This window comes from Salmo trutta, chromosome 37 (assembly GCF_901001165.1).
Source record: "Salmo trutta chromosome 37, fSalTru1.1, whole genome shotgun sequence".
Taxonomy (NCBI): Eukaryota; Metazoa; Chordata; class Actinopteri; order Salmoniformes; family Salmonidae; genus Salmo; species Salmo trutta.
The window spans coordinates 27,601,227-27,745,405 of NC_042993.1; the positions used below are offsets into that span (position 1 = coordinate 27,601,227).

The 144,179-nt window shown below is 43.6% G+C and overlaps 2 protein-coding genes and 1 long non-coding RNA gene across 12 annotated transcripts; 1 reads left to right on the forward strand and 2 right to left on the reverse strand.

Moving 5' to 3' along the window:
• Positions 1 to 26,777: 26,777 nt before the first annotated feature.
• LOC115176780 (uncharacterized) lies at positions 26,778 to 28,138 on the reverse strand. Its single transcript, XR_003872281.1, has 2 exons — positions 27,467 to 28,138; positions 26,778 to 27,054 (listed from the first exon to the last, which is right to left on the reverse strand). It is a non-coding gene; the product is annotated as an uncharacterized LOC115176780 (long non-coding RNA).
• A 5,427-nt stretch (positions 28,139 to 33,565) lies between these two features.
• Positions 33,566 to 98,970, forward strand: LOC115177196 (MAP7 domain-containing protein 1). Of its 10 annotated transcripts, none has more exons than XM_029737761.1 (21): positions 33,566 to 33,933; positions 65,435 to 65,653; positions 71,056 to 71,124; positions 71,781 to 71,801; positions 73,383 to 73,451; positions 74,108 to 74,128; positions 78,311 to 78,474; positions 78,900 to 79,011; positions 81,664 to 81,768; positions 83,566 to 83,685; positions 84,095 to 84,234; positions 84,566 to 84,696; positions 85,871 to 86,136; positions 87,383 to 87,671; positions 89,970 to 90,150; positions 91,328 to 91,432; positions 93,111 to 93,161; positions 93,244 to 93,304; positions 95,126 to 95,198; positions 95,754 to 95,989; positions 97,728 to 98,970. In XM_029737761.1, exons 1-21 carry the CDS (start codon positions 33,867 to 33,869, stop codon positions 97,736 to 97,738), a joined length of 2,511 nt encoding a protein of 836 aa, XP_029593621.1. In that variant the 5' UTR covers positions 33,566 to 33,866; the 3' UTR covers positions 97,739 to 98,970. The 10 variants fall into 10 exon arrangements, with proteins under 10 accessions (XP_029593621.1, XP_029593622.1, XP_029593629.1 ...); XM_029737762.1 differs by having other exon boundaries at positions 83,566 to 83,676; XM_029737769.1 differs by lacking the exon at positions 81,664 to 81,768.
• A 19,274-nt stretch (positions 98,971 to 118,244) lies between these two features.
• LOC115177199 (complement C3-like) lies at positions 118,245 to 123,661 on the reverse strand. Its single transcript, XM_029737773.1, has one exon. It carries the CDS (start codon positions 123,622 to 123,624, stop codon positions 118,630 to 118,632), a length of 4,995 nt encoding a protein of 1,664 aa, XP_029593633.1. The 5' UTR covers positions 123,625 to 123,661; the 3' UTR covers positions 118,245 to 118,629.
• Positions 123,662 to 144,179: the final 20,518 nt, after the last annotated feature.

Consider the following 144,179-nt stretch of genomic DNA (forward strand, 5'->3'; position numbering starts at 1 on the left):
TAAGAACATAGAATTACTCATCATCACTGGAAAACAAGGTGCAGGGGTTGTTGCACAGAGCGCTCATGGGACATCAATTATATGACCCAATGTCTAAATATGTACGATCAGGTCCAGAATTATTGGCACCCTTGATAAAGATGAGCCAAAAACACTGTATAAAATAAATAATATAAATAATGAGCTATGATGTATGCTCAAATCTTTCTTCTCAAAAAGATAGGCGTCAAAATTATTAGCACCCCTGTTTTCAATAGCTTTCTATACCTCACCTTGCAAGGATAACTACTCTGAGCAGCCGGAGCCTTTCCCTAAAATGTTTTATGAGATAGGACAACACATAGGGAGGGATCTTAGACCATTCCTCCATACAGAATCTTTCCAGATCCTTGATATGCTTTGCCTGCACTTATAGAATGCCCTCTTCAATTCAAACCACAGGTTTTCAATGGGTTTCAAGTCTGGAGGCTGAGATGGCCTCCAGTTAATTTATGTTAATTTTATGGTCAATTAACCAGTTCTTTGTGGATTTTGATGTGTGCTTGGGGCGAGAGTTTCTTTCAAGCAACAGTACCAGTGTCAGTCTTCATGTTTTAAAGTTGTTTTGGTACTGATAGCTTTTACTGTTTTTGGCACTACAGGTGACAGGAAAACTAATAAGTATGTTGGATTCCAATACTTGTTCTTGCCTTCAGCAAATACATCTAATGAGACTATTCTCAAACCCAATAAGCACTGAGTTTTTTTCACAATGTCGCCCAATAGTGTTCTGTAGATAAGGACTGCACAGAGTATATTTGAGAAGTTATTGCTAATTAAAATATGTACCTCTGTTCTCTGATAGGTCCAGGTCAATAGTGTCTCTAGGGAAGCTGCTAGGGTCTACATCAAGTTTCGAGTCAGGTGAATAACCATATTAGTAATACAAACCAACATATCATTTTTTTTGAGTAAACAAAGTGTTCTCGGTCAATGACTGGCGATGACCATTGTAAGAGTTATAAATCATGCTCTCTATACACATAATGTCCCTTTCATTTCCAGTGTCCTGTTGTACCTCAATGGGAGCTCAGAATACAAATTCTAAGTAGAGGCTCGAGGAGCCAAAGTCCGAAGATGTCCTGATGATGTTGGATGGTTTCCCATGTGAAGGATCTTCCATCACCAAGAGTTGCTGTCTGTTTTGGAATGGGTGACCAGTAATAAACTGGTCCTGAACATCTCTAAAACTAAGAGCATTGTATTTGTTACAAACCATTCCCAAAGTTCTAGACCTCAGCAGAATCTGGTAATGAATGGTGTGGCTGTTGACCAAGTTGAGGAGACTAAATTACTTGGCGTTACCTTAGATTGTAAACTGTCATGGTCAAAACATATAGATTCAATAGATGTAAAAAATGGGGAGAGGTCTGTCCGTAATAAAGAGATGCTCTGCTTTTTTGACACCACACTCCAAAAAGAAAGTCCTGCAGGCTCTAGTTTTGTCTTATCTTAATTATTGTCCAGTCATGTGGTTGAGTGCTGCTCTTCATTGTAATCAGAGGGCTGATATAAATACTATGCATGCCAGTTTCTCTTGGCTAAGAGTTGAGGAGAGACTGACTGCATCACTTCTTCTTTTTATAAGAAACATTCATCCCAAATTGTTTGCATAGTCAACTTAAACACAGCTCTGAAACCCACACTTACCCCACCAGACATGCCACCAGGGGTCTTTTCACAGTCCCCATATCCAGAACAAATTCAAGAAAACGTACAGTATTATATAGAGCCATTATTGCATGGAACTCTGTTCCATCTCATATTGCTCAAAATGAACAGCAAACCTGGTTTAAAAAACAGATAAAATAATACCTCACGGCACAACACCTTTCCCCTATTTGACCTAGATAGTTTGTGTGTATGTATTGATATGTAGGCTACGTGTACCTTTAAAAAAAACATTGTATGTACTTCTGTCCTTGAGCTGTTCTTGTTTATTAATGTTCTTATGTCATGTTTCATGTTTTGTGTGGACCCCAGGAAGAGTATCTGCTGCTTTTGCAACAGCTAATCGGGATCCTAATAAAATACCAAAAAATCTTCATCCTCCTCCCAATCACCGAACCTAACAGAGAATAGAGCATTCCTCTGTTCAGCACTCAATAACCTAAATTCCGGGTTAGTTCAAGTGTTCTCTTTACCTAACTAACACAAATAGACAGAAGTAGATTGTTTTGAAGTTATAAACTTGTCCAACATCAGGTTGGGTTGAACAGGGGACTCTATTGACAAGTATGCATATTGTTACGAAAACCAATAACTAGCCTACTGCTTTTGCTGTACTCGTTATGTCTAGGGTCTTAGGACTAGTTAACTGGTCTGTAAGATGCCTAGGTGTTGAATGTGCCTTTCCTTGGTCCAGGGCCAGCTCTGTCTCTCTTGACCTCTTGGTTGGCGAGTCCAAGCAGATTATTCAGATTATTGTTCAGATGGTGACGGAAGCAAATATATACAAAAATGAAAACTACAAACAGGTATGCCTAAACAAAACGAAAGGCATCATGGCCACCAAACGAACCAGCAGCCTCATGGCTTGCAAGCTGGGGCACTGACTGTCAATCACCCTAATTGACAGCACCTGATGTGCTTATCAACCAGGTTCAGCACTGGGACAAGGTTGCTCCTGCCCCCTGGGGGAATTGAGTGTGGAAATGGTAGTGAGCTGTACTGCACTGTCTAAACTACCTAACCTATTCCAAAACAATATGATGTTGATTTTGAATGTCTGTTGCAGACCACTTACGGAAGAAGACCAGGCTCACAATTAGGATGTTGGAAACTCAGAGAGCAAAAAATGTTGCATCTGAGCTTTGGCCGACACATTGAACAAGCTTTTCGAAGTCACCGAGAACTAATCTTTCAGTGGAGGACTTGACCATGGCCATTAGTGCTGTCAGTGAGGTCCTTGTCTGATCCTCTACTTGCCTTACCACCAAGATCAGTGCCCCATGACACTCCAAACTCAATGTTGTCATCAGTTTCCCAGACCTGACGGCAGAAGCATTGGAAATGTTGAGACTGTAAATAAAGACTTGGACTTAGAGATGCCTTTTCCAGTTCAAGAAGCCACAGCTGAGGAGCTTCAGGATGACTTGAACCATGCTGCCATTGCCATTGTTCCTATCAATTATATACTTCCATCCAGGGAGAATGAGAAACTTTCAGAGACCAGGTAAAGGCATTGGGCCCTTTGTGAGTAACTCAGCAAGAGTTCTCTTTCCCTGCCTGCCAATGCCCAGGAGGCATACCAAGTCCACATAGACATGAGGACCAAAAAGGTTATTAGTACTATTGTCCTCTTATTTATCAGAGAATACAACAGAGGAATCTTTGGGAGCGCCAAAATCTGAAACCTCCGTTGAGGTCAGTATATTTCTAAACAGTTTATTGTCCCATATGGAGGATTAATCCTCCTCTGGTACAACGTATTGGTACTCTGTGAGATTGGAGACGTACTCTGACGAAGAACTGGGTCCTCTTGGAGTCTCCCTATTATTTTTCGTCATTATAACTTCCAGGCTAAAGCTGAAAGAGCAGTAAGCGAGATTCTCTTTAGTTCTACAGACTCTGATTTCTTTATTAGTGACCAGAGTGATACTCTGTCAGCTGCACCATCATCACTGACCATACAGCATGGGGAGGAGTCAGCCTGCGCAGGCTCAAGACGTCTGTCCCCACACCTGTCAGTGCAGACCAGAGTGAGGCTGGGATCTCAGAGACCACTTTCATTCCTTCCAAGAGCTCAATATGTTTTGACCCTAGACTGGGCCTGAGTTCCCGAAGGACTGGTTGCGCTCCGCTGCTTGATTTTATAGCAAAGTGAGGGTCAAGGTGGACAAGTTCATCCATCCCCCTAAATCCTCAGCTTTTGACTCAAAGGAGGTTGTTGCACCTGCTGCTAGTCTTCAGAGATGCGCTAGTGATGCAACTACAGTACCTCCAACAAAGGCAAGTGGATCAAAACACTACTGATCTCAGACTAAGTCAGGGATTCAGATCATTCCCTGCTCACAAACATGGGTTTGGGTTCCATGTTCTGCAGCGTTGGAACGGTGTTCAACAATAATGCCTCTGTTGAGAAATACATCAAAGCACCCCTGAAAAACTCCCCTGTGTTGTGTCTGAATGAGACAAGAAGTGTGTCTGACCATTAAGCCAGAAAAAGCTAGTGTTGGACTTTGTGACAACACAATGAAAAGTGACAGCTTTCAGCTCCTTGTAATGTGGTCTGTGTGTAGCTTGTGTAGAGGAGTCAGGCGCAGGATAGCAGATATGAGTAAATAAACGTAATTTACTCAAAATAGACAAATATAATACAATAAAGCGAGCCCACATAACGGACCGTCTTACATACAAACAATTACTCACAAACAAACATGGGGGAACAGAGGGTTAAATAATGAACAAGTAATTGGGGAATTGAAACCAGGTGTGTAAGACAAAGACAAAACAAATGGAAAATGAAAAATGGATCGGCGATGGCTAGAAGGCCGGTGACGTCGACCGCCGAACGCCGCCCGAACAAGGAGAGGGACCGACTTCGGTGGAAGTGACACTCCTTCTCCAGGCTGTCTAAAGCACCTCGTCATCTGTAAGACTCCCTCACGGATATAACCCTTAGGGTCATTGAAGCACTGGAAAAAAGGGCAGGAAGTGGCACAGTCAGAGGCGTTAGATAAGGCCAACACGGCAGTATCCAATCTCATGGCAAATATGTTGGCTACAGGGAAGGATGCAGCTTCAGCTGAGAGAAGCCTTCAGACCCTTCTATCTACAGGCATCCTCCGGCCATTCATAGACCACCTGGTGGAGCAGATCTGCAGCTTCCTTCTGGAGAACAGCACCCCATTGTCTTCAGTGACCTGTCTGCCCAGCAAAAGGCAGACAGGTGAGATCCAGAGGGAGCTGTCAGCAAAGGGATACTGAGAGATAGTCTATGCCTTCACAGAGCCGTCTCTCAAGTCCCTTCTAGAGCAATTGCTCCAAGTCCTCCTCCTTCCACCAGGAGATACTGATGTGGCCTTCTGCTTTCACTTTCTCAGACCCATTGCGAGTCTGACACCTACTTCATATTCACATACAGGCCAGGCCAGCTCAGGGTGTTCTAAGCCACTCTCCAAGATCTGCCAAGGAGTAGTCAATCTCTTCACGCAAGTGATAGCTAAACATGTGGCAGACACACTGTCTCAGACAGCTGGGCTTCTGATTCCTGATGCCAAGCTGACTGGTGAATCGTACCTCACTTCCATCAATGAGAGCTGTAAAGAAACTGTTAATTGCACTAACCAAGTTCTCAAAAAGATTCTCAAAAAGATTCCCAAGGAGAAGAAATCTGATCCCAACCCAAATGACCAGCCCAGTGGTTCCAGGGATAAGGCTGTTGACGATCCCAGCCTACCCGCAGCCAAATCAGGACCAAAAAAAGAAGGGCAAGAAAATGTCCTTTTCTTCAAAAGCTTTGGAAGATCAGCATTAAAAGAAGGTGGAGCGTCTTTAGGAAATGGCATACATTTCCTTTGATTATCTGGAATGAGTTCACATTTAGGATAGTGGCAAGGCCCCCAACATTTTGAGATACCCCTACCCGAGGTATAACAAACACAACCATATGGTTGTATAAAAATATTTTACTGCAAAAGTGGTTAAATTGATAAATATTGTGACACAACCCCTTAACTCAAAAAGTGCAAAATAATGTAGTCCAATATTACAATCTCTGATGTTGCTCAAATCTGGAATACAGGTAGTCAGCTGTCTGCCCTACATACACAAACAAACAGCATTAGGGTTTTTACATGCATCTTGGAAATATAGACCTGTAAACACACAGATACTATAGCAGAAATATCAACTATGAATATTTATGATAAACTTCACTTTTTGGTAGCTGTTCATTAGACAACTTTCAGAGTCAAATGTGTTCTCTCTTATTCAGTGTTGTATGGTGCTGCCTGAAAGAAAATAATACAGTTACACGTTTTCTCATGTTGTTGTGGCTTTTGTAATCGGCTCTAACAAGTGGGCTCAGACATCGAAATTAAATGTTTTGGGGTCCAAGGTTCCTTAAAGGATTTTGTATCTTTAGCCCCTAGTCTTGCAATTAATAATAATCACAGTTTATCTTTATATTTTGATGTTCTAAATCCAATATGTCTGCCATAATTTGATGGAAGTCAAATCACCTGTAATTATGAATTTTGTAAATGAGGCATTTTTTCAGAATTGTGTACACTCATGCCTATAAAGACTGTTGGTGTGAAAACATTTGATTCTGAATCCAATACAGCCAACGGGATTACACTCCAACACCTTCGCCTGCATATAAGTAGCCCTTGTTCATTTTCCATTGTGTTTTTCTGTCTTTAAAATGGTTTCATACAGCTCTTGGTATATCTAGGACTATAAGTGGTACTGCCATGCCTCTGTTGAGTTTGAGTAGCCGAAGCCAGCTAGTTTTTCAATGTGTGTTCATATTTTAATCTCATTCACACACTTACAGCATATCAACAATGGGCATTTCCACAAAATATAATAACAAGCCTTTCACGACACAAGCACACAGTAGCGTAACCAAGTTACAGGAAAGCAACCTGTAGTACAACAGTAGTGTATATGTACAACCCTCTTTTCCCCACTAAAACTAAGTATGCAAGGTTGATTCAAAGTCTTTGAGGCGACCAGGACATGAGTGAGTCCGCAAATGATAAGGAGGTGACTTAAGCGTTAGCAATCCTGGAGGGACAAGATATACCACAGTGGGGGCAAGTTGTAGAGCGCGGGAGAGGGTGTCAGGGTTGGAATCTCTTTCCATTCGTTGGAGCCTCCCAGTTGCCTCATTGATCCTCAGAGGCTTGTCACTTGGAATACTTGGTGTTGCCATGCCAAGCAGTCTGCTGTCTTTTTATATATCCATACAAAGGTGTTTGAGTGTTTATGTTGGGCATATTGGATTCCTAACATAAACTACATGGCCAAAAGTATGTTGACAAGCCTTCAAACTGTCTGAAAGTGTACGCATTCTATGTATCAACTTTACATCTAAGTGTTGTATGAAATATATGATTAAATATGAGAATACTTTTGTGAAGATAGCAATGTGATTTTAGCCTTCTAAATGAGAATTGTTTTTCATATAAACTTGTGCCCAGTCAGTAACCACGCCCAATTGAGCACAGACATTGTGTCGGCATGATGGAACAACCCATTTTTACCTGAGGATAAAAGCCTTGTTAACAAAATTTACATTAGACCAGTTGATAGACCAGCTGGACATCTCGAATGGTTAAAACTACAAGACCAGAAAGCGTGGAGTTGTGGCTACACGGCTGAAAATGGTGAGACCAATAAATTGCCAGGTTACTACTGGCGTGTAAAGTGGTCGGGAGCTGAACCCTGAATAATCAATCATTGAGACCACTACGAGACCAAAAGACGTGAGGCCGTGGTCCACACGTTGAAATGGTTAGAAACTGAATCTCTCAATCTCTACACAAGAAGATGGACTCACTAGACCTTATCATATCAGTCTGCAGCTGGCATGTAAAGTAGTCTAGAACTTTGCCTAAAGACACAAGGTGGTAAGGAGAATCCCATGTCCGACAATCGTTGGTACATCTGAAGTATTTGTTCTAACAAACTCTTCACTACCAGAGAAGCTCTACAACTAAGAAGGCCGTTGTGACCTCTGGTGGACAACCAGAGCCTTACATCGAGCCACTCCCCATAGAAGGATCGATTGGTTTCAACAGAGAGACGACAGAGAAGGACATCTACGCGTAAATATATATATTGCATTTCTTATCTGAATGAGCGGTGGTTCATGTGCAAAGTATTACTATTCCTTTGAGCATAGGTTCCAAATGTATCCAAGTGTTCTCTTATTGTCTCTCCGTCTCTTTACCTACCCCTCCCTCTCCAGATGTGTAACAAGCTGTCATATCTTGTCAGTCCACTAGAGACTTTTATCTCATGTAAGTGTGTATGTGTATTCTGTGTTATTATTTAGTTAGTAAATAAATTATTAAGCCAATTTGTGTATTGCTGATTCATCAATAAGGTTAGGGTTCTTGCAGATATCAAGGAGTATGCAACGCTCAGAATGAGACTGATGAGGTATTAATGGTTAATAAGTGACTGTTATTGATGTAAGAGATATCTTTAGAGTTTAAGTCGGGAGATAGTAACTCGTTAAACAACTTTTCCCGTGGTGCCCCAAATTCCTAATGAGTTAATTGTTATATGATTAATTTAACCAAGTAACAATTAAACATAGTTGATAAAATAAATAAGTTATCAGATTAATTATAGTCATGTCACGATAGCCCCCATATACAAAGCGCGGTCCATACAGAAATGGTTTGTTGAGATCGGCGTGGAAGAATTTTACTGGCCTAAACAGAGCTCTGACCTCAACCCCATCGAACACCTTTGGGATGAATTGGAATACCTACTGCAAGCCAGGCCTAATTGCCCAACATCAGTGCCCGACCTCTTGTGGCTGAAGGGAAGCAAGTCCCCGCAGCAATGTTCCAACATCTACAGTGGGGGGGAAAAAGTATTTGATCCCCTGCTGATTTTGTACGTTTGCCCACTTACAAAGAAATGATCATTCTATCATTTTAATGGTAGGTTTATTTGAACAGTGAGAGACAGAATAACAACAAAAAAATCCAGAAAAACGCATGTCAAAAATGTTATAAAATGATTTGAATTTTAATGGGGGAAATAAGTATTTGACCCCTCTGCAAAACATGACTTAGTACTTGGTGGCAAAACCCTTGTTGGCAATCACAGAGTTCAGACGTTTCTTGTAGTTGGCCACCAGGTTTGCACACATCTCAGGAGGGATTGTGTCCCACTCCTCTTTGCAGATTTTCTCCAAGTCATTAAAGTTTCGAGGCTGACATTTGGCAACTCGAACCTTCAGCTCCCTCAACAGATTTTCTATAGGATTAAGGTCTGGAGACTGGCTAGGCCACTCCAGGACCTTAATGTGCTTCTTCTTGAGCCACTCCTTTGTTGCCTTGGCCGTGTGTTTTGGGTCATTGTCATGCTGGAATACCCATCCACGACCCATTTTCAATGCCCTGGCTGAGGGAAGGATGTTCTCACCCAAGATTAGACGGTACATGGCCCCGTCCATCGTCCCTTTGATGCGGTGAAGTTGTCCTGTCCCCTTAGTAAAAAAACACCCTCAAAGCATAATGTTTCCACCTCCATGTTTGACGGTGGAGATGGTGATCTTGGGGTCATAGGCAGCATTCCTCCTCCTCCAAACACGGCGAGTTGAGTTGATGCCAAAGAGCTCCATTTTGATCTCATCTGACCACAACACTTTCAACAGTTGTCCTCTAAATCATTCAGATGTTCATTGGCAAACTTCAGACGGGCATGTATATGTATTCTTGAGCAGGGGGACCTTGCGGGCACTGCAGGATTTCAGTCCTTCACGGCGTAGTGTGTTACCAATTGTTTTCTTGGTGACTATGGTCCCAGCTGCCTTGAGATCATTGACAAGATCCCCCCGTGTAGTTCTGGGCTGATTCCTCACCGTTCTCATGATCATTGCAACCCCACGAGGTGAGATCTTGCATGGAGCCCCAGGCCGAGGGATATTGACAGTTCTTTTGTGTTTCTTCCATTTGCGAATAATCGCACCAAATGTTGTCACCTTCTCACCAAGCTGCTTGGCGATGGTCTTGTAGTCCATTCCAGCCTTGTGTAGGTCTACAATCTTGTCCCTGACATCCTTGGAGAGCTCTTTGTTCTTGGCCATGGTGGAGAGTTTGTAATCTGATTGATTGGTTGCTTCTGTGGACAGGTGTCTTTTTTACAGGTAACAAGCTGTGGTTAGGAGCACTCCCTTTAAGAGTGTGCTCCTAATCTCAGCTCGTTACCTGTATAAAAGACACCTGGGAGCCAGAAATCTTTCTGATTGAGAGGGGGTCAAATACTTATTTCCCTTATTAAAATGCAAATCAATTTATAACATTTTTGACATGCGTTTTTCTGGATATTTTTGTTGTTATTCTGTCTCTCACTGTTCAAATAAACCTACCATTAAAATTATAGGCTGATCCTTTCTTTATCAGTGGGCAAACGTACAAAATCGTCAGGGGATCAAATACTTTCCCCCCCACTGTACAGTAGTGGAAAGCCTTCCCAGAGGAGTGGAGGCTGTTATAGCTGCAAAGGGGAGACCAACTCCATGTTAATGCCCATACTTTTTTACACAAAAATAATCTTGAGTACAGGTCATATGTGCAGTACACAAATCTGAAAAATGTCTCTGAATTTAAAATGTGTACATATACAGGTGATTAATCCACCATTTAATGGTAATGTGGCAGCCATATTGGAATTTGGACTCAATATTGTATTTGGAGTCAAATCTAGTGGGTTCCCCTGACTTAATTGCAAGACTAGGGGCTAAAGATACAAAATCCTTCATGGAACCTTGGACCCCCCCAAAATTAATTTTGATGTCTGAGCCCACTTGTTTTCCTTAGAGCCGATTACAATAGCCACAATATAAAAAAATAAGTGTAACTGTATGTATTTGTGTCAGGCAGGACCACACAGCACTGAATGAGAGGACATTTGACTTGTAAAGTTGTGTATTGAACCAAAGAGTTCATCATAATAATTCACAACTAATACTTCCTCCTATGGTATCTGTGTTTACAGGTCTATATTTACAAAATCCTTTAAGATATCCTAATGCTGTTTGTTTTGTAGGGCAGACAATATTCTGTTTTCAACCTGCTGCGCTATGACACCACAGACTGCACAAGAGGTGAATTCTGCCTCCTGTTCTTCCGAGAAGGAGAAGAAGAACAAGCAGCCCTTATTCGGGAGAGTATTTTCTGCCTTGACCAGAGCCCTGAACTGATAGCAGAACACCTCACTAGACTTGTATCAGTACTGATCTCTCTCTGTGGCAATATACTGTACATTGGTTAACACTTCTTATGGGCAGGTGGGATGGTAGCGTCCCACCTGGCCAACATCCGGTGAAATTTCAGAGCGCAAAATTCAAACTACAGAATTATAAATATTGAACTTTCATAAAATCACAAGTGTAATACATCAAAATAAAGCTTAACTTCTTGTTAATCCAGCCCCTGTGTCAGGTTTCAAAAAGGCTTTACGGTAAAAGCACACCATGCGATTATCTGAGGACAGTGCCCCGCATACAAAAGCATGAAAAACATATTTCAACCAGTCAGGTGCGCCACAAAAGTCAGAAATAGCAATATAATAAATGCCTTACCTTTGATGATCTTCTTCTCTTGGCACTCCAAAAGGTCCCAGATACATCACAAATGGTCCTTTTGTTCGATAATGTCCTTCTTTATATCCATAAAAACTCAGTTTAGCTGGCATGCTTCAGTCAATAATCCACCCTGTTTCCCTCCATCAAAATGCATACAAAATGAATCCCAAACGTTACTAATAAACTTTTCCAAACAAGTCAAACAACATTTATAATCAAACCTTAGGTACCCTAATACGTAAATAAACGATAAAATTTAAGACAGAGAATCGTTATTGTCTTTACCGGAGAAAAATACCAAAGAATGCACTCTCTTCCACGCGCTTGGAAACACTACAGCCAAAATGGGAGCCACCTAGAAAAACTACAATTTCTGGCTCATTTTTCCAAAAACTAGCATGAAACTCTTTCTAAAGACTGTTGACATCTAGTGGAAGCCCTAGGAACTGCAATATGGGAATATTTCCCCTTATAATAAGTGACAACCATTGAAAACAGTGGTAGGCTGAATTCTTTTTTGGAGGGGATGGTTTGTCCTCGGGGTTTTGCCTGCCATATCAGTTCTGTTATACTCACAGACATCATTTTAACAGTTTTAGAAACTTTAGAGTGTTTTCTGTCTATATGCATATCCTAGCTTCTGGGCCTGAGTAACAGGCAGTTTACTTTGGGCACGCTTTTCATCCGGACGTGAAAATACTGCCCCCTACCCAAGAGAGGTTAAATGTACAGGGGCGGCAGGTAGCCTTGTGGTTAGAGTGTTGGACTAGTAACCGAAAGGTTGCAAGATCGAATCCCCGAGCTGACAAGGTCAAAATCTGTTGTTCTGTCCCTGAACAAGGCACTGTTCCTAGGCCATCATTGAAAATAAGAATTTGTTCTTTAACTGCCTAGGTAAATAAAGATAAAATAAAAATAAACAATAAATCAAGCCAGGTGTTCGCTGCTGTGTCCTTGGACCAAGCTGTCAGCAGGCAAATTTTGTCTTCTATTTTCCAATATTTATTTCAGTAAAACCTTTCATAGTGTGTGTGCAGGTATAGTGCATTATGATGGGGTTATTATGCATTGTAAGACTTGATATAAGCATGAATAACCCCTTTATAATGTCTTATCATCTTAGGGGACTGCAGCGGTCATCTTAAAGGCATTCATAGGATAATTGAATGCAAAGTTAAAAGAAGCTCTTGAGTCACTGCTGTAACAGGCTTTGTACCTCGGTGGTATTAAGCATGTCCATCTAATGGGATAAAAATTGTTTGTTGTCGTCAGAAGTCATTCCTGTAGGATTGTATTGGAATTATGTTGAGTTTTTCTGTGTAACATGATTGCGTCCAATCTGATGAGGGACAGAAAACTAATTTACAGTAAAGCGGATAAGAAATTGAATTTAAGATGGTTGGTTGATAGTGGGGCCTTTTCAAAGATTTTTATGTGACGGAACATTCTATAAACTAATTTTAGCTGCCAACACTGCACCAGTGGTTGTTGGACAGGCCCAATTCACTTTCTGTATCTACTGAAAATGGAATACTAGGCCTACAGCGTTCTTCTTGCTCTCATATTTGATACAGTATTTATTCCATTAAGATGTTCAAGGACAGTACTGTTTGCATTTCTAAGTTTATAGGTAAAGTAAGGACAACGGTTAGCTCTGTTTCCATTGCTTATAACCTATAGCTCTTAACACTCCTCAATCTTCTTCTCTCCTTGTCCTCCCCCTCTGCAGTGCTGGCTGGAAGGTGGGGCTAATCCATTGATAGACGAATAATGAGAATCTCTAACAAAGGGACTGTAATGGGGATTGTGGTCTCTTTAAGAGTCTGGTCTAAACCACTGGGGACTAACACGGGGGGATTATCCTAAAATAGATCATTCTGGTGTACTGTTTGTAAACGTCTGTTTGAGAGTATTCTGTACTCTGTATTTGAAAGACTGCACCCTCTTGAGTACATACCCCTCATGGGTCATATTGGGGGGCACAGCTGGTAAATAACCAACTCATCTGCCTAATCATACTGCAAACTACGGACAATCTTCAAAATCACTAACATGCTGTGTTGCTTCTACTGAGATCTTGTGTGTATGTGGTGCAGACCAGGTAAGGGACATCATCCTCATTATTTTAACTCCTAATGAGATCGTATCCCAAGGTGGAAGCTGTCCTAACACGGACACCGTATTCTACACACATGCACAGACTCTTATCTTCTGAGTGTGTATGCTATAACTGTGTGGCGAGGACATATGGCAGGCAGCGTGTGAGCTCACTCCTCACAGTGTCGTCATTCCCTGTTGATGATAAGAATGTGATTACTCCCATGGGTGAGGGACCTTGGCCTATATTTCAGTAAGTTGACTGAGTCTCGCAGTGGCCAGTTAACAGGGAATGGGACTTTTTAATGACCATGTTGGTGGCAATGGTATGATATATGGACAGTGATGAGAGAGAATGAATTACTGTAACAGACATTGTCATTCGAAAATTTGTTCATCTGCCAGCTGTCCAAATGTACCCTGTGTGTGTGTGTGTGTGTGTGTGTGTGTGTGTGTGTGTGTGTGTGTGTGTGTGTGTGTGTGTGTGTGTGTGTGTGTGTGTGTGTGTGTGTGTGTGTGTGTGAGTGTGTCTGTGTGTGTCTGTGTGTGTGTGTGTGTGTGTGTGTGTGTGTGTGTGTTTGTGTGTGTGTGTGTGTGTGTGATGGTAATGAGAAATGGGGAGTCACAGTCACCAGGGCTTGACCTTTTGACCTTTCCCCTTAGTTATCTCAAACTCCTGTGCCTGTGTGACACTTTGACAGTTGTCCGCCCATGTGACATCTAATCAATACATTTTTTGGGCTTAGTTGGCTGCAGACGGCAAAGCAAATGTGAGCATTCCTACCTAATAGCTCAGTCTATAAACCCAGTGCACCATGCTTCCTTGTCTCTTTCTTTTTTAATGAAAATGATGTACATTAATCAATTCCTTTAAAAAACATTGTCTTTCCTAACAGCATGAATCTGTCCTTCTCTTGATCATCCTTGTAGATGAAAAGCACTGATATACTCCCGTTCCAATAAAATGATTTGTTCAGTGTATCTAATTACACGCAACTACATTTCTTGACGCACAACAATTCATAAATGTGCTGACCAATGGAGGTTCATGAATACTCCATCAGGGCCAGTAGGAGAGGAGGGACAATCCAAACGTTCAGCTGCAACCAGAGGTCAAGGGAAGGAGGTGCCATTCTCTCATTTACTTTTCCCTCTCTCGGCCTCTTTCTCTCTCTCTCTCTCTCTCTTTCTCTCTGGTTTGTCATGGTAATGAAGGCACTGAGGGAGGCTCTTTAACCTGCTGCTGAGGGGGGTTGTGTGCATGTGAAGGGGGGGAGTCCGGTGAAATGAAGCGATGCAGTCATATAAACATGGAGTGCATTGAAGCAGAAGAAGGGGGTAGAAAGTGGGTATGGCGCGGGACCCTGAGGGCAGGCAAGGTGGACTGAGTGAGCCATTCAGGCCCACGTGTTGTGGAGCATTCTGGTGTTAGCATCCTGTACCCTGTTGCCCAACAGACAACACGTTCGGCGTCGCATTGTGTCATTGTGTCACATTAGTCTGAACTGTGTGTAATTTTTTCCCACTTACATAATGCTTTACTTAGTACAGTAAACCCTTACCAAAAAAACTGGCTTCTGGCAAACAAATTTGCGTCAAACTCATATTTTCACATGCAAATTAGTTTTGTTGCAAACTGTTGGGGTAACTTGTGAACTTCTGGCAAACACTTCTGGGAAACTTGTGGCGAACATTTTGTTTACTGCGAACTCAGTATGAATGTGCAAATTAGATCAGGTTTTTTGTTACTGCATGTTAAACAACATTGAAATATATGTAAATAAACCGAATCACATAACTTTAAATGAACTTACTTCAAATAAAAAAAACGAAACATACTAAATGTAGTAAATATACTGTATATATTTACTACAACATAAATTCTATGTCTTTAACATATAAACATAAATTCAATACAACTTGAAATCATCAGCATGATAATGAAGAAAATAGCAAAGACAAGTAAATTGTTTAATCTTTTTATGTAACTACAACATTTACATGAGAGAAGTGTGAACACTATGGGGATGTTGACCTTAGGATGTTTAAAGGGACAACTACAGAATGATTTACATGTGCCAAGTGATAATTGAACAATAGATTAACCAAGGGAAGTTTAAAAGAGAATTAACAAAATATGAATAATTAAAACAACAAAAACTAAATCAAACCCATTTCAGAACTATTGTCTTTTTGAGTGAACTTCGAAGATGGCTGCCAAGACCTTCATCCAAAGCTTGTTGAATGCATGCACTGAAACAATCAAAAGAAAACAAAATTAGGATACTGAAAACAATTACTGAAAAATATTTATATTTTGGCATCTTAAAAGGTAGAAATTGAGTTATGCCTAATATGGCAATTCATATTATAAAAATATATATATATATTGTTACTCAAAAAAATGCTCGGTTAAAAATAACACAATTTGGGTAATTTCGACAACCCAGCGCTGGGTCAATATTGGACAAACATAGAATTGGGTTAATTCAACCCAGCGCCTTGGGTTGAGGGCTTGACCCAATTGCTGGGTAAATTAGACTATATTACTGGGTTAAAACAACCCAGTGTGTTGGGTTGTGACATAAACCCAGCAAATTGGGTTGGTAGATTGACCCAGCAGCTGGGCAACCAGGTTTTCCTTAGGCAGTTTGCCTGTGCATAGCTGTATTCCTGTCACGTTGGTATAAAGGGATCGGGAGACAGACGCAGGAATGCGTAATAGTTTTTTTTATTGACCCAAATTACAGCGTGTCGTGTAAAGGCACGGTGACGAAGACTAAACAAACACGTAACAAAAACACAGGGTTGAAACCCAAACAAAAGAGACGAGTACCTCGAATAAATTACACACGCTCACAATGTTTAACACACGGGACGAGACCCGTAATCATCTGCGCAATCCACAAGGGCACGAAAGCCCAAAACACACAGCACAGGTACTCACACGCACCAACGGACAATGTAACAATAATCGACCCCCAAATGGAATCCAAAGGGCACATATATACAAATACTAATCAGTGGGAATATGGGACAGGTGTGCGCAATGAAAGTTCCTTAGGGATCCGTGACAATTCCATTTCTTTTTATCCTAAAAAAACTCCATAGTCCTTGCCGATGACAGGCATACCCATGACATGACGCAACCACCACCATGCTTGACAATATGAAGAATGGTACTCTGTGATGTGTTGTGTTGGATTTGCCCCAAACATAATGCCTTGTATTCAGGTGAAGTTCATTTCTTTGCCAAATTTTGTGCAGTTTTAATTTAGTGCCTTATTGCAAACAGGATGCATGTTTTGAAATATATTTATTCTGTACTGGCTTCCTTCTTTACGGGTTAGTATTGTGGAGTAACTACAATAGTGTTTTATTGCCACCATTGGCCTCATGGTGAAATCCCTGAGTGGTTTTCTTCCTCTGCAGCAACTGAGTTAGGAAGGACAGCGGTGTATTTGTAGTGACTGGGTGTTGTGATACACCATCCAAAGTGTAATTAATAACTTCACCATGCTCAAAGGGATATTCAATGTCTGCTTTTTTTATGTTTACCCATCTACCAATAGGAGTCCTTCTTTGTGAGGCATTGGAAATCCTCTCTGGTCTTTGTGATTGAATCTGTGTTTCAAATTCAGTACTCGACTGAGGGACCTTACAGATAATTGTATGTCATTCAAAAATCATGGTAAACGCTATTATTAAGTCCATGCAACTTATTATGTGACTTGTTAAGCACATTTAAGAAATATATATAAACTATTTTGACATTGTGGAGTATTGTGTGTAGGCCAGGGACACAAAATTGCAATTTTATCCATTTTAAATTCAGGCTGTAATACAACAAAATGTGGAAAAATTCAAGGGTGTGAATACATTTCTGAAGGCACTGCACATTACTAAGGTTGCTGTGTTCTATGTTGGGAGTCATTTTACAGCTTGCATTGATGGTATCATGTTTCTGTAACTAAATAATTAGATTACAAATAACTGATAGTAGTTTGTTGGACATTGCCAACAAACGGAAATGTGTTTAGAAGAAATAAATATACACTATGTAAAACCAGCTCCTCTTCCCTCGACAGAGATCGATCATGTCGAAATCTAAAGCAGATAGCTTGCTACGGCCCACCACATTCAACAACTTCTAGACAAACACACTGCTATAAATAATTACTTCATTGCATATTTTTAACTCCATTATAATACTGATCTACTTAGTTACGTAATGCGTTGTCACATATGCGATATTCGAGGACCTGCAGTAGAAAGTAAAAAAAAAGAAAGGCTGCTATCCTACTCGAAGTGAAATCAAGTGGTAGGGAATAAATTGGCCACGTTAGCTACGGTCGTCACTATCTGGGCTTGTGTCAAAGTCATCATAGTCAAATGCAAATGTTGACTTCCCACCTGCACCGCAGCTTGACAATGTTAGGATGGATGCCATCTTTGGTGAGTTTGTTGAATACACTGAATGAAGTGTTGGCTTTCAGTTATCTTTCTTTATATTACTGAATCATTGCATACTCTATTCTGATTTCTGTTATTTCATACTTATATTTTTTCATAAAAACTAATGCGTCTGCATCCGGGGGTGGGGGTGAAGATCTTGAGGGCGGCTGCACAGAACAAATTCTCCAATAAAAGGAAACCCAGCAAACCGGGAACATTCCCATAACATTAGCTAAGATAAAAGACCTGTCTTGGGAACCAAACATTACAGGTTTAACCCCACATATGCAGATTGTCAACATATGAAGTGTAAAAAAAATATGGTTGTGTTTGAATGAGTAACAGCTGTTCAAATGTCCTATGAATGAAATCATGTGCAGATTGTCAACATACAAGTATAAAACATTTGTTTGTATCATTAAATGCTGTTCAAATGTTGTATGAATGAAAGGCAGTCCCCAAATGTGAATTGCCATTAAATCTGGAGAAAACATAATGGAGATGTATTCAAATCTGGCTTAATTTGCATGCTGCGAATGTTGTGGTAATATTAGGTAAAACTTAAATATAACATTTTCGAAATGTTCTTGAAATGTTCTGAGGACCTCCAAGATGAGGTAAAATGTATATTGCGTGAACATCAATGGAATATTATGTTCAACCTAAAACAAATATGCTATAAATGTCATTAAAAAAACTACCTCTTTCATTCTTACAACATAAAGGGAAAGTCCTGTGCAACCTATGTGAAAATCACAAGAATATTATTTTAACATCTCAGACAACTCCCATAACTTAATGAAATGTTCTGGGAACCTTTAAAGAACTTAGACCAGGTGTTCTGTCAACATTCTAACAATATTCTAGGAATGTCCTGTGCAACCTATGTTAAACACTGTATCAATGTCATCACAACTGAGCATATTTTGTGTTTTGGGAACAACTCACACAACCTAATTAAATGTTTTGGGAACCTTTAAAGAACTTAGTAAGGCTGTTCTGTCATCATACTTGCAACATCAAAGGAATGTCTTTTGCTCCCATGATACAAACATCATCTGAATGTCAGCACATGTCTTGTCATGTCTCCACAATGTTCCCACAACCTAAAGAAGCGTTCTGGGAAACTTTAAAGAACAGACAAAATGTGTTCTGGGAATGTTCTTGTAACATCAGGTGAATGTGTTTTGTAAACTAAAATAAACATAGTAGAATCCTCCGCACAACTGGACAGTTTTTGTGTTTTGGGAACATATGTGTCATCTTGACATAGTTTCAGAACAGATGTTGTTTGGAATAACTAGCTAGCTAAGGACTGGTTATTTAAGTTTTAATGTCAAATCAAATGTTATTTGTCACAGGCACTGAATACAACAAGTGTAGACAAACAATTGTGGCCGATGAATCAGAATTAGTTGGGTAACATATATAATTAAGATGTCTTACCTGCATAATATGCTTATGTGATATACTTGTTATTAGAATGTATCCCTTTGGACTCTGGTGTTGGCAGTTGCACTTCTTCCCTCAGCTGGGGCTCCGTCACTTGGGGCCCAGAGAGGGGAGAGGTCACACTTGTCTTTTACATGTCTCTGGTGCTATGCAGAATATCAGAAAGGGAAGACAGGATGGAACATTGTCTTCATATGTGAATGTGTCTTTACCTATTCTTAAACCATGTGAAGGGATGGCGTGATTAATGGGGAACCAATTACTTGTCTCCACAATGTCTGTGCGCAAGTCACTCCCTCCTTTGGCATTGGGGGAAGGTGTATGGCAGTGTATGGAACCATTGTATGTCCCCTCTGATGTTGCACTTATCCTGGGATAGTGTATGACCTAGAGGCTCACTCCCCTCAGTGAGCTTGTCCAGGAGAGGGGTCAAGAAGGGGTTTTACTTGAGATGGGAGTATCTAGAGTTGACAATTGAGTTATGCCATTGGATGAGTTGGTGGTTTTTTGCTCTGAAGTACCAGGAACGTGATTAGAACCTCATCTTAGGGACCAAACTGAACGATAATTTATAGCGAATGCTATCTGGCTATGGAACACTCCTTTCTCATTATAAAGTCTTCCTTTGTGAACTGTTCCTAATATCTGTGGTTTGTTATGTCGACTAGGGGGGTGTATCTTGGCTATAAAAGATCTTTGTACTTTTGTGTTGTCACTCTCAACGGTTCATTAGAAATAGGGAATCGTTGAAAGTCAATGCTATTGCAAAGCTCTTATTATTAAAGATGTAGTTTAAGTATAACTCTGACTGGTGTGTGAAGTTTGTCTCTCTCCTCATTTGGTAATACAGAAATTAACAACCACACAATGCAGAGTTAAAATAAGAAAAATAAAAACAAGAGAAATAAAACACAAGAAGCAAGCTATATATAGGGAGTGCAAGTACCATATCAATGTGCAGGAAAACGAGGTAGTAGCAGCAGTGTATAAAATTAGTGAACGTGTACATGTGTTTGTGTAAGAGGGTCAGCGTGATTAGAGTCCTGTGAGTGTATATGGAGTTTGTGCAAAATAGAGTCAGTGCAGATAGTCCGGGTAGCCATTTCATTATGGGGGGGAGGGTGTAAATGTCCATGGGGGGAGCAGCAGGGGGAGGGGGGGGGTGATGGAGGCAGGAAGAACAGGCAGTGGCTCAGGTGGCTGAGGTCCCTGATGATTTTCTTGGCCATACTGCGAAACCTGGCGTTATAGGTGTCCTGGAGGGTAGGCAGTGTGCACCCAATGGTACTGTACGTTTGGCTGAGTGTATCATCTTCTGTAGCGCCTTGCGGGCGGCAGTGGGGGAGTTGCCGTACCAGGCTGTGATGCAGCCTTACAGTATGCTCTTGATGGTGCTACTGTAGAACACTGAGGGCCCTCAGGGTCAGGGCAAATTTCTTCAGCCTCCTGACGTTGAAGTGTCACTGTCGTGCCTTCTTCACAATGGTGTCTGTGTGGTTTGACCATTTCAGTTCCTTGGAGATGTGTACACTGAGGAACTTGAAGTTTTTGATAGTCTCAACGGCGGCCAGGTTGATGAAGATGAGAGCATGCCCAGCCTGGTTACTCCTGAAGTCCACAATCAGCTCCTTTGTTTTTCTGACGTTGGGGAGAGGTTGTTTACCTAGCACCATGCCGTCAGAGTGCCTACCTCCTCCCTGTAGTGCATCTTGTCATTATTGGTAATCAGGCCTACTACTGTCGTCAGCGAACTTGATGATGGAGTTGGAACTGTGAGGGCACGCAGTCGTGGGTATACAGGGAGTACAGGAGGGGACTGGGAACTCATCCTTGTGGGGCCCCCGTGTTGAGGATCAGTGTGGAGGAGGTAGTGTTCCCTACCTTCACCACCTGGGGGCTGCCCGTCAGGAAGTCCAGGACCCAGTTGCATAGGGAGGTGTTCAGACCCAGGGCCATGAGCTTTGTGGTGAGCTTAGAGGGCACTTTGGTATTGAAGGCCGAGCTGTAGTCAATGAACAGCATCCTGACATATGCATTCCTTTTGTCCAGGTGAGTGTGGGCAGTGAGCAGTACAATGGCGATTGCGTCGTCTGTGGATCTGTCGGGCGGTAAGCGAATTGGAGAGGGTCAAGTGTGTCTGGGAGGGAGGAAGTTATGTGGTCTTTGACTAGCCTCTCAAAGCACTTCATGATGATGGAAATGAGTGCTACAGGTCGGTAGTCTTTCAGTTCAGTTACTTTCCGTTTCTTGATAGTGGACATCTTGAAGCAAGTGGGGATAATGGCCTGAGTTAGAGAGAGATTGAAAATGTCTGCTGGTCTGCAGCTAGGTTGCTGTCTGGGCCGGCAAAGGTTAACACTTTTGAAGGACTTACATACGTTCTCCGTGGAAACCATAAGCATGTAGCCCTCGTTGTCCTCAAGGGCTCGCTTTGGCAGCTCAGAGTCGTCGTTATGCTCGGAGCATGAGAAAAAGGTGTTAAGCATGTCCTGTAGGGCGGCATTGGTGTCTACGACATGACTGGCTTTCTTTTGTAATCCATGATCGTTAGAAGCCCATGCCACATACGCCTCATGTCTGACCCGCTGAATTGCTCCACTTTGTCCCTATACTTGTGTTTCGCCATCTTGATTGATCTGCGTAGGTGGTATTTGTACTGTTTAACCCTACAATTGTCCCCAGTCACCTTTCTATGTTTATAAGCAGCATCTCTCCTTCAGTTTCACAACAAGGCTGCCATCAATCCGCCAGTGGAGGCTCCTTAGAGGGGGAAGGGGAGGACCATCCTCCTCGGTGAATTGAATAAAAATATAAATTGTGAAACATTAAAGAGGTTATCCTTTTTAGATAAAACTATACTAAATATATTCACGTCACTAAATTATTGATTATTGATTAAGGTTTTTAAATTTTTTAGCATGAATTTCACTGAGGAGGATGATCTACCCCTTCCTCCTCTGAGGAGCCTCCACTGCCGCAGTGAAACTTTATTCCTGTGAGGAACTATACCTTATCACGGAGTGACATTTTACTGTGGTCACGTGGGTCGTACCGGGGTACGGATGTAAAAATCCCTCAAAATATGGCGTTGGAGACCATTCAAATTAGCCCCAAGTTTGCCTTGTTAAATCTTGTTCATTCTCTCAAACTAAATACCATGACTGTTTTCTCATTGGCTGGGTATGTTATTTGATATGTCCGATACAACATCATTTGGTTGATATCGTTACCAAGCTACTGCACACTCCTTAAAAATATACATTTCCTGTGCAGGGTGTGCTATTAGCATCGCTAGCATTCACTGGTTGAAGACGAAGTCACTTTTGAGTGTAATGACATGAATATATATCATTCACAACATTTTGACGGGAGTTCTTATCCAGTTATAATACCCCCCAAAATGTAACTATGGTGTGTCAATATTGCTTTAATTCAGGCTTGGCTGAACTGCTTTCAATTGGGAAAGATTGGCCCGTACCCCGATTCCGTGATTTTCATTGAAAACGTTACTTCCCCATGTGGACCTATGAAAAAGGTATTGACTCCAATTGAAAAAAAGTTGTTAGCATTCTTATTGGAATTATAGCTGATGCTAACCAGATTAGCATCTCCTATTTTCTTAGAGTATTTCAGATAGCATCTATGCATGCGGTTCTTCTGCATTCCACTGGGCCAGCTTGCCAACTCCCTGTGCTACTGAATGCTTGCCCTGTCACCAACTGAAAATGTTAGTATGGAGCCCTGTGACTTTATTCTCTTACAGGGGTGGACAATTGCAGTCCTCGAGGTCCGGATTGGTGTCAGAGTTTTGCCCCTGCCCCAGCTAACACACCTGACTCCAATAATCACCTAATCATGATCTTCAGTTTAGAATGCAATTTCATTAATCAGCTGTGTTTGCTAGGGATTGCGAAAAAGTGTGACACCAATCAGGCCCTCGAGGACTGGAGTTGCCCACCCCTGCACGGTCTTACACATAGTATAGAATGTGAATTATAGGATATGTAGGCTATCCTCTCACAACATAAAAAAGTGAACATTACTGGAGACACGTGGCACTTGATTGTTCCGGAACACTTTCAGAGGTGGGCAGCCAGAGCAATATCAGGACAAAATGGGTATTTTGCACGTCCAGACCTGTCATTTAAAAGCAAACTCATGTGTTCGGATGACTCAAGCTCGTATGTATCTGTCAGGTCTTAACATGCTCAATGGACTGCTATTGTGGAATTATGCTTATCATTTTCAAAGGCATTGTACAAACATCAGTGTCTGTTGCTAGAAAGTATTTAAGGGTTGTATTACAGGTTATAACACATAATAAAAAAACATTTAACGAAACACTTATTCTGACCAATAGTTTTGTATAGCTGCAATTGATGCTTTTCAGGTTAGCATGAAAACAAATTCAGACACCATGAAATCCAGCATATAGGCTGACAGCTAACTATTGTCTTGACCAAGCTTCCTTGATGCTACTCTACCCACGCATCACAGAAAGCATTTGGCAACATTCAGAGATAGCATGTTCAGTAGACTATACGAGCTGGCTGGGCGTACTCTCTCCTGGGACATTCTGGACATTCCTGCTATTGTTATTTCATTAAGGGGCCATGGATGACCTCGGCCATTCACAGCAGCTGAGCTTCAGAGTCCAGACTCATTGTGTCGGTGGACACTAGGCTCTGTGGAATAGAGACCAGAATAGGTCTGTGGACACTGCACTGCGCCCTCTAAAACAAGTGCCCTCTCACTCACTTTCACGCACGCACACACACACACAGACACACACAGCTAGCAGATTTTTTTTTTGTACAAAATGACAGCATTTTTAAACTATCTTCTGGCCAGGGTTGGGGAGTAATTGATTTCATGTAATCAGTAACATGTAATCTGACAACAACAAAAAAACTGTAACTGTATTCAGTTTCATTACCAGTGAAAATATTGTAGTTGGATTACAGATACTTTTGAAAAACTAGATAATTACTTTTTGGATTACTTTTAAATTCAGAAAGGATGTTTGAAAAAATACATTATGACACCTTTCTCTTTCCTCAATTATATTCTATTTAGCATTGGAAGAAGTTGCAAGTTTAAGTTTGTTCTACCTGAGTGAGTCTGACCACAAGTCAGAGACGACTATGATGACACACCAAATGTGTTTGTTGAAACCTTTTTGTTTTCTTTTAGGTAATCCAAAAGTAACTGAAAGAAAGATTAAGTTATTGAGCTGGTGTAATCAAAAAGTTCCATTACTGATTACAATTTTGGACAGGTAACTAGTAACTGTAACAGATGACATTTAGAAAGTAACCTAACCAACCCTGCTTATGGACTATATCGTTACCCATCAGGGACAACCATAGCCAATATGGTTGTCCCTCAAAGAGTATAATGCTCAAAAGGGAAGTGTACAAAGACATAATCAGACCAGGCGAGTTTCAAGTGTTATCTGTCTGTAGATAACTTATCTTGTGTGGCTTTTTTTCATTCTTTGTGGTATCAGTCGCTTTTCAGTCTCCCTGCAAAGGCTCTCCATAATTTCATGGCAAGATCTGTGATCTGTCTGTCTGCTATTATCCTGTATCATCTGTATTTACTCTGCTTTTCTATTGTTTGTTTGTTTTTGTTCATTTGTTTCCTCAGTGATAGTTTCAAAATCCCAGTGCCATTTATTTACCCCCCTATTCCCCAATTTCCTTAATTAACTGCTGGGCCTGAGGCCTGCGCCACTCAAAGCAATCAGTAGCAATTTATTGAGCGATGTGATTATTGCTTACTGGCCTGCTTGCTTGTGTACTTGTTCATGTTTGTGATTATGCATGTGTCTGCGTTTGAGGGCCTCTCCCTCTCTCTTTGTGTGTTTGGGTGAAGAGAGCGCAGCTGCAACTCTCAAATCAAGCCCTTTCCTGAGCAGTGAGTGAATAAGCAAGGGATGAGAGACGGGAGGGTGGGACCCCACACTTCCTGTGTGCAGTGTGAAGTGTGTGCGATGCAATGAAGTCTAAAGGCGGCTACATGGTTTACGTGCGTAGACTCTTTTTGTTGCGTTACACCCAGAGAAGAAGTCTGCCTTGTGTAGTGTATATCCACTAGGGGGCTTGGGGTAAGCCAGAGTTGCTTACCAATCAAGAGGGGCCGAGGCACTCTTTTTGACTCTAGCTAGCGATGACATTTGAACTTCGGGACCTGGTGTCATATGCCTGTTTACGAAAGCAAGCTAGCCACAAAAGCAAACATGTCTCTCTATGATTTGCAGTTGCTAAAGTTTGAACAGCAAGAGCTTGAACTGCTCTTATTACTCAGGAGAATAAAAAAAATCTAAATCTACAAGTAGGGACGATGGAGAATACAAGACTCGTGTCCAACCTTTGCAAAGCATTGACGAGGAAAGACATTTTCAATACTTTTGGCTCTCTGTTGCCAGATTTGACGGCTCGCTTCAGCGGCTTGCCTCTCACATCATGTATGCGAGAGAACTCACAGCTTGCTCGTAATTGATGCAGGAAGGCTGTCTGTGACCCTTCGGCTTTTGGCGATTGACAGCACACAGCAAACTATTGCTGTGAGTTGTAAGTTAGGAATCTCAACAGTTTGTGTCATCGTCACGGAAGTGCGCTGTGCCATCTGGCATGTCCTGAAGGAGGATTTTGTTTCTCATCCCTCCTTGGCAAAATGGGCTTCACCATGATCAGCGTTGCCGCATAGTCTGAAGCAAGTTCGGCCAGCTACCGCTACCAAGGCCAGAGTGCTTGCCAGACCCAAACACTGAGCCCATATGTCTTTGTGGGAGACAAAGCATTCCCTCTGATGGTAAACCTAATGCAACCATATCCAGGTAAGATATGCTAAATACATTTGACTGTACTGTACATACAGTATGATGTGAACATTATACCATTAAAGATGTTGTAATTATATGTCTCACATAAAAGTGATCTGGCATCCCAGTAAAAGGATAAAGGCCTATGTCCAAAGCATAGGCCACACGGTACACATTTGATAGCCATCGTGTCGTTGTTCAATACTAATGGCAATAATTATTTTATTCAAAGGTTCTTCTGGCCTTGATGAAGCCAAGAATATCTACAACTACCACCACTCTCAATGTCAAAGAACTGCTTTGGGATCCTTGCTGCAAGATGGAGGATCCTGGAACGAGCCCTTGAGGTTGCCCCACAGAAAGCTGAGACCATTGTGAAGGCCTGCGTGGCCCTCCACAATTACCTTTGCACTACAGACACTGACGACACAGTCATCAACACGCTACACACGCTACTTTGTTGCAATGGTACAGCGGTGAGAATGAGTGTCCAGCTGTAGGCAATAAGGACAGACCCCCAATACATTAACCTCATCTACATAGCTCATGTACAGTACAAAGCAGTAGTTTACTGAGTGACTGATTCAGAACAGTAATATTTTAGTGTAAATAACCAGAGAAATACATTTGCAGACCTTTTTGATATTTATTTAGGAAAATAGTTCAACGTAAAACAATGTAATACACAGATGAAAAGTGTGATGAAAGGGGAAATGAGAGAAAAAACAAAGTAAACAACAGTAACATGAATTAGGAAATAAGTAAATCTAAAAAAAAAACATGCTGGTGAGATGAACCAGGCCGGGGAGAGCGATGATAAACCAAGGGGCAATGAACCACCTGTAGATGGGCCCTCAGGGCTCAACTCTGTTTCTGGGCTGTCCAAAACACCACCCCACTCCACCACCTACAAGCAGATGGCGAATACATTAGAATACATTGCAAGCAATCTTAAAATATCTTCATAGGCTCCTTTTGAGTTAATGTGCTAACTCAAAATAACAGATTTTTATAAACATCTCAATCTAATTAGCACACCTACACACCACAGTGTCTTATTTCAGATTGTTGAACTAGCCCTGATAATCAGTATGATAACAACACTGAATATTTCCCACTCACAATTTCTCCCATCCAGAAAAGAGCAAATTTCACATGATCTAGCTACGTCTAAAAACATAGGATTAGAAACACACACAATGTACAAAAGGACTCGGCTGCATGACAGAACACAAGCATTTCGCTACACCCGCAATAACATCTGCTAAATATGTGTATGCGACCAATGCAATTAGATTTGATTTGACAAGAGTACATACCGTATTTGGCATATTATTGGTGTCTGTCTGACAATGTTTCATGTGAACACAAAACCAATCCAGGTGTCAGACAATCGGTGGGTCACACACACCAGCGGCAGCCCCACTCCTCATCTCCTTCACCCTTTTCAGATTGCGAACATACCAGTCCCAAATCTTTCTCCATGTTTCTTTGATATCAGTATCAGTGATCAAATGTGATATCCGTGATATCGCCTTCCAGCTGTTGTCTTTTGAGTGTTCGTCCGAATACAACTGCATCGAAGGGTTGTAAAGACTCTCGTATGTCTCACCAGTTTGCACAGACACTTCCTAAAACTTGTGACAAAAAACGACATTGCGACACTGCGCTACGCTCTGTCGGCCCTGTTTGCGAATTCTATGTAGACCCCTTTACATGCAGAAAGCTAATGGAAGCCCTCATGTCAGGCCATTTTCTCCTCTCTACCCCCCTTGTTTCCAATGGCTCATTACCACCACATGGTAATGCTTTCTATAAGAACATAGGCCTCCTGACTCCTCCAACAGTGTGCTTTTTTCTGGGCCCTTTCATTTTCCTATCACGCTGTCAGCTCAAGCAAATAAAGAGAGAGCATGCCAGAAGTATACTGCTGTATAGAATGGACCATGGATGAGACTACCTTTAAAAGTACATTGAGGGTGTTCCACCAAAATAAGGTGAGGCAACTCAATGTAATTGAGTCAACCCAATGTAATTCAACCATGGAATTATTTGTTATTCATTGTTCAAAGCTTCTTTCATAGGCCTACTTGTGTTTCTGTTTTACAGGTGTTCTGGAACAATCAAGTGGCTTCGCTGTTCAGTAGTTGGAACTTCTCAAACAGTAATCGAAAGGTTGCAAGTTCAAATCCCCGAGCTGACAAGGTACAAATCTGTCGTTCTGCCCCTGAACAAGGCCGTTAACCCACTGTTCCTAAACCGTCATTGTAAATAAGAATTTGTTCTTAACTGACCTGCCTAGTTAAATAAAGGTAAAAGAAAAAAAAGAGAAGAATCTGGCTTTTTACACACAGTTGCGAATGTGTCGCTTTTGTAATCTTGCACAAGACGACTCTGTATTCATTTGTTATTCATGTACACAGTACCAGTCAAAAGGTTGGACACACCTACTCATTCAAGGGTGGCTACTTTGAAGAATACATTTTAATTTGTTTCACACTTTTTTGGTTACTTCATGATTCCATTTGTGTTATTTCATAGTTTTATTCTACAATGTAGAAAAGAGTTTAAAAAAAGAAGAAAAACCCTGGAAAGAGTAGGTGTGTCCAAACTTTTGAATGGTACCGTATTTTTTGAGGCCAACTTTACAAGTGTCACTGACTCCTTTGTGTAGCCTTATCACCAACCATTACTTCAGCGCACAGAGAAACAGTCATACCCATATTCTTTAAAGATAGGGTGAGAACTTTGCGTCATGCACTGGGTGTGCAGTGGATCTATCAAGATAATTCAGATGCAATAAGTTCACTGGCACCACAGGCTGTAGCAAATGTGTGTTTATCAAAAGATTTATCCAACATATTAATCCTTTGTGTGACTGCGTGTGTGGGGTCATTGAGAGACAGATGAAAGGATGGGGGGAAGAGGGGTGTGGGGGGTATGAATACCCTGGAAAGAGGGGGTACAAAAGATTAGGTGCATTTGCAGATCTCTTGAAAAGGAGGTTTAAAAAGAAGTGTGCTCCAGCACATAGAATGAAAGGGTGCAAGACTGCTTTTCTCCCTCAAGCTTGGGTTTGAGAGGGCAGTAGAAAAAGGCTCTTGAAATGAAAAAGCTTGAATCAGTAACTTCCAGGTAGAAGACCATCTAAAATGTTTATGTTACTTCTACTGTTATTGTCACAGTTATGTATTATGGGCCTATAGAATGGCCCAATCTACAAACCTTTCTTTAAAAGTGTGTTTTTCTTGTCATCACAACTGAGATGTTTAAGAAATCTGTGATCAAATCAATTAGTTCCTTTTAGCCTGGTTTCAGATCTGTTTGTGCTCTATAGCCTTGATAACAACCATAAGAGTTGGTTATACAGCACAAACAGATCTGGGACCAGATTTCCTTTGCTTCCTGTATAAAGATTGACACATTTCAAATGAACACAATGTTGTTCTGTGTGCTAAACTCTACACTGATCCTTTAATCTTCTCATTAATTTTTTTTTTTTTTCTACTATTTCTCTTTTTTTTCTCTGCATTGTTGGGAAGGGCTCGTTAGTAACCATTTCACTGCTACACCTGTTGTTTACAAAGGATGTGACAAATAAAATTAGATTTCCAAAGGTTTGCATTTGTTCAGCTACAGTCCATGTGAAACATTCAAGGACGTTAAAAGGTTTCTCAAGTTGAATAAACAGGATGAAATAAGCAAAGAGTGCTTTTGTATTGTTGATCGAATTGTTCACATGCCATGTCATCCCTGTTTCGCCATGTGTAGTTACAACGTAGTCCAAAGTATGAAAGTATGAAGAGTAGTTTATCACGGGGAGAGCTAATTAAGAAAAGCATTGTTCCTCATTAAAATTACCCATGGCAAGTTGCTCTTTACTGTTCTGTGCCAGTACAGAAAAATGGATAGATTGGCAGAAACATTGGGATTACAATGACAAAGCCAAAGCAAGGAGCTCTAAAGAGGTAGTGAATAAACCTTTTAAACCTTTGCACTAAACTCCCAAATCTCTCCAAATACTGCATGCAGGGAAGTCATGCTGAAAGGTCTAACTGTACAATGTTCTAGGTCTCCAGCTTGCAGCACTCACAGTAGCACATTCTAGTATACAGAAAGAGAACATACAAAGTCAACCTGTTTTGCCAACACGGTTGTTAGGTTATTGCACTATGCAACATTGAGCTATGAGCATATCCAACCCAGTCTATGTATCATGAGCTCTTATGTTATATCAAATTGATAACACCAAATGTAAAGTACTTGTCCCATTTTTAATAGTAATCTCACATGTTTATTAGCGTATTGCTCTCCACTGTACATGAACCTATGCCTGACTGCAGGGCAGAAGGATATTGATTCTTAATTTACTCTTCATCTCCTGAAAATGAAACGTCATGCTCTTCCCTCGATGCTATTATACATATTTTTTCACATCAGTCTTCAATTCATCTTCATTTCATATACGTGGTAAAGACCTCCACAGGCAACAGAAAGTGCTTCATTTGCTCCTATTCATCTCATATCTTTGTAAAAGGCTCTTGGGTATACTACTGAGACCAAATCATAAAACGAATGAAAGATTGTTGAATAGGTTTCTGGATTCATCCAAAGCCAAGTCCAACTGAATATCTCTGTCTCCTCTCTTTTCATTTGAAATTCCCTCTTCAAAAATGTAACTGTCAGATATGCAAACAAACAATCAAGCACGTGCACAGACACACACACAAGCCCCCTGCTCCCCAGCACACACACACACACACACACACACACACACACACACACACACACACACACACAGACACACACACACACACACACACACACACACACACACACACACACACACACACACACACACACACAAGCTCCTTTCTAGTTGCAGTGACAGGTGGCTCTTGGGGGTTTGTGCTAAAACGGCTGAACAGCTGCACAAAGGAGCCCTACTGGGTCTTTTTTTTGGGGGGGGGGGTCCCCTCTCAAGCGTGCCGATTACCCCCCCATCGCAGCCCCCTCCTTGGCAGATGCTCCTTGAAATCCACAGGCGTGGGATAGAGTGCTTCAGTCGGAACGAGTGGAGAGATCCATTATGGAAAAGCTTGTACATTTTGTATCTTTTTCAGTGCATGATGAACTAATGAAATCAAGAAATCTAAACACGTATTTCCACTCTGCTTCTATTTGGCATGCAGTCGCCGTTTGCTAAATTACCTTATAAGCCCCATTAGACTGCATAACAAATATTATTGGAATACTGTATTAGAACATACTAAAGAATTGTGAAGACGTTTCATTTTGTTATACTTCTCCAGCATTGTTTTGGCACAGATTGGCATGGTGTTTCTGTAAGCACAAACATTGCAGTAAAGCTCTTATCTTGGGTGGAACATGGCTTGTTTAACAAGTCCTGATATAAATCAGATCCATCACAGCAAAAAAAATAATCTGATTCACACACAAGAACACTGACTAGAGTTGTCTCTCTACAAAGAACATTATATATCGTAGCAATGTACGCAGGATAACTTTATCATATAATTTGCTGAAATGTTCCATTATTTTACTATAAAGGAGAAGCATGTTTCATGCCAATTATTGTGTTTGGTATGCCAAACCATGTGCCAATAATTGTGCCGTTGTGCACCCTCTTCTCTTGTTTTCACTGCATGTGCCCTCACAGTCCAAATCCCCAGCAAATTTCTAATCCATCAGACTGGAACGGTCGACGGAATCAGCATCTTTTACACACTGTGATGAGAATCCTAATTAAAGTGAGTCTACATCCCACTCCTGAGTCAAAGGTCAAGAGATTTAGGTTGTGCATGTTGGTATAATAATTCCTAGGGACTAGGGTCAGTCTAGGCCTACCTGAGATGCACACATGAGAGTTTTGAACAACACGTGTTCAGAGAATATCATTCTCACATGGTACAATGTTGCATTTTATATGGTCAGTTTCCATTGATGATGGCCTTGAACTTGTGGGGTCTTTCACAAACTTCTACAAACGTGTAGTCACAGAGAGTGTTGTCACTGTGGTGTCTTGATGTTGTTTTGAAATTGTGCAGACCAAGACTAAGGCATTAATCATAGGGCAAAACCTTGGCCTGACTTTTGGCCATACCAACATAAAGTAACAATTCTGAAATTGCATTTTTGTCCCCCCCAGTTTTATAATTGGAATGTGATACAAAACGAGGCAATGGTGTGCTTTAGGCCGATGCGGATGCCTCTGAGCGGTCGGGTAGTCTGTTTGGAGTGTTTATCCGACTGGATAAAAAAAATTGAAAATAATAATAATAATAATGTCCTCCCCACTTCTAAAACCAAAGTTGCACCCCTGAAGAGAGATAATAATATTTAAACACTTCTGGAGAGTGAATTATACTTTAGGTTTTACTTTTTTCGTGGTCAATAGCACGACAATAAGTGTGCCAAAATATACTGAACAAAAATATAAATGCAACATGCAACAATTGCAAAGATTTTACTGAGTTACAGTTCATAGATGGAAATCAGTCAATTGAAATAAATTCATTAGGCCCTAATATATGGATTTCACATGACTGGGCATGGGCCCACCCATGTGGGAGCCAGGCCCACCCACTGGGGAGACAGACCCAGCCAATCGGAATGAGATTTCCCCACAAAAGGGCTTTATTACAGACAGAAATACTCCTCCTAGGCTATATTACAGTGAGCTATGTCAATAATCCATTACATTAATACATATGTGGTCTGTATAAACAATGTAGCTTAATACAAAGTACAGTAGTATAAATATTAGAATGAGTGATGTCGCAAATACAGTTTTCAAATACTCAGTGTTAAAACGAGAAGTGACCAGTGGTTCAATGTCGCTCTATATGACATGGGACAGCAGTGATGGCTGTGCATGTGAGTATGAGGTGTGTGTGTGTGTGTGTGTATGTGATAGTTTGTGTGTTTTTTTGTTAGTCAGTGTGCATCACCTGGTAGGCTAGTCTACCAGGTGATGCACTAATAATTAGGCTACCATATGTGACTTCTAAAAAATCGCTTTGAAAACATTTGTTTTCAATGTTGGTTGGGTCGTTGAAGCATCGTTGAAGCAAGTGTTCAGGCATTCAACACATGAAAAGCATTGAATTACTTTACACTGGAATGGACCAGAGGTTGTATTCTTTTATAGACGGCTGGCTCCATTTGGAATGAAAGGGGTATACATTTGTATCATATGTGAAGTATTTGATTAAACACGTTTAAACATGTACATAGTCAAATATAAGTCATTACAACATAATACTACAAATATATGTTATTCGTTGTGAATTCTATAATGCGGTATAAAGATTGAAAATAAACGTGCTCCATAACATTTTCACACCCCTACTGGCTATGGAACAGTCCGATCCGGAGGCCAGCATCCGACTGTCCGTACAATGAGCGTACGGTCAGCTGTTGTGTGGGTTTGACTTATTTCCCCTCTCTCCTCCCCCTCTGTATCTTTCTGATCCTGACAATTTAGGAACGTTGATGGTATTGCAGCCCAAATAGTTTCCAACCAAACACATTGTTGTTCTACCTACCCGGTGCGTTTCCAGCGTTCTCCATTTGGAAATAGGGGTCGACTGCGCGCGCTGGTGAGCAACTAGAGTGACTCAACCAAGTTTCCCTTCTGTCTGAGGAATGAGTATACATACGGTCGGGAGAGGACGAGCCCAAAAGCGCATGATTTGAATGAATAAAATGCAAAGCAAAGACCTCGACGCCGATTTGGTGGGAAATGCGTTGCCTGAAGCAATATGTAAGTTACCTATTATTTTATTGAACCTCGTGTACATTTCACGCGCGTTGAAACGTTTTGTGGTTCGACCTGTCAATGAATTCGAGGATTTTCTGGTGGCCTTTCTCACGTATCTCCCGACAAAACTTTTTTTTAATCGAATGATCGTCATACCGGTCATTTGCGCGGTCGCTGTGCGTGTGAACGCGACGTTGTTTGAGATCGAACGACTTTAATATCTTCTGATCTGTATCATTGTTAGGCTATGTGTGTAGTCTAATAAGGGATATTTCCGCTCTATAAACGTGTAACAACACATGTCGAGGATTTGTCTAAGTGTTGATTATTAGCCTAGTCAAAAGGAAGGAACTAGAGGAAGCAGAGCTATACATTTCACCACATTCACAAACAATTCATAATAGCATAGGCTAGTCCGGATTGACTTCCGTCCAAAAAGGCTCCACAATACAGCCTAGTCTACTAATTATTCTCTAATCCGTATGACAACAACAACACATGAGAATATGCTGGGTTTAAATCATTGGATTTTCCTCAACAGGTTTCACAACAAATGTATGACTAGTGTCTCTAACAGCCTGACCCAAACACTGTCCATTCGATCAAAACTAAACGATTAATAATTAATACAGCGCGTTTGATGAGGTAATCGCTGTCCCCAACCCCCTCCCCATGTTTACATTATGAGGTCACCGGTCTGGCATCCGTTCCGTTTTCCCCTCAACCGGCTTATCACATGAGCACCCATCAACCGGATAACGAACGGCTTCTGTTCTGTGCCATTTGATCTTGACTAGCCCAGTTCTAATGCAGGGATTCATGGTTTATGTATCTTTAATCCAGGTGCCTTCTGATCTGTAAATGAATACACATGAGTACTGTGATTTAGCCTACTGAGATCAGAGGCCCTTTAATCAGAAGTCCAGAGCCAAAGTGCAGGCAGGGGCCAACTTCATCATCTGGCCAGATTGATTGATTTACTCTTCAAGTGCTATGATTTTAAATGTGCAAATTACAATCGGTGACTGTGTTGTCCTGGAGAGCTAGTGTTCAAGGACAAAGTTATCCACTGGATTTTATAAGCAGTATGCTGTCATTCTGTCAGTGGACTTTTGCATAAGAGTGTTTAACAGTGACCGGTCAAAAAGGATGTGGCAGGAGTACGAGTGCAGTTGTGCATTCCCTTCGGGTACACACACACACACACACACACACACACACACACACACACACCATAACCCTGTATTTGTCAGATGAGAGATGATCAGAGTAGCATGGATTGTCGCATTGTTTCGGGAAATGCCTCCTCGCCTCTGTGGCTTTTCATGTGTCATCATAATGCATAAGGACTATTATGAAGTATAATTATGAGTGAGTGAAGGACTTTTAGACTGAAGACCAGAGCACAGCCATTGATGTCATCCAGTTAAGAGAGCGTCAGTGGCCATTTTAATGTTCCACTTCACACAGCCAGATAAGCAGCTCCATTTGAATACATGAATATAGGTTTATTGTGAAATAGAGAACAATGCACTTTCTGTCTGAATCAGACATACCTGATAATCACCAGGCCCTATTTTGTGCAATTAGCCTGTCGGCCAATTATCTCTGTGTGAGTAATAACACTCCCAGTAAAGAATAAAGCAGCTGGGGGCAGATTGCTAAGATCCTCAAAACGAAACCTCCCCAGAAGGAAGATGGAATTACCCAGATTCTCAGGCAATTCATGAGAGGAGGTAGTTGTGTCATAATGCAGGTGAGGTGGTGTTCACTGATTAGAGCTGAGGTTGTCAAAGAGCTAGAACGATTGCATTGATCCATTACCCTGCTCTGCTAGTAGGACAAACACACACACCATGGACAACAGTGTCCAACCAAGAGCTTCCTTCCTACTTCCTGTGGGCTGCTGGATGGGTGGGTTGTTACTTGTTTTGGCTGAGATTCATAAGAATGGAGCTCCACCCTGTTGACCGTGGAAACCTTGACCAGACTCTGCTGTATCTATCTAGCAGCTATGTCATTGATAGCCTGGTGCCAGATCTGCTTGTGTGGTCTTGCCAACCTCATATGGTCATTGGATGACAGTGACAATGGGAGTTGGCTACAGCACACACCAATCTGGAACCGGGCTATGTCACTGAAGGCCGTGTCCAGGAAACGCGCCATCCTCATTATGTGCACTGTAGCCTACAGAATTCTTCTTCTATGATCTCCGCCCCTTGACAATGAGCAGAAGCTGTTTCTGAAGCTGTCTGGAATGATTCACGAGGAACATGTTACATGAGCTAAAAATGTAACAAAGTGACGACTCATGCCCACTGACTGACTGGTCCTGTTAAAGATCTTAGCCAGTCTTCATCGTCACATTCCTCAAGCATGAAGGGTGAGCTGTCAAGCCCTGGCCGAACTCTGTTGTCGTGTGAGAACATTTATAGAAGGGATTTTCTCCAACTTCAGTAGAACACTCAATCAATATTTTAATGTTCTAATCCTTATTTTCTTTAGGGTTGTGTCCCAAATGGCACCCTATTTCCTATGTAGTGCACTATAGGGCTCTGGTCAAAATTAGGGTACTATAGGGAATATTTGGGACGCAGCCTAGATTTGCATCCAGGCACTCGCCCCGCTGAGCTCTCCTTCTCTCTGCACCGCCAGTCCACCAGTCGTTCCATGCCCTTGGAGTCGGCAACCATTTGGTCTTTCTCTCTAATCTGTTCTCTGTTGTTAACCTGCAAATCTGAGGCAGGCTGACTGGAATCAAGAGCTTTCTTTCTTATTCGAGGCTAGCTATACCATTGCTAGTGCACTCTAACCATGACACACACACACACAAATGCACGCGAATGCACTCACGTGTACGCACGCGTACGCACGAACACATGTACACACACACACACACACACACACACACACACACACACACACACACGGAGTATGCTCTACCCATCAGAGAGGACTATAAAAATAACACTTGTCTGAAATGGTTACTGTAGACGTCACAGACAGTACAGGAGATATCATATAGAATTCAGGCCTTCTGAATAACTTGTCAGGTACCTGTGAGGAGCAAAGTGAAGGGAAGCCATCTTGACGTGTGAACTCTGGAGGCAGATCATGTGAATACTGATGTGATTCGTACTGGCATGTTCTGATATTTACTGTAAATGTCAAGTGTGTAACTGCACAGCTAATGGTAACTGCCTATAAACGAATTGAGGGTCGGCCATAGTATCACAGTTTAGGCCTACTTTAAATCTTAACAACGTGTGTAATATTGGGTCACGCACTTGCTGATGCACTGTAATGCTCAATAGATCTAACCAACAGATCAATAAACTTCAAGGTCAATACTGTTTGTTGTGCGTTTATTCCAAATGGCACTATACATGTAAGTTGCCTCATTAATGAATAGCAAATATTGCTGTGACTGTACTTGCATTGTTGTGGAGATATTTGAGCCTAGCTGAGCGAGCGTGTCTCCCTGCCTAAAGCGTTATAGCTTGTTCACTGAGTTCCATGTTGTAGCCTACTGTTACTAACCCTAGTTTGTACAAACACGCTCGTCATCCTGGAGGATGAAGAGCCTTAGCAGACTGACAGGGAAACAAATCGTAGCGTCCGACAGGACTATTTGTGTTGTGTAACCCCGTCAGGGAGCCCAAGTACCAGGCTATCAGGCCTGCAGTGAACAGGATTATCAGCTAGCTACGCAGGCACAGCTTCAGCTGCAGGAGCTATTTAGTTAGAGATTGGTGGGCTAGGAGTCTCACGTTGACACACTTTCCAGTACTGATGCATAGATATGACATTTTTGCCTGATACCGATATCCAATATTTTCCTTGACAAAAAAAACGATACCGATAACCAATATTTAACATTTTTGCGGCCTTTTAAGCATTCATTGGGGCGGCAGGTTGCCTAGTGGTTAGAGCATTGGGCCAGTAAGCGAAAGGTTGCTGGATTGAGTCCCCGAGCTGACAAGGTAAAAATCTGTCGTTCTGCCCCTGAACAAGCCAGTTAACCCACTGTTCCCCGGTAGACCGTCATTGTAAATAAGAATTTGTTCTTAACTGACTTACCTAGTTAAATAAAGGTTACACACACACCACACTGACCAAAAAGTTATTTGGTTGTGTCACAGGCCGGCTCATAGCCTGCGGCAAAAATGAGGGGACACGAACAACAAGTATAGGCCAATCAAAAAGGTTATTTATTATAAACCACAAAGTAATAACTTTAAACAAAGAAAAAATAATGAGGCGTGGAAATGTCATAATGTAGGGTGCATGTAAAGTGCAGGGATGCATGAATCTGTGTGTGTGAATATGACTGAGTGGAAACTACGTAAAACTACAAAGGAACAAACAAAACAGGTTCCTACCTGGAGGAGCAGAGAGAGAGAGAGAGAAGAGTGGTTAGTGAAGCAGCTTTAAATACCCTGAGCCCAGGTGGCTCCAATCACTAACGACCCTCCTCTGCCTGCAGGAGGAACCGCCCCTGCACTGCAGAGGAGGGACGGTGACAGTTGGCATTTACGTATGTCCCCATTACCTGTAAAACATAATCAAACCTATTTCTTTCATTTACGTGCTGTGCTGTTTCGTAAATGGGTCTTTGCGTGTCAAAAAAGATACACGCCAAGTAGTGTTATAGTGTCAAATAAGCTTGTTGACCAATCAGGACCTGAATATGACTGCACGTCACATAATAGTTTAACGTGTTCATATTTTTTTTACATAGTTATTACACATTGATTACACTATCACTCGTATTTCATATGTCATAACGATTCACCGATATGTATGCTCTGATGCTGGTAAAGTTGTCTGGCGCACCTACAGTGCTGGTCATAAAAAAAGCTAGCTAGCTCATCATGGATGCAAACAATGTTCTTCCCCAAAAACATAGCAAAACGACAATCTGTTTCAGTAGCTATAGCTAGCTAACTATATAGCTAGGTGTCATCATCTAAAACAACCCTAATTTATAAGACAGTTCTTATTTGATTAATGGTGGTCAGACCCATCTATGTGAAGCCAGCCACAATGAGGATTAGCCACAATAGTGGACTTTGCGGTTAGCCTTCAAAATAAAAGTATGTAATTGACTGCTGCAAATGAATACAAATAGTAGAATAATGCCATAATTTAAAATATCATGCTAAACGAGGTTGGAATGTTGTTAGATAAAATCAGCAAATGACAATAATTTGTTAATTTGACCAAAATCTGTTGAAATCACACTGAATGTACTATACTTAAAATTGCATTGGGGGCATAGTTATTTCACTGTACAGCCTTACCTATGGATTGTGGATCAATGATATGGGGTATCGGTCTACTCAGTGACACCCAGAGAACATTAGCTTCGTAGCTTTTATTGCGGGACTCTGAAACAACTGAATTGAGCCACATTTATTGTCAAACTATGTGTACTGAACACTATTCCTGAGGAAAAACAATACTGTGTGGATGTTTTGGGAGTCTGATAACTCTGAGGAGGACGTTGGGAAAAAATATATTTGGTATTGAGTAGACTGATACCCCATTTCATTGATCCCCAATCCTTAGGTAAAGCTGTACAGTGCAATATAAATGTCAATACACACAATAGGCTGACTGGGGAGGTGATTTCACACAGTCCCACGATAAGAGCTACATTTTACATTTTAGTCATTTAGCAGACGCTCTTATCCAGAGCGACTTACAGTAGTGAATGCATACATTTCATACATTTTTTTCTGCGTACTGGTCCCCCGTGGGAATCGAACCCACAACCCTGGCGTTGCAAACACCATGCTCTACCAAATGAGCCACACACAACACTAATATTTATTTTCATGAACTGAAGTTCAATTTAAATAGGCAAACAACAAGTGGCTACCTAGCTAATACTTACTCACCAGGATTCCAAAATCATTGCCAAGAGTAGTGAAAATGACTGCAGTTTCTACTGGTCATTGTTTTCCGGCTGGTTGTAAGGTGAATGCACCAATTTGTAAGTCGCTCTGGATAAGAGCGTCTGCTAAATGACTTAAATGTAAAATGTAAATGTTGTATTGGTGCTAGCTAGGTATCAAGCTAAAGCTAGCTAGCTACCCCAGAAGTTGCGGTCGAACAAATAATGCTTTGTTACCAACGCGGTATTGTAAACACATCGTTCTTGGCCGGTGTTTGCTTGTTTACAGACTTTTTTGTACAGCTTTGACAGTGCTACTGATAGTAGTAGTGGTGCTTGGCTTGCACGTGCAAATTCAGAACACACAACATTCTATAATAGAACTGTGTTATTTTACATGTCAAATTAAAAGCTTATTTAACGCGTCAAATAGTGTTATTTGACGTGTATCTTTTTTGACACGCAAAGCCCCAAACAACGTTCCATAATATGTCGTGAAGCTAACAGCAGGGACGCTATTACTGTGTTACTCCGGTAGGGCAACATCTGAAAAATAGCGCACTTGGTAACGTTAGTGTGTACCGGTGCTTGACCAGTCGCGAAAGCCAACATCACCCACGACAGAGAACGGTTGATTGTCAAGGGCAATGAATTCCATTATCTTGGCGTTAATGGATTTCGCCATTGAGTTATCTCGCTGAAATGTTCTTACTCTTTCAAATGACTGCTCGACTGGTTGACTGCTCGATCCACACAGCAGACATTATAGGCTAGGTTAGGAATGCTGTGTTGCACGTGTAGTGCAACATTTTACGTGGCGTCATGTACCTACGTTACATAGGTATGCAGGTCTGCATTGACATCAGTTTTTCACATCGGCGTTAAACTAGACATCGGGCCGATACCGATGTTGGCATTTTTAGCTAATATCATCCGATTCCGATATGTTCACCGATATATCGTGCATCCCTACTTTCCAGGCTTTTTCCACTCAGCTTTTTCAGAATGAACGTGAGAAAGATGGAAATTGAGGTTCATGGACTGGAGACCAATGGCTTCTAAGATTTGGCGGATTTGGCAAATTTGCAGGTTCACATGTAAAAAAGTCCACATGTGAAAACCTCATTTTCACATGTGGAATTGCATGTTCACAAAAATCTAATATCAAATTTGAAATTCCACATGTGAAAGTGATATTTTTTATGTCAAAGTTTTTCACGTGAAACTGCAAGTTAGATTTTTACAAGTGACTGTTTTTCACATGTGAACATGTAAGAAAACTCCAATGTTTGTAAACAAAGTAAATGTAAACAAACACTGTATAGTATAGCAAGGAAATACTTTTTAAATGCGAGAGCAAATTAATTGTAAATGGATGCAACATTTTGTATTTCAGTTTTTAAAAAATAATTTATGAGCAACTAAATGAAACACCTCCCTCTTTCCTGCAATTTGACTTATCTTTGATTATGTTACCCTGGCTTTTGCTTTTCCTGCCTTTTTTCTAGTTGCAAGTTGTGGTACATTCCTTTCAGCAACATAACACCCTGCATCCCACTGCTGGTTTCCTTCTGAAGCTAAACAGGGTTGGTTCTGGTCAGCCCTGGACCGGAGACCAGATGTAGCTGAAAATGTGAAAAATATACGTGTTGGGTAAAATAAAATCCACAAAAATATACATTTGAAACTTCACACATTTCTGAAAAACATGGGTTTTTTTCACCTGATTGAAAAATATATATATATGTCTAAGGGTGATCACAAATGTAAACATTGCTGTCGTATAGAGATGTAGCCTAAGATTGGTATTCTAGCCACATTTTAGGTGTCAGATTTGATATATTGGGTAATATGTGATCATCTTACTGATCATCTTGAGCTTCTAACAATGTCATTGTTGGATCAACTTGTTTCGCATAACTTTCCTCAGAAAATACTTCATTTCAACTGGACATATGGATGTTACCATACATTATTCCTGCATAGTTGTGAATGAGTCAGCGAGTGGATGAGACTATGTAGACCAGGGGCGGGCAAACTTTTTGGCTCGAGGGCCACATCAGGATTTTGAAATTCAACGGAGGGACGCATTTTTTAGGCTCTGTTTGTTTAAATGAATTTGATGGGGCCTCCCGAGTGGCGCAGCGGCCTAAGGCATTTTTTAATTTTATATATATATTTTTTTTATTATGTCCAGCGGGCCGGAATGAAGTGCCCGGCGGGCCGGTTAGGGTCCACGGGTCGTACTTTGCCACCCCCCCTTGATGTAGACTGTGCATCCTACTATAGCCTAGTTGTGTCAGTGCTCCTTCGCTTCATCAACATCAAAGCTGGTCTAGAAAAGACTTGTTTTTGCTGCTGTGTGTGTCGATGAGCTTCCGGCTAGCACAGAAATAATTCATCCTCTGAAGATTTCAATTTTATCGCAGAGTGAGATTTCAAAAGGGGGCCCATTTTCAATCTCTTGATTTGAGGGAGGACGAGAGAGATGGCGAGCAAATAGAATGTCTTGTTTGTTATATAATCTCATTTATCATTTCACTCCTCTGTTTTATCATCTAATTTATTTATTACCGGTTACAGTGCAGAAGGAAGACCCACCAGAAGGATGAAGGCTCTATATCCAGTATAATCCAGTTAATTCCATATGAATGGTTCTTCTACCCGAGATTACGTTGCCAATCAAATGCCCCGTTTCCCAACATATTAATCGGGTTTACTTTTTGGGAAGAATTAAAAAGTATTTGCATGGTTAAAAGGATTAGGCAAATCCTAAATCCCCTATAGAATTTGGAAATAAAATCAGCAGAATAAGGAGAAGGCTTTACTTTGCTATCCTATTTAAGAGGTATGGCTCGTTGCTCGAATGCTAATGGCAAGGGTTACCCTTTTAAGTTTGTAGTATAGGAACAGGAGTTTTCCAGACCACTCAACCTAACCAGGGAAAACTCTGGGCCCTAGTAATGCTGGTATGTTGTTGATGCAGGAGGGAGGATGATTTAGAAGGATAGGGTTAGGAAGTAGCCCTCCTCTCCCACATGTTCAAAAAGGCCATGCTCAGCAAAATGCACAGACAAGGTGGGTTTTGAATGAGGACGGGAGAGAAAGAAGAAAAGAGAGGGAGCGGCCACAGAGTGACAGAAGTCATGCCAGATTCGTAGTGTTTGGAGTCAGGTCTTTAAACAACAGGCAAGTCTGTGTCGCTAGAGAGTCTAATGTTCTTCCAATGCTAACAATGTTTGGGTGGCATTTCTCTCTTTCTTCCGGTGCAGGGGCCTCCCTGTTTGTGTGTGTGCGTGCGCGCTAGCGGGCATGTGTGTGTGTGTGTGCCTATGTGTATGTTTTCAGCGTGGTGTTTCTCCCTCAGAGGAAGAGTTTCGATGAGGGTGGAGAAGAGGTATATAAGAACCAACGAGATGGGGGAGAAGAGATGAAGGAGAGCTCAGTGAAAAGATATCTTCACCAGGGCTAAACTTCCGAATCCCCACACATAGAGATAGCATCATGTCAGCTATGGTCCCCTTTACAGCACCCAGCTGGTGTAAATCACACCACTCACACTTACCTCAGACACTGACTTCTCACAGGGGAGTGGAGGTAGCCCTCCAGCTCACCTCACTGGAAACCGGCACTCAAACTGTGCAAACTCGTACGGTTCCATAATATTTTATCAGGCTGTGTGTGGATATTTAAGTGTTTTTGACTGAATTAATCAGACGCAGTTTCTGTTTTTTGTTGTGAACTTTTGACCACACTTAAGGTAACGACTAAGCGTCGTTAAATTTAGCTGATAACACTTTTGTGGAATTCCGCCTCAGACACGCTCAAAGGTAAACAAAAACATAAATGTGTAGACTGAAAACGGGGGAAATAGTTCCCTTTCAACCTTTTTCTGCTCTGAATTCTGCTGCCAGAACGACAACCGGTCATTGTTTATGTTAATTCGGGAGCAAGACCATTGCTTTTAAAATGAATGTGATCGTTTTTTTGTCGCCCATGGCTTATGATGTTAATTTGGTCTCTTAAGGAGTTAAGTTGTATGCGTATTCATGCGCATTCACAGCCCCGTTAAATATGTTATTAGTCACGCTTTTAACAGGGCCTGGCAGTTGCGGTAGCCTCTTCAATCCCTTTGGTCATCCCCACATAATACTAGCCTTCTGAAATAGGAGACCATTGATGTTTCAGATGGTTCCAGACCTATCATTGGACCTGTAACTCCAAAGCTCCAGGTATAGTGATTAAAGGCTAATAGCAGATGACAACGAAGTGCTTTGAAGTAAATTGAGTGGCTGAGTTAAATGTAACATACAATCTCATTCAAACAGCTAATTTATGGCAGAGTGGTTCCCTATAAAGAAAGGGTAATTGCTGTATACATCCAGGTTTGTACATGTCGATCGTCTGAAGAGCTCATGCATTCATGAATGTGTCATCCAAAACATTGGACAAACACTGTAGTAAGGCCTCGACAGGGTGCTACACAGGAATTTCAAACCAAAAGGACACAGAGGGGAAGTGACCGAATACCAGAGCCACATGCTCTCTAATAGCTGACCGCCTGACCCCTCACTCTCAAAACACGAGGGGCCCTGAAACGCACACATCAGCTATTTACCAACCTTCCTCTTCTTAATTCTCACTTCCCACCCCCTCATTCTCTATCTCTGTCACTCAGTAACTTCAGAATAACTCTGAGCCCATGGCGTGGTGCCGTGGCCTAATTATATCACCAAACAGCTGTACCCCACTTCCCTGACTAGGTCGTTGTTGAATGCGAAGGGCTATGGTAAGAAACTAGCTCTGAACTCCGTAGCTGCTTCCTATCCTGCCATTTCCTCTCCTCTCAAAATATCCCAGACAGGCTGCTCTGTGCTCTCTTGGTCTTCTTAAAGTCCCAGTCACCAGACCCATCAGCTAATATTAGACCCAGGCCCTGTTCAGCTAAAGGAATTGGTACTGTTCTTATAGGCCACCTCAATGTGTTCTCCCCCCTGCACCGATCAGAAATATCATTTGGTGGTGGTGGCCATCTTGTCAGAAATATCTTGAACCAAATGTTGTGGTAGTCGTTTGTTGGTTTATAAAGCACTTTGAACTTAACCTCTGACTTTCCACCAAGTGTCCTGTTGTACTATTGACCCACAGGTTCACTAGCCTCCCATGTTGTGGATGATGGGGACTGTACACCAGGGCTATTCAACCATATTCTTACAGGGGCCAGATTTGAAAAAGTTTTTTACAGGGGGGCCAGACATTTTCTACATGAGATTACTCTTCCTAAAACTGGTATAAAAAACGATTCACTAGCACAATTCTAATCTTATAAAGCACTTTTATTCAAATTCATTTGTTGCTACAAGTTCATTTGAAGTGCTTTAAGATTAGCCTTATTCAGTGCATCAAATTGTTTAAATAATGGAACACATTTGTACTTATAAGACAGTTGACCTGCATCACATTAAATCATTTCTACTTTCCTGTCCGTTTTACATACATAGCTTCATCTTTCGTTTTTGTTTACACATAGGAAGCCTTTTATGAATGGCATATCTCAGTTGACCAGCATCATATTCTGTTCTATTTTCTATTTCTTTATTATTTCGTTATTTTCTTTGTCTAGTTGTTTTTTCCCCCACATATAGAAACGTTTTATGCATGGCATGTCTCAGTTGACTAGCTTTTGCGGAGAAGTCACTCTCCCCCCGTATCATTACAGAACGGGTCCCTATAACAAACAGCACAACCTCTGTGGGGACTTAAACTTGTCAAATCTCGTTGCAAAGTTATCTTTCAGTTTCTCCTAAAAACTCAGACGTGACAGGAGTGATCTGTACTGATGATGACTGAATGTAGTTGCGCAGTGTAGGGAAATGTAGCATTTTTTTGGGGGGGGGGGTGGGGCTCAAATCAAAGGAGAAAATAAAAAATGTAAGTCAATCATGTCAATGACTGTTTTATCCCTCCCCTGTAGTCTCAAATTAAGTGCATTCAATTAATTGAAGATGTCACCAAAAAAAACATCTAACACGAACTCCTCGTCAAGCGTTTTCGCTAGACAGGTGTTGGGCTTCTTGTGGCGGCTTTCGCTGGGAAAAGCAACTATCTCCTCCCTCAGCTGACACGGGCTGCTCTCTTCACAGCATTATTACCCTTGCTTAGCCACCGAACATCATTACGTAAAAGTAGATCATGATGCTCAGCAGACTTACGCAACAAGCGATGTTGCGGGCTAGATGTTGATTGCGTAACGTTTATGATAGCCATAACCGAGTCCATGGTGTGTTTTAACTCACCGCTGAGTGTAAGGATCTCATCTGTTGTGAAAGAGCCGATAGGCGGCAGACAGACCCTGTACCCCTGTTAGCAGCTCTGATGGGCTGTAACTGGTATGTTGGGTGATATATATTGACAGCACCTAAAGTGCGGGACTACAGGAAAAACATTTCTCCCATTGGAGAATATTGAACAAGGGCTCCTTTTGGCACTAAACCTCACATTTTTGCAGGACATATTGATGCACCCTTTTTGGTTCCATGTAGAATCCTTTTGGCTCCAGGTAGAACCCTTTTGAGTTCCATGTAGAACCCTTTCCACAGAGGGTTCTTCATGGAACATAAAATGGTTTCTACCTGGAACCAAAAAGGGTTCTCCTATGGTGACAGCCAAATAACCCTTTTGGAACCTTTTTTTTCTAAGAGTCTAGGCCTTGAGAGATTACACATTACTCTTATGGTCTGTTGTGTTCTTGTGGAAGCTATAATTAGAGCTCTTGCCATTACGCAGAGAATCTCTGAACAGTTGGGTGGGACCTTAAAAACCCTAACACTATACAGCAACGAACAAGGACTTTTGGACTCTCCTTTATTGTATGTTTGGTGTTGAGACTGTTGACATGATTTCTGCTGGAACCTGATGTTGTTTGCCTGAAGTAATGGCCCTGAAAAGGACTATGTTCGAACGAAACAACCTCCGTCACCCTCCCACCTTCAGTACCTCACGCAGGAACACACATAGTCCCAGACATCCCTATCTCCAGCATCGGTCAACAAAGTCATAATAATACGAAATGACACCAATATGGTGCCTGGTTTTCATCAATGTACGATCTAGCTACAGTATATGCACGCTTGTGGAATTTAGCGTTGTAGTCCGGTTTTCCACAGAGAAACAGTTTGAACCAGCTCTTTTGTTCATCTCTCCGTCTGCTGGCTCCAAATCACCGCTGAGTTAGAAAGCTAACCCTCTGGGAGAGCATAGGAATTTTGGCTGTGTCACTCGTTGGGGATGTACAGAGAGAAGAGGAATAGCAGATAGCAGAGATGTTCAATGACTAACCAGCGATCCAGGCACAGCTGGGTTCTGTAATGAGCGTCTGGCCAACAAGAAGGTCATGCGATTGAAGTCTCTATTGTAAGCATGACTGTTTGAACTGGATCTTATTATCTGATGTAAACCCCCTCGATCTACCAGTTAAGTCTCTAATGGGGCTGTGTTGGGCTTGGAATGTGATGTTACGGTCATTTCACTATTGCATTACTCTTTTGTTACAGTTTTTTTTCTTCATTTTCTTTCCCTTTTCATTTATTTTTCGTATTGTTTTTGATACGTCCATTTTGTATGTTACCCAGCCAGTCACTACTCACTCCTAGAACAGTGTTGTCAGTGAAATCCCTGCTAGTCAGGTACATCTTGAGGTCCGTTTTCGAACGCTCCATGAAATATTGACTGTTCAATTAGGGGGACTTCAATCAGTTGAGTTTGTTTGTAGAGGGTTTGTACACATCGAAACATAAATCCACACCATTTACAGCTACTAAACATTTACTCCTCCTTGCTAATGCCCCGTCCTGCCTCTGTGTAAACGCATTGTGACAGAAATGTATTTGGTGCCATGAGGCCACCTCTCATAGACCAGTGGAGGATTCATCTGGGCTGGAGCAGGTTGCCACGGCTGACTGCTGGATAGAATGCTCAGTTATGAATGGATGGCAGCCAAGCTGCACCGGCCAGATATCCAGTTGAGGGTGGCTTGAGTGTGAAGGTCCTATCACTCCCTATTACTGCTGGGTATCTCAACCAATCAAATACTGGTGTGTGTGTGTGTGTGTGCGTCTTCTGGGCATTTCATCACCACGATGGCTTCGAAAAGGATGACAGAGCTTGGGAGGAAAGCAGTTAGCAAAATGCCAGGCACAAGCAAGCAATTCTATTTTGTGGAGTTAAAAAGTAACCTGCAATGTTGTGTTGATTGTGCTAATGCAGAATGAAACTGTGTACACATGAATTAGCGATTTATTTGTTATCTATTTCTCTCTCACACCCGTCATCGCTTGAACTCTAGGAACTTGAAAACAAAGTGCAAATACACTCATTTCGCAAGCTGGCAAGTCCGATAGTTGGAACTTTTAACACACACACACGTACACACAGTGAGAGCCTCCTGGCGCAGAATTGGTTGTTGTTGTTTACACTGCTCTTCCAATTTGTCTGGGGCCCCACCATAGCCCCTTACATCACCCCATCCGGGGTGAAAGTGTGGGGGCCGAGAGAGGAGCGAGGGGGGGTGACGGTGAGGTAATTCATTAGTTCCCTGTCCCATTCAAATGAGATGCAGACCTATTCTCTTGCGGCCTCCCGAGTTCCTCTTTTTCGGAGCAGCCCTTTTCCCTTTCCACTCTCTGATTTCACGGTTCGGGACACGATGCTGTTTCCTCGACTGTTGTTTGCCTCATTTCCATTTTGCAAGAGAACCAAGAGAGAGTTCCCACCCTGTTTACTCAGTGCTTTTTTTCTGGCAAGTTCGGTTTGAAGTCTATTTTTATGCTTGGGCTTCTATTTTGCGAGTCAGTTCCAAGTCCACATATCACTAGCCCTGATTTATTACCGGTGGTTGTCTTGCTGTGCTCGGTCCTATTTTGCCTGGTTTGGCAGGAGACGGGACGAGAGATGTGCTTGAGAGAGCAATGCTTGGATCTATGAATATTTCATTCCCTCCCTGTCCTATATTTCCATCATGTCCTGGGGATTGCCAGTGCCCATGATAATACCCGGGATTTGATGTTTGGGTGCAGATGAGTGACCGGCTGTGTTTGTATCTGATCTAATTGGTTGATGTCCTGGGACCAGGATCTACATGGGTTTTACCCATGTGCTTTTCTGTGGATAGCGGGAATCCAAGCCTGGTCCGATATATGTTTTCTTGATAAATCCTATGGTCATTGTTTGGCGTGACAATGACCATAGGAGTTGGAAAGGCACTAAAGACGGCACAAACAGATCTGGGACCAGGCTCGGAGATTCCTTAGTTTCACATTCCCATTGCCTTATGTGATTGTTTGCTTCCAAAGACAAAATCTCCTCTCAGCTGTAATTCATGTTTTTGGGAGTAATTTTTGTCATACTTTGGAGTTTGAGTCATATGTTTGCGTTGTGGATGACTGCATGATGACTGCACTCAATGACTGCATGATGACGCCGCCTCACAATCACATGAGCCGGAGTTTGAAGAACAGGTTGCCAACAGACAGGGTGTGGAACACACACACACACACACACACACACACACACACACACACACACACACACGCGCACACACACAGTCCGAATTCCCCACTTTTTACAACCGCCAGGGCCTCAGGCACCCAGATTGGCACAGCTGATTTAGGCAGTTACTTAAGGCCTGAGTGAACAGTGTTGAGATATGAAATACCTTACATTCTAAAGGGATCAACTTATCAAGGACACAATCATAACATGTTTATTTTTTCTATTTGATGGCTTTTACAGCTTTCATATGTATTTTGGGCTTTGAAAATAGAAGCACGCATGCATAAATGTTTTTTGTATTTTTTGATTGTCAGACCTTGGGGCTTTTTCTGTCATTTTTTATCAGAGATGTCACATCAGTCATTTTTATGTGAAGTGCTTTGATTTGAGACATTTATTTGGTATGACTCACTCACATTGATGGAATTGGAATTGCTGACATTTTCAGTTGTAATGTTGCCATTTTCTGTTATCTCAGTGGCCTCCGCAGCTACAATGTGCAGCCGTTTTTCCAGTCAGACCATGATATGGAAAGCCACTTAGAAGAGGAAGAGCAGTGAATTTACAGTTTACCTCTGGACCTGGTAAAGATGCAGTGCAGCAAAGCCCTGATGTCCTCATCCTCTTTAAACAGACTCAACCTCTGTATTCTGATACCAGAGGTGGAGCCCCTAGTGGCCAGTGATTTTAATGCAGGTAAACTGAAATCTGTCTTACCTCATTTTTACCAGCATGTCACCTGTGCAACTAGAGGTGAAAAAACTCTAGATCACCTTTACTCCACACATAGAAACGCATACAAAGCTCTCCCTTGCCCTCCTCCATTTGGCAAATCTGATCATAACTCTATCTGATTCCTTCTTACCAGCAAAAACTCAAACAGGAAGTACCAGTGATGCTCTCAATACGGAAGTGGTCCGATGAACCAGATGCTAAGCTACAGGACTGTTTCACTATAACAGACTGGAATATGTTCCGGTAACATTGAGGAGTTTATCACATCAGTCACCAGCTTCATTAATAAGTGCATCGACGACGTCGCCCCCACAGTGACCGTACGTATATATCCCAATCAGAAGCCATGTATTACAGGTGACATCCGCACTGAGCTAAATGCTACAGCTGCCACTTTCAAGGAGCGGGACACTAATCTGGGCACTTATAAGAAATCCCGCTACGACCTCCGACGTGCCATCAAACAGTCAAAATGTCAATACAGGACTAAGATCTAATCCTACTACGCCAGCTGTAATGCTCGTCGGATGTGGCAGGGCTTGCAAACTATCATGGATTACAAAGGGAAACACAGCCACGAGCTGCCCAATGAAGCGAGCCTACCAGATGAGCTAAATTCCTTCTATGCTCTCTTCGAGGCAAGCAACACTGAACCATGCATGAGTGCACCAGCTGTTCCGGACGATTGTGTGATCTCACTCTCTGTAGCCGATGTGAGTAAGACCTTTAAACAGGTTAATATTCACAAGGCAGCGGGGCCAGACGGATTACCAGGACACGTACTTAGAGCATGCGCGGACCAGCTGGCAATTGGTTTCACTGATATTTTCAACCTCTCCCTGACCCAGTCTGTAAAACCTACATGTTTCAAGCAGACCACCATAGTCCCTGTGTCCAAGAACACCATGGTAACCTGTCTAAATGACTATCACCCCGTAGCACTCACAGCCATGAAATGTTTTGAAAGGCTGGTCATGGCTCACATCAACACCATCATCCCAGACACCATAGACCTACTCCAATTCGCATGTCGCCCCAACAGATCCACAGATGACGCAATCTCTATTGCACTCCATACTGCCCTCTCCCACCTGGACAAAAGGAACACCTATGTGAGAATGCTGTTCATTGACTATAGCTCAGTGTTCAACACCATAGTGCCCTCCAAGCTCATCACTAAGCTAAGGACCCTGGGTCTGAACACCTCCCTCCGCACAACTCCAACACATCATTAAGTTTGCGGATGACACGACGGTGGTTGGCCTCGTCACCAATGACGATGAGACAGCCTACAGGGAGGATGTTAGTGACCTGGCAGTGTGGTGCCAGGACAACAACCTCTCCATCAACGTCAGCAAGACAAAGGAGCTGATCGTGGACTACAGGAAACGGAGGGCCGAGCACACCTCCATCCACATTGACGGGGCTGTAGTGGAGCGGGTCGAGAGCTTCTAAGTTCCTCGGTGTCCACATCACTAAGGACTTAACATGGTCCACACACACCTACACAGTCGTGAAGTAGGCACGACAACGCCACTTCCCCCTCAGGAGGCTGAAAAGATTCGGCATGGGCCTTCAGATCCAGTTCTACAGCTGCACCATTGAGATTATCTTGACTGGCTGCATCACCGCTAGGTATGGCAACTGGTTGGCATCCGACTGCAAGGCGCTACAGAGCAATATTCCCTCTAATTATTTTAGACACTGAACACATTTCAGGTCTGCTGAGTAGGGCTGGGCGATAAATCAATATCAATAATTATCGAGGTAATTACTTCCCTCAATAACGATACAAAAACGTTTAGATTCATTTTCGATAATGTCGAGATAGAATAATTAGGTACAGCAGTCCATTTCACCTCTGTTACGCATATGCACTTGTAGAGATATACGCCCACTAAAAACCACTTAGCACCTCGAGTGATGGCGTAGCCACTATTAACCACGAAAATGAGTGATGTAGGTGAAAACAGTGGCAGTGATAGCCATGGAGAAGGATGATAAAAAGAGTTAAACTGTTTCAGTAATTCGGAAGTGGATTGGCTTTTTGAAGTCAGACAAAGAACAGAGCAATGTTCGGTGCAAATTGTGCCATAGACAGGCGGCTACGAAGTCTGGTAATACGACAAACCTTTTTCAACATCTGAAGCAAAATCCCTCTTTGGAACATGCAGGAAGTTTGAGTTTGTGCCATGGTATTGATAAATGCCCCTCAAACACCAGCCAATCTAGGGATATTTGCCCGAAGCAGTCAACACTGACAGCGTTTATGCCCTACAAGCAAACATCGAAAAGACAAAGACATCACAAATGCTATTAATGCATTGCATTGCTAAGGACATGCTACCAATTAGCACAGTCGAAAAATAAGGTTTCAAGAGGCTTATCAATTTACTTGACCCCAGGTACGTGCTCCCTGGCCGCAAACATGTAACAATTTTCCTTAAAGTATAATTTTATGTGTAGCTCACATAATAAAAAAAATTGACCTTTATTTAACTAGACAAGTCAGTTAAGAACAACTTCTTATTTACAATGACGGCCTATCGGGGAACAGTGGGTTAACTGCCTTGTTCAGGGGTAGAACGACAGATTTTTACCTTGTCAGCTCGGGGATTCGATCCAGCAACCTTTCGGTTACTGGCCCAACGCTCTAACCACGGTTTGTTCAGGCATTCTTGAGTTTGAAGCAGATATGCACCTTTTAAACATTATTTGATTAATATCGTGATAATTATCGTTATCGAATGAAAAAATATATAGATATTGTACCATATCGCCCAGCCCTACTGCTGAGTGCAAAAACTTGAACATTGTGAAAATTCTGTGCAACTTCCAGCGCGCGTTTACTATGAACCCTGAGGCTGTACCCGCTTTAAGTTACAGTTTTAACAGTGGCCAAGTAGGCTGCTGTGGCTATTTGATCGTAATGTAGGCCTACCAAAATGACCTACCATCAAAAACAATGGAGAAAAATGCATCCCATAACATTTTAACATGGAAATAGCTGTTCTATCATTCAGCCTACAGTAGCAGCCAATGTGTGGTGTTCAATGTTGGCCTACATTCCTTAAGACTTAAAAAAACATGCAGGGCTTGACATTAACCTGTTTATCCACTTGTCCTTCAGACAAGGATGTGACTGAAAATGTTGTTGTGCTTGATGCAAACAAAAACACTATAAAATACAATGCATTATTATTCAGACAAATCATGCTACCCTCTTCCTATTGGCTACGTAGCTTATTCAAGCCTGTCTCAAAATACTACACTGCCCCTTTAAGACAATAAAAAGCTCTTTACCTGACTCATTTTTTAAATATGTCTAGAAATGTACATGTTTTGGGCTCTTGTAGGAAGCAATCACTCCCCTATTGCTGACTACAAATGATCTACACCTGGGTTAATAACTCACTAACTAGCAAAGGATATGAACACAATGTGGATACGTTGCTACATGCAGCTTTTGCTTTGATCTCAAAACAAGCTCATCTACTCACGATCGCTCATGCTGTAAACACATTCCAGTTCAAAGTAAATGGCACAGATCCATATATGGCAATGGTCTATTTGCATATAGGCCTACTGCAGCTCTGATTGTTTATGCCGCACCGGTCTGAGTAGAGTACGGGCTGAGTAGTGCGTGTCAATGCAATAGAGTCCTACTCCGATGAGTTTTGCCTACAACAAAATATCTTGCATAGTTCGTTTTGTTTCAGTATGTTGCACTGAAAATGGCTAATATTGCCACAGTAAAGGGAAACGATGATAGTGTTAACATGAAAAACTCTAGAATAGTGGTCAACAACCTTTTCTGAGGCAAGATCACTTTCTGAGTCAAAATGCAAGCCGAGATCTATAGCTCAGATTTTTTTTATAACATGACTTAAAAAACGTAAGCCTACGCAACATTAACCAATTAAAAACAGTACTGTAGCAATGAGGTTTGTGCAGTAAGCTATAGGCCCAATACATTATCACCGCATATTAGCTTGAATTGCCCTTCCAATGCATTGTTGTTCGGGACATTTTTTAAAACTATATTTCCAAATTTGAGGTAGGCTATATGATCACACCGGGAATAGATCCGTTGTTGTATTACTTGTGAGGCACAGCTGAGTGAGCATACATTTATATCATTTGCTTTTTGTTTTTATTTTACTGGGCTGATTGTGCCTGTATCTGATGGTCAGTCTCAGCGGAGGGAGAGAGCAGCAGACTGAAGGTTCGCCTCTTAACGTCCCTACGCGTTCCCTTTCCTCCACTGACACTGACCAAAAGGGGACACCGTCTTCCAGCTGATGGCAAAACTCGAGTCGCACCGCATTATTTCGTTGTTGTTACTCCTATGAACAGAGAAAGTGAAATATTCCTCGATATTAAAAAAGACCCAAGCCGCTAATAATAACAACAACGCAAGCCTATCGATACACCTTCCTACTCATTCATAACTGCTGCAGTGCTTGTTGTAGCTCTGAGTGGAAATAGGAAGAATGAGCATTTTATGGATGATAAAAGTGGTGAATACCAAGTGTTGACAGTGCTGAGTAAGAACTTAAACATGAACTCCCTAATTAAAACAGCCGCTCTCTGCTGTATTGGTTGACAGCCTCTCTCTAGTCATGGTTTTAAACGTTTTGAAATATCACAGTATGAACTTTGCTGTATTTTTCTTTTATGTCTGCTCCGTTATTGCAGACACGGTAATCTGAGCCATCCGATTGGCCAGTGTTAGGCCTATAGTGCACTTGATTTGCTCCCCGGGCCCTCAAAGAAGGCAGAGTTTGTACCTTCAGACACATGAAATGGTTAAAAATGGCAACAGTTCGTGTACCCGGCACGCAGGGCAGCTGAATTGGGTGCAACTACCACTAACAGCCCAAGATGGATAAAACAAAATAGGAACACAAGGCTTCATCGTTTTTTTTTTTTACAGAAATATTTGGCGATCGTCTAGGAATGCCTTGTAGATCGACCGGTTGGCGACCACTGCTCTAGAAAGTTGAGTGAAGTTCAATCTCATGCTTCGCTCTGTGGGCTGATATAGTCTCGAGGCTTCTGCGCACGTGCGCAGCTTAGAGGGAACATTGCTAGAGTGCGTACGGCCCAGTATATATCACCTCTATACCAGGCGGTGTCAGAGAAAGGCCCAAACAATTGTCAAAGACTCCAGCCACCCAAGCAATAGACTGTTCTCTCTGCTACTGCACAGCAAGCGGTACAGATGCACCAAGTCTGGAACCAACAGGACCTTGAACAGCCTCTACCCCCTCAAGCCATAAGACTGACAAATAGTTAGTCCGGGTAGCTATTGGTAAACTATTTATCTATCTACACTGACCCTTTTTGCACTCTTTTGACTCATCACATATGCTGCTGCTGCTGTTTACTGTCTATCCTGTTGCCTAGTGACTTTAGCTTATCCCTAACTACAGTGCTTTCAGACCCATTGACTTTTCCCACATTTTGTTATGTTACAGCCTTATTCTAACATTTTTTCAATCGTTTTCCCCCCCTCATCAATCCACACACAATACCCCATAATGACAAAGCAAAAACAGGTTTGTAGAAATGTTTGCAAATGTATAAAAAAGAACATTCAGCGATATAGTGTTAGCACTACTTTGCCCTGAGCATGCACATTTGGGCACTGGTCTCTCCCTCGAGAGCTTTTGTGGTCCCGTGCAGATATAGGCTTGGCTTAGTTAGCATCCCATAAATAATTGAGGTGATTGGAAAAGGCTATTTAACGTAGAGCTCTTCATAGCTTATTTTGGAACCACAACACTCCTCAGTCCTCTCCTCTGCCTCCGACAGGAAGACACGGTGAGACAAATTAGAGCTGCTCTGCTGCCCGTTGATTCTTAACGTGCCATTTAAGATAAGACGAGACCTAAGATTTAATTCGATGAGTATGGCTGTTTGTGTGTAATACGAGCGTGCCTGTGTGATTTTTGTTGGTTGTTGCGGTGTTTGTATTGGGTTGTGAGTGTTTCCTGTCTTATGTGTCTTGCAGGGATATACACACATAAGACACTGTTTGAAACACGCTGGGCACGGGGGACACAGAGGGCCTAGACAGATAGGTCATGGAGTACATGGCAGACACACAGACAGACGGCGTGAACTGGACACCCAGTGTACAGGACCAGCATACCTCAGATTCCTGATGCTTGTCTGTCCAACCTTCTAGGCCCTGGCCTGGCCTGCTCACCCCTCTGCTTTTCACTGTTTGTCTATATATATACCCATTGCAGACCTGGGCTCAAATACTATTCGAAAGCATTTCAAACACTTTAGCTGTGTTTGATTGAGCTTGACTGGCACAATGGGACCATTTTAGAATAGTCGAAACAGTGCACAAACTGCCCATCGTGTATTCCAGGCAGGCTGAAGCAAATTCTCAAAGTATTTGAAAGATTTCGAGTAGTATTTGAACCCAGGCTTGATAGAAAGTAGCGACCCCTCAACATGGAAATCTGCAGTGTCATAGTGTTCATTATTTAGACTGATTCTAGTGGCACTTCTCGGGGTCTGTGCAAGGCGGCTGTTAGAGTGGTAGGAACACTCCAAGTAGCATAGAAACGCATTAAGTTGGTGTGCGCGTGTGTGTGTGCGCACGCACCTGTGTAAAACGCTGTTATCGAGCATTGAATTGCACTGTAAATGCGTTGCCTTGTTCTCTCTTTTTATCGAGTCTCCCTCAATGATATCCTGTGCCAAAGGGATTTTCCGTGTTGAGTAGAGAGGTGGCTGTGGAAAAGTATCAGAGTGGTGGCTATGGATTCATTCATGCAATATGTATTATGAATAATGTAAATGGGGACCGCCTTGTAAAAAGGGAGAAAGGCTCTCATGGTTTTTGACCGTAGGTGCTCCCAGGGTAGAAAGATTCAGGGGGAGACATTACAGTACTGTGAAGGCAATGGCGAAAAGGGAGGGCTTCAAGGTACTGTATTTGGTCTCTTCAAAATGTCGAGAGACCAAACAAAGAACGTGCCTATCGCTCACTCAACAAAGTTTCAGTTTATTCTGTGAGTAATAACGTGACTGGATGATTGCGAAACAGTTCATTTCGAAGACAATTCGCACTTGAAAACACACCGGTTGGACAGCGGTGTCTCCCTCATCACATGCTTACTACATTCTCTTTTTAGAAGTTGTTTTAGGTGTGTTTACGCTCAGATGACTCGGGTCCCTGTCCGACGCCAGAAGGAAGCATTTGAATGGTTACTCGACAGTAAATCAAGTAGTGGTTATGTCGGAATTCATTGAGTACATTTGTGCAAACATCGGATTTGCATTTTGAAAAGCACAGCGAGTTCAATTGCAGGTAGTGTGTTAACATTTCGTTGCTGTGCTGTGCCCCAATCCTGTTTGCTGTCAGGGTAACTGGCATGGGGTTACCAGGCTTGTTGCTTAGGGCCTGTATTCATAAAGCACCGCAGAGTTGGAGTGCTGATCTAGGATCAGGTCCTGTTTGTCCATGTCATCTTATTCATGATGATATTAAAGTCCAAACTGATCCTAGATCAGCACTCATACTCTGGGCACGGATTACTAAATGCCAATACCACATAGAATATTATTCAGTGAGACCAACAGAGTGTCTATTCTCTTGGTCTTTGTATCAGCCATCCTTTCTCTGTTGTCGGAAAACGCAGGGCTGCAGTCAGCCAGAATATCACCTCCTTAATGTCCCTCGTTTCTCTCCACTGCACCAAAACACCAAACCTCCCCTGGCCTGCAGCGCAGCAGAAAACCACACCTCTTCTCTTCTCATTTCCTACGACTCTTATGCTTAGTAGCGTAAGGCTTCATTTGCATTCAGCCTACACACTGTGCCTGCAGACCGGGCTTTCTTGCACATTTATATCATGGACCGAATACATCATGCAGATTATCAGAGCGGTCGCACTCAGCGCTGCTACCCATTGTGTTCTTGATGACAATAGTCCTCAGGTGTTAATGAGTCTGCTATGATATGCTTCCTGTCTATCAAAGACTTGCACTGGCTGCGACCTTTGGATTCTATCTTGCCGTATCTAGCCCAGGGAATGTAACATGTACGTGTGTGACTGTATGTGAAGTAGGGTCAAATAGTAAGAAAGAGGGGGGGGAAAGGTTGAGTGTATTTTTTTCCGTCTACCAGAGTTGTGTTTGTGTGATGTGTCGGCTGGGGTTCACAACGTTCGTTGAATAACTTTGCTCGGTACGACTGCAAATTTTCTAACCTGGCTATTAGATCACTGAGAGAGGCAGGGACTCGGCAAATCTTGAATACGCTGATTGCTTTTTATATCAAAAGATCAAATGCAAAGCAATCGTAGCTATTGTTAAAGTGGATTGAAAACACTTTCTCATCCACTCAAAAGGGCACATCAAGGGTTTGGTTTTGGGGCATTGTGATATTGTCTCTTTAGGACACTTCCGCCTCGTGAGTCAGTTTGATCAATTGAGATGTGGTCTGTCGTTGTCTGAAGTCTGTGACGGAGGCAGGGTGGAAAGAGGGGTTAGCTTGATCATTACATAGTTCCAGATTTCTCACTGTCCCATGTGGAAGACATCACAACCTCCCACATTGTCAGAGCATAAGAGGGAGGAAAGAGGGGGAAGGAAGAGGTAGCCCGGTGGTGGTAATTTGCGGTGGTGGAGACTGGAGCGTGACTTCACCCATTCGGCTTTAGCCAAAATAGTCTCAAACCCCCAACTATATATGGGCTCTGCCATCTACTTTTGCTCTCGAATGGGGAAGCTGTGTGATTCCTTCACTCTGTGTTCTTCTGTCAGTACATGCAGTTCTGATTTTATTCTGTGTAGGCTAGGCTTTCTGTTTTGGTTGAACTTATTTTCACTTATTTGTTTGGTTTCACATGGGTTTGTGGTGTGCATCCATGTTGGCCACCTACTAAATCCCCTTATGATGAGGGATTCTAGTTGCCATCCTCTGCACACTCTCTCTCTCTCTGTCCCTCTTTCTGTTTCTCTTTCCCTTTCTCCATATATCCCCCCTTTTTAAATCTCTCTCTCTCTCTCTCTCTCTCTCTCTCTCTCTCTCTCTCTCTCTCTCTCCATCTCCATCTCTCTCTGCCCTCTCTCTCTCTATTCCCTCTTTCTGTTTCCCCCTCTCTATATATCTTCCCCTCTGACTCTTCTCCCTGTCATTGCAGTGTGTTTGGCAGCAGGCCCGGTGCCATACAGAGACGCCAACAATGGCTCCTCTCTCTCTGAGTACATCACTGAGCTCATCCACATCGCTGGCTCAGTACTTATTTAACAGTGGCAGGCTTTGAGAAGGAGACCGCTGTGTATCTGTCTCATCTCAGCTGAGCTCCCTCATAGACTCGTCTCAGCTCAACTCGCATGCCAGCACACACACACACACACACACACACACATGCCAGTACACACACACACGCCATGAGCTGAGCTCTGGCTGGTCTTTTCCATGAGCTGAGCTCTGGCTGGTCTTTTCCATGAGCTGAGCTCTGGCTGGTCTTGTCCATGAGCTGAGCTCTGGCTGGTCTTTTCCATGAGCTGAGCTCTGACTGGACTTTTCCATGATCTGAGCTCTGACTGGACTTTTCCATGAGCTGAGCTCTGGCTGGTCTTTTCCATGAGCTGAGTTCTGGCTGGTCTTTTCCATGAGCTGAGCTCTGGCTGGTCTTTTCCATGAGCTGAGTTCTGGCTGGTCTTTTCCATGAGCTGAGCTCTGGCTGGTCTTTTCCATGAGCTGAGCTCTGGCTGGTCTTTTCTATGAGCTGAGCTCTGGCTGGACTTTTCCATGAGCTGAACTCTGGCTGGTCTTTTCCATGAGCTGAGCTCTGGCTGGTCTTTTCCATGAGCTGAGCTCTGGCTGGTCTTTTCCATGAGCTGAGTTCTGGCTGGTCTTTTCCATGAGCTGAGCTCTGGCTGGTCTTTTCCATGAGCTGAGCTCTGGCTGGTCTTTTCTATGAGCTGAGCTCTGGCTGGACTTTTCCATGAGCTGAACTCTGGCTGGTCTTTTCCATGAGCTGAGCTCTGACTGGACTTTTCCATGAGCTGAGCTCTGGCTGGTCTTTTCCATGAGCTGAGTTCTGGCTGGTCTTTTCCATGAGCTGAGCTCTGGCTGGTCTTTTCTATGAGCTGAGCTCTGGCTGGTCTTGTCCATGAGCTGAGCTCTGGCTGGTCTTGTCCATGAGCTGAACTCTGGCTGGTCTTTTCTATGAGCTGAGCTCTGGCTGGTCTTTTCTATGAGCTGAGCTCTGGCTGGTCTTGTCCATGAGCTGAGCTCTGGCTGGTCTTTTCCATGAGCTGAACTCTGGCTGGTCTTTTCTATGAGCTGAGTTCTGGCTGGTCTTTTCTATGAGCTGAGCTCTGGCTGGTCTTATCCATGAGCTGAGCTCTGACTCGTCTTTTCCATGAGCTGAGTTCTGGCTGGTCTTTTCTATGAGCTGAGTTCTGGCTGGTCTTTTCTATGAGCTGAGCTCTGGCTGGTCTTTTCTATGAGCTGAGCTCTGGCTGGTCTTGTCCATGAGCTGAACTCTGACTGGTCTTTTCCATGAGCTGAGCTCTGGCTGGTCTTTTCCATGAGCTGAGCTCTGGCTGGTCTTGTCCATGAGCTGAGCTCTGGCTAGTCTTTTCTATGAGCTGAGCTCTGGCTGGTCTTGTCCATGAGCTGAGCTCTGGCTGGTCTTTTCTATGAGCTGAGCTCTGGCTGGTCTTGTCCATGAGCTGAGCTCTTGCTGGTCTTTTCTATGAGCTGAGCTCTTGCTGGTCTTTTCCATGAGCTGAGCTCTGACTGGTCTTTTCTATGAGCTGAGCTCTGGCTGGTCTTGTCCATGAGCTGAGCTCTGGCTGGTCTTGTCCATGAGCTGAGTTCTGGCTGGTCTTTTCCATGAGCTGAACTCTGGCTGGTCTTTTCCAGGAGGTCTGTTGTCTATGTCAACAGAGGGATGCAGGAGAGCTCAGTTATGACTAGAGGAGTAGCTTGGAGGGACTGGAATGTAACATAAATATATATAGCACTCTCGGATGATGTGAATCAATTCAAATTTAAAGTTTAAATGTCAACTGGTGTTTATATTGATATACGCTGTGCTTCGTGGAGTGGGTCCTTCTTTTGTGTGGTAATAATGCATTGTTCCTCCCTGTTGACTCTCTTCTTTGCGGAGGTAAGCAGCAGGTTGCCTGAATGCCTGTCGTATTTTCATCACTGCCTCAAGCAGACCATAACATGTGTAATTCACACAGGTTCACGCTCTGCCAGGTGCCTGCCAGCGTCCCACAAAAATATATAGTGTATGTGATGGAGGAGACCTGTTCCCATAGAAATAGAATGGCTAGATGGGCATGAATGTTCTAGTCATTCAATTTCTATACCCACCTACTGTTCAGTATCAGAGTACAATTCAAAACAGTATAGCTATACTGTAACCTACTGTCACGTCCTGACCAGTATAAGGGTTATTTGTTATTGTAGTTTGGTCAGGACGTGGCAGAGGGTATTTTGTTTATGTGGTTCGGGGTGGTGATTTATTTAGTAGGGTGTTGGTTTAGTTAGTTCCGGGGTTTTGGGGTTATGTTCTAGGTTTGTATTTCTATGTGGTCTCTAGTCTTTTGTATTTCTATGTCTAGTTTATTGGGGTTGGACTCTCAATTGGAGGCAGGTGTTTTCTAGTTGCCTCTGATTGAGAGTCCTATATATGGGTATGTGTTTGGTTAAATGTTTGTGGGAGATTGTTTCTTGTTTTGCCTGTGTGAGCATGACAAGACTGTTTTGTTGTTCGTGCATTCTTCATTTTGTAATTTTGGTGTTCTCTTTATTTTAAAATAAATAACAAGATGAGCATCCACATTCCTGCTACGTTTTGGTCCTCTATTCCCGACGACAACCGTTACAGAATCTCCCACCACAATAGGACCAAGCAGCGGAGAAGGGAGCGATGGGAATATGATATGGACTGTCGGGAAAAGGAGACATGGGCAGAGTTGAGGAGAGGCATTTCCAGGGCTGTGCAGGATTTAAAGGAACCCGAGAGGCAGCCCCAAGATTTTTTTGGGGGAGGGCACACGGGTAGTTTGGCTGGGCGAGGAGTGAGCCCAAGGCCAAATCCCCGTACCTTTTCTGGGCAACGAGTGAATGGACAGGTCCCGTGCTTCGGGGTAATGGGTACTGTGGCGAGGCCAAGTATTTTTAGGCCGGTACGCGCAATACCAGCGCCCCGCATTTGCCAGGGGGAAGTGGGCATCCAGCCAGTAAGAGCGATGCCAGTTCTGCGCTCGAGACCGCCAGTACGCCTCTACGGTCCAGTGCGTCAGCCCTGTCCGACTCGTCCTGTTCCCGCTCCCCGCACTAGCCCTGAGGTGCGTGTTCCCAGGCTGATACCTCCAGTACCAGCACCATGCATCAGGCTTCCAGTGCGTCAACCCAGTCCGACTCGGCCTGTTCCCGCTCCCCACAGTAGCCCTGAGGTGCGTGTTCCCAGGCTGATACCTCCAGTACCAGCACCACGCATCAGGCTTCCAGTGCGTCAACCCAGTCCGACTCGGCCTGTTCCCGCTCCCCGCACTAGCCCTGAGGTGCCTGTCCCCAGACTGGCACATCCAGTACCACGCATCAGGCTTCCAGTGCGTCAGCCCAGCCTCGAGAGTTCGGCAATAGTGTGCAGTCCAGAGTATCCGGCAACAGTGTGCAGTCCAGAGTATCCGGCAACAGTGTGCAGTCCAGAGTATCCGGCAACAGTGTGCAGTCCAGAGTATCCGGCAACAGTGTGCAGTCCAGAGTATCCGGCAACAGTGTGCAGTCCAGAGTATCCGGCAACAGTGTGCAGTCCAGAGTATCCGGCAACAGTGTGCAGTCCAGAGTATCCGGCAACAGTGTGCAGTCCAGAGTATCCGGCAACAGTGTCTAGCCCGGAACCGAGGGAGTCTGCCTGCGACCCGGAACCGAGGGAGTCTGCCTGCGACCCGGAACCGAGGGAGTCTGCCTGCGACCCGGAACCCCGGACCGAAGGGGTCTGCCTGTGACCCAGAACCGGGTGAGTCTGCCTTTGACCCGGAACCAAGGGAGTCGGATCAGCAACCCGGAACTGAGTAAGTCTGTTGACAATCCGGAGCTAAAGATGATTAACTGTGTATCGAATGAGTCTGCCTACAGTGTGGAACGGAAGAGGTCTGCCTACGATCCGGAACGATGGGAGTCTGCCTACGGCCCGAAACTGAGCAAGTCTGTCTGCATTCTGGAGGACAGTAGGCCGGAGCCAGAACCACCTCCTGTATAGGAGGGGAGGGGGGGGTGTAGCACAAGTGCCGTCGGTGACGGCAGCCACCCTCCCTTTAGTTTAGGGGTAATTTATTATTATTATTTTTTTTTTTTGAGGTGCATCCGGGGTCTGCACCTTTGGGGGGGAGGGTGGGGGGGTACTGTCACGTCCTGACCAGTATAAGGGTTATTTGTTATTGTAGTTTGGTCAGGATGTGGCAGAGGGTATTTTGTTTATGTGGTTCGGCGTGGTGATTTACTTAGTAGGGTGTTGGTTTAGTTAGTTCCGGGGTTTTGGGGTTATGTTCTAGGTTTGTATTTCTATGTGGTCTCTAGTCTTTTGTATTTCTATGTCTAGTTTATTGGGGTTGGACTCTCAATTGGAGGCAGGTGTTTTCTAGTTGCCTCTGATTGAGAGTCCTATATATGGGTATGTTTGTGGGAGATTGTTTCTTGTTTTGCCTGTGTGAGCCTGACAAGACTGTTTTGTTGTTCGTGCGTTCTTAATTTTGGTGTTCTCTTTATTTTAAAATAAATAACAAGATGAGCATCCACATTCCTGCTGCGTTTTGGTCTTCTATTCCCGACGACAACCGTTCCACCTACACTAGGTTCGATACTAAGTACATCATAATGACTTCCCAAAGTCATGCACTATTTGCTTCTTCCAGCATTGCTGCGCTGTGCGGCGTTATCATACTTGCCACCGTGTTGCACAGAAGAGAGTCCTGTCTGTGGTCCTTTGTGACATACCTGCTCCACCGTCGTTGTTTTTAGCCATGAATGAATCATTTAAAGCACGTTGCCCCTGTGTTTACCCTGAGAGACTATGTGGAAGAAACTCGGCTCAATGCTGAGTGTTGCATAGGGAATGTAGGGCGACAGTGCTGAGTGGACAAAGGGGCCAAATATTTCCCCCTAGGACTTTGTGAGGCCTCCAAAGCCTGGGCAAAGTTATGTTTGAGCAGGGAGCTTCAGGCTCAAGCTGCCAAGTGTGAGTCACACTGCCACTGAGGCACGGACCCAGCCGTAGAGCTCTCGCAACCAACACCCTGTCCAACTCTTTCTATTCCTAAAGGTTTTTGCAGGTGCAACCTGTAATACCATTGTCCTATGTGGTCACAGGATGAAATGCACACACACTTAAGGCCCAATTAAGCTGTACACACACAATAACAAACTTTGTGCCACCTAATCAGTGATCAGTATACTCAAAAAGACAGACAATACTTTTTAGTATGAAACTACAGATTACACCTTTAAAATGTTCTGTTTGGCTAAGTTAAGGATGACTTTTGTCATAAAGAGAGGAACCTGCATGTATCATCATCACCCCCCCCCTCTCTAAATCAATCCGTTGCTCCCCGGTAGAATCATCAAGATGCAGAGAGGCAATTGCCTTGTTTTGTTCTGCCAGGGAGAGAATTCACTCAGCCCTGACTGTCGATAAATCAGCCGGTCGTTCTGGGAGAGGAGCGTGGGGTGAAGTTAGAGAAGCAGACCAGAGAACCGAGATCTTGTAGCTATTAGAGATCTTAGTGGACTAAGCATATCTTGAGTCATTTAGACTCTTCCGTTTCGCCAGTGGGTGAGAAAACAGTTTCATATTGTTATTGTCACGATGTGCTTTATCGTTCTTGTGTGTTTATTGTTTTACATTATTGAGGCTGAGAGTTAGTTCAGTAGCTCAGCAGAGACCACAACACATTTTGATCTCATACTATGACTTGCTGGTACAGTATGTATTAATCGGTCGACCTCTAGTATGTATGTACAGTGAACTGCAGTTATTTGCGTTACGGTCATTCGCATGTTATGGGATCCTGAGCATTTTATGATCATAAGCATTGTGCTATATAAAGTTCCTCCATTCCTCTAAATCAACCTTGATTCCACCTGTTGCCCCTGTTACCCTCTAGAGACTATAAAGTAGATCAATACAACGTCACTCAGACCCACTTCCAGACAAGCTGCTTGCTTTGGAATGAGGACAGGTTGAATTCCATCTCTATATTGTGGTGTGTAAACGCTTCTCACTCTGCCATTTTCTCACCTGGCTTCTCTCTTTCTCCGACCAGCTCCCCGCCCGGCTCAGGACCCAAAACCCGCAAAGGAAGACACTGAGGGGTTGACAAGCCCCCATAAAACAGGCCCAGCACAGATAATGGAAACCTACACGAACGAGGACAAAGAAAAGAAAGTGGGGACCCACACAAAACCGGACGTCGTCCCGAAGTCACCTGCTCCACCGACGTTGCCTATGCCTGGCTCAAGTCCTAGCCCCAAACCTAATAAAGGTAAGTCGTCCTATAATGTGGTGTTACCAGTAATAAAGGAAATGGTGTGAAAATGGCTGCCCATTAGCAGTGGTGTAAAGTACTTAAGTAAAAATAATTGAAAGTACTACTTAAGTCGTTTTTGGGGGTATCTGTACTTTACTTTACAATTTATATTTTTGAAAACGTTTATTTTTTACTTCACTACATTCCTAAAGAAAAGAATGTGCTTTTTACTCCATACATTTTCCCTGACACCCTAAAGTAATCGTTACATTTTGAACGCTTAGCAGGACAGGACAATTGTCAAATTCATGCACTTACCAAGTGAACATCCCTTGTCATCCCTACTGCCTCTGATCTGGCGGACTCACTAAACACAAATACTTCATTTGTAAAGATGCCTGAGTGTGGGACCGTGCCCCTGGCTACCAGTAAATAAAACAAAACAAGGAAACAGTGCCATCTGGTTTGCTTAATATAAGGAATTTGAAATGATTTATAGTTTTACTTTTATTGCTTAAGTATATTTTTTGCAATTACATTTACTTTCGATACCTTAGTATATTTAAAACCAAATACTTTTAGACTTTTACTCAAGTAGTATTTTACTGGGTGACTTTCACTTTTACGTGAGTCATTTTCTATTAAGTATCTTTACTTTTACTCAAGTATGACAATTGGGTACTTTTCCCACCAATGCCCATTAGTATGTGTTTCTATCTACCATAGAGCATTTGAAGTAGTTTATGGGGTAGGAACACAGCATTAGACTTCCATGGTTGTGTAATAAAGGCTATCTTCCTGTGATTATTGAGCAATTACCTCAGAACTCAGGTGATGTCATCCAACCCCTCGAGAAAACAAAATGGTTCAGTCCAGAATTGTCCTGACAATAGGCTTTCAGTGCTGGGGGTAAATCCAATAGACCTGGTGCAGGGGGTTAGGTACAGCGCTTACAGCTCACATGACAAAATCCATTAAGCTAGAATTGTTTTGCAGTAGATTTATAGAATTTGGCCAAAAAGTTTTTTTGTTTTGTTGTTGAATTTCTGATGTAATGTTGAGTGGATGACTAGTGCTATTTGTGTGTAGCTCAGTTGGTAGCGCATGGTGCTTGCAGCGCCAGGGTTGTGAGTTTGATTCCCACGGGGGAACAGTATGAAAATGTGTGCACTCACTAATGTAAGTTGCTCTGGATAAGAATGTATTTGCTAACAGGCTAATCGCTAACAGGCTATAGCTAGCCTGCTTGCTAATCACCTCCGGTCTCTAATAAAAGTTGGAGGAATTAAACTGACTGGGCATCGCATTTCACCGAGTGATGTGGGGGGGGGGCATTTAGCCTAGCTTGACCCGCTGTTGCACCACCACCACGTTTGTTTCCACAATGCCACTACTTGTCCTGGCCCCAGCGCTGTAGCACATGCAAACACTAAGACATGTGTTTGGGGGGGGTTTTGTGAACATAGTCTTACTTCCTCTCTGCCCATTTTATTCTTTGCCCATTCATCTATTGACTGTGGTCATGGTCTATTTAACTGTAGCGTGAGGTGGCAGAGCTAAACCAAATTAGTTCTACTGACTAACTTCCCCAAATGATCACTGTAACACCAAATTAGATACTGGTTTTGGTGTGTCAGATCAGATATAGTCAGATCAAGGAGCTCATTTTAGCGATTGAACTGCAGGATCCCCCAGTAGATAACAGATCTCAGATCAGATTTTGTAAAGTAAAAGATATTGGTAGCACTTTACTTAAAGCCTACAGGTATAATGCTTTAACCTATTATAAGCCTTTGTAGTGTCTTATGACGAGGGTTATATTGTTATGTCTCTAGAAGGTCTGTTGGAAGCATTTGAGCACCAATAAGTCAACAAACTTCTGAGACAGCACATTCTAAAAGGGCTTCTGTCACTTCCTCTCCTTCGGGTTGCCTTCATGCTCAGTCATGCAAGCTCACTTCTGTATTTAATCTTACCCCGAGGGTAGGAGGAAAAGGACGAGAAACAGTCTGCAGCTCTTAATTAGCTCAATTAAATGGCAAGGCATGTATTTGGGAGCACTACCTCCATAATGGCCGCTTTAATTAAACTTTGGCACATCTCAGCCTCGAGTCTGACAGGTCATGGCACTCGGCCACCGGCGGTCCGTTGCCTTCCGGGAGGTTTTCAGGGTCCCTGTGTTTTCAAGAGATCATTTTGGGGCGGCAGGGTAGCCTAGTGGTTACAGCGCGGGACTAGTAAATGCAAGGTTGCAAGTTCAAATCCCCCAGCTGACAAGGTACTAATCTGTTGTTTTGCCCCTGAACAGGCAGTTAACCCACTGTTCCTAGGCTGTCATTGAGAATAAGAATTTGTTCTTAACTGACTTGCCTAGTTAAATAAAGTTTAAATTAAAGACCAGGGATTTTACTCTTCACTGTCAGGGGGCCCTGCCGCTTCAGTTCAGCCAACCACATATATACACACACACACACACACACACACACACACACACACACACACACACACACACACACACACACACACACACACACAGCTCCCCCAAACCCCTCTCCATGGCACTTGTTAATTGTTGCTATAGAGACTTGGTTTTTACTGTAGCACTTTCTTGTGGAATTCCCATGGACATAAATACAGTGCCTTCAGAAAGTATTCACACCCCTTGTCTTTTTCCACATTTTGTTGTGTTACAGCTTGAATTTAAAATGGATTCAATTTAGATGTTTTGTCACAGGCCTCCACACGATACCCCATAATGTCAAAGTCGAATCATGTTTTTGAACATTTTTACTAATTCATTTGAAATGAAAACTGAAATGTTTGAGTCAATAAGTATTCAACCCCTTTGTTTATGGCAAGCCTAAATAAGTTCAGGAGTAAATTTATGACAACATAATCTCTGAACCCCACACATACAATTATCTGCAAGGTCCCTCATTCAAGCAGGGAATTTCAAACACAGATTCAACCACAAAGACCATGGATGTTTTCCAATGCCTCGCAAAGAAGGGCACCTAAAAAAATGTAATATTCAAGTAAATAATTACAATTTGGATAGTGTATCAATACACTCAGTCACTACAAAGATAAAGGCGTCCTTCCTAACTCAGTTGCCGGAGAGGAAGGAAACCTCTCAGGGATTTCACCATAAGGCAAAGGGTGACTTTAAAACAGTTTCAGAGTTTAATAGCTGTGATAGGAGAAAACTGAGGATGGATCAACAACACCGTAGTTACTCCACAATACTAACTAACCTAATTGACAGAGTGAAAAGAAGGAAGCTTGTACACAAAACAATAGCCTAAAACACAAGGCCAAATCTACACTGGATTTGCTTACCAAGAAGACAGTGAATGTTCCTGAGTGGCCAAGTTACAGTTTTGACTTTAATCTGCTTGAAAATCTATGGTGAGACTTGAAAATGGTTGTCTAGCAATCAATATCCAATTGGACAGAGCTTGAAGAATTTAGAAAATAATTATGGGCAAATATTGGTGTGCAAAGCTCTTAGAGACTTACAAAGAAATACTCACAGATGTCATCGCCACCAAAGGTGATTCTAACCTGTATTGACTCAGGCGTGTGAATATGTATGTAAATGAGGTATTTCATTTTCAATAAATGTGCACAAATTTCTGAAAACATGTTTTCACCATTGTCATTATGGGCTATTGTGTATAGATGGGTGAGGAAAAAAATCTATATATTTTTTTTAAAATGTTGAATTCAGGCGGTAACACAACAAAATGTGGAATAATATGAATGCTTACTGAAGGCACTGTGTAGCCAGAAAACTATGCCCATCTTTCTCCAATGACAGAAGTGGTCCATTTGAAAGGATACCCATTGGATATTCCCGGACAAAAGTTCCCTATGCATTCAACTCGGAACCCAGAACCAAATCCTGTGTGCGCTAGCCAGCTACTTTGTCTTTACAGTCTGCCATGACATCTATGGATCAAACTGCTCCTCTATTCTTTTCAAAAAGGCAAGTAAAACAGATGACAGAGAACCATATTGTTGAGATTTGAGGAGTGTGCTGCTAACAGTCTGGAACCCAAACAAGCTGCAGTGTTTCTGGGTCAGATTGATTCTGTTTCTGTCTCGGAGGCTCCTGTGGGTGACTCATCGTGATGGTCAGGGCCTACACACACACACACACACACACACACACACACACACACACACACACACACACACAGAGAGAGACCCTAGCGCTTTTTACAGCACTATACATAATCAGATGTAGTGTCAAAGTGGGTCAGAGGATATTATAGGGAGGCCGCTGCTGTTCTGTCCTATCTGGCGGATTGTTTCAGCACTGTGATGATTGGGTTTTAATGTGTTAGAATCCACTGAAGTATGAATCGTGACATGGAGGTACAACATATGGTCTGTGTATGGAAGTAATGGATGGAAGAGGATGCTGGAAGCCTTCACACATACAGTAGAATTCAATTTAGCCAGTAAAATGCCGATCAATTGTCACGAAACTGTAGTAATTGGTGCTTGGCATTTGAGAATTACATCATAGTAATTACGGTATGGTGTTTTCGTCCAGGGAGTTGTTGCTTAGGTCATAATTATGCAATGAATCATATACAACATGATCGTCTAATTATATGAATTATTTTTTGATTATCATTCAAAAGCAATTGGGGTTAAATTGATAATTGGTTATGGGTCGGTGGCAATGTTCCACATGGAATCCATTCCAAACAACCCAGAAGGGTGCAGTAGTATTCCTGTAACAGTAGGACTATGCTCTCAAGGCATGACTTAAGGTGCTCAGAGGAATGCAGACACGACACCACACTTTTTCCAGTCAGCACCAATCAGAGACTTTTGAACAAATACAGTGACTTGCAAGACAGCTCTGCTTGAAGATCGAAGAGGACCTCTATAGAAATGGATTATTCTGATATACAGTGTTTTTTGTCACAAGGTTGGACAAAGAACATCTCTCCCTTCCCGAAAGTGATTGTTTATGTGGTGTATGCATTTCCTCATAAGCCAGTAATGGCTAAATTGAATGCTGAAAGAACATTGTTGACTTGGCACAAGTGAAAAATAAACCCTGTTTATAGCCATATCCTGTCTAGGGTTATGTGCATTACTTAACTGAATGCAATTACATGTTTACTCATGAATCCTCACCAGGACACTGTAGACAAGGTGTGACTAACCACCAGTCCTAATCAGAGTGTTTTCCACATTGCTCATTCACTTCAATTAGATACTAGGGTGGAGTCTCTATCTGGCTCTGATATAGTTGCCAGATTTGACTGCCAGCTTCCAGTGTTTTATCGCTCTGCAAATGTGGTGCTGGATTGGGGCTCTTTTCTCTGTGTACAATGACCTCTCACATTCACTTCCTCTCCCTCGCTCTTTCTCTCGTTCTCTCATTCTCACCCTAGACGCAGTGAAGTCAGAGGACAGACAGAAGCTGGCCAAGGAGCGGAGGGAGGAGAAGGCCAAATATCTGGGTAAGCTGAGATGGAGGTTAAGATGAGGAAACTCTGTACACAGGGAGAGGATGCCCCCTAGTGTTGGGGGGTAAGGGGTGGTGGCAGATTTCGTTTTAGGTTGTATCTGCGTTGGCTTTGTTTTCAGGCCTACACATGGTGTGCACATGTATCACAGAAACATTTGGAAAAACGTTGAATGAACTTCAAACCAACCTAGGCGGTCGCTCAAGCTGAGCACTTCAATACAAAAACCAAGTCAATGATTTAGTATTTCGCTTTCAAGACACATTACAGTTTTCAACGTGCTAGGGCCAAATAAATATTCATCTGCATTTTATTAAAACAATAGCCTAGCTAACCCCTTTTTGTTTGAACTCACAAACGCTTTAATGATCCCCAGCTCTGAACTTATGTTTAACCCAACGTCAATTGATACAGACACGTTTTCAATTGATAGTAGCATATGTCAATGCCCTGCTTCAAGTTGCCTTAACAATTCTCTGGCTCTATTTCTTTTGTCAGTCAAGATGGCTGCCTGTCACCCGCTTGAGTGTTTTTGTTTGTTTGTTTCACAAGCCACGCTGTCCTTGGCTCTAGTGACACCCTGGCGACGTGCACTGCTTTGCATGATTGACAGTTGCTCTTGTCTTCTCTTTCGCCCATCCCCCCTCCAGACAAGCTCGGCCAGATACAAGGTAAACCACACCCTGAGTGTCCGTGGTGGTGGTGGTGGTAGTTGGTGGTGGTGGTGATTCTCGTTGTCGTGACCTGCAGTTTTGACTTGTTACCTTGATTGATTTGAACAATTGTGTCTGTTTGTCGCTCAATCACCCTCTCTACAATCTCTACCAAAAATATTTTGAATGAACTTTCTACATTACCATGGAAATGATTGCTTCACAGTACCAGGCAGCCATTGTGAGTGTACCAATGAGTTTCAGTCAAATTGCCAGGGTTAGAGGATCCAAGCCTGTTCTATTCATTCTATTTCTATGTGAGCTGCTGCTGCAGGGAGGGGGGTGTTGCCTAGGCAACCGAAGACTCATTTGCTACAACACCTTGCTTGTTTCAACAAAGAGCAACGTTGTAAATTGTCCATGTTACTGCATAAACAGACTCAACCTCATGAATGCTCAGCCATCCAGTCTTCAGTTCGTTCCACAAATTTGTATATATAGATATTTGATATAGTTATGAGGGTTATTTTATTTTCATGACGGTCTTCATCCGTAACATGGTAATTGTACCAGCCCCACATTGCGTTGGTGCACATTTTTGTTCATAGGACGTTAGCCTAGTGTCTATTTCCATCACATGTTTTCCTGCCATATTGAGTACATTTACATTACATTTTAGTCATTTAGCAGACACTCTTATCCAGAGCAATTTACAGTAGTGAATGCATACATTTCATACATTTTTTCCCCCCGTACTGGTCCCCCATGGGAATCGAACCCACAACCCTGGCGTTGCAAACACGTTGCAAACACCATGCTCTACCAACTGAGCCACACCCTCCCCAAGTAAATGATACAAAGTAGGTGCTTCCACACAGGTGTTGTCCCTGAGTTAATTAAACATTATATCATCCCATCATGTATAAAAATACTGGACAGGCCATTCTTTTTGCCATTATTTTGGCTACCATGGCTATGCCCCCATAGGATAATAATGTCCCCCTCCACAGGCACGAGTGGTCACTGAATGGTTTGATGAGCATGAAAACGATGTAAAACATTTGCCATGGCCGTCTCAGTCATCAGATCTCAACCCAACTGGACACTTATGGGAGGTTCTGTAACGGCGCCTGAGACAGCGTTTTCCACCACCATCAACAAAACAACAAATTATGGAATTTATTGTGGAAGAATGGTGTCGCATCCCTCCAAAATAGTTGCAGACACTTGTAGAATCTGCCAAGGTGCATTGAAGCTGTTCTGGCGTCTCGTGGTGGCCCAACGCCCTATTAAGACACTTTATGTCGGTGTTTCCTTTATTTTGTCAGTTACCTGTATAATTATATCATTTATTACCACTATATGCAGTTATTTTTCCATTTTATACAGGAATCATAAAGAGAGGATAGGAATCAAAAGTCACATCACCCTTGCTAAACGGCAAATGTGTTTATACTTAATCTCGGGAACACAGATCCAAATCTCACATTTCCTGGCCAGCTACTTCATTAGTAAACATTTATGTCAACAGTCTGTCATGAGAGACTAGTTTTTATTCTAGTCTAAAAACTTTCTCTCGTTCTCTCATTCTCACCCTAGACGCAGTGAAGTCAGAGGACAGACAGAAGCTGGCCAAGGAGCGGAGGGAGGAGAAGGCCAAACATCTGGGTAAGCTGAGATGGAGGTTAAGATGAGGAAACTCTGTACACAGGGAGAGGATGCCCCCTAGTGTTGGGGGGTAAGGGGTGGTGGCAGATTTAGTTTTAGGTTGTATCTGCGTTGGCTTTGTTTTCAGGCCTACACATGGTGTGCACATGTATCACAGAAACATTTGGAAAAACGTTGAATGAACGTCAAACCAACCTAGGCGGTCGCTCAAGCTGATCACTTCAATACAAAAACCAAGTCAATGATTTAGTATTTCGCTTTCAAGACACATTACAGTTTTCAACGTGCGAGCGCCAAATAAATATTCATCTGCATTTTATTAAAACAATAGCCTAGCTAACCCCTTTTTGTTTGAACTCACAAACGCTTTAATGATCCCCAGCTCTGAACTTATGTTTAACCCAACGTCAATTGATACAGACACGTTTTCAATTGATAGTAGCATATGTCAATGCCCTGCTTCAAGTTGCCTTAACAATTCTCTGGCTCTATTTCTTTTGTCAGTCAAGATGGCTGCCTGTCACCCGCTTGAGTGTTTTTGTTTGTTTGTTTCACAAGCCACGCTGTCCTTGGCTCTAGTGACACCCTGGCGACGTGCACTGCTTTGCATGATTGACAGTTGCTCTTGTCTTCTCTTTCGCCCATCCCCCCTACAGACAAGCTCGGCCAGATACAAGGTAAACCACACCCTGAGTGTCCGTGGTGGTGGTGGTGGTAGTGGTGGTGGTAGTGGTGGTGGTGGTAGTTGGTGGTGGTGGTAGTGGTGGTGGTGGTGGTGATTCTCGTTGTCGTGACCTGCAGTTTTGACCTGTTACCTTGATTGATTTTAACAATTGTGTCTGTTTTTCGTCTCAATCTCTACAAAAAATATTTTGAATGAACTTTCTACATTACCATGGAAATGATTGCTTCACAGTACCAGGCAGCCATTGTGAGTGTACCAATGAGTTTCAGTCAAATTGCCAGGGTTAGAGGATCCAAGCCTGTTCTATTCATTCTATTTCTATGTGAGCTGCTGCTGCAGGGAGGGGGGTGTTGCCTAGGCAACCGAAGACTCATTTGCTACAACACCTTGCTTGTTTCAACAAAGGGCAACATTGTAAATGTTACCACATAAACAGACTCAACCTCATGAATGCTCAGCCATCCAGTCTTCAGTCAGCTGTTCATTCCACAAATTTGTATATATAGATATTTGATATAGTTATGAGGGTTATTTTATTTTCATGATGGTCTTCATCCGTAACATGGTAATTGTACCAGCCCCACATTGCGTTGGTGCACATTTTTGTTCATAGGACGTTAGCCTAGTGTCTATTTCCATCACATGTTTTCCTGCCATATTGAGTACATTTACATTACATTTTAGTCATTTAGCAGACACTCTTATCCGGAGCAATTTACAGTAGTGAATGCATACATTTCATACATTTTTTTCCCCCGTACTGGTCCCCCATGGGAATCGAACCCACAACCCTGGCGTTGCAAACACGTTGCAAACACCATGCTCTACCAACTGAGCCACACCCTCCCCAAGTAAATGATACAAAGTAGATGCTTCCACACAGGTGTTGTCCCTGAGTTAATTAAACATTATATCATCCCATCATGTATAAAAATACTGGACAGGCCATTCTTTTTGCCATTATTTTGGCTACCATGGCTATGCCCCCATAGGATAATAATGTCCCCCTCCACAGGCACGAGTGGTCACTGAATAGTTTGATGAGCATGAAAACGATGTAAAATATTTGCCATGGCCGTCTCAGTCATCAGATCTCAACCCAACTGGACACTTATGGGAGGTTCTGTAACGGCGCCTGAGACAGCGTTTTCCACCACCATCAACAAAACAACAAATTATGGAATTTATTGTGGAAGAATGGTGTCGCATCCCTCCAAAATAGTTGCAGACACTTGTAGAATCTATGCCAAGGTGCATTGAAGCTGTTCTGGCGTCTCGTGGTGGCCCAACGCCCTATTAAGACACTTTATGTCGGTGTTTCCTTTATTTTGTCAGTTACCTGTATAATTATATAATTTATTACCACTATATGCAGTTATTTTTCCATTTTATACAGGAATCATAAAGAGAGGATAGGAATCAAAAGTCACATCACCCTTGCTAAACGGCAAATGTGTTTATACTTAATCTCGGGAACACAGATCCAAATCTCACATTTCCTGGCCAGCTACTTCATTAGTCAACATTTATGTCAACAGTATGTCATGAGAGACAAGTTTTTACTATAAAGGTCGTGTTCATTGTCCCATATGTTCCATTGTCACAATTGGGAGTACAAAGCTGGAAGCTGCTTAAGTAAAGAACGTCATAGAAGTAACATATATGCCTTCTGGTAAATCCAGCCTTCATCATCATAGTAAAGTGTAGTAAATCTTGGATAAAATGCGTTATACCATCACAGATCAGTCAAATTGTCAGTCCACTGGGGTAGGAGGCCAGACAGAGGGTTTCTCCCTGATCTAATTCCTTCAATCACTGAGATTCAATCTCTAAACTTGTGTTTGCAATCCCAGCTAGGAGGCAATGCCGGCTAACAAGGCCAGTCTTTTGAAGTATCAACAGCTGGAGCGTATTGTGTCTTCTTCACATGTAGGCTATAAAGTGCAATTGTTTTTTCCGGTTTTTTTTCTTCCTCAAACGAGATCGGATTTTCTCCCTGCGTGTTTTAAGTGTTCTGATAGGCCTCTGCTGAGTAATTCATGAAATGTTCACTAAGCAGCAAGAAGACGTGTTTGGCCCTGTGACCGCGTGAGTTGTCCGTTCTTGGCTCTCTGTAGAGTGTAATGCATACTTAATGTGGACAGGGAGGGAACAGGACTCAGTTAAGGATTATTTCATGGCTCTGGCTGCTGCCTAGCAGACCTAGATGTTGAGTGTCAATGTAGGGAAACATTAGGGGCGATGAAGGGAAGATCGTATTTAAGTCACATCCACAGGGGGAATGTAGTGCTGTTGATCTCTTCAATATACACACACACACTTTTTAATTGGCTCAACTGCCACTACGCCATCCTATTCAAACCATGTCAAAACTGATATCAGATCACATGGGGACGTTAGTAAATGACCTAAGATCAGTTATTCACCTAAAGTATCCATTTATCGCACCAAATAATTGTCTCTTTGACACCAGCATTATAAAAAATTCCCTATGGCGTTATCTTTCTCCTACTGCTCGATGCTATGTGTGTTCTAGGTTAGCATGGCCGCTGTGCTGCCCCCTGGCAATGCGCCAAGATCTCATGTGGGCCTTGTCAGTGTCACACTCACACTGTCACATATTTGATGTGTGAGGGCGGTGCGCGGTCTGTCATGCTCTCACTGTGACAAGTCGCTGTGCCTTCTGAGTCAGTGGAGGCGAGAGCTGTGTAATTCTCCATCCGTAGCCGGCCCTGGCGTGTAGCCTCTGTGGAGACTGGAAACCTCGCTTCTCCTTCCTCTTCTCTTCTCCCACACTCCCTCCTTCTCACTCCCCATACTTCAGATTTCCACAAGGCTGAAACCCCGAGACAGTCTACACGCAATTACCTCTACTGCTAGCCCTTGAAGCTTTGCCTCGACAGAAGTTAATAATATGACCTTGCCTTACTGGAGTCAAAGTACTGTTATTAAAAGTAATTACGTTGAACCGAAATGCACACTGACTGTAGCAGATAAGACGTGGGAACTCATTTAGTTAGTGCTGGGGCCCCCTGGCCTGCTGTGGCATGGTGTGATGGTGCTTTCTGAGCCTACTTCTCTCAAATAAAAGCACAGCTGTGCGCTTTGCGATAAATCTCAGCGTTTGCCTCCAATGTTGCCCCAGTATTCCCCTAACGTAATCGGATAACTGCCAAATAACCAGTCATTTTTGTTGCATCAGGTACCCCCCCCCCCCCCCCCCCCAAAAAAAAAGCTGATACTTCATGGGGGTTTATTCAATAAAGCCAAAAGATACAGTCGCTTATGTGCAAAGAGAGAGAAGCACTGTGTGTCCCAAATGGCACTCTATTGCCTATTTAGTGCCCTATTTCCTTATAGGGCTCCGGTCATAAAGTAGTGCACTGTGCAGGGAATAAGATGCTATTTGAGACGCAGAGGCAGTCATAGAGGCGGTGGCATAATACCACCTTGTAAGCCCTCTTCGAATGGCCCAGGGGGTGGGGACGCTTACCATATCAAAGCGTGCAGTTTATTGAAACCGGCGCTTGATGCGATTAACGTGGTAAAGTGTCAGTCCAGGGGTAACAGCCGAACCTAGCATAACGCTGCCTCTGTGTCGCTCTGTGCAAAGTGAAGTAATTCAATTTATATCCGAGGGAAAGTGTCATTTCCCTGTTGAAAAGAAACACTGCTTCACACACCCACATTTTGAGGGATTTGAGATTTTAAAGCCCAGTCAGCATCAGAGTGAAGAGGCGTTTGTGTTTTATTTAAAAGTACTTCAAATACTGTTTACCATAGATTTGCTTGTGCTTTTGTTTTTTTATTGAAACAGATTAAAACACAAGGGACTCCATTTTTTGTCCATAGCAAAACAACATTAAAATGTTGGTCAACATCTAACAAATCAACAGGGCTCTGCCTATCAGCTGCAAGGGTGTTGTATTCGAAGAGAGAATTGAAGATTCTCAAATAATTGGGACAGGAAGAGAGAGAAGGCTCCCCCATGTAGCTTTCACTTGTCCAGTCATTTCCAATCAGTGATTGCCTCAAGGAAGGGAGAAATGAAGGATGCACTTTTGAAATATTTGAACAGGGCCTCAAAGAGAGAGAGAGAGAGAGAGAGAGTTCTCTCTTGATCCCAATTTTGTTACCTTGCCTCTCTAACCCTCCTGATGTGGTTCTCCCGTAGCGGCGAAGAAGTCCCAATGGCTGGAGAAAGAGGAAAAGGCCCGGCAGCTGAGGGAGAGCCAGCTGGACGAGCGGCGCAGGAAGCTGGAGGAGCAGCGGATCAAGACAGAGAAACGTCGCGCCGCCCTGGAGGAGAGGCAGAAACAGAAACTAGAGAAGAACAAGGTCGGTTGTGAGGGAGAAGGGTGAAGTACCCTTAGACGCTAATCTTAGGTCAGTTTAGCATTTTCCTCACTAACGGCAAAGGTTAGTATTGGGGGAGGGGCAGCTGATCCTAGATCTGTACCTAGGGGAAACTTCACCCCCAGAACGGGTGGTAACACTCCTCACAGCAAGCCAATATTAGAGCCCTGATGATCGTGAGTTCAATCCCCACGTCCGCCTTTCCTGCTTTCCCTTCCACTAACCGGTCTCCCCCATCTATTTCCACACTGTCTCGATGAAGGTCAGCATTTTTCTGCTAAAGGAGTGGTGGAATTCCACTCGCCTTAGCAAAACAAGAGAATAAGGTGGGTGGGTAACAAGAAGAGAATGAGTCAGAGAATTATTAAGTGGTGCTAACCTAGTATTTCTCCATGTTTGGTATGAAGGCGCGGTATGAGGCTGCCCTCCAGCGGTCCACTAAGAAGACCTGGGCTGAGCTCCGTCAGCAGAGATTGTCCTGGGCCGGGGGCCTCAGCCAGAACTCCAGCCAGAGAGAAAGTGAGTACCTACCTCTGAAACAGGAACCCAGAACCGGAACCCACCAACCCAGACACTGCCTCACCGATACACACTGGACACTATCTTGCCGAGCCAAACGACTGTTTTTTGGCTCGGATCATTTCTTTTCACGTGGTACTTCCCAGCACGGTTTCAGCAACTATGGTGGATGCGTTACCAGGCCAGCCCGGTACAGCTCGTTTTGGCTCGCTTCAGTAGTGTGAAAAAGGTACTACTGTGCAGATATTCACATTCTACCGAGCCATATTTTTCACAGTCTTACGGTTGTTTTGCACTTCAAGTAAACCATAAATGAGGTCACTCACTTTACAGTATATAGTCAGTTAGCGACAGTCAAACTTGAATTCCAGTCACCTTCAACCCTATTAAGCAGAGGAGGTTCTCCGTGATTCAGTCTGGCATCAATCAGCCTACACGGCTGAGCAGCTCCTCTCAGCCTCATCACAGATACATAGTTATCTCTAATTAAATCACTCTGAGATATCACACGCGCGCGCGCACACACACACACACACACACACACACACACACACACACACACACACACACACACACACGACAGGTGGGTTGATGTCCCTATCTGCTCTTGCTGGGCTGTACTACACTACAGCATTCTAATTTCCCTGTAGACGGTGGGAACATTGGCTTCATTCCGCAAGGAAATAGCTGGGTAATGACATGGCTGAGGTGAATATGAGATGTCCAGGCATGGTTGAGGTGTATATGTGTGGTGAGGGGGTGTATATGTTTTCCCGGTCTGCGTTTGTGCGACATGCTCAACATGTTTCTGTAGAGGGTCTCTGGTGATTCTACGGTGAACCATTTTTTTAAAGGATTTTATATGATTCATATTTTATTGAAAGGAATGAAGGGGAGACAGCTAGAATGAATATAAGTAGCGTTTGGGGTTCGACCGGGATTCGAACCCACGTAAGCAGGGTTACAGACTGTACGTGCACGACCAACCTCAGGCACATAGTGTCGGCTACTGCATGACTGGATGTTTCATTCAGGGTCTTTAGCCCCTAGATACAGATTAAGTATTTGTTCTTCAATGTGATTCCGTATGCTGGTACTTTAGAGCCTGCAGTAAGCGCGGCGTTATCAATCATCAACACACATCAGACTAGTGGTCGATTCATGTTTCGCCAGCATTGATTCACGTTGCCAAATACCCCTTCAAGTCAAATGGAGTCGGTAACAGCAATGTACTTGGTAAGAGGTGTATGAAGCGGGGATGTCTCTCTCTTTCGCTCTCTCTCTCTCTTCCTGCTGTTCTCCACCTTTGCCAACTCTTATGGTCACAATGAACATAGACGTTGGCAAGACAGCCAAACAAATCTGGGACCAGACTACGTACTTTATGAGCCATGAGTAATGGCAAATGTTTACCGCCAAATCAACCTGCACCCCACAGCCCCCCCCCCCCCCCAGACTCCTCTTTCAGACCCAGTGCTGTCGAGGAAAAGACTGAACCGTAGCAAGCGTTAACAAACAGGATACAGTGGACTACTGAGAATCCAATAGAGTTATTTAGGAAGAGGCAGCAGAGGGCTATCTTGGCCTGCAGACAAAGAACCTCTTCCTGCCCATCTCTAACAACAACCCATATCTGACGAGGGACATTTAGGACAGAGACAGAGACATCCAATTCCACCATTAACATTAGACTGTACTGTCGTATGTCTAGTGGCATTTAATGAAGGGCACAATGTCCACTCGATTAGTCTCCATTAGAGGCTCTGGGGGGGGGAATGGTGTTTAATCACTGGGTTGTCTCAGTAGTTCCCTTCACTAGGTGCCAGTTGTGTTCCATGTGTGTCAGTTGTGTTCCATGTGTGTCAGTTGTGTTACATGTGTGTCAGTTGTGTTACATGTGTGTCAGTTGTGTTACGTGCGTGTCAGTTGTGTTGACTGACATTGGTATTCGTTTGTGTAGTACAGCATGTTGTGGTAAGAATAACGCTGTTACTACTTTGTGTACGGCAGGGCTCAGGTTGGAACGAAGATGGGACATGTACTCTTTTACATTCTAATCATGTCATTGCAGGTTAGACATATGTGTTCACAGGCCATTGATAGTCAGTCATTTTCCGTGTTTCGGTGTCACTCGTTCACAAACAGTCAAGTGTGTCCATTTTGAATATCAACACCTAACTGAATGACGCATGACCCAGTAGACTCAACACAATATTTCTTTCAATGTATTTTTTCAGTGCGTAGAAAAAGCTGCGTTATTTCCCTCTACCATCAATTGTCTGTTTTCAGATTGTATTCGATTTTTGGTGGAGGCTCCTCGAAGTATACTTTGACATGACACTTTGACAGTTAGAATTTCTATTCTGTTTCCCGTCATCTCCATGTGGAAAGGAATGTAAAATAACACTGTCAGATGAGAAACGTTCAATACAGAGATTTTATTATTTGGTTTCTTTATTGAATCAGACATAGTTGCCCTCTGGAAATACACTGTTTTGGTATTTGGATGTTTGCTGTATGTATGTATGCGTGTATGTATGTATGCGTGTGTGGGGGGGATTGATATCACCGTGACACATCCTGGAGGTCTCCCTCCCCTGTGTGAAACAGTGTGACCCACCATCTCTGTGGACTACTCTCTTGGCTTCGCAGGCAGATGCTCGGTGTCGGCGGTCAACCTGCCCAAACACGTGGACTCGGTTATAAACAAGAGACTCTCCAAGTCCTCCGCCACCCTCTGGAACTCCCCCAACAGAAGTAAGACACGTCAGGCCCCCTTTTCCGGGAACACCCACCTTTCATATCCGTTCCCTCACAATTTTTTTTGTTCTTCATTCTCCACAGTTTTTTTTCTCCCCACTGTCTCCAATCCAATCGCCTGTTTGTGTTCGATGGTTGATTACCGAATTATTTTCACCTTCCAAATTCAAATCCACCCTAGTTTTTTTTTTCTGTGGTTCATGGGTTATGGTTTTTCTCCCTCCCTCTGCATTATGTTCAGTCCCTGCATTTATATACTTCATACTTTGGTGTGAATATATGGGTTCATTTACTCTGTCTTCATATTTTATGTCCCACATTTTTGGTGTTCTTGGGTTATTCGTCTGCTGGTGATGGTCATTTCGTGCTCTTTGGTTTGTGTGTCAGTAGATTTTTTTTCACTCACTGGAGAGTCTTGGTCAATGTCTGGAATGGTGATGGTGATGATGATGATGATGATGAATGGGTTTTCAGGCCTATTCTATCCCGAAGTAAATACACTGTACTATGCGGAACCTAGTAACTCATATTCAGAGTTACTCACACAAGTCAGTGGTGTTTCAGTGCACCGAGAACACCTCTGCAGGTGCAGAGTTCTTTCAGAAGTACATGTCTAAATAGGTCGCAGTGTACCGGTGCGAACACATAGGAACTTTAGTGTTTCAAATTAAAAAAAGTCGACCACTGAAGGACGAGTCAGCGTTTTGAGGGAAAACGCATTCTGAAAACTCCACAGGAACACCTGTGATGCTTGAAAATCGATTAAGGGCACTCTTCTGAAAGCGTAACCCTCTCCCTCTTTTCCTCTCTCTTCCCCTCTCTCGTCTCTCTCGTCTTCCTCTCTCTCGTCTCTTCCTCTCTACCTCTACTCCTCTTCTTTCTCCTCTACCCCCTAGTTCTTTTGTCTCACTCATTGTCTATCAAAAGCTCACTCTCCTCTCTTTTTTATTTCAGTCTCTCTCTCGGACACTTTCTCTCTCTCTCTCGCTTTCCCTCTCTGCTGGATAACCTTATTATCCTTCAGGGCAGGTTTAATAGGGAAGTGAGATGTGATTTTTGTGTACCGAGACCCAGAGCAAACCTCTGCGGTGGACTTCTTTCATCTCTCTCTTCCCTCTCCTCTCTCTCCTCCCTCGTTTTTCAATGTCAATGTTCTGAACAGATGCCTCCGTAGCCAGAGTTTTTTTTTGTTGCTAACTCTGGCAGTGCTTACTTTGTACTGCTCTGGCATAAAGGTTGTGTTCTTCCTCCCTCTCATGTTATTATGCGTCTGGAAGTTTTCCCAGTCTAATATGGAACCCACCATTTCCCCATAGAGCATAAGAATGGGGCGTAGGCCTGGGGTTTGAGGCTTTATTTGGTGTGAGTGTTTACTAGAGGCATAAGGGTTTATGCGGGTGAGATATTGTCTTATTTGATCTGTCGTTATAATATATAACGTAGGAACGCTAACTGAGCAAAGCTTAGCTCATTGTCGATATCTCATATAAAAGAACGAGGAGCAAAAAGGCCTTTCTGTGACACTGTGATGACAATGCGATATTGGATCATTACATTTGAGTCATTTGCTAAAATGGGGTTGCAATAGTTATCAAACAGTTAGTGGGTATAAGGTGCATATTAAAACTGTTTGAACACTGACGTCGCCCGACGTGGCGAGACAGAAGTGGAGATATTCACGGTGGCTCTAAGAGGCAAACCGGCTTTGAAAATGAAGCTGGTTTGCCCCTTAAGGCCAGCGTAGGACTTTGAATGTATGTGATAAAATTGGTCGTGTTTTGTCCTCTCCCGCAGCCCGTAGCCTCCATCTGAGCCCGTGGGAGAGCAGCATTGTGGACCGACTGATGACGCCCACCCTGTCCTTTCTGGCCCGTAGCCGCAGCGTCGCCAGCGTGCTCAGCAACGGTAAAGGCCGTAAGTAGTTATCCCACTCCCACTGGGGTAGATGAGACCTGCTATTGGCGGGGGTTGTTTGTCATTTAGAACAACATCTCTCCAACCTCTCCTCTTGGCCCCCAGCACTTCCAGCTATTTGATCATTTGTTCCAGTCAGAGCTAGCACATCTGATTCCACTTGTCAACTAATCATCAAGCCCTTGAATGAGCTGATGAACTACGATAATTCTGGACACGACACAATTGGGAAGCGTTTGAGGGGCACCGACGAGAGGTTTGAGAAACACTGATGTAGGGTGTGTGAAGTGACGTGTGCCTGTGCTCTGTTTGCGTTTTAAGATATGGGTGTCGTATTTATTTATCTTCCTTCCTTCCTTCTCTATCTCTCGCCTGCTCTCTATGTGCCTCTCCTTCCCGTCCCCTCCAGAGTCGCCCCTATGCCCTCGTTCGGCCTCGGCCAGCCCGCTGACGCTGTGTGCCCACCGGCCTCACCACCGCTGCTCCGACCGCTGGAGGGTGACGTCCAGCACGCCCGACATCACCCAGCGCCGGCGCGACTCCACGCCGGTACGTCAACCATCCTTTTTTCTTTCCTTACGTATTTTTCAATTTCATTGACTGGATAGAGAGGAGACTAGATAGAGAGATACAAATCGAAAGAGGGTCATAGACAGTGAAGGGCACAGACAGACAGGACTCGACCCCTGTCGCCTGCAGGCCTGCGTGGTCCGAAATCTGAAGCGCCGACTACAACCATCCCTTAACGTTTAAACACAATAGAACACCGTTTGGCACTTTGAATAAGCTAGAATGTACTGTGTGTCATTTGGTTTTGAGAGAGATGTTTTTATCCTCATTAATACCTTTCTGATGGTTTGTGTCTCTTGTCTCTCTGCAGATAGAGAAGAAAAAGATAGAGAAGAAGGACAAGGAGCGGGAGAACCAGAAGGAGAAGAGTGCTCTCAGCAAAGACAAGGTGCTGAAGAAGAGACAGTCCTTACCCAGCATGAGGCACAGACCGGACCCAAGGTAACCTGCTCTCACGTGGATCTACTGTATCTGCATTTGGCACAGTATAGCACTAAACACCCTGTGCACACTACTGAGCCGAGCCGAACCAAGCCAAGCCCAGCTGTAGTGTATTGGCCTGGTTAGTTGTTGAAAACTTTCAGGAAAGGACAATGTTTAAAGAACATATACAAGCCAGCACAGCATATGTAGATTGGGTCGACATTATAATGTGAATAGGGTATAAGACTTAAAATTAGAGCTTAGAGTGTTTCCTGAGGTTAGGGATACAGTAAGAGACAAAGATAACCATGACTGCGAGTGCAGATGGTGAAACCAGCGTGTCTGTGTGTTGAAGTAAACTCAGGCTAAGACTTAAAAGCATGAGGCCCCTGAGCCGAAGGATATTTATCCAGCGCGTTAATCATAGCCGGCCGCGGGACATGGGAATGGATGGGGCTCACTGACAGATGGAGGGAAGAGAGAGAAAAAAACGAGTGCTCTGACTTAACAAAAGGGTCTAGGGAGAGAGGGAGAGAGAGAGAGAGAGAGAGAAATGTAATGTTTACTGTTCATTTTTATTGTTTATTTCACTTTTATATATTATCTACTTCACTTGCTTTGGCAATGTTAACATGTTTCCCATGACAATAAAGCCCCTTGAATTGAATTGAGAGAGAGAGATGAGAATGCCAGATGCCTTAAGGAAGAGAAGTACACACACACACACACACACACACACACACACACACACACACACACACACACACACCACTCTGGTATAATGGGACGACTATTACACTGTCTACTGCTGGGAAACCATCCCATAATGCTCTGTCACAGACCACACGATGTTACACGTGTTAGGTTGTGTCGTGTCTGACCCTGCTACCTGGTGAGGTCATGTTTATTGACTGCTGTCTGAGACTTGAGGTTAGGGAGGCACATATGTAACAGAAACAGTTTTAATAGTATTACTTCATTGGAGGTATTAGTGGTAGTCTCCTTGCTTTATTGTGTATAGAGATGGACTATTTTTTCATCCCTAGGGCTGGACATGACTAAATGTTCGACTAAACTTTACTTAACTGTTGTTTGCTTATTATTATTTACATATTTCTAATGATTTCTAATGATTTGTCGGACATACTGTTTGTATTCATGTTTTACATAATAGCTCCCTCCCTCCCTCCAGTCCTAGTCCCTTATCCAGACAGCGAGCTGCCTCACCCGCCACTACTCCTAGAGCAAGACCTTCCTCCTCCTCTCCCAGCCCCGCTGCCTCCCCCAAACCCCCCTCTTCAGCCCGGGCTAGCCCCTCCACCCCCAAAGCCCGGCCCAAGAGGGCTAGGACCCCGGCCCGGGTGGACCACGGGCGCACCTCCTCCCCCGTTCCCCTGGAGAGGGCCAGGGAGACCCGCGGCCGTAGGTCAGCCACGCCCGAGGAGCCCAAAGGCAAGAGTGAGTAATGCAGTACCTAGTTAGTACCCCCAGGTGGAGGGTTATATGTGTAAGTAAAGTGTACTCCTCTTACAGGGATCACAACTGTGCAGGATCATTTTAAAGGGCTTAATCAGCGTAACCACATTCACTTTAAGTGGGGGGGGGGTGTATTGTTTATGTTGTTGGAATGAGTTCAATTGTAACACTAGACGCGTAACTCTCGGCGAGCGTGAGACACTCCTTTTCATTTCAATGAAGCGCGTAGGCAGTGCGGTTCGCGACAGGCTCGCGCTGCTCAGTGTCAAATGACTCTCTGGTTCTATTTTCAAGATTTCAAAGTAGCTGACTTGATAAAGTGGTTCGCCCTCTGCTCGCGTTGACGTTAAGTTAAGCTTCCAGTGGAGCAGGGAAAGAACCCACTGCTTCTGCAATGCCCCAGGGTAGTTCCTGTGTTATGTCACATTTAAAGCCAGTTATATTTACATTGACATTAAGCTCTGTGAATGGAAGTCCTGTCTTCAGTCTAGTTATGGTGTGGTTTGTAATGGTTTGAAAAATATGGACTCACTCACCCTAGATAATTTAGAATTTGATAGATTTGTATGCACTTGGCACACAAGCCGTGAGAACACTATATACCCATATAATTCAGTACCTTTTCATTTCCCCCTGACACAACTTGGATTTTAGTGTGTCTGTTTTCTATTGGCCGTCGCCCTGCCACGGCTGATTCATACTTTGCTTCTTCAGTTCTTTGTGGTTTGGCTCAGTTGTTCCCATGGCTGAGAAGAGTGAACCTGAAACTCAAACTGGAAAAAGTGAATGTGTGCGCGCGTACGTGCACTGTAGCGCCGGCCCAGCCTCAGGATGATTACCGTCGTAGTTAATTAGGCACGCCGACAATGCCGGCTCGTTAAGTGAGTTACACAGCTTCTCTGTCTTTCTCTCCTTCACACATAGCGAGGAAAAGCAGAGGGGGTGCTAATTACTGCAAAAATGCTATAATTACAAGTTTACAGAATCCAAAAATGGCCAAATTTTCCATGCTTTGCCACTGTTTGAATTAAGAACATCACAGAGTGTCTCACATCAACCAAGAGGAATCTAGACCGGAGGTCTAGTGTACTTGTCTTAATGTAATTACTCAGTTTTATCAGCGTTTCAGCTCAAAGAAGGCGATAGTTTGAACAGTGATTTGTCTTTAGAACACTCTTATTGTATTTTTCCATTCCTCTCCTCTTTTCCTGCTCAACTCTCTCTCCAGGCTCCCCCGTTCCTTCAATCGTGGTATCCTCCGCTCCGGCCACGCCCCCTTCGCTGAGTACACCAGTCACGACGGCCACCGCCACTCCCTCTGAGGTCCCTCCTTCCGCCCAATCAACCCCCAGTGTCCCTGCATCGTCCCCAGCCCCAGCCTCCTCATCAGCCAAGCCCATGGCGGGCACCAACAACCCAGAGGAGGCCGCCCGGACCCTGGCCGAGAAGAGGAGGCAGGCCCGAGAGCAGAGGGAGCGAGAGGAGCAGGAGAAACGCGAGCTGGAGGAGAGAGAGAAGTGAGAGTCATGTTATCCTCATGTACAGTACATAAACCCACACTGGAGAGAGCCACTGCAGCGTCTAGTCGGGTTGCAAAATTCCTGAAATTTCGGTTGGAGGATTCGACCATTATCCTTTCTACTGTAAAGACAACCTATGTCTTACCAGCTTGAAGGGACAAGGTGGAAGTAACCATGGCAGCACATCACAATTTGAATAATTTCAAGTGTAAACCATCAACATATGGAGTACAATACAGTTCTCCACCGTGTCATATGCATGGCAGAATTAGACCACTCGGAATTAGACCACTATGATACAGTATGTGTGGTGCTCGTGTTACCCCCCGGAGGTGTGGAGCTGTTGACATTTGTGTAACGGCTTAAGTTGCCCCCCTCCGCTCAAGTTTATGAGCTAAAAAGGATTTCCTGCGTCAGCCTATTGTAGCACGTTGACAATAGTTACTATGTGACCACTGGGTATTTATGTCGTGACAGCTGTCAGGCTGGGCAACGGGCTCCTGTTGCTCTCTGTTCCTTTCCATTTTATCAGCAGGCAACTATTTCCTTATAAAAAAGTTTCATTTCCTGATTGTGTTGAACTTTTTATTTTCCTGACACAGCTATTGCCAATGTAGTACAAAGACAAAGATTCACTCTTTAAGCTAGAGCACATGTTAACTGATTTATTCTAAATCTAGATGTATACAGTGCATTCGGAAAGTATTCAGAACCCTGGACTTTTTCCACATTTTGTTAGGTTACAGCCTTATTCTAAAATTGATTAAATCGTTTTTTCCCTCTCATCAATCTACACTCAACAGGTTTTTAGAATTTTTTTGCTAATTTATTAAAAATAAAACACTTAAATATCACATTTACGTAAGTATTCAGACCCTTTACTCAGTACTTTGTTGAAGCACCTTTGGCAGCGATTATAGCCTTGAGTCTTCTTGGGTATGACGCTACAATCTTTGCACACATGTATTTGGGGAGTTTCTCCCATTCTACTCTGCAGATCCTCTCAAGCCACTCCTGTGTTGACTTGGCTGCATGCTTAGGGTCGTTGTCCTGTTGGAAGGTGAACTTTCTCCCCGGTCTTGAGTGCTCTGGAGCAGGTTTTTAACAAGGATCTCTCTGTACTTTGCTCTGTTCATCTTTGCCTTGATCCTGACTAGTCTCCTATTCCTTGCAGCTGAAAAACATCCCCACAGCATGATGCTGCCGCCACCCTGCTTCACCGTAGGGATGGTGCGAGGTTTCCTCCAGACGTGACGCTTGCCATTCTGGCCAAAGAGTTCAATCTTGGTTTCATCAGACCAGAGAATCTTGTTTCTCATGGTCTGAGAGTCTTTAGGTGCCTTTTGGCAAACTCCAAGCGGGCTGTCATGTGCTTTTTACTGAGGAGTGGCTTCTGTTTGGCCACTCTACCATAAAGGCCTGATTGGTGGAGTGTTGCAGAGATGGTTGTCCTTCTGGAAGGTTCTCCCATCTCAACAGAGGAACTCTATAGCTCTGTCAGAGTGACCATCGGGTTCTTGGTCACCTCCCTGACCAAGACCCTTCTCCCCCGATTGCTCAGTTTGGCCGGGCGGCCAACTCTAGGAAGAGTGTTGGTGGTTCCAAACTTCTTCCATTCAAGAATGATGGAGGCCACTGTGTTCTTGGGGACCTTCAATGCTGCAGAAATGTTTTGGTACCCTTCCCCAGATCTGTGCCTCGACACAATCCTGTCTCGGAGCTCTACGAACAATTCCTTCGACCTCATGGCTTGGTTTTAGCATGCACTGTCAACTGTGTGACCTTATATAGACAGGTGTGTGCCTTTTCAAATCATATCCAATCAATTGAATTTACCAAAGGTGGACTCCAATCAAGTTGTAGAAACATTTCAAGGATGATCAATGGAAACAGGATGCACCAGAGCTCAATTTTGAGTCTCATAGCAAAGGGTCTGAATACTTATGTAAATAAGTTATTTCAGTTTTTTATTTTTAACACAGTTGCAAAAATGTCTAAACCTGTTTTTGCTTTGTCATTCTGGGGTATTGTGTGTAGATTGCTGAGGATTTTGTTTTTTTAATCCATTTTAGAATAAGGCTGTAACATAACAAAATGTGGGAAAAGTCATGCTTTCCGAAGGCACTGCACATTTGTAAATAAGCCTATGCTTTGATTGGTAGACTGGTTGGATAGAGAGCCCCTGGTGATACATTATAGGTTGTATTGCTCGCTAGACTCATGGCGACACAGCGAAGGTGGGTAGGAGACTGCATTATAGGTAGGATTGCTAAATGCTTGTCGCCCTTTGCTCAGGGTCCTGCGAGAGGAGCGTAAGCTGCGGGAGGCGGAGGAGAGCCAGCGCAGAGAGGAGGAGGCGCGCCTCATGGCTGAGGAGCAGCGCCTGAGAGACGAGGCCCAGCGTGTGGATGAGGAGAAGGAGGCGCAGGAGAGAGCCAGGGCAGAGCAGGAGGAGAATAAGCGCCTACAAAAACAGGTGAACAAGCACCCCCAACTACCAGCAGACAGAGGGGCTGTGTCTGTCCATCCGTCTGTCCGTCTGCTTTTCTTATTGTCCACCTGCTTTGTGACAGAGAGCCTTCTGTAACCCTGTCTGTCCCAGATCACTACTTTAGCCAAGTTGGTCATCTACCTGACCTCATTTGATAAGGCATATCTCATAACCAACCTTGTTTCGTATATTTGTTCAAATCAATATCAACCAATGTGATTTGTCGTTAGCGTCGGTCAATATTTTCCCAGTGGCTACAGACATTGACATTAATGGCACATTGAATGGCCCCTTTCACTGTTTGGAGATCAGCAGAAAAGGCCCGAGTCCGTTTGACTCACTGACAACTTCCTGTGTCTACCAATGGTTTTACCGCCGTTGCTCAGGAGCAGTCGAGTCTAGGATCCCGACGAACAGATGTCAGTCAGTGAGCCAGAAAACACTGTGATTCACAGAAGGGTTTGTTTGCAGTGTCAACATAGACTGTGTGATAGGAGATAGGAGCTGCCCCTGGGGTTGTGTGGTTTTTGTCTAAGTGGTGGTTTTCTCTGGCTGACGACCCTTTGATACCCTCTAGTGCGCTGTCAATGAAGTGTCATTCGTAGTTTCAATAATGATGTATTTCAAAAATACAGTAGGCTAGAAAGGGTATTGTGTTCAATGACAGAATTTTGTCATTGTATTGAACCTAACAATGTTAAAAATATTCACTTCTACTACCACAAACAGTGACTGTATAAAGCAACAGGAAATACTATCTCCCTCAACACTATTGGTGGTAGTAGCATGTTATTAGCCTCGTAAAATCCATACGATAAATAGCACACTAGAATGGACATTGGCGTCCCAGCAGTGTGACTAAAAGGGCTGTCGTCTTGGTCAGTAATATAATGTATCTCTACGGTAACCCTTACGGATTTCACATGAATCTCACATGTGGTCCCACATGTGTTTTAAAAAAAACGCGTTTTAAAAAAGTGTTTTTAAAAAAACGCGTTTTCATGTGATCCCGCGTGATCTTATGTGAAGTTAATGTGATAACATGAAACCACACGCGTGTAAGCATGTGAGCGTATGTAAAGTGTTCCAAAAACACATGTGAAATGTATTTTTTTTTCTATAAGGGAAGAGCATACCACATTGTAATCTGTATGCTTTCCAGAGAGAGGAGGCTGAGGCTAAGGCCAAGGAGGAGGCTGAGAAACAGCGTCTGGACAGAGAGAAACACTTCCAGAAGGAGGAGCAGGAGAGACTGGAGAGGAAAAAGGTAAGAAAAGATCCATGCATTCATTCTACTACATGAGTATACCCCACCAGAGTCCTCTCTACCCTGGTACCCATGTCTGTGTGTATAGCCAACTCCTATCGAATTCCAGCCATTGCCACCATTGCCATCTCCTTCTAGAATTGTCATGCCAAACAGACTGGCACCGTAACAGACTTGCAGACTACTGTAATCTTCTGTACTGTACATATTCCAAAGGTACAGAGGGAAATGTTTATTACACATTACAGTAAGCACACACAGGGCCTTAGATCAGTCAAAAGGAACGTTGTTCTAGTAGCAACAGGAAAGCATGCTTTAGCTTATGGTTACGTTTCTTTTTGTTTCACTCTTTAGACAAGGATTTGTTGAACATTATATCAACTCTCATATTCCTGCCGCCGAGAAGAATGATGTTGGCTTATCCTGGCTACTTGTTTTGATTTAATAGGGCTTACAGTCTCTGTTTGTTTGAGCGGAAGATTATATACTAGGTCCAAGACCTCAGGCTATATATAAACAGTTATGGTGGAGAGTGAGTCCTAACTGGCCCAGTTCAGTGTGCAGCCCAGGGTTATGTGTTCTGCCCGCACCTGGTGTACCACTCACAGTCAGACCATACTGCAACCCTCTGAGTCTGCTCTCTCACTCTTGCTCTTTCTTTCTCTCTTACTCACCCTCTGTTTTTCTTTCCGCCTGTCTCTTGTCCACCTTCGTCCCTCACTCTCCTATTCTCTCCCCCCCTTCTCTTTCTGTCTGTTTCTCTCTCTCCCTCTGTTTCTCTCTCTCCCTCTCTTTCTTTCCCTCTCTCTCTTTCCCTCTCTCTCTCTCCCTCTCTCTCTCTCCCCTCCTCGCTCCCTCTTTCCCCCCCCCCTCTCTTATCTGAGGCCCATGCAGCTCAGCTGGTCGAAGCAGCTCCGCATTGTGTGTTGAGCCAGGCTCTAGTGGTATTACTGCACAAGAACAGTATGTCCTCTACCCAAACGCCTGCTGAGTCACACGCCTCTGCACACTGCTCCACAGCTGCTGTTACATACCTGACTGGGTATGGATTCTGTGGATCACGCACACCAGTGGAGGCTGCTGAGGGGAGGACGGCTCATAATAATGGCTGGAACGGAACACGTGGAGTGGCATCTGTTGAACGACTGACTCGGTATCCCTTTAATGTATTTGATACCATTCCACTTATTCCGCTTCAGCCATTACCACGAACCCGTCCTCCCCAATTAATTTGCCACCAACCTCCTGTGGCACACACACACGGGTCACCTAACTTTCCACTTTACCAATAGCGTGTATCACAACTCAACATCAGAGCTGCCCCACATCTGGCATATCTGTATGCTTTACTTGATTTATGGCAGCTAGCTCTTCTCTTAGCATCATGGCTGTCTTGCATTCAGCCAGGCCGTCATTGTAAATAAGAATTTGTTCTTAACTGACTTGCCTGGTTAATTAAATAAAGGTTAAATACAAATAAATATCTTGTACCAGGTAGGATTTGGGTGTTTGTTTAGCTGTTCGGTGCCAACAAGGAGTCCGTTGAGATTAAGTTACTGCACAGTTACTGTATTACTGTGATTCAACCCATGGGGACTGAGCACTTAATCTGCATCCGCCATTTTGTTAACATTCTCAGTCTATTCCCTCTCTCTGACCGTTGTGCCTTCTTCCTTAGCGTCTCGAGCAGATCATGAAGAGGACGCGCAAGACAGACGGAGGGGAAAAGGTACGTTTGTTGTGAAGGCACAATGTTAATGCACTTCACTCGATTTAAAATACATTTAACACGTGATAATCTCTCTCTGTAGAAAGACACCAAGTCCCCACCTCCCTCCCAAGCCAATGGCAAAGAGGCCGAGAGCAGCAAAGGTAAGCAGAAAATGAAGAGCAGTGTAAACGGCGTCCATCTTTGCTCATTATATTGCTCTTGTGTTCAGGAAATCGATGTTTGGACTCGGAGTCAAACAATTAATCTCAATTAATCCTGAAAGGAAATGTATTGTAAATGTATTGGGCTCCCGAGTGGCGCAGCGGTCTAAGGCACTGCATCTCAGTGCTAGAGGCGTCACTACAGACACTGGTTCAAATCCAGGCTGTATCACGCACATTTGGCCCAGCGTCATCTGGGTTTGGCCGGTGTAGGCTGTCATTGTAAATAAGAATTTGTTCTTAACCGACTTGCCTAGTTAAATAAAAACATTATAATTTAGATTAGTTCATCAATGATATCCGGGGGGGAATGGATTCAAACATCAGTGGGCTGTGTCCCTGGTCCTTTTCCAGCCTATGTTTCACTGCCACATTAATGGGGAAGTTCAGCTCTAGATACTGACTGGTTTAATAAACTAATTAAGTCCCACTGGGCACAGATGTCTATTCCAAGTTGGTTCAACGTTGATTCAACCAGTGTGTGCCCAGTGGGATAATATGGCTTCTTTGATTGGATGGCTGTATCTGTCTTAATGTTAACTTTGACATTTGTTCACTCAAAATGAAAATCCCCAAATCCCCATGATTTAGGCCAAATTCCAAGTTAGGATTTAGCCGACTGTGTGTTGTTTACGTGATCTATTCCCTTCCTCTTCCTACATAATAGGAATCTTGTTGATTTAGAATGCAGGGATTGAACTTCTACTTTTTCCCCCCTCTCAGTTTAGCTTCAGTACTTTGTCAAGTCAAGTTTATCTAACCCATTTGTAAGTACTAAAAAACACGTTTCGTAAGAGCTCTCAAACAACAGAACAATATAAACATACACATGAACATGCACAGTCAAAACCAGCCAATGTAAATCTGCAGCACAATTATCTCATTAGACTAGGCGAAAAGCATGAATGAAGTTAATATGTGGTGCTGCTAGTAAAGTGCTACAGTTACGGACAAAATGGATAAAAGGATAAAAAGGGACCTCCCTCCTGATATGTAGGATGTTGATCTTTGTTTCATCGCCATCTGCACTGTGTTCCCTTCTCATATGAAGAGTATTTAATACTATTGTTAGAATCCCAGCCCCACTGCTTTCATTTAGGACAGTATAACCCATGTGTGTGCTTATTGTTTGCAGTCCAAACCCAGTCTGGGGGATTTTCAGTTTCTGGGAATATCTTATGGCAATGCATTGCATTGCAGGTTTGGATTAGTGACTGTAAATGGACAACTCACCACATTCAGCCCATCAATTCAATTAAGTTTTCTTCTAACATAAGGCACAATAAATACAAATATTCACAAATATTACTCCTACTTATACAACCCCCATCCCCATTTGACCAGAGACACACACACACACGCACAACATTTGCAAATGAGAAGTATGAGTAGGAATGAGAATGGGGGATTTGGGTACATGTGGCCAGGTTTCCAGCATGGTGGAAACCATTATTGGAGGCACTGATGTGGTTGGGAGTCCAGGCAAGTTGGGTGGTGTTACTCCTCTCCAATCAGGCCTTTGGACATACTCACACAAACACACACACACGTGTGCGCACGCACTCACACACATGCTCAAATATGGACACACACACACACACACACACACACACACACACACACACACACAGCCACAGTATCTAATCATGAATCCAGCACTGGTTGGATCCATCCTGCATATTGAGTTCTGTCTGTGCTTGCTTCAGGGTGGCCCTGAGAACTGAGTGTGTGTTTTACAGCGGATTTTATTTGTTTCCGCAGCCTCTGCTGACTACCAGCCAAGCCCAGAGATCAACAAGAATACAGAGAACGACCATAGTGGTGAGAGAGACAGGTAAGGTTCAACATCCATGTCCTCTATTTCCTCTTGTGTTAGAAATGTAAAATAGCAAGCCGCGCACTATTGTTATTACAAGACCACCATGCGCGCTAGAAAACAAGCAAACCAGAAACCAGCAGTATTGGATGCCTTCTAATCAAGACTTGTGCCGATTTGTATAGTTTCAAACCACAAAAGATAACAGAGAGCCTCAATACATAGGCCTACAGTAGAATAGTAGAGATATTGTTTATTTATCTATAGAAATGTGTTTTTGTTTGTGAGGGATAGTGTAATATAAGGTTTGAGGACTTCAGTTAGCCTCTGAGGGCAGACCAGGGTTGTATTCCGTGATGTCAGACGTTATGAATGTTGCAGATAGATAGATATAGAGCTGTCACCATTCTATCTGACAATCATTTCTATCTACGTTATATCTACAGTATAATGTTACATCTTCCTGAACAGGCCCGAGGGGAAAATCTGCAACTGAACCACTTGGGGCCGTAGTCCTTTTGTCTGTAACCATGTTTCACCCTCCCTCCCACTGTAACCATCTCTCTCCCACAGGACCACGGTCCATGTGGTCAACGGTGTCCAGCCAGCCAGTCACGAGAATGGCCTGCCTAGCAAGGGGGACACCGCACACTTTGAGGAGATCATCCAGCTAGCCAATCAAGGCAACAGCAGCAATGGGGGGCGGGAGAAATCAGAGAGTGACATGCCCACTGAGCCAATCCTGGCCTTTGAAAGTGATGAGCCCTTCCTGAAAAAAGTGGGCCCCATGAAGCCTCAGCATGTCGCAGGTACATTGACAGAGGGAGAGAGAGGGAACTCCAAGGGCCGGTTTCCCGGACACAGATCATGTTTAGTCTTGGACTAAAATGCATTTGAATAGAGAATCTCCATTGAACATGCTTTTCAGTCTAAGACCAGGCTTAATCTGTGTCTTGGAATCTGTGTCTTGGAAACCGCCCTCAAATGACAACTTAACCTAATAATATTACATCAGCTCTGCCAATATTTGCAGTGATCCAAGCAAGGAATCGTATCTCGGTGTCCTCAACCTCCGAAGACTTTGAAGGATTATTTTTTACAGTGTTCTTAACTATAGATTAAGCTGGGGTTCATTTACAGCAGTAATAATGGTCTCGCATCTGCTCTGGCGATTGACTCCTCACATTAGGGCCAGGGTTCACAACGTGCCATAAAGCGGCGCCATGGGTTCGTAGTGTTGTCCTTGGCAACGAAGAGCCATCCGACTGAGCAGGTCGGTTTAGTGCCGTCTCAGATGCAATTCGTCACCCGTGCGTACGTGAGTGTCCCTAGGGAAAGAGAGGGGGTGAGAAAGGGAGGTAGAGGGTGACAGAGGGAATCCTCCAGCCCCCAGTGGGCCTAAGGGGACACAGAGGGGAGGAGGGGGAGTGAGGTATCTTAATACTGACTGCTTTCGCTCCCGGAGCTCCGGTTGCTACTCTCAACACCCAGTGTTGAATTCCATGAGTGTTGGGGAGCTAGCTAGCTGCCAGGGATGGAAACAGAACCCCGGCCCAGTTATGTACCCCATCCCCCTCACCCTCCTCCCCACGGCGTGGTCAGCATTACTGCCCCTCCCCTTAGTCCCCACCTGCCAGCCTGCCAGCAGGTCATAAATTATATCCAAAGCAAACAGAAGAGGGTCACCCAGCTGCAGAGCTTCAGCCACACGAGCTCCAACAATATGAACCACTTTAATCAGAGTGAATTCACTCTGCCACACACACTGCCTTCAAGTCACAGTCTCAGTCTTTCACAAGTTAACATCACACTTCTAATCTGCCCTGTCTGCATACCCCGCACTCTCTTACCATGATGACTTGGAGGGGTTATTTGGTTTATGGCCGTGGGGCTGGGGGTTTGTGACTGGGGAGATTAATGTATCGACGCTGATTGAATGTTACGATGTAATTCCATAGATTGGCAATCGGGGACATGTTTATTTCTAAACATACCGCCGGGGGCTAATTCAAATGGCGATACTTGTGAGCTATTGTGGTGGACCGTTTAGCAGCCTGACAGGTGCCTCTGTCAATCTATTGCTACTGTTAGCATCAATCAGGCTGTGTTTATCACACTCGTAGCGCTAGCTAGCTATCACTCACTCACATGATGGGCGACTGAATGGTCGTTGATGGTCTGCCATTAAAAGGAGTCAGGATTCTGTCTGGAGCATCTGCTGCTTGGTTTGATTAGCCTCTTCATAACCCTATAAAAACACGCCTATAAAGCCTGACATGCACTCAGGACCTTTTCAAATGTAGTATTTAGCCAGGTCAAGGGTTTATACGCCTTGTCATTAGCAGGGTCAGTGAGGGTGGGTCCTCCTCACACATTTACAAATGCTAAAATTGGCGACCATTTTGGCTCACCATTCAGATGGCACATTCAGAACGGCTCAAAATGGACACCATTTTGGATCGCTGGTGTTTTTCCTTGTTGTTGTGTGGTGTATCACTGTGTTGAAACTGACCCTCATCTTGTCCTCTCCGTCTATTATCTCTCCAGAGGTCCTGTGAGGTGTGCCACTCACGGAAGGCGATTCTTAGGCCCCCCCACCTTCCCGAACCCAGCCTCCGCTCGTACGGGTAGAGAGCACCCTTCTTCCCGAAGGGGCACTTCCCCTATGACATGTGCCAAACCAATCACAGACTGCTTTCTAGGCCCCAAAAAACATAAACTTTACCTGGGAAAAGGGCCGAAGAAGATGAAGAAGAAGCAAAAAAAAAGACACAAGCAAAATACAAAACAGGATATGACATCATCGCCACCCGACAGGGTGCATCAGTGTTACCATTTGTAGATGGTAGAAGATATCACAGCATCAATTCTTCCATAACACTATCGTCCATGGTAGATTTCACCAGCCCTGAGGGGGGAAAAATACACATTTGACACTAATGAGTAATTGTTATTATTATGATGAGTTGAAAGAGAAATTAGTTGGCTTTTTTGTTTCTAATGTTTAGTTTATTTAAGTTGAAGAGAAATGTAAAGACTGGGTACAGTTTTATGTGAATAGTGTAAATGAAAACTTGAGCGTTGGACTAAAGGAGGGAGGGGTCTGTGGAATAAATAGTGTATGAATTTATGAAAGGAAGCCCAATGTTTACTTAACTCCTGCCTTTCAAGGTTTGCCCAGTAACTCATATGTATTGAAAACATAATGACACGGCCTCTGTAAGCATATTTTGTAAACGTTCTGTAAATGGAGCTTCGCTGCAAATAGAATGTCTCCAAAATACTGAAGAAGACGTTTGACAACGTTTTGACAATGTAAGAATTATGTTGTTGCAGCACAGCGTCAGCTGTCTCCAAGGAGTGCTGTGTCGACAGGTTTTCTGTTTGAACTGTTCCATTCCTCAATTATGATTGATTGTACTCTGAAATTAATATAGAAATGAACAAGGGATCAGTTGAACAAAAAAAACAGCACACACATGGGTACTCCAGATTCAGAATTGGTAAGCCTTGGGTCTAATCAGTGATCAATTCAGTTTAAATCAGTGTTGAAACAGAATGTACACGAGGGCATCCCATCCCACCGTTTTAAACGTCAGTATGCAGTTTATTTTTTTTCTAAACCTGAGCAAGAAGCATGATATGTTGCCTCCATTGAGATTCCACAGATTCTAATGTGTTTGAAAAGGAAATGCTGGTGTGTGTGTATATGCTATAAATATATTTTGTTGTGTGTTGAAGGGTCAGAGGGAGTATCGGAGTCTTATTAAAGAGAAAATTGTTGTCTGTGGTTTAGTTTTCCTTCGTTTGTTGGATGAGATTTGGAATGACACTTGAAACCAGCAAAAAGACGACAAAGAAAACACTGGCGTTTACAAAACTGGCGAGACCAGCCTGAAAAGACAGACATACTGTAGAGTATGTTGAGGTTGAATGTGCTCATTGATTCTCTCAATGTCCGTCAATTTTCAGAAACCGACAAATCGGACAAAGCGCATGTCGTTTCACCAAGTAGTACAGTTAGGAAATATTTCCCCCTTTTAAGCCCTCAAAGTCCAATGTCAACTTATTTAGACACGCTGTTGACAGCCTGAGCAACAAAATACAATGCCACACAACCACCAGAAAACCAGATCTGGAGATGGTTTTGAGTGACTTGTCTTTTAGGGGGGTACAGTGTCAGCTCAGGTGTCCCCTTCAATTTGGTCTTCTTTTCCCAAAACCCAGTGGGTGTCCATGCCTCCCATGCCCTTACCCCATCAGACCCCCACTGTTTCCACATTCTGGTGGTGAGAGGGGGGCTGACAATGTTGATGAACGTTCGCCATTTGCCATTCGTTTTCCCTGCAAAAGCAGCTGGACTCTATTACCAGCACGATTTATGTCCCTCCGCTCCCCAACGCAAACGCATGCAGTACCGATCATCACACGTACCTCTCATTTGACTAATATGACTTATAACCGCTAATGCACTGTGGCGAGACTAATGAGTAATGTCTATGACTTATTGCTAGACAGTAATGGACTTGGCTAGGGAGAAGTATGTTTGACTTGTTACTTCAAACACAGCGTTGCCTTCGCCACACTACTGGTGTCTTGAAAAGTCACTGTAATGCCTCTAAAGTTTAGAGAATCTCTTCTCTATCTTTGACTCACATTTAGTTTGGTTTCTCGGGTATTGCCTGATTCACGTCTTGAAACGAAGACGTATTGGTTTTCTTATTGACTTAACCTCCCCTGTGTCGTTGGATCAGTGAATATTGCTAGAATGTTTACGTGTCCCTATAGAGTATCAACTAGATATTTATGAGCACATTATCTAACCGTATAAATCTTCACACTGGGATAACATCTAGCCGACTGACGCAGTTGCTTAGATTAGAATAGTCACTAGAAAATCTATTTAACAGCTGTATTCATCCGGCCCAGCAGAGGGCAGCCATGCAACACAGAGGTGTCAAACCACAGATCACATTTCCCCACACATGTTCACTCTCTCAGACCTCTCAGTCAGTGGAGGTTGGTGGGAGGAGCTATAGGAGGACGGGCTCATTGTAATGGTTGGAATGGAATTAATGGAACAGAGTCAAACGTGGTTTCCATATGTTTGATGTGTTTGATACCGTTCCATTTATTCCATTTCAGCCATGACAATGAGCCCGTCCTCCTAGAGCTCCTCCCACCAACCTCCAATGCTCTCTCTCTCTCTCTCTCAGAGGACCTGAGCCCTAGGACCATGCTTCAGGACTACCTGGCCTGGTGACTCCTTGCTGTCCCCAGTCCACCTGGCCGTGCTGCTGCTCCAGTTTATTATTATTTGACCTTGCTGGTCATCTATGAACATTTGAAAATCTTGGCCATGTTCTGTTATAATCTCCACCCGGCACAGCCAGAAGAGGACTGGCCACCTCTTATAGCCTGGTTCCTCTCTAGGGTTCTTCCTAGGTTTTGGCCTTTAAGGAGTTTTTCCTAGGGAGTTTTTCCTAGCCACTGCTTCTACACCTGCAATGCTTGCTGTTTGGGGTCTTAGGCTGGGTTTCTGTACAGCACTTTGAGATATCAGCTGATGTAAGAAGGACTTTATAAATACATTTGATTTGATGCTCTCAGTCAATAGGGTAGCCTACCAGCGAAACCAGAGAAAGACAGTGTGTGTCATATAGAGAGAGAGCGATTCACAGATTCAAATCCCAAACATATCTAAAAGACAGTCATAAAACAGTCAATAGAAATGGTATAGTCGTAGTCAAGCTTTAGTGTGTTCCCTCTCTTGATCCACTAAGTCAAAACCCAGTTGCCCATAGTGCTGCCTAGAGGGTGAGGGGCACTATTTTTAGGCGGATGTCAACAGGCAAGTAATGAGTAATGGAAGGGACAGTGGGCAATACCAAGGTGCTGAATTCATTCTCAGAGAATGGAGGGTGAAAAGAGGAGGAGGTGTGTGTGTGTGAAAGAGTGTGTGGTGTGGTGCGGGTGTATGTGTGGTGTGGGTGTTTGTGCTTGTTTGTGTGTGAGAGAGAGCGTGTGTTCGTTAGATTTACGAGGCTCTGATGGACATGGAGCAGGATAAAGGTGCCTGTCGGTCAGAGTTAGGGCCTGCCACTCACCCTCCTGGGATAGCAGGGCTGGGTGGCATAGTGGCGGTGCAGATTTGGCAATGTCACTTTGTTGTGTCGGACTATTATCTCCTCGTCGGGGGACGGAGAGCTGCCCGGCCGGCCTGCTGATAGGTGTACTGGAGGTGTTGCCATTTCAACCCTATTCTTAGATCGCATTCCTCTTCTAAGGGTGGAGGAGTCCATAGGAGTTAGCCTTATAGAGAACAGTAATATAGGAATTAACAGAGCTAATTCAGTCCTCTATGACTTTGTCATTTTATCTGGGTATTCTAAGATCAACATTGGTTGTCTGTTATACTACCCATTACCTATCCAACTACTGTAAAAAGCCTGATGCCTTTGGTAGTCATGTCTAAGTCTGCCTCACTTCCCGTTCACAACGTGGTACAACTTGCGTTCGCTGTTGTTCTTGTCGTAAACCCCCTGCACCTTTTGACCCGTGGAATCTTGTAAACGGTGTGGAAGCGCAAATGTGTCATCTGCGCCTGCCGGATTTAACGAGGTAGACAGGTCAGTGAGGGGTCAAGCCATGCCTGCATCTGAACCATGAAAAACCAGAGAGAGACCAACTTCTGTTTAGTGTTCAAACACACACACACGCACGCACGCACACACACACGCAAGCTCACACACACACACACACACACACGCATACACTCACACATGCAAGCTCACACACACACACACACACACACACGCACACCCCTCTTACAGTACATTGCACTCCCTTTATCTGCTCAGCAACAACAACAGGACCCCTTTACACAGCTGCTATCTGATGGCAACGCATTAATGGCATGCCACAGAAAGGCAGGCACTCCAAATGAGCCCATTTCTTTATCCCTGGAGGTGCTGTTCCACCTCCAAGCAGACATGGCCTCTCAACTGCTCTGATGAGAGACAAGGGTTTCTAACAGCTGCCCCAAACCCCATCTCACGCTCACACACACAGACAGACACACACCAGAACCTATCACCTCCCTTCAGTGCCTGTTGTTATGGAGTTGCTGTTTGAAGTTCCAGGGAGGTCTCAGGGCCCACGTCCCATGGGGAGTAGCTGACTCTAGAAAGGTATCAGCTGGAGCATTGTCACACCTTTTGGAGTTAATTTTCATGCAGGCATATTCACTCTTTGATGAGTGTGGAACCCCGGGGAGTGGACCCTTGGGTTCTTATGGCCTCTGACCAACCTTTGGAGTTAATTTTCACTCAGGTATTTCCTTAGGCCACTCTTTGATGAGGTCCCCCTGGGTTGATGTAGAGTGGTGTGTGGGCCCTCGGGCCCTTTAGGTCTGTGACAACCGGCACACACATTGCAGTCCTCTGAAGAAATGCAATGTTAACTTTGTGTGCACGACATTGCATGAGCTTTATAGATACAGTACCAGTCAAAAGTTTGGACACAGCTACTTATTCAAGGGTTTTTCTTTATTTGTACTATTTTCTACATTGAATAATAGTGACGACATCAAAACTATGAAATAACACATATGGAATCATGTAGAAACCTAAAAACTGCCAAACAAATCAAAATATATTTTATATTCTTCAAAGTAGCCAGCCTTTGCCTTGATGATAGCGTTGCACACTCTTGGCATTCTCTCAACCAGTTTCACCTGGAATGATTTTCCAACAGTCTTGAAGGAGTTTATACATACGCTGAGCACTTGTTGGCTGCTTTTCCTTCACTCTGAGGTTCAACTCATCCCAAACCATCTCAATTGGGTTGAGGATGTGTGATTGTGGAGGCCAGGTCATCTGATGCAGCACTCCATCACTCTCCTTCTTGGTCAAATAGCCCTTACACTGCCTGGAGGTGTGTTGGGTCACTGTCCTGTTGAAAAACAAATGATAGTCCCACAAGCGCATACCAGATGGGATGGCGTATCGCTGCAGAATGCTGTGGTAGCCATGCTGGTTAAGTGTGTCTTGAATTCTAAATAAATCACAGACAGTGTCACCAGCAAAGCACCCCACAACATCACACCTCCTCTTCCATGCTTCACGGTCGTAACCACACTTGCGGAGATCATCCGTTCACCTACTCTGCGTCTCACAAAGACACAGCAGTTGGAAGCGAAAATATCACATTTGGACTCATCAGACCAAAGGACAGATTTATACCAGTCTAATGTCTATTGCTTGTGTTTCTTGGCCCAAGCAAGGCTCTTCTTTTTATTGTTGTCCTTTAGTAGTGGTTTCTTTGCAGCAATTCGACTGATTCCCGCAGTCTCCTTTGAACAGTTGATGTTGAGATGTGTCTGTTCTTGAAATTTTCCAGATTGACTGACCTTTATGTCTTAAAGTAATGATGGACTGTCGTTTCTGTTTGCTTATTTGAGTTGTTCATGCCATAATATGGACTTGGTCTTTTACCAAATAGGGCTATCTTCTGTATACCAACCCTACCTTGTCACAACACAACTGATTAGCTCAAACGCATAAAGAAGGAAAGAAATTCCACAGATTAACTTTTAACAAGGCACACCTGTTAATTGAAATGCATTCGAGGTGTCTACCTCATGAAGCTGGTTGAGAGAATGCCAGAGTGTGCAAAGCTGTCATCAAGGCAAAGGGTGGCTACTTTGAAGAATCTCAAATATATTTTGATTTGCTAAACACTTTTGGTTACTACATGATTCCATATGTGTTATTTCAGAGTTTTGATGTCTCCACTCTTATTCTACAATGTAGAAAATAGTACAAATAAAGAAAAACCTTTGAATGAGTAGGTGTGTCCAAACATTTGATTGCTACTGTACATCTGCTACACAGCCAGCTGCAGTGGACATTCTTTGATAATTTGCATTGTTCAAGTATGTCTTCCTAGGATTCTAAAGAGACAGATACATTTTCGGTATCTAACCCTTGGGACTGATGAATAAAAACAAAACGAAATTTGCTGCTCTGTCATTTGTTCTGTAGATAATCGGTCGGAAAATAATAGTCAGTATAAGGTGCAGATGAACAGGCCATATGGGACAAGGAGGGGAGAAGGAGAGTATAAATATGGGTCAAGGTTTGCACTTTGGTTGCAAACCAGGAGCCGGATGCATGATGTCCAGACCTGGCGCCAGGACAAAGTGACTAAGGTATCAGGTATCAGATAAGACCCAGATGCAGACAGCTAGAGTCACAGATGTTTATTGACCCAAACAGGGTCAAAGGCAGGCAGAGGTCCGTAATCAGGCAAAAGACAGGTCAAAGGCAGGCAAAGGTCTGTAATCCAGGAGAGAGTCAATAAGGTACAAAACAGCAGGCAGAGGTTTGTAAACGGGTCAGAGTCAGGCAGGTACAGAACGGCAGGCAGGCTCGAAGTCAGGGCAGAAAGAATGATCAGAACTGGGGAAACTAGGAAACAGAACTTGAGAAAGCAGGGAGATGGGAAAACATGCTGGTAAGACCTGACAAGACAAGACGAACTGGCAGCAGACAAACAGAGAGCACAAGTATAAATACACTGGGGATAATGAGGAAGATGGGCGACAGGTGACAGGTGAAACAGATCAGAGTGTGAAAGCACCCCCCCCCCCTCCTACCAGGACGCATACCTGGTTGACTGGGGTGCCGGCGTTGGAACTCAGCAATGGGGCCTGGGTCCAGGATGTCCTTTGCGGGGACCCAGCACCTCTCCTACAGGCCATAACCCCCCCAGTCAACCAGGTACTGGAATCCCCTGCCCTGCAGTCAAACCTTCAGGAGGCGCCTCACTGTGTATGCCGGTTGGCCGTAGATGAGACGGGGGAGCGGGGTGGTCTGGAAACAGGAGACAAAGGGCTGTGAGACATAGGTTTAATCCTAGACACATGAAAAGTGGGATGAATACAGAGGGTACGTGGCAACAGAAGACAAACAGCAGAGGGGCTAATTATCTTGGAGATGGCGAAAGGGCCAATAAAGCGGGGGGATAGTTTGCGGGACTCTACCCGGAGGGGCAGGTCACGAGTGGACAGCCATACCCTCTGCCCGAGACGATACCAGGGAGCCGGGGTCTGGTGGCGGTCCGCTTGTCGTTGATACCTGAAGGTGGTCTTGAGAAGAGCTGACCGGGCTCTCTTCCAGGTTCGGCGACAGCTGATACCCCAGGGAACACTCGAAAGGCGAGAACCCAGTGGCAGAGCAGAGGAGGGTGTTGGGGGCGTATTCAACCCAGACAAGGCATTGAAGAGTCGTCCCCAGGTCTTGATTGGCTCGCTCCGACTGGCCGTTGGACTGTGGGTGGAACCCGGAGGACAAGCTGGCCAAAGCGTGCGGAACACCTTCCAGCCCGGGATGAGAACTGAGGGCTCCGATTGGAGACCATGTACATGGATCCGGAAAACGTGCTGCACCATGAGCTGGGCCGTCTCTTTGGCAGAGGGTAGCTTGGGGAGAGGAATTAAGTGGGCGGCTTTGGAAAACCGGTCCACTACTGTCATGATGGCGGTGTTGCCATCAGATATGGGGAAGACCCGTGACGAAGTCCAGGGATATGTGAGACCAGGGACAGTGAGGGACAGGCAGTGGTTGAAGAAGACCAGCCGGAGCTTGCCGAGGAGTCTTGTTCTGCGCACAGACCGTGCAGGCGGTGGCGAACGCAGAGACGTCCGGAACCATGGTAGCCCACCAAAAGCTTTGTCTCACAAAGGCCAGAGTGTAGCCGCGGGGCTATAGTGGTGTGACAGTGCATCCGGCTTGATGTTCTTGGATCCTGGTCAGTGGGAGAGGGAGAAGTTAAACTGGGTGGAAAGCAGGGCCCACCTAGCTTGCCTGGAATTGAGACACTTGGCGGTGTGGAGATATTCCAGGTTCTTGTGGTCCATCCACAATGAACGGATGTTCAGCCCTCTCCAACCAGTGTCTCCACTTCTCCAACGCCATCTTCACCGTGAGAAGCTCACAATTCCCCACATCGTAGTTCCTTTCCGTAGCGTTGAGGCGATGGGAGAAGAAGGCGCAGGGATGTAACTTGAGGTCCAGGGCAGAACGCTGGGACAGGACAGCCCCCACTCCGAGATCCGAAGCATCAGCCTCCCCCACGAACTGACATAACGGGTCAAGATGAACCAATATGGGAGCAGTGAAGCGGTGCATGAGGTCCCAGAACACCCGGTCAGCAGCTGGGGACCACGTGAACTGCACCTTGGGAGGGGTGAATGGAGACAAGGAGAAAGCCAGGGTGCTGTAACCCAAATAAAGCGCTGATAGAAGTTAACAAATACCATGAAACATTGCAGCTGCACTCTGGACTTAGGCTGGGGCCAATCCACCACCGCTCTCACCTTCCCGGGACCCATCTGTACATTCCCTGCAGTGATGATGTAACCAAGGAAAGGGATGGTGCAGCGATGGAATTCGCATTTCTTCGCTTTCACGAAAAGCTGTTTCTCCAGGAGGCGCTGGAGGACCTGTTGGACATGGAGCACGTGTTCTTGGACTGAGTGGGAAAAAACAAGGACATCATTGAGGTAGACGAAAACAAACCGGTTCAACATGCCGCGGAGAAAGTCATTAACCAAGGCCTGGAACACAGCAGGGCCGTTGGTAAGTCCAAATGGCATGACCAGGTATTCGTAGTGGCCGCTGGCCATGTTGAAGGCAGTCTTCCACTCGTCCCCTTCCCATATCCGCACCAGATGGTAGGCATTCCGCAGGTCAACTTGGAGAAAACGGTGTCCCCCAGGAGCAGCTTGAAGGCCAAGGCGATGAGTGGTAGCGGGTAGCGGTTCTTCACAGTGATGTCATTGAGGCCCCGGTAGTCGATGCACAGGCACAGGATTTTGTCCTTCTTCTCCACAAAGAGGAACCCTGTGCCAAGAGGGGAGGCAGAAGGACGGATACACTCTGCAGCTAGGGAGTCCTCGATGTAGGTCTCCATAGCCTTGGTCTCCAGATCCGATAGAGAGTACAGTCATCCCCGTGGCGGTGTGGTGCAGAGGAAGTGAACTGGCCCGGGCCTTACTGAAAAGGTCCTGGTACTCCGCGGGAATGGCAGAGAGGCCTGGGGCAACTTCCGAGCCCACGGGAAGACGTCCCGGGGTAGGCTGTGCTGACTTCAGACAATGGGTGTGGCAGAACGGGCTCCAGCCCATAATGGCACCAGCAGTCCAGTCTATGATGGGATTGTGTTGCTGGAGCCAAGAGAATCCCAATACCACAGGAACCTGAGGAGACTTAATCAGCTTCACTTTGATTCCCTGATACTCGTAGGTTAATGGCAGTGGTGTTGTGAGTGACCCGGCCTATAGAGCATTCGTCCAGTGCTCTAACATCCATGGTAATGGAGAGGGGCTGAGTGTGGATGCCCAGCTCGGACGCCAGGGTAGCATCCAAAATACTCTCATCAGCTCAAGAGTCGATGAGAACCCAGAGAGATTTCGACTGGTTCTCAGACAGCAACATGGCATGGAAAGGGATGTGAGTAAGGGGAGAGTAAAAGTTCTCTGTACGGCCCACCAGAGTACTGCTGGAGCAGTTTACAAGCAGCCTCTCTCCCGGACAACGGAGAATCAAAAACCCTCCGATCTTCCGCCACAAACTCTTCCAGACTGCGGCAGACGGCGGACTGTTACTCCCACACCGCCGTGGTCCAGGCGAGTGCCCTCCAGGACATTATGCGTTATGATATACACTATCCTCGATCGGTCTGAGGGGAACAAAGAAGGCTGCAGCTCGAAAATGAGGAAGCACTGGGAGAGAAAAGCCCGGCAGGTATGGAGTCCCTCCATAGTACATTGCAGTAACTTCTTGTGTCTTCTAATGGTGGCTCCTTGCAGAGAGACAACATTGTGGAGCTGGTCTGAGTCTGCTGGGTCAGTCTTGGCCAGTTTGTACTATCAGAACTCAGGATACGACCCAGATGCAGACAGCTTAAAACATGGAAAATCATGCAGCTCATTAGTTCAGCAACACGTTGCAATATGGCCCAAGACATTTTGGTGGATCAAATTCCACCCACCCTCGTAATCAATTAAGCAATGCAGGCCTACCATAAACACGTTTCCAATACATACAGTTCCATTTACAACCACGAAAAGCAATTGGCTACCATAAAAATTTAATGTAAGCTATCTATTTCTACGATGAAACATACCCATATGTAGCTATACCTATTTGGGTTCTTGCATTGAAATTATGCTGAATTCCTCTTATATCACGCTATACCACAATAAAAATTTAAGTCAAATGCTGAGACCATTGAGTGATTTTGACCAAGTGACGCATCTGCAGTAACCAAGTATTCCAGCCGCGCTCTTCCTATGAACCAGTTGCTACTAAAATAACATTTTTGAACAGAAAACCTGCAGCTAGGGTAGGATTCTATAGGCTAACCTGGGCTGGCTCCTCTGTTCCAAGATCGTCAGGAACAGTTGTAGGTGGAGCAGGCTGTGGAGCCATTATCTCGGCGGTACTAGTGGAAGGCTAGCTGGAGCTCGGCAGCATCATCACTGCTGGGCTTGGCGGCAGCCTCTGGTTTGATTTCTGATATCCATTGTGGCAGTGGCAGATTAGCTGGTTAGAGTGAAATAGGCTAATAACACTAACAGCTTTTACAGCTGGCTAAGAAGCTTACTAAACTCTGTAGTGGTGGGGCGTGAGGCAGAGTTGAGTGAAGCAGCTTGAACTCTAAACTTGACCCAGTCTTTATAAATCAAAATCAAATATTACAGGCGGAGGTGTATCACACTATTCACATAGCCTACCCTAGATGAGCAGCGTCATACCTAACCACCCAGTGGCTTTCCATAGCCCCCCTACACACAAACATACACACTCTCCACGACGCTGATACAGATACAGATACAGATTTCGCGCCAACCTGTCACTCAATCATTGGAATTTCTTTGCTATTTTTATATAGAGACAGAAAATGTAAACTGAGGTGGCACAGAATTCAACTGAGGGGGCTAAGCCCCCTTTTGCCCCCTTGTGGAGCCCGGCCCGATGTTGTCACTGACTCACTGCACCATATACCATGGTTACACCAAGGCATTCACGTCTCGGATTCTGCCGGTGACACAGCCTTGATTTGCTGGATCTGTTTGTCTCTTAATTTCGACGCTGACAGTGGACATGGTTTACGACATCCCCAGCCGTTAGCCCAGCACAGACTCAGGCTTCAATTTTGCCAGCTTGCAGTGTGTTGGTTATTTTCAGTTCCCAGGGATAGCTGGGTATCAACTATAATTCACTGCACATTAGTAGCAGGCTACTGTAATGACGACGCAGAAAGAAAGCAGGTGCAGATGGTGAGGAAGCAGGTGCAGATGGTGAGGAAGCAGGTGCAGATGGTGAGGAAGCAGGTGCAGATGGTGAGGAAGCAGGTGCAGATGGTGAGTTTAATAATAATGAACATAGAGCGTAACAAAACAAGAGCAGCGTCTGGACATGAAAACAGAACCAATACAACCTGATGACTCAAGTAGGTGAGGGCTAAATGAAGGGAGATTAATCAGGGTGGCGATGGTCCAGGTGTGCTTAATGATGGGGAGCAGGTGTGCGCAATGTGGGTTGCCAGGACTGGTGCTTAGTAGACCGGCGACGTCGAGCGCCGGAGGGAGGGAGCAGGAGTAGGCTTGCCATCTACAGTCATAGAAATATAATTACTACATATTGAGAGTACTCGTGAGTGTGCTGTCAAAATGCTGTCTGACGGACTTTTCTCATTCTAGTAATTCTCTATTAATCCCATTGCACCTTCAGTAGCAGTCTACAATCATTGAAATACTGTTAAGTGCACCCATAAGTGTAATGTTCTAGTCATAATATTTCTATGGCTACAGTAATAATGTGCTGCTGTAGGCTGCTGTAGCACAGTCTCTTGGATGCTTTCCGATGAAGGAGAAAATATGATGGCCAGATACATGTAAAGTAGAAAGGAGCTCCTCCATAGCACAAGCCTGTGTTATTATTGGCTAGCTAAATCAGGCCCTTGGTACAAGGGTTATAATTCAGTGGAGTAGTACAGGCGGACTCCCTAGACAATTTTCTGGGGTGCACCTGTAGTGTCTTCTTTTCCACTGGGTTATTACATTTACATTTAAGTCATTTAGCAGACGCTCTTATCCAGAGCGACTTACAGTAGTGAATGCATACATTTCATACATTTTTTTTTTCTGTGCTGGCCCCCCGTGGGAATCGAATCCACAACCCTGGCGTTGCAAACACCATGCTCTACCAACTGAGCTACAGGCAAGGCTGCTCTGTAACACACTACTTTTATCTAGTACAAGTTGTTTTTCATATCACCACCACCATCACCCACCCAACTTTAGAGCTTAAATTGAAAAATAACCTGGATAGAAATGGTTTGAATGTTGACACCATATGATCCAGTAGTTTAAACATTTCTCAAATGGTTTGAAAAACCTTTCTGGGTGTGAACTTTCAATTACCCTCGGTCTTTAAATAAAATAAATAACATTTTCAAGACAATATGTTACTGTATAATTTCACCTTCCTGCCTGTGGCCTGCTCAGTTCGTGTTTCTAGACCAGCACTAAATCTTACCGTTCTTAATTCATCCTCCATCGAAAAATGATTATATAAATGACCCCCACCTCTCAGATCATAGTAATTTATCTCCTATTTGGTCTGATTTAAAAAAAAAAATCTAATCACAGCATGACACCCACTGCTGGTTACCCACACTGCCCTGCTACTCACCTTACTGGGTCAGGTTAAACTCCAGTCCTCGAGGGCCTGATTGGTGTCACACTTTTTCTCCATCCCTAGTAAACACTTCTGATTAATCAAATTGCATTCTAAACTGAAGATGATTAGGTGATTATTGGAGTCAGGTGTGTTAGTTGGGGCAGGGGCAAAACTGTGACACCAATCAGGCCCTCGAGGACTGGAATTACCCACCCCCGGGAGGCTAAACTTAGCAAAGGGACAGGAAGTGATCGTAGTCGTGATAGAAGTGGTGGTCAAGGCTTGCAGTATATTTGACACAAGTTACTTTTCCAGTTGAGCAGCAAAGGAAATGTACTTCCTCAGAGTTGAGCACTTGAATAGTGAGCAGGCATGCTGTTTCTCTCATATTCAACTCTGATGCCAGGTATTTCAACACAACTGGAAGTACCTTCTATCTCCTAAACCACATTAGATTGACCCCCTGGACCTTCCCACCTGGGCACACAATGGTTGAATCATCGTTGTTTCAGTGTAATTTGTCAACGTATTGTGACATGGAATCAGTGTGGGAAATACATTGGATAAAAACAAACAGTACTGTTTTCATCTCATTTCAAGCAGTGTTGTAAACATTGAAATGAGGATAAAGTTAAACTTAAATACATTTACTTAACCTGACAAACAGGTTGTTCCATCAGTCTAATTTCAACATAATCCTCAGAACAATGTATACGTAGAAATTGCTTTGAAGATTCCACATAGAAAAGTAAAAATTGTTTTCATTATATATTCATTATACACTGCGTATACAAGACATTAAGAACACCTGCTCTTCCCATGAGATAGACTGACCACGTGAAAGCTATGATCTCTTATATCACTTGTTAAATCCACCTAAGTCAATGTAGATGAAGGGGAGGAGACAGGTTAAAGAAGGATTTTTAAGCCTTGAGACAATGGAGACATGGATTGTGTAGGTGTGCCATTCAGAAGGTGAATGGGCAAGACCAAAGATTTAAGTGCCTTTTAAACAGGGTATGGTAGAAGGTCCCAGGCGCACCAGTTTGTGTCAAGAATTGCAACGCTGCTGGGTTTTTCACGCTCAACAGTTTCCTGTGGGAAACAAGAATAGTCCACCACCCAAAGGACATCCAGACAACTTGACATAACTGTGGAAAGCATTGGAGTCAACATTGGCCAGCGTACCTGTGGAACTCTTTCGACACCTTATAGAGTCCATGCCCCAACAAATTGAGGCTGTTTTGAAGGCAAAATGGGAGGGTGCAATTCAACATTAGGAAGGTGGTTGAAATTATGCTGAATTTAATATTTAATTAGACATACAGTACAAGTCAAAAGTTTGGACACACCTACTCATTTAAGGGTTTGTCTTTATTTTTACTTTTTTCTGCATTGTAGAATAATAGTGAAGACATCAAAACTATGAAATAACACACATGGAATCATGTAGTAACCAAAAAAGTGTTTAAAAAAATCAAAATATATTGATTTGTACACTCTTGGAATTCTCTCAACCAGCTTCACATGGAATGCTGTTCCAACAGTCTTGAAGGAGTTCCAACATATGCTGAGCACTTGTCTGCTTTTCCTTCACCCTGCGGTCCAACTCAACCCAAACCATCTCAATTGGGTTGAGGTATGTTACATCTGCCCCTGCCACGCCCTCTACTTCTCATCCTGTGTCTCCCTAACCTGCCACCACTCCCCCATTGCTCTCTCCATCCCTCTCTCTGTGTGGGTGTATCTGATTGTGTGAGTGGAGACAGGTGTGCTGGAGTCAGAGCAGATCCCCACCAGCTGCAACCTGTTCCATAATCAAGACCTCTACAAATACTCAGCCCTGCCACTTCCACACTGTCAGATAGTAGTCTCTGCTCATTCCGTCCACTCTGACTCTGGTCCCTGTTGTCAGTACCTCGTCTCGTCAGTCCTGCTTCCCTAGACCCCTGCTCTACTGCCTCCTTGGATTCCGCTTCAGACCTGCTTACCTGCCCGAGCTCCCCCACTTACCTGCCCGAGCTCCCCTTACCTGCCCGAGCCACCCCACTTTTCAATAAATACCTTGGTTAGCTTACTCCTGTCTCCTCGCCTGAGTCTGCACTTGGGTTCACCTGCTCCACCTTGCGTAACAAGGTCGGGTGATTGTGGAGGCCAGGTCATCTGATGCAGCACTCCATCAATCTCCTTCTTGGTCAAATAGCCCTTACACTGCCTGGAGGTGTGTTGGGTCATTGTCCTATTGAAAAACAAATGATAGTCCCACAAAGCAAAATCCAGATGGGATGGTGTATTGCTGCAGAATGCTGTGGTAGCCATGCTGGTTAAGTGTGCCTTGAATTCTAAATAAATCACTGACAGTGTCACCAACAAAGCACCATCACACCTCCTCCTCCGTTCTTCACGGTGGGAACCACATATACACAGATCATCCGTTCACCTACTCTGCGTCTCACAAAGACACGGCGGTTGGAACCAAAAATCTCAAATTTGGATTCATCAGACCAAAGGATAGATTTCCACCGGTCTAATGTCCATTGCTCGTGTTTCTTGGCCCAAACAAGTCTCTTCTTCTTACTGATGTCCTTTAGTAGTGGTTTCTTTGCAGCAATTTGACAATAAAGGCCTGATTCCCGCAGTCTCCCCTGAACAGTTAATGTTGAGATGTGTTGAACTCTGTGAAGCATTTATTTGGGCTGGAATTTCTGAGGCTGGTAACTCTAATGAACTTATCCTCTGCAGCAGAGGTAACTCTGGGTCTTCTTTTCCTGTGGCGGTCTTCATGAGAGCCAGTTTCATCATAGCGCTTGATGGTTTTTGCGACTGCACTTGAAGAAACTGTTTCGGATTGACTGACCTTCATGTCTTAACGTAATGATGGATTGTCATTTCTCTTTGCTTATTTGAACTGTTCTTCCATAATATGGAGTTGTTCTTTTACCAAATAGGGCTATCTTCTGTATACCAACCTTGTCACAACACAACTGATTGGATCAAACGCATAATGAAGGAAAGAAATTCCACAAATTAACTTTTAACAAGGCACACCTGTTATTTGAAATGCATTCCAGGTGAAGCTGTTATCAAGGCAAATGGTGGCTACTTTGAAGAATCTCAAATATAAAATATATTTGGATTTGTTTAAAACTTTTCTGCTTACTACATGATTCCATATGTGTTATTTCATAGTTTTGATGTCTTCACTATTATTCTACAATGTAGAAAATAGTCAAAATAAAGAAAAACCCTTTAATGAGTAGGTGTGTCCAAACTTTTGACTGGTACTGTATGTTCTTTGACTTAGTCTATGACGTCGAAACAATAACGTTGATTCAAACATACCATTTTCCTATTTAAAACAATTTGTTTCGTTTTGTTTAGAATTTGATTAGAATTATTCTCTCTTTTTAGGCCTTATCAATAATGAATTTAATCTTGCCTATTGACAATGTCAATAGCCCCTATATCAGTGTGAATGAGATTGAGGCCATGCAATTATTTAGAAGAATGTGGAACGCAAATGGGTTCAAGTTAGCCTATTTAGCAAAGATGGGATAGGTCTATAGTTTGTTATTTCGTTTCTGTAAGCCATTTAACAAACTACAACGGACTAACATTGGAATTGGAGTTGATTCCAATGCAATACATAAAAAACTTTAAATACACAACCTGAAGCATCTACATATTTCGCCATGGAGCACATTCTGATTGGCCAGTGAGGGATCACGCCTTGACACACCGACAACTTATTTATTCTTCAAAACCCAACCCTGAACTTATAGCACTATTGCCTGCGCTTAGATTGACCATTGCGTTAGGTTTGTTAAAATATTAAATGGTATTAAAATGTGTTATCTGTCCATTCTCTCAGCATTGGGACCAGATTTCCTGGTCCTTCCATGTATTAAAGAGAGATATTGTTTCAAAATAATGTCATGCTTAGTCAATCATTTTACTTTCGCTATAATGACGTGTTAAATTGTTTCACCAACCAGATCTGTACACTTGTAAGATACAATGCAGTGTAGGCCGTCATTGTAAATAAGAATTGGTTCTTAACTGACTTAGTTAGTTAAATAAATGTTAAATAAAATAAATAAAAATGAAATGTGTGCCTGACTACCTCCGGATGTGATCAGAAAGATCTGATTACAATTAGTTCACAATGTGTATTTTGATTGTCTCCACCTGTCAAAAAATGTGGATACAATCAGAATGTTGACAAAATCAGGACAAAGGACGCATGTTAGCACCAGGCTTTGTCATCTGGGTTCAGGAAGAGAGTGAAGATGTTGGGCTATGGTTAATGTGGGGTGATTATTGATATTTTTGTCTTTAATCTTCACTGATTGAGACTGAAATGTCCTTCAAACACTCAGAGCCACTCCGGCTGTGTCATCCCCAAGGCTTACATGAAAGGTTCCGCATCAGTGTGTGTGTGCGTTTACACGTGTGTGTGTGTGCGTGTGATCCCACTACAACTGTTGTCTGCTAAAATACATACTGCATATCTCCCATCAATCACAGAGACACACTTCCTCCTGGTAAGGGTCAGTGTCCTTTGTCTTTACCCCTAATGTAAAAGCCTTGCTCATAATAAATTAACCCCTGATTATAAATGATCTTGATCTATAAACAAGTTTCCACATCGGTAAAAGCAGTGATGAAAGTGTCTATTACCCTGACTGACTTGTTAACAGTACATCTTATTTGCTGAGTGACATATTGGGCAGGAGAAAATGTTTGCTAATCCTGATTGCATTTGTTAAAAACAATGATGATGTGTTGAAACTGTTGAGTGTTGAGACTGCACTTGTGAAGGTGGTAAATGGCCTTTTATTGGTGTCAGACCGAGGCTCTGCATCTGTCCTCGTGCTCCTAGATTTTAGTGCTGCTTTTGATACCATCGATCACCACATTCTTTTGGAGAGATTGGAAACCCAAATTGGTCTACACGGACAAGATCTGGCCTGGTTTAGATCTTATCTGTCGGAAAGATATCAGTTTGTCTCTGTGAATGGTTTGTCCTCTGACAAATCAACTGTAAATTTCGGTGTTCCTCAAGGTTCCGTTTTAGGACCACTATTGTTTTCACTATATATTTTACCTCTTGGGGATGTCATTCGAAAATATAATGTTACATTTCACTGCTATGTGGATGACACACAGCTGTACATTTCAATGAAACATGGTGAAGCCCCAAAATTGCCCTCGCTAGAAGCCTGTGTTTCAGACATAAGGAAGTGGATGGCTGCAAACTTTCTACTTTTAAACTCGGACAAAACAGAGATGCTTGTTCTAGGTCCCAAGAAACAAAGAGATCTTCTATTAAATCTGACAATTAATCTTGATGGTTGTACAGTCATCTCAAATAAAACTGTGAAGGACCTCGGTGTTACTCTGGACCCTGATCTTTCTTTTGAAGAACATATCAGGACTGTTTCAAGGGCAGCTTTTTTCCATCTACGTAACATTGCAAAAATCAGAAACTTTCTGTCCACAAATGATGCAGAAAAATGAATCCATGCTTTTGCTACTTCTAGGTTCTACTACTGCAATGCTCTACTTTCCGGCTACCCGGATAAAGCACAAAATAAACTTCAGTTAGTGCTAAATACGGCTGCTAGAATCTTGACTAGAACCAAAAAATGTGATCATATTACTCCAGTGCTAGCCTCCCTACACTGGCTTCCTGTTAAGGCAAGGGCTGATTTCAAGGTTTTACTGCTAACCTACAAAGCATTACATGGGCTTGCTCCTACCTATCTTTCCGATTTGGTCCTGCCGTACATACCTACACGTACGCTATGGTCACAAGATGCAGGCCTCCTAATTGTCCCTAGAATTTCTAAGCAAACAGCTGGAGGCAGGGCTTTCTCCTATAGAGCTCCATTTTTATGGAATGGTCTGCCTACCCATGTGAGAGATGCAGACTCGGGCTCAACCTTTAAGTCTTTACTGAAGACTCATCTCTTCAGTGGGTCCTATGATTGAGTGTAGTCTGGCCCAGGAGTGTGAAGGTGAAAGGAAAGGCTTTGGAGCAACGAACCGCCCTTGCTGTCTCTGCCTGGCCAGTTCCCCTCTCTCCACTGGGATTCTCTGCATCTAACCCTATTACAGGGGCTGAGTCACTGGCTTATTGGTGTTCTTCCATGCCGTCCCTAGGAGGGATGCGTCAGTTGAGTGGGTTGAGTCACTGACCTGGTCTTCCTGTCTGGGTAGGCGCCCCCCCTTGGGTTGTGCCATGGCGGAGATCTTTGTGGGCTATACTTGGCCTTGTCTCAGGATGGTAAGTTGGTGGTTGAAGATATCCCTCTAGTGGTGTGGGGGCTGTGTTTTGGCAAAGTGGGTGGGGTTATATCCTTCCTGTTTGGCCCTGTCCGGGGGTATCATCGGATGGGGCCACAGTGTCTCCTGACCCCTCCTCTCTCAGCCCCCAGTATTTATGCTGCAGTAGTTTATGTGTTGGGGGGCTAGGGTCAGTCTGTTATATCTGGAGTATTTCTCCTGTCTTATCCGGTGTCCTGTGTGAAGTTAAGTACGCTCTCTCTAATTCTCTCTTTCTCTCTTTCTTTCTCTCTCGGAGGACCTGAGCCCTAGGACCATGCCTCAGGACTACCCGACATGATGACTCCTTGCTGTCCCCAGTCCACTTGGCCGTGCTGCTGCTCCAGTTTCAACTGTTCTGCCTGCGGCTATGGAACCCTGACCTGTTCACCGGACGTGCTACCTGTCCCAGACCTGCTGTTTTCAACTCTCTAGAGACAGCAGGAGCGGTAGAGATACTCTCAATGATCGGCTATGAAAAGCCAACTGACATTTACTCTTGAGGTGCTGACTTGTTGCACTGTCGACAACTACTGTGATTATTATTATTTGACCATGCTGGTCATTTATGAACATTTTAACATCTTTGCCATGTTCTGTTATAATCTCCACCCAGCACAGCCAGAAGAGGACTGGCCACCCCTCATAGCCTGGTTCCTCTCTAGGTTTCTTCCTAGGTTTTGGTCTTTCTAGGGAGTTTTTCCTAGCCACCGTGCTTCTACACCTGCATTGCTTGCTGTTTGGGGTTTTAGGTTGGGTTTCTGTACAGCACTTTGAGATATCAGCTGATGTAAGAAGGGCTACATAAATACATTTGATTTGATTTGATTTGAAAGATGCACTGTACTGATTTACCATATGGACCAGAATGAGAACAAAAACAGTTATCATCCCACTCAACCTTAAACTGAAGTAGTCTTTGATTGGTGTTTAAAACCAATAAACAATTAAATCCACAAAATGACTGGTGGTACGCACACAAAGGAATGAGACAAGACATTTTTTAATGCATTTCTTTCGTGTTTATTACAGCAGGCAGGGGTTATTTTAGTGCTAAAATAAAGGCATATAAAATGTAACTATGGCATAGTAGTCTATGACGATGATGACGGCAAATGGCACATATAAATGTATGTGTAAGTGTGCCATTTGCAGTGGTCATCATCATAGGTTAACTTTTAAGAAAAACCTTTTCTTTCCCAAACAGCTTTATTTTGCAGTGTACTTAATTTACTGGTCAGTTTCAGAATATATTCCAAGTGGTCAAACTCATTGCCATACACTCTCTAGGTTACAATGAGTTATGACAGGGCATGCAACCTGGATTGAAATGTTACAAAAATTTAAATTTAACAAAACAAGAAGAGAAACTAAACAGGGCAGCCGAAAGTTGTGATCTGGTTAATGAACTCGTCGATGCCCAGACAGACTATTCTGTAGTCTCTGGACGTGCACTCTTGTTGTGAGGGCCAGTACTCTATCCATGTCTGTTCTCCTATGACATACTTGTACTGCAACAGTCCTTTTTCCTCCACTCTGTGCAGGTCTTCAGACTTCCCCATAATCATGTATGTTTTCCCTTGCTTTAGACCCAGAGCCTCTCTGCAGTAAGATAGTGCCATGAAGTCACGATTCCTTCCCACTATTACCTCATCAGTACCTGGCTTGACGACGTCATCGATCTTCATGGTGTAAGTATCTGTGTGTGTCGTCAGCTTAGAGTCCACCACCGTAGCTTTGTAAACGTAATCCAGTCCCGCACCGCAGGCTTTGTCTATGCGGTTGACATCTGGCTCATCTTTCTTCTGCATACTGCAGCTCTCTTCAGCACACGTGCACACGTCTCCAAGACACAGTCTGCTCAGAGTACCACCCTCCCTCTCTGGGTGGTAGAACTTCACACAGTGCTTTTGGTTGTAGTATTCGTATACAGAGATGGCAGCAGGCTGTAGAACTCCTACTTCCTGTACTCTGTGAATCTTAAAGGATATTCTGTCTGCCAGCTTATGGGACACCTTGTCCAGATAGAGGATGAGAGATCCTCTTTCAGACAGGACTTTGTCCATCTCAAACTTCTCTATGTAGCGCTCCCTCCCCTTGGACAACTTTTTCAGATCATCTGTGTCTACGATGAAGCCGGTCAGCAAGCCGATGTCCAGGATAGACATGGTCGCATCTCTCTCTGAGTTACGATACAACACCTCAATAGTGAGCATAAACGACTCTTTAGCATCCTCATGGCTTGTTTTGTCCATCTTAGTGAGGGTGACAGAGAGGTCAAAGCTTTCACAGTCACTGTCCTTCTCCTCTGGCAGGGCATAGTATAGTGTCACCACCGACAAGGTCGCCTCACCATTTCCTGAGGCTTTTACTGTCAAGTCCTTGTCTATGGAGTTGACCTTGTCTGTACGAGTGTGGAACTGGTTCTTGTTGTTTATGGACCACTTGGTGACTGATGCCCTGCCGGCCACCTCTAGGTTGATGTTCAAGTCAATGTCTTTCAGGTCCTTAACGTGGCTCCAATACTCAGCCACAGCCTGGAACACCATGATGGTGGACTGTGTAGATCCGTATCCCCCTCCCACTTTCTTCTGCTTGTTAAGCCACCTGACTATTGGGCCGGCCTCTTCGAAGGCCTTCACCTTGACTAGGGCAAGCAGGGCATACGATGTGGCCTCCAGCGTGTACTGGTGACCACCTGGGACTGGCCAGTGGTCCAGCTGTGGAGAGGCGAACTTCAGTAGGGTCTCCTTTTTGAGTTTCCCTGCATTGGCCAGAGCATAGGAAGTCATAGCTACAGCATAGGGGTTCGTGAGGTGGGGAAGACGCTTCTCGAGGTACACTACTGCCTTATCCATACTGCCTGGTAGGCTGTTGACAGACTGCTCACACAGTGAGCTTGCTTCCTGCATGGCGATGAGAACAAAGGCTGTCATAGATGCGTCACTGTCCGACCCCCTCACGTTACCCGTCATCTCTGAGTGATAGACAGGAGCAAACTCATTGAAGATGCCGTCTGGCTGTTGTGTGTTCAGGATCAGCCACTTGACAGCACTACACAGCACTTTTTCCTGAACACTGATCAATGTACTGGACATGGCAAACACCTTGACTACGTACGCTGTCAGCCAGGTGCTGCTCTTTGTGTGGATCCAGGCAGCGTAGGAGCCATCTTCTTTACGGTAGGCCAGCTCACGTTGGTAACCAGTGTTGATGTACTTGATGGCTGTGTTCCGTCTGTCCAGGCCAATATCCTCCCACTTTTTGGTGTTGTCCAGGTAGTGTGTAGCAATGACAGGCAGGGTCATGTAGATCATGTTCTGTTCCCCACATCCGACTGGCTGAACTATCAGATTGCCCAGAGAGTCTCCACTGATGGCCTGCTCCACCAGCACACTGGTCTGCTCTCCACCTGTCACACTGATCAGTGTGTCAGCATCAGAGTTTGGCACCTGGTTCCGGGGCACTCCACTGGGTATGTGTGCCGTCTGCTCACCACCATGTTTAACCGGGTTCAGGAGTACGTTGTTTTCCTTCTTGACCAGCACTCCCTCAGCCACAACGCGCAGATCTCTCTTCACCCCGTCATTGCTGCCAGAGTTTTTCACAGATGCCTTGACCTCAATGGAGTGCAGACCCAGCTTCATAGGGATGATGACATAAGGGACAACCCGGGTGGACATGGGGTCCATGTTCACTTCCTGCTTGTACTTACCCTTCTTGCTTGCCGAGCTGCACACCTCGCCATTCTCCATCAGCTCAACACGCACAGTGATGGGGTCTTCGCTGTAGTTGTGGAGGATTGCTTTGACCTCCAGCTGTTCGTTGCGGACAGCTGAGTAGGGTAGCTTTAGGTCAATGAAGAACTCCTTTAGAACTATCATCTCAAATGGATCTGCCACACAGATACTATGTGTTCTAGACAGGCTGATGGCTGTTATCTGCCAGGTTGTGATGGAATCTTTCAGGAAGTTGTTCTTTATTATAGACGTGGTCTCACAGTGCTTATCTTGGGCGGGGCATTCAGGAAGATTGGTGTCTTCCCACATCCAGCTCTCAGGGAACTGACTACGAGACACAATGTCTTCAGACCGCATGAAAGCATCATCATCCTCCTCCTCACTGCGTGAGAGCAGCAGTGCATCCTGTTTGAATTCATCCTTTTTTGTGGCCATCTCATTGCAGCAGACAAGGAAGGCTTGGATGCAGACATCCCCATCTATGATGTACTGGGCCCGTCTGTCACACGTGTACCCCATGGTGTTGTCCCTCATCCCATCCACACAACACTCCTTGGCCAGACCATTGTACTTACTGGCCATAGTAGTGATGACGTCACTGATGGTCACTGCTCGTCTCCGCCTGGAACTAACAGGACAGCCAGGGTCTGTTCTGATCACAGTCCCTTTAGCGGTGTTGGTCTCAAATACCAGACCAGCATCGTAGAACACCCCCATATTGTCTGCTCCCCCTCCAGCTGTACAGCCTGTATCATGCTTCTCTATGGTGTCCCAGATCTTGGTCTGTGTGAGACGGTGTTTGTTGTTGAGAACGTAGACTCCCTTGTCTACAGCCACCAGTCCTACTTTAGCTCCCGGGTCTCCAGTGATGGTCAGACTGAAAGCCTTACGAGGCTCATAGGATGCCTTGGGCCTGGTCGACGTCACTTTCAGTGAGCCCATGCAGGAGACCTTGACGTCAACCCAGACAGAGTCTGCCACCAGGTCATCTGTTCCCACATGGTAGTACGCTATGATGCGGAACGACGGAAGCATTTCCTTGGAGACGGGCACTGACAGTGTCACCAGTGCATTGCCCTGTCTTCTGAATCTGCCCACTTTCACCAGCTGACCTCTACTCAGGAACATGTATGTAAGGTCATGGTTTTGTATGGCGAGGGGTCCCAGGTTCAGATTGATCTTAATGGGGTCTCCTATTTTCAGCTCATTAGAGTCAACCCCAACATGGAGGAAGTTCCCGGTGGAAGTCCTGTAGGGGAGAGCCTTCATGGTGGCCTCCGCCTGTCTGGTGTGGAGGATATCCGGGTCCTTGGTCTTCACAGTGATTGGCAGTTCTTTGGCTGATGCCACAGTGTTAAGTGTAACTTTGGCAAAGCCATTAGCCCTGGTCACCCCTTTAGCATTATCTGGAGCCACCTCAATCTCCACTCCATTGGCTGGAGAGTTGTCGGGATTCGTAATGTAAACCGAGACATCAAAGGGCATGCCAGGTTTGAAGTATTTGGGAGTTCTCTTGAAGAGGATGGTGTATGGCGAAGTGACGATCTGGATCCCTCTCTTCTCTGCCTCTACCATCTCACCCCCACCCTCTGTTAACACGCTGACTGATATGAAGATGGACTGTTTGACCAGATCATTGATGTTGGGGAAAGTCTGTGTGATGTGTTCCTTTTTCAGACAAGCCACTCCTTTACCTTCGCGGATCTCTACTCTCTGCAGAGAGGCGGGGAAGCTCTTTTTTTCGTTCTCTGTTGTGATGACACCAAACACCACATAACCTGTCCCTGTCACTTCCTTACCGTATAGATACCTGGCAGTGATGTCAACGGTCAGGTCTTTGTCATCGATGTAGAAGAAGGCTTTACCTGGGGTCAGACTAACCTCGAAGCTGGGCAGAACATACTCCTTGACCTCAAAGTCAGATGAGAAGGTCATCTGAGGAGTGCTCTGGAACCTCGTGACCACATGCCATGTCCCGAAACTGACGATCGCAGGGAGAATGAACTGTCCAGATTTGACTCCCTTATCTGGGTTGATGATCTCCCTGAAGATAGTGATGTTTTCAGGAGTCATGATCTCCACAGAGACTGCGATCTCTTTGTTTTTGGCAACTTCTTTGTCCTGAAATATCTCCCTGGTCAGAGGCTCCAGGCCAGGAGTCATAGAGAACACTCTGTAGTAGACGGTGCTGGCCGGTGTGTAAATGGTCTTGTCAGTCTGGATGAAGATGTATCCAGACTGGAAGGAGACCAGGACAACCTTCTCCAGGAGGCGGTCAGGGAACTGGGCCTGCAGGACCACATACTGCTTCTGCTTGGGGTCATCCACAAAGTGTTCCCCCTCTGGGATGACCAGTTGTGTCATAGCCTGGAAGTTGTTTGCTTGATTCAGAACCACTGATTTAGAGACCAGCTCTTTGCTCTGCGTAGGGTGGTTTTTCACCATGATCTTAACATCCAGGGGACCTCCTGTATGGTCTTGAGACTCCACAAAGATGTTCTCATTACTGCCCACACGAAGCAGGTTAGGAGCTGACAACACTTGTAGAGCAGCTCCATCAGATAAGGTAGGTAAGGAGAGGGCTACAGCCAGAGCGGCCAGACACAGCAAGTTGCCGACCCACATCTCCACCACTGATTTTGGGTCTGTAATAGTGCCTTCACTCTCCAACCCTGGCTTTTATCCTGTCTAGTGTTAGCTCATTCTGTGGAAGGATTTCCAGGGGTGACTCCCCCGGGGGGGGTGTGTTACTTCCCAGCAGTAGAGTTGGGAAACCAGCGGTCCTGATAACGGTAGTTGGAAAGTTCACTGTTAAGCAAAACAAACAGCACAAAATCTATCAGAGAGATATACAGGTTGGAAATGTACTGGACCTGTGGACCTTCTGTAATTTACGTTAAACCATTGAAACAAACAACTTAATAAAACAAAATTGCAAAAAATATATTATTAATCAGTACATGGAAGTGCTATTATCAAAGCCGAAGCTAGCTAACTCCATTAGTTCAGATCTGGTTTCAAGACAAGTCAACAGGTCATGTGTGATACAGTCACTGTCAAAACAACAGAAACACGATGAATGCCAAGGAGAGCTCAGTGCATCTCATAATGAGTCGGTTTGTGTCAACACAACATCAACACCCCCATTACAATAGAGAGCTCAGGGCATCTCACTGTGCACACATGCACGCACGCACACAGACACACACACACACACATTTTTACATTTACATTTACGTCATTTAGCAGACGCTCTTATCCAGAGCGACTTACAAATATTGGTGCATTCACCTTATGATATCCAGTGGAACAACCACTTTACAATAGTACATCTATATCTTTTTTTTGGGGGGGGGGGTTAGAAGGATTACTTTATCCTATCCCAGGTATTCCTTAAAGACACACACACACACACACACACACACACACACACACACACACACACACACACACTCTCAGTCAGTCAGCAGTATATTGCAATCAACTAACGCTGAACAACTAGCTGAAAACAAGCCGGCAAAGTCTGATGTGTGGGGGTTACTCACCAAGGCAACTATAATTAACTACCGGGCCTTCAGAAAGTATTCATACCCCTTGACTTATTCCACATTTTGTTGCGTTACAGCCTGAATGAAAAAAGACAATTCATACCCATCTAAACACAATACCCCATAATGACAAGGGGAAAACATGTTTTTAGACATTTTTGCAAATAGATGGACTGTTAGTAGCCTGAAACTCATTGTTTCACGAAGCATAACAGTTTAGATTTCAGTCTATATTAGTTGGACTCCATGTTTGCCAAAGTTACAGCCTTCAGAAGGCCTGTTTCAAATCAAGAACCAAAACATGAAGGGCTTATGTTAGCCACAGTTCTATCTTGAGGGGATCTCTCGTTAACCTCTAAAAGTCTAAGCCGTTGGGGGGGCCTTTACTACTATAGCTCATAGAAATGAATTGAATAACACATTTATAAATGGCAAAAAAGACAGTAACATTTTTTATCATATGTAGTAAGGTTTTGAAGTGTCTGTCTCTATGGAAAGATGAGACTCTCACGAACAAGACGGTGGTCTCTGTTTTGCTCTGCGACAACTATCACGGGACTCGTTTGAAGGTGACCGGTACCAGTTAAAAAAAATTATGGAAGTATAGAGTTGGTTCTGTGCCGACCCAAAAAAATGGGGTTAAATATGTGTAAAAGAAATCTTTCTTATATAGCTCTTAAATTTTAGGATCCCTTTAGATATAATTTATTTTTTAAATACATTATTTGATAAAATATTGAATTGGTCCTTTACTACTATAGCCCATTTCTTAAAACTCTAGGAGATACGTATTTAACCCATTTTATTGGGTAGGCACAAATCTACCTCCATACTTCCATTCATTTTTTAAACTGGTACCGCAAAACCATTGTGTTCGTGAGAGTCTCATCTTTCCAGAGAGTAATCATATTAGTTAGTAGGCCAAACTGTTTAGACGCTACAGACATTTTTGTGAGAAAAACGATTTTTGGGATGTCTCAGGGTCTGACAAACACCACTGTAGCTTGGCCACCTTCCACCGCAGATGGGTAAGGCCACCATAGGATTGAGATGCATTCGATGCAGATGTCTCTAGTACAAACTGACAGATTTTGATTTCTTTATTATGTTACTTAGATTGATGCTGGGGTTCATTAATAGACTCAATAGTTTGGGGGGGATGCATTATGTAACTTAATATGTGACCAAATCCACATAGAAATGTGAGTTATAGATCTGTCATTCTCATTGAAAGCAATTCTAAGAAGCGGTAGATCTGTTCGATGTGCGCTATTTTTATACTTCCTGTGCTTAAGTTTTGTTTTTTACTTTCGGTTTTGAACACCAGCTTAAAACAGCTGAAAATACAACATGTTTGGTTATGGAAAATATATTTAGATGGTGCAATGATTCTCTACGCTATATTTGGTTGTTTTGTCACAAACTCAAGTTAGGCAAACTATTAACATTTTAGCAACCAGGAAATGGAGGAGCGATTTCTGCATAGTGCACCTTTAAACCATCAATACGTATTAAGATCAACAACACAGATGTTCTCAATTGCTTCCAAAATGTCCTGCTCCCTTAACCCTCTTGAGTCAATTTAAATGCATGCGATTGGTGTAGGAAATATGGTGGAAACTCCCTCTAACCCATGCTCACACCATTCCAATGCTTTTAAATCTATGAGGTGGAGTCCAAATCCAATGGTAGAGAATTGAATCACCAAAGTGCCTCAGATAACCTCATGGCAACCTAGTAAAGCTTGTCAATGGATCCCATCCATATCTAGACAGTACCCCTTGGTCCATTTTACTCCCCCAAGTTGGCGGGCCCCACTTAATTAAAAATAAACCGTTTCAGGGCAGGCTGTAAACCCACAGAGGTGACGAGTCCTGGGGACACAAGTCAAGTTTCCCCACAGGGCTAAGAACTGCAGGCCATCTTCTTTAGGATACACTAGTAAGTATACATTGGGAAAAGTATACATTGGATGAAGCTTGTGTTTTCATAGAAATGCCATCAGCAGTCAGCAACCCCCCATACTTTAGCTATTTCCCCCCTACTTCTCTCATTTTGTTGTGTTTGGCTCAGTATTATCACAGATGTACTTACATGTTCAAAATATTCCAACTGACTTCTTTTGATCACCCACATTGGAAGCAATACAGGGACCCTAATATGGATGCTGTACACTGCCTAGAAGTTGTGAGCAGAACATTTGCGTCACAAATAGGCTCCAGACTCCTACGGTTTAAAGTGGAGCTGTTCTACTGCTAAATTTGCCAAGCTAATAAATAGCTGCTGATGGTTGGCATTAATAAAGCAGTTTGGTTGGCATTGGATGTTGTGGACCCTCTTGCTGCCTGGCTGTCTGGACTTGATTTAGTTTAATTGAATCGTCGAGAAGCCTCTTGTGCTGCCAAGCTGGGTGATAAGCATGGAAGGATGGGATACAAATACACACATTCATACACACATGCACACACACATACACGCTGCATCATGCATTCACATATGAACAGACATACACACACATACACACCAGTGGAGGCTGGTGGGAGGCGCTATAGGAGGACATACTCATTGTATTAGCTGGAATGGAATAAGTGGAACGATATCAAACATATAGAAACCATGTTGGACTTCATTCCAGCTTTGATTCCATTTCAGCCATTACAATGAGCCCGTCCTCCTACAGCTCCGCCCAACAGCCTCCACTGATACACACATAGAACACACACATTCACACATGTGGCCTTTGGCATGGCCTATTGGTCTTGATGTTAGGAAGATCATCTGTAAATATAGTAAAGTAGGGTTGTAAGCGGATAGGACACACTGTTCAGGAGAAGGGGGGTAGTTGATATCAGACATACAGAGGAGCAGCACAATGTGTTCCCAAGTGGATCTGGTTCCCCTTATGTAACAAACACCAACTGAATAACAAAAGAGATCAATCTGGAGAAAACAGAGGGGGTTTGATTACAGGTTATGAAAGTGATGTTGTTGTCTCATCTGTGTTGGATCCTGCTTGAGTTGTAGGAGACTTGAACAGTTTAGCTATACTGTCATTGTAAATAAGAATTTGTTCTTTCACACCACATGACACTGTCCACCTAACCTACAATTATGGAAAGACATAGCACACAAACTGTCTACCCTTTTGGGTCACAGCATTCCACTCTCACCATCCTTCTGCCTTCTTGGAAGCGTCTCACTTGTTGATCTACCACCCAAACATCATCAATGCTTTTTGATCGACTTAAAGAGATACTTCAGGATTTTGGCAATGAGGCCTTTTGTCTACTTCCCCAGAGTTTTACGTCTCTGTGTCCAGTATGAAGTTAGAGGTAGTTTTGCGATCCAATGCTAACTACCGTTAGCGTAAAATGGGAAGTCTATGGGTATCTACTAGCATGCTAGCATATACCCATAGACTTTCAGTCATTGTGCTAATGCTAGTTAGCAATTGCGCTAGCTGTAGCATCTTCCTTCAAACTGCACACAGAGACATAAAAATGGTATCCACGAGTTCATCTGACTCTGGGGAATTAGATAAAAGGCCTCATTGCCAAAATTCCGAAGTATCCCTTTAACTTAAAAAAAAAGTATTTAACCAACTCGCCTGGCTAAATAAAGGTTGAATAAATTATAGAAAGAGAAAAAAGTGCTCTTTAATAGACAACTTGTAATGTATACTGGTGAGAATATCTTGTGGCAACAGACTACTGCACGTAAAAAGGTCAACAAGGACCACCGTACTGGAAGTCTTAAGGTCATTTGTCATTCTAAAGGACCAGGCTCAGCAGGGCAATACTAATAGCAGGCCATTTCAGGCCATTGCCACTCACATGGCACCTTGTACCAAAATCAATAAAACCTGCTTAAGTTTAAGTTCATGGGCCTCATTCTGTCCAGGAGCCTATTAAAATGACCATGGGAGAATGCTCCTTCCTCTGCACAAAATATATTTGTTCTTTTCTGTCATCTGTTTGTCTTTTCCATAAAAAGATAGGGAGAAAAGAACTGGGAAGAGAGAACGACCGGATTTCTAGACATGTGTTCCTCATCTGGTGTGAAAGAGGCACCAAATCAGTATTCTATAGGGAGAGGCAATCTCTACAGGCATTGGGACTCAGGAAGTCAGACTGGAGAGAATGGATGAGAACCGGCCTGTAATCTACAAGTCCACCAACTGTATCTCCAGGGCAGTCACATAATACAGATGTAGGATCTTAATTTGAGCCAGTTAGCAACAGCAGGAAAATAATCCTGCAGCAATTGGAAATGTGAATTATTATGTGGATTATAATTAATGGACATTTTTGTAGGGGTTGATACATTTTTCATAAGGGAAAATCAAGTCTGAAATTTCAAAGTGGAAATTACAAACGTCGGAAGTCTTTTTAAACGTCAAATACAATACAAGCTTTACATTTCCTGCATCGCATGAAAGTTTTCCTGCAAAGGGTGATCAAATTAATATCCTACATCTGTAATACAACATACCCATGCAAAGCCAAACATCTTTGCATGTGATGGTAGTAAAACTCTCCATATCACTAGTGTAAAGAAATATCAGCCTGCATAAAGATGATTGTGAAACCAGAGAGATATCCAACTTGCGCAACATCTTGTCTTTTAGTAGGATCAAGGGACTGGGGTAACATTAGTCTAACATTATGCAAACTGGAGGAAGACCAGATTCATGTAGTGTTGTGTTCTTCAACATCTTCATTGCCAGATCTTCCAGTTCTACTCAGATGGTTAAGCTAGCAGTATGACTCAGCTGTGGAGTGCAGATGTTGTTAGTGCGTAGTTACATGTGTGGGATGTTGCTGACAAAGAGTACTGTGTGTGGTTCAGTGCATGATTGTGTGTGGTAGTCTATAAAGAACCAAGGCTTGGCTGTGTGGTTGAATTAATATAATATAAAATGGCCATGATGACTCAAAGGTATGGGATGTAGCTATGGGATCTATGAATCAGAGTTAATGGGAATGGAAGTTTAGCATGGTGTTGCCCGTGATTTGGTGTTGCTTCGAGGTAATTGAAAAAGAAAGCAGTGTGTGTGTGTGTGTGTGTGCGCCAGCATATGTGTATGTGATAGAGACAAATTAAAAGAGGTAAAATACTGTATATCTGGCCTTAGATTGAACCAGATGTAGAGTATACTATTTCATCGTTCAGACCTTAAAGCCATTTATGAGAGGAAAGATTTTAAGAGTGTCTGGCGAGATTACAATGGTGTCACGTCGGCACAGCTACTCTGTGAAGGCTAAGAGCCTTTGAGCCCTCTGTCTCGTTGATAGAAAACTTGCCCTCTCAATCTGGCCCCTGGATGGTCGCCCGTCTAAGGATTGGTGCTGTCAAAACGATGTTTTTAAGTGTGTGGAAGTAAGTTTACATGCAAATGTATACAGTGAGGGTAAACTTGAATATGTGTGTCTGTAATGTGTGTCTGTGTGTCTGTCTATCTGTCTCTGTCTGTGTGTGCATTTGCGCTTACTTGTATGTGCACGCGTTTGGGTGTGGGTATGCATGTACGTGTAGGGGTAGTGAGTGTGTGCATGTGAACATTTCTGTCTGCACTATACAGAATGTGTGTCACGGAGAGTGCGTTTACAGTACATGTGTCTACACCATGGAGCAGAGGTGAGGAAAGGGGGTAATGCTGCTTAACTTAATTTTGGACTGTGCCCAAGAGCCACAAGAGTAGAGCTCATGGAGCCAGCATCACAGACTCCTAGTGGGAGTGAGACTGTGCATAGAACAGATCCAAGCAGAGCAGAACAGTGGGTCTATTCAAACCAAGCATTTCCCCTGGCAGTATTCGGAAATTGTATAAAATGAGACCACCATTTTTTTTCACATTCAAAAAACGTCACGCGAAAATTAGAAGAAAATGGAAAAGAAAGTATTTTCCTTTCCAAAACAGCGGCACAGCAGTGGTTATTGTGTCTTACAGTTCAGTTTCGCCTCGCGGCAATGGCGTAGCTATGGGGACAAGAGAGAGAGAAAAATGTTGGTCTCTTTTTCGGTTGTATGCAAATAGCACCCTGAACCTCATTCGCTCCTCGTTGGGTTGTTTCATTTCAGAAGTGCAGGAGACATGAACTGTTTTCATCTGGGTAGGGGAGTGGAAGAATAAATCCCTTCCTATGAGTCTGATTCCCCTTTGATCCCCATCCCTCTGCTCCATCCCTCCCTCCCTATCGCTGGCCATGTGTAGAGAAACAGCGGTTGTTTGGTACAACCGCACCGGTACACACTGTAGCTAAGACTCTGAACTGAACATTTTGAATGCCTTCATCAAACCCTGAACGCCAAGGCTCTATGGCCTCCACAGCACCAACTGCCAAACGAGGTGATAATTGGACCGGACCACTTTGACGGACAGATGGGGGGGCGGGGGATGTTAATAACACAAAATCTGATACGAATGGCTACCTTATTAGGCTTTTTGTACAGGCTCTATTCTAAGCAGTAGGCCTGTGGGAAATAATTATATGATTATCTTTAGTTAAGTAACCAAATGTGGTGCGGAATCAAAGCCAGATGGGTTGCTTTGGCTTTGGCCCAGGGTCGGACAACCTCCAGGATTAAAAGAATAGATCACCAAAGTGAATACTTTTGGTTCCTTCTCCACATTTCTTGCATAACTGGATGGGATTTAGTGGAAGCAGCGATGGCGATGCATCAATGTGAGATATGATGTAGACTGGAGGGTATGTAAGCGGCATGGCCTCTTCTGAGTATGAATAATACTCTAAAAAGACTTTCAACAGATGGCCCATAGCTAGATTTCATTTCATGACAGTTGTGTGTGCTGTGGTTCAGCTGACTAAAGCAGTGGTTCGCAAACTTTAGGAACTCAGTCCGGCTTTAGTATACATTTTTGCTAGATTTTTTTGCCCATCCATTTTGTTGTAATGTTTGAGTAACATACATAAGTGTAAGACATGGCATTGCAAGACAATGAGCTTTAAAACTGCAACAATTTCTCTGCACCCATTGACAAAATGTGTAGATTTGCATGAAATAAGCTTTAAACCTGCAAACTTTTCTGGAAGGGGTGTCTCAGTGTTTGGGAATCCCTGGTCTAGAGATAGGAATTTGTTTATGGAAGTTAAGATGGTTGGCTGATGAAAACTGACAGAAAGTCCCATAGAAGTAAGTAGACACCAGTGCGGTCTAGGATCAGCTTACACTCCCACAATTCTAACCTTCACCATTAGGGCGAGAAAATGCAAAACTGACCTTACGTCTGGTGTTAGCAGTGTATCTGCTGATCCTATTTATAATGTTTGTCTTACTCTTCATGCTCCATATCGACAGCTACCTAGACAGGAACTGGCTTTGCGTCCGATGATTGTTCATGAGAATTCCTAACCAAAGCAAATTTTTCTTTCACTTCACGTTCCCCTGCCCTGCTGTCCTTAAAGACCCTTGTGCACCTGAAAAGATATACAGTGTTTTTCTTTTAATCAATCCCAGACTATAATGTTATCTCTATCAGCTATACTGGTCAAGAGCTTGTAGTGCCATCAACAATCCCAAAATCTATGTAATTGTTTTTTGCCAAAATATAAAGCAATCTGCAGTTCCAACATTAACCAAGCAGTTACCCCACCACTGAGCTGGTAAATAGCTTAGGGAAGGGGCTGGAGATATGTAGCCACTCTCAAATTCATAGACAGAGCTATGGATGCAAGGATTGACCATCCATAAGATCAAAATGATAGTTTGAACTATATTTTCAGGCTATGCAGTGTTTGTTTACGATTAGTTTGTTTACATGCTTATATTTTGCAATCTGGTGCGGTAAGACAGTTGAACTAAGCTCCTGAGGCATTTATAAGTTATATTCTTCAATAATCCATTTGTATATATCTTGAATATCTTGAAATGGATGTAGAAATAGCAGATTTAAATGTGTGTTTTTGCACTTTCAGAGTGTATGAGTCACTGCTGCTCCCTGCTGATTATTTTCTGTCTTTCCTGTCCCACTCAGCAATATTAGGTTGATTAATGCTATTGTTTTGCTGCTTGACAATTACAAACCACAACCATCCTGTTTATTTTCTCTTCACCAGCCAACAGAAGTGGTTTGTGTGTGTCTGCTGAATTATTTTTTGAGTGTGTTTAATGAGACAGCGAGTGTATAGTACACATTATTCTGATAAACTAAATGGTGTTGTGTTGAATTTTAATCCTCTGCGTGCAATACTAGAAGGATCACAAACACAATGTACTTTTGCAGCCAATTTCTATTAAAAGATTTTTGCAGGCTAACTGTTGGCAAAATACCTGTATTTCAGATGTAAACAAATTTACACTTACACAATAGCTTTTTTGTCTGACAGATTTCAATTACCCCATTAAACAACGCTGCACATTTTGATTCAGTCATCAAGTTACAGCAAATTGCATTCAAAATGAAATGGGAACACAATTGGTCTACCTAGTCCAACATCCTCATTCATAACAGGTCTTCTATTTTTTTCTTACCAACTGAAAGCCCTTTGGAAAATGTTCTGCAGTGTCATGATCTTTTTTGCCTTACACTCTTCCTCTCTCAAATAGGCATCTGTATTTTGTTAATACCTTGTAGTTCAGTTAGGAAAATGTGACCTATCAAATGCTGAAGAAGTCTTCAGGGGGTGCACCTCGGTCGCCTCAGGCAAGAAAGAGATAGGGAGGGCGATGTCTCACTTGAAAGATGACAGTTTCCACTTAGTGCCATGGAGAGGCCTGGGGCAACTACTGTAAACAACTCCAGTCAGCTGAAACTAATGTCTCCTTGGTTACAGTTGCAGGTCGAGCTCCACTCCAGCAACGTAAACTACAGGACCACACAGTAGTGTCCATTGATCTATTCAGTTATCTTTACAGAGTGTGAATTGAAGAGGTGTCACTTTTACAACATTTTATAACACCTAACATTAGAAACTTCTTTGTGATGTGCTCTGTCGCTGAGGGAGTTGGTGTTACGGAAACAACATTTGAAGTGGCTTGTGAGAGGTGTCGTTTGTGAGATGTCCCATTTAAATTGGCAAACACTTCTAAATGTATGCCTACTTTGGCTCTGGAGTTGCTAGGGTGGTCTATTCTGGTGGTGGTGAAATCTGTAGATCACAGTCCATGCTCAGCCCAAAGCCATGCACAATACCCGCAAAACTAAGCTAAATGTAATAGTCCACACTGAAGAATACTAATGAGCCTGGATGGAAAATAGACTTTGGATTATCAGCAGAAATGCAACATTTTACTGCAAAATTATATCACTGTGAAATGAGGTTTATACTAGTTGAAAGAAGATTCATCTTTCATCAAATTTTTTAGGATGATTTTTCTTCCTCCAATTTCTTATCATGTTGACTCCAGAGCCAGAAATGTGACCTTCTCCCTCCTCATTGAGGTTGTGGTCTCTGGCTTTGGCGTCTTTCATCCACCATTTTTCTGCTCTCCAGTTGGACTAATTTAGCACTGATCAGATTCAGAATTATTTGGTTTGGTTAGAATAGGCTCAGAGCCCTACACATCTGGGGTCTACACAACAACGAACCATCAAACATCAGTACAGGACTAAGATCGAATGGTGATACCATAGCTCCAACGCTCGTCGGATGTGGCAGGGCTTGCAAACTATTACAGACTACAAAGGGAAGCACAGCTGAGAGCTGCCCAGTGACACGAGCCTACCAGACGAGCTAAATAACTTCTATGCTCGCTTCAAAACATGTAACACTGAAACATGCATGAGAGCATCAAAGCATCAAGCATCACAAACCACACAGGTCTCCGACCTCCTCCCTATAGGCTGTCTCATTGTTGTCGGGGATCAGGCCTCCCACTGTTGTGTCATCAGCAAACTTAATGATGGTTTTGGAGTCGTGCCTGGCCGTGCAGTCATGAGTGAACAGGGAATACAGGAGGGGACTGAGCACGCACCCCTGGGGGGCTCCAGTGTTGAGGATCAGCGTGGCAGATGTGTTGCTACCTACCCTCACCACCTGGGGACGACACGTCAGGAAGTCCAGGATCCAGTTGCAGAGGGAGGTGTTTAGTCCCAGGATCCTTAGATTAGTGATGAGCTTTGAGGGTACTATGGGGTTGAACGCTGAGCTGTACTCAATGAATAGCATTCTCACATAAGTGTTCCTTTTGTCCAGGTGGGAAAGGGCAGTGTGGAGTGCAATAGAGATTGCACCATCTGTGGATCTGTTTGGGCGGAATACAAATTGGAGTGGGTCTAGGGTTTCTGGGATAATGGTGTTGATGTGAGCCATTACCAGCCTTTTAAAGCACTTCATGGCTACGGACGTGAGCGCTACGGGTCGGTAGTCATTTAGGCAGGTTGCCTTTGTGTTCTTGGGTACAGGGACTATGGTGGTCTGCTTGAAACATGTTGGTATTACAGACTCAATCAGCATTTCACTGTAAGGTCTACACCTGTTGTATTCGGCGCATGTGACAAATAACATTTGATTTGATTTAATCAGCCACTGTGAGGCCCAAGAGAGCCATTGGGTGCCTTAACAGAGAAAACCATAGACATACAAATATTGTTTATCCATCATTGGAGGAAACATGGCATGACTTCAGTGTTGAACTTGAAATAATCCAAAAGCCATTGTGTTCTTCCCACAAGTTTGACCACCGGCTAAAGCCTAAACGGATCCACACCAGCGGATACTGGAATGGTCTGGCCATCCTCCAGATGCTATTTCCAGTGCCGTGACTGACGCCAATGTTTAATTTCGATGCATGCCCACCTCTAAATCCCATCCCATGACTGGCAAGAATGGGACCGGGGGCGTGGCATAATAGGAACCAAATATCTTTTTAATTTAGTTGTTTCTCTGTCTCTCTTTCTCTCTTTGAAAATGAGATTCAGCCCTGGAGCATTCTAGAAGGGACTCACATTGTGGTTTCCGAAGAGCATTCCTCTCTGACCCTATGTCTCCTGGAGGGAGTGGCCATTTTGTTTTCCTCCAAAAGCCACACACTTTCGAGAGAGGAAAACCACTGAAGCAAGGTTTTGGATATCATAAAAGCTATTTCTCAATGCAGTAGGCATATATCGACCAGCGTATGTTTAATGCCAACGATTGTTAAACACAGCTGAATCTGATGTTTTGTTTTTTGAATATTTATTTCTCGGTGTTTTGGTTGTTTGTTTGTGAGCTTTGCTATTTTATTTGATCCTTTATTCTGTTTGTCTCCTGTTGTTAAGCGGTGTGATAGAACCCAGTGGGCAGCTGTGTCGTCTTCATGAGACAAAGTTTCTTTACGTCTCTCTCCCCAGTTAACAACAAACGTTCCCACAACTTTAGAGAACGTTCCCTTAAGATTCTCATTAGGTCATTAACTAACGTTTTCATAGGAATGTTCCTGTGATGTGCAGGGCATGTTTCCAAGAGACCATTCACTTAATGTCAAATAGAATTTACCCAGAGCGTGGTTACCATGTTCTCTGAATATAAGATATTAATGTTCTAGACACGTTTCATGGGAACACGGCAAAAACATGAATGTGTCCAGTTTTCTGTGGGTTAGGAGAATATTCCATCAACGTCCCACCAAACATACACAGAACATGGTTGCCATGTTCTTAGAACATAAAATGTTAAAGACATGTTTCATTGGAACGTTGCAAGAACATTTATGTGTAAAAAATGACTTTACACATCAAGTCTTGTTACTGTTGCCAAGCCAATTAAGGCCCTGATTGGTGAACCATTGATAGCTCTTTGTCTGTTGGCAAGATTAGAAATACTCAAGCACACAGTGATTTCAACTTTACATATTTGACACACCTTGACTACATTGTGCATGTTCATTTATTCAGTTATTATTATTCAACACGTCTCCCCCTGGGATTTGAACTCACAACTTCTTAGTTCATGGTACTCCGATCTTCCTGCTACGCGACCATGTCCATGTCAGGTATTAGTTAATCTGACTATTCTCTCATCATTGATTTTATTGACTTATTTCAGCAATGTAAGGGCTATCTGTATAGTTGTTTAATGTTGTAAGTGACTCTTATCAACACTCTACGCAAGAGATTGAATTGTCTTCTCAGGAATTCAGCCTCTCTCTGTGCTATCTCTGTTGTGATAACATCCTGTAGGTCTGATAGGAAGTTAACAGTAATGCTATTGGTCAACAGCTCAGATCTAGAATCCAAACCTGGTCAAATGGATATAAAAGGGTTGATTGTCTCTCACTCTCTATTTGTTCCTGACCTGCTGTGGTCACTCTCTCTCTCTTTCGCTTTCTTTCTCTCTCTCCCCAAAACGCTTTGGGCCATCGTACAAGCCATGGATTATTTTTATCTCTTTCCGTCTCTGATCATGCATAAAATAATGCCTTGTAATGCGTGTTAATGCTTTGTAACCTAAGCTTTATGTATTGTATGTGAATACATACATTTTATAATATTAATTAAATACGCCTGCATTTAGAATTCCATTCTCAGACATTTCTTGACCTTCCAATTCCTGTAATTCAACCATAGTCTCTTGCATATTGCTAAATCATCTTGATGGAGTCAGCTAAAGATGCTGGTGGCCTCGATGTGGTGGCCTGGGTTCAATACCTGCTAGGGGACTCACCCTACTCACATTCATAGCAATATACACTGAGTGTACAAAACATTAGGAACACTTTCATAATATTGAGTTTGCCCTCAGAACAGCCTCAATTTGTCAGGGAATGGACTGTACAATGTGTCAAAAGCCTTCCACAGGGATGCTGGCCAATGTTGACTTCAATACTTCCCACAGTTGTGTCAAGTTGGCTGGATGTCCTTAAGGGTGGTGGACCATTCTTGATATGGGAAATTGTTTAGCGTGAAAACCCAGCAACGTTGCTGTTTTTGACACATTCAAACGGGTGAGCCTGGCACCTACTACCATACCCCGTTCAAAGGCACTTAAATCTTTTGTCTTGCCCATTCACCCTCTGAATGGCACACATACACTGACTATACCACTATTAGGAACACCTTCCTAATATTGAGTTGCACCCCCGTTTGCCCTCAAAACAACCTTCATTCATCGGGGCATGGACTCTACAAGGTGCTGAAAGTTGGGTGGTGGACCGTTCTTGATACACAGGGGAAACCGATGAGCATGGAAAAACCCAGTCTCAATTGTCTCAAGGCTTAAAATTCTTTAACCTGTCTCCTCCACTTCATCTAAAATGATTGAAGTGGATGTAGCAAGGGACAACAATAAGGGATCATACCTTTCACAGGTGTTCCTAATGCTTTGTACGCTCAGAGTATGTGAATTATTGCCGTTTTTAATTACACTTGGAAATATTATTGATGCATCTCTGTTTCTTATCATAATGTATATAGATTTCTCCTCTTTCATGCATTTGGCAACTAGCTTTGCGCCTTTGTGCACAACCTCCAGATGCCTTTTGAGGTTTGATGTGGTGTTTCTGGACAAACAGATCAATGCTGCCTTTCCAGAGTTGGCATTTGACTAAAACGTTCTCTTTCTACTCAATTAACTAAAAATAATGGGACTATTTCCAAAAGGAAAAGGTTAATCAGCCATATTTCTTACATTTTCGGCTTTATGATAGCCTATTGGAAATTAGTTAGCCTACAGCATGAAATCCGTTAGCACAAGACGAGGGTGGCAGGTAGTTTAGCGGTTAAGAGCGTGGGCTAGTAACTGAAAGGTTGCTTGTTCAAGTCCACTATTTGACAACATCAAAAATGTGAACATGGCATAAAAAAAATTATGTAACACACAGGTAAATGTTTTTGTTGTCATTTTGTTACAACAAAACAACAACTTATTACTGTAAGTAATTCCTCCGCACAGAATCTGGTTTGAGGAAAAGGACACAGAGCCACTGACGTGGGCCCCCTCCGCTTATGAGGACAGCGTGCTCCCGATCTCCATGGCCGGCGTGAATAAGACATTTAAGCTCGTTAACCCTCGCAAGGCTGCCGGCCCAGAAGCAAAGCAAGGTAACTGAACTAAATTACTAATCATAAAGTGCTTTAAGAGGCTATACCAACTCCCAGCTATACCATACCAATTCCATACCCTAGACCAGCTATTCCCAAACAGGGGTACGCGCAATACCGTCGGAGGTACGCCAAATAAAAATGTGATTCACGTTTTCAAACAGTCCATCTCGATTTTACAATGGCGCTATACATTTGGGTGAGGTTTTTTCCTGCCTGAGTAGCCTCGTTTCACTGCCAAAAATAAAATGTAACCATCTAGTGTTCAGTGAAATAACAACATCCAACATTAACATCCAATCACATTAACCGTTACTCTCTTGTGGGAAACCTTCACTCTTGTGCAGACATTTATAAATAAAACATGCCAATTAGAAAAATAAGCGATTGGAGTACTTGGAGCGAGAATTAAGACGACTTTCGAGTAGTAAGACATGTATAAAAGCAACAGATACCATTAATAAGAAGGGGCTAGAAGAGTCTTATATGGTGAGCTTAATTCTTCCTGCTGCCGCGGATATAGCTGGGACAATACTGGGGGAAAAGGCCCAAGAAACTATACAGACAATGTCTTCATCAAACAACACTGTTTCGCGACGCATCAGTAACATGACAGGAGATGTTTTGAAACAATTACCGATTCGCATACAAGGAAGTGAATTCTAAGTGTTACAGCTGGATGAATCAACAGACGTGGCGGGCCTGGCACAGCTCCTGGTATATGTCTGTTACGTTTACGTGGGGTCAATTAAGGAAGACATCCTCTTCTGCAAACCATTGGAAACCAGGACAACAGGAGAGGATATTTTTTAAGTACTTGACAGCTTTCTAACATCAAATGGACTTTGGTGGTCAAGATGTGATGGTATCTGTACTGATGGTGCAAAAGCCATGACAGGGAGATGTGGTGGAGTGGTAACGCGCGTGTAAGCAGTTGCTCCCGGTAAACTGCAGCATCCACCAAGAGGTTCTTGCTGCCAAGGGAATGCCTGACAGCTTGAAAGACGGTTTGGACACTACAGTGAAAATGATTAACTTTGTGAAAGCAAGGCCCCTGAACTCACGTGTATTTTCTGCATTACTGTATGCAATGATACTGGCAGCAACCATGTAACGCTTTTACAAAATACAGAAGCGCGCTGGTTATCAAGGGGCAAAGTATTGACAAGTTTTTTTAAATTGAGAGATGAGCTTAACGTTTTCTTTACTGACCATAATTTTCACTTGTCTGACCGCTTGCATGATGACACGTTTCTCACACGACTGGCCTATCTGGGTGATGTTTTTTCTCGCCTGAATGATCTGAATCTAGGATTACAGGGACTCTCTGCAACTATATTCAATGTGCGGGACAAAATTGAGGCTATGATTAAGAAGTTGGAGCTCTTCTCTGTCTCCATTAACAAGGACAACACACAGGTATTTCCATCATGGTATGATTTTTTTTGTGTGCAAATGAACTCAAGCTTACAGACAATGTCAAATGTGATATAGCGAAGCACCTGAGTGAGCTGGGTGCGCAATTACGCAGGTACTTTCCTGAAACGTATGACACAAACAACTGGATTCGTTATCCCTTTCATGCCCTGCCTCCAGTCCACTTACCAATATCTGAACAAGAGAGCCTCATCGAAATTGCAACAAGCGGTTCTGTGAAAATGTAATTTCATCAGAAGCCACTGCCAGATTTCTGGATAGGGCTGCGCTCAGAGTATCCTGCCTTGGAAAATCGAGCTGATAAGACACTGATGCCCTTTGCAACCACTTACCTATGTGAGAGTGGATTCTCGGCCCTCACTAGCATGAAAATTAAATACAGGCACAGACTGTGTGTGGAAAATGATTTAAGAATGAGACTCTCTCCAATACAACCCAACATTGCAGAGTTATGTGCATCCTTTCAAACACACCCTTCTCATTAACCCGTGGTGAGTTATTCACAATTTTTGATGAACAAATAAGGTTTTATATGTAAGATGGCTAAATAAAGAGCAAAATTATTATTATTCTATTATTATTTTTGCCCTGGTCCTATATGAGATCTTTGTCACTTCCCACGCGCCGGGTTGTGACAAAAACTCACACTCATTCTTATGTTTAATAAATGTATTGTGTGTGGCAGGCTTACAATGATGGCAATAAAAATCATATTTGAGAGTGTGCTGACCCTGGTGCTAGAGGGGGTACGCAGCTGGAGGTTGAATGTTTGAAGGAGTACGGGACTATAAAACGTTTGGGAACCACTGCCCTAGACCCACTACAATTTGCATATAGCCCCAACAGATCCACAGACGACGCAATCGCCATCGCACTGCACACTGCCCTATCCCACATGGACAAGAGGAATACCTATGTAAGAATGCTGTTCATCGTCTACAGCTCAGCCTTCAACACCATAGTGCCCTCCAAGCTCATCACTAAGGTCAGGGCTCAGGCTCTGAACCCCTCCCTGTGCAACTGGGTCCTGGTATTTCTGACGGGCTGACCACAGGTGTTGAATGTAGGCAACAACACGTCTGCCACTCTGATCCTCAACACGGGGGTGCTTTCTCAGCACCCTCCTGTACTCCCTGTTCAACCATGACTGTGTGGCCACACACATCTCCGACAGCCCACAGGGAGGACGTGAGTGCCTTGGCAGAGTGGTGCCAGGAAAATAACTTCTCCCTCAATGTCAACAAAACGGAGAAGCTGATATATACAACCTCAGGATGCTGAAGAAATGTGTCTTGGCACCTAAGACCCTAAGACCCTCACGAACTACAGATTAACCATTGAGAGCATCCTGTTGGGCTGTATCACCGCCTGGTACGTCAATTGCACCATCCGCAAACCAAAAGACTGATAAACAGCTTCTATTCCAAGGGATTCAGACTGTTAAACAGCCATCATCAGATGGCCAAGTTTAGTTTAGTTTATTAGTACACATAAAACGTACAAATACATGACAAAGTACAGAACAGTAATAGACAAGAACAACATAAGATATTACATTCAATTCAAAATAAATAAAAAAGTTCATGATACACAGGAAATTGTTGGCGTGAACCACCCAGCAGCGTTGCAGTTCTTGACACAAACTGGTGCACCTGGCACATACTACCATACCCGGTTTAAAGACACTTCAATATTTTGTCTTGCCCATTCCCCTTCTGAATGTTACATATACACAATCCATGTCTCAATTGTTTCAAGGCTTAAAAATCCTCCCCTTCATCTACACTGACTGAAGCAGACTTAACAAGTGACATAGCTTTCACCTGCATTCACCTGGTCTGTCACGTCCTGACCAGTAAAAGGGTTATTTGTTATTGTAGTTTGGTCAGGACGTGGCAGGGGGTGTTTGTTTTATGTGTTTCGGGGTTTTTTGGTTAATGTTCTATGTTTGTATATTTCTATGTTCGTTCTAGTTTTTCTACTTCTATGTGTAGTTTATTGGGTGGACCTTCAATTGGTGGCAGCTGTTCCTCGTTGCCTCTAATTTAAGGTCCTATTTAGTAGGGGTGTTTTTTTCATGGGTTTTTGTGGGTAGTTGTTCTGTAAGTGTAGCTGTGTGCCTCACAGGACTGTTTTCTCGTCGTTGTTTTCGTTTTAAGTGTTTTATTTTTCACAATAAAGAAGATGAGCATACACATTCCCGCTGCGCCTTGGTCCCATCTTTACGACGAACGTGACATGGTCAGTCTGTCATGGAAAGAGCAGGCGTTCATAATCTTTTGTACACTCAGGGATTAAATAGTATGTAAACATTATTAAAGTAACCAGCGGTCAATAACTATGTACATTACGTAGGGCATCAGTCCCTAAGGACACATCACTGCTCTCTATACTCTGTAAACTGGTCATTTCTGTATACCCGTCGCAAGACCCACTGGTTGATGCTTATTTATAAAACCCTCTTAGGCCTCACTCCCCCCTATCTAAGATATTTACTGCAGCCCTCATCCTCCACATACAACACCTGTTCTGCCAGTCACATTCTGTTAAAGGTCCCCAAAGCACACACATCCCTGGGTCACTCCTCTTTTCAGTTCACTGCATCTAGCAACTGGAACGAGCTGCAACAAACACTCAAACTGGACAGTTTTATCTCAATCTCTTCATTCAAAGACTCAATTATGGACACTCTTACTGACAGTTGTGGCTGCTTTGCGTGATGTATTGTTGTCTCTACCTTCTTGCCCTTTGTGCTGCCCAATAATGTTTTGTGTATGGTGTTTTGTGCTTCCACCATGGTGTGCTGCTACCATGTTGTGTTCCTACCATGTTGTCATGTTGTGTTGCTGCCATGCTGTTTTTGTTTTAGGTCTCTTTTTATGTAGTGTTCTGTTGTCTCTTGTCATGATGAATGTTTTGTCCTATATTTTATTTTTGTTCTTTAAAAAAAAATACAAGCTCCCGTCCCTGCAGGAGGCCTTTTTGTAGGCTGTCATTGTAAATAAGAATTTGTTCTTAAGTGACTTTCCTAGTTAAATAAAAGGTAAAAAATAAATTAGTCAACATGGGCCTGCATCCCTGTGGAACGCTTTCAACACCATGTAGAGTCCATGCCCCGACGAATTGAGGCTTTTAATGTTTTGTGCACTCAGTATATCTACTTCTGTACTAAAATATTGGATTATTATATGCTTGTTGACATTTACTGCATTTATTGATAGGAACTAGGAACATAAGCATTTCGCTACATCTCCCATAACACCTGCTAAACTGTGTACGCAACCAATACAATTTTCTGTATTTGAATACACCTGAACAATCTTGTCCAGGTTAGAATTGGTGTCGTTCCTTGGAGGATTGTGTACTTGTTCCTCACAAGTCCTATCACTTTCTCTCTGCATGTATTCTAACAGCAGCAAGACCCCTGGTGAATTCTACTTCTGCAGGAAACAGTTGTGGCTTTAGATGGGCAGGTATCTTTAGATGAGCATTTACCAAACCCACTGACTCCCTCACAGTGAAGCCTTTTGTCTGCCAGCACAACATCTTCTCAGTTATTTGTTAGTCGCTGGTCCTTCCACTCCACCTCTGGAAACAAAAGAGATTACTCCCAGTGGGGTGATAGAGATGAGGTACTTCCCTGTGTTGTGATGTTTGTAAATTGGAGTAGTTTTGCTCGAGGTTTGGGGTTTTTCAACCTCTTCCTCCAAGGTCCCTGTGTACCCAAATCCATGGGCATTGTGATACCCGCCTCTACGTCGATCTCCTGTGACATCTGCCTCCTCCTCTGCCTCTAGCAGAGCCTTTACCCTTTTCGTTTTCCTCTTCATCTCCTGTCTGGTTTCAAATGTGTTTAGGATGTAGTGACAGGTGTCTTTCTAATGGGATGTAAGGTGGGCGAAGACAGATGGCACGTAGTCTGGGCTCAGTGGACTATCACTTTTCCTTGTGAAAAGATTCAGAAGTTGGCATCAGCAAAATGTAATCTGCTTCCTGTAATTCTTATAGCAATTAGTTCAGAGTAAGTTTAATAGTTGCAAGACTGCTGTAGCTAGCAGGCTAGCAGTGAAATCAAAAGATCAACTCCAATTTCCACTCTTAAAATAGAGATAGATTAGCAGGTTATTTCATTAAAATGCAAATATATAGTAGATAAAAACATATGGATGGCCCTCATTTTGGCTGTAGCCAGTGTGAAGCTTTTGTCGTCATTC

Coding starts and splice junctions, on each gene's coding strand:
- LOC115177199 (XM_029737773.1), bottom strand. CDS start 123,624: ATGTGGGTCGGCAACTTGCTGTGTCTGGCCGCTCTGGCTGTAGCCCTC.
- LOC115177196 (XM_029737761.1), top strand. CDS start 33,867: ATGAATAAAATGCAAAGCAAAGACCTCGACGCCGATTTGGTGGGAAAT. Junction 65,654..71,055: donor TAGCCCCAAACCTAATAAAG/GTAAGTCGTCCT, acceptor TTCTCACCCTAG/ACGCAGTGAAGTCAGAGGAC. Junction 93,305..95,125: donor AGAGGCCGAGAGCAGCAAAG/GTAAGCAGAAAA, acceptor TTGTTTCCGCAG/CCTCTGCTGACTACCAGCCA.